Consider the following 121,953-nt stretch of genomic DNA (forward strand, 5'->3'; position numbering starts at 1 on the left):
CCTGCTGAATCAACACCAACAGCTCTACTACCAAACCCTATCTCCACCTCCACGTGGTGACCGCTGGGAGCTGTTTCGTAACGAAAAGCTGCAGACGGAGAAGGATGAAGGGGAGCCTCCCGCGCCTAAAAACGGGACAAACTGTACCAACTGGTCCTCCAGGTTGGGGGTTGGGTAGGGCTGACAACCCTACACGGAAAACAACTTGTTACGAAGCCACAACAGAAGCCTCGGGCTGGACAGATTATACAACGAGGAACCCGGCAACGACAATAGATTAACGATTGCGCATTTTCTCATGGAACGTGCGCTCCTTGTACAGAGATAAAGCTGATGAGCAACTAGCCGATACCCTGTCCCAATATAGGTTTGCTGGAGAAGAGCCGCATATATTATAGCGGTCATCCAGTAAACCATGTGCTCGGAGTAGGTTTCTTAGTCAGCCAAAAAATGAAACCTGCTATTATCGGCTTTGAAAACATAAGCGAACGGCTATGCACTCTGCGCTTGCGAGGCAAGTTTAGACATATAAGCCTCATTAACGTTCACGCCCCTACAGATGAGACTGCAGAGTCGGAGAAGGATACTTTCTACGAGGCAGTAGAACGAATCCTCGAAGCCTGTCCCAGATATGATATTAAAATCGTACTTGGGGGTTTTAACAGCCAAGTAGGGAAGGAGCCTGTATTCAGGCGATACGTTGGCTCCCATAGCTTACACGAAAAAACAAATGATAACGAGCTGCGGAAAATTCAATTAGCAGGGTCACACGAAATGGATGTTGGAAGTACCTGGTTTGCGCGGAAAGCGGTCCACAAACATACGTGGGCCTTTCCAGATGGGACCACTTTCAACCAAATTGACCACGTGTTGATCGAACGCCGCCACCTCTCAGCCTCGATGAATGTCAGAACATATAGGGGGGCCAATATAGACTCGGATCACTATCTTGTTGGCATGGTGCTCCGAGCTCGAATAACAATACCACCTAGAATCCCCTCTGATAATCAGGTGAGAGTGAACACTGAAGCCATCCACAACACAACCCTCCGCGACACCTATAAGAGGGAAAGTGATGCCGCAATAACTGCAGTCAACAGAGGACCTGGAGATGAAGCATCAACAAATGATCTTCACAATCACCTGAAGAACGTTATGGGGCAGCGAATCAATGACTGACGATTGGCAACGAGGCATTATCAGTCTCATACATAAAAAGGAAGATATCACACAGTACAGCAATTATAAAGGTATCACGTTGCTGAGTACCATCTAAGTAAGATATTCTCCGCTATCTTGCTAGGACGAATAGCCCCATACGCTCAGAACATCATTGGCCCATACCAAAGAGGCTTCACTCCAGGCAAATCAGCAACAGATTAGATTTTCTCTCTGCGGCAAGCGATGGAAAAACTGTTGGAATACGGACAACAGTTGCACCATCTATTCATCGAATTTAAAGCCGCCTATGATAGCATAGCCAGGGTAAAACTGTACACGGCCATGAGAGAATTCGGTATCCCCACGAAATTGATAAGACTGACTAGGCTGACCCTGAACAATGTGCGAGGCCAGATAAAAACAGCAGGATCACTCTCAAGACCATTCGACATCAACAACGGCCTACGACAAGGGGATGCCCTATCATGCGTCCTCTTTAACCTGGCCCTCGAGAAAGTGATCCGTGATGCTGAGGTAAATGCAAGAGGTACGATCCTCTTCAAGTCCACCCAACTACTGGCCTATGCTGACGACATCGGCATCATGGGAAGAACCACCCGAGACGTACAAACTGCCTTCATCCAGATCGAGCAGGCGGCGCGAGATCTTGGGTTGCACATCAATGAAGGCAAGACAAAATATATGGTGGCAACGTCAGCACCGAAGACGAATCAACCAACAACATCAAACCGCACTGGTCAAACACGAAGAAGAATAAGCATAGGAGAATACAACTTTGAGACCGTTGACAATTTCTCCTATCTAGGGTCGAAAATCACAACCGATAACAGCTACGATGATGAAATCCGCGCACGGTTGTTGTCAGCCAACAGAGCCTATTTCAGCTTACAAAGACTGACCATAGGGTCAAAGATTGACCATAGGGTCAAAGCTCATACTGTACAGGACTATGATCTTGCCACTCCTCATGTATTCCTCGGAAACTTGGGTTCTTAGCAAGAGAAATGGTGAACTCTTGGCCGCGTTCGAGAGAAGAATTCTCCGAAGAATTGACGAAGGAGAAGATAACCGGATGAATGAAAACGAAGATAAGGAATTCATTACTCTTTTGAGGGACATTTTTCCTCCATGCAACAGAAAAAGGTGATGGTTAATAAAAACTACTACTCTACACTATAAAAAGTCAAACACATACCAGGACAAAGCCAATCCTTTACTAATAGACCAACCACCTACCACATCACCGGACGAAAAAGCCTTACCTCTACTAGCAAGAATAACCTTAGATCAACTTTGATCTAGGTAATGCTCTCACCTTGATTCGAACACAAACCCAAGATATCTGCCAATCATACAACAGCACCTCGCATGAGGAAACATACCTCAATGTACTAGCGGTCCCAGAAAGGTGACTAATTTTCCTAGCCTCGATATGGTGAAAGCTTCACGGATCTTCTGAAATTAAAATTAATTCCCATATATGAATTTGAAGAATTGCTACACCCCCACATATACACCGTCACTGCTATTTTCGCAATCTACTCTCCATATAACTTCTCGCGAAAATGACAATCTCCCCGGCACTCCGAGGAGTCGCTATGGTGCGCCGTTTTGATGCCACAAACTTCTAACGCGCCATTCCCCGCCGGGTGAGTAGCAACCGTATAAACTTCTAAGGCCGTATTTGATGTGAGGCTCAGATCTTCAGAGTCAACCCGTAGCATTTACGAAAAATGCAGCATATCACCCTACAATCATAGATCTCTTGAAAGTCCTCCAAAAATTGTTGACTCAGCATCCTCCGTCTTTCCTCTAACCTGAGCTGGGCAATCACAAACGAAGTAACTTATGGTATCCCCTTTTCCACCGCAACCTTAACAATACCCATTGTAGGATATACCAACACTGGCCGCTTGGTTTCCTAGAGATCAGTGCCCCGTGCCATAATCCTGTACGCACTTGCTTGCGTCTGACCTCTGTCAAATAGTGCGAGTATATTGCATTCTTCACAGTCATCAACGGGACACACAACGATATCAAAAGCGGAGCACCGTGTGGCCAATCCGTCGGCTTGCTCATTCCTCTCTATGTTCCTATGATCAGGAACCCAAAGGAGGTTAACTTTGAGCGTGTCGCCCAAACTCTTCACTGCGCCTCTGCACTGTCCCACCAGCTCTTATGATATCACTATTAAGTACAAAGCCTTAATGGTCGCTGTCTGTCGGTAAAATAACTATGGCGTCCAGTGTCGCTAATAGCTCCACTTAGAATATATTGGCGTATCCTAAAAGGCCGTACGAACACTGTTCGTACCCAAGAACACTTCCGCTCCTACCCCACAGACCATCTTTGATCCGTCGGTAAAAAATAATACATCGTAGCCCCGCAACGGGCCGTCGAATTTTTCTTAATGCTCACCTTGCGTGTGGCGAAATCAATTGGAAATTCCTAGAATTCCTCATCTTATCTAGGATATTACCGTGACCGTAGAGCTTCGCTGTCCAACATCTAGAATCACGTCACTTCATCCATCGCTGTCATCCAGAGCATCGGAGAGGTGCCGCCACGTTCCTCTCCTCCTAGATCAGATTGGATTATCCTGGTTGTTACCAAGAATACTACCCTTTGAGTAAGAGGCCCCTAGAAATCTATTCTGGTTAGACCCTCCTTATTGGCTTTGGTCTTCATTTTGCTAAATGCCCCAGAAAAGCAGATAAGGTCTATTGCTTGTAGTATAACGACAGCTCAACCGTGGTAATTAACAGATTAAGAGCGATCTCTATTGGTTTTCCCTTGAGATAAGAGAGCTGAGCTTTGTAAACGCGAAACATCTCCATGATTGCCCGGACCCGCTCTAGGGTCTTCAACACGAAAGGCTCATTGGGCGGAAGTCCTTTGCAGACTAATTGCCACGCCCACCTACTTTCGGTATGAAAACCATCCGCGCACATTTCCGGGAGTGCGGTACGTGTCTAAACTAGATACAGCTCAGATAAATCTGCTCAAACCGCGACACGCCTTTTTTTGCTGTATCTGGAGCATGACTTGCATTGTGCCATCTAAGGACGGAAATTGATATGCTGAGAAGCTATTTATAGCTCAGCTGATTTGATTGGTCAAAGGGTAGTATAGGTCCCAGGGCGAAGTGGATTGGAACCCACGATGGACCAACAGGAGCCTCGAACTGGACGGATTATACAACGATGAACCCGGCACCGACAACGGAATAACGATTTGCGCATTTTCTCATGTAACGTGCGCTCCCTGTACAGAGATTAAGCTGATGAGCAGCTAGCCGATACCCTATCCCAATATAGGGCTGATGTACCAGCGTTACAGGAAATGTGTTGGACAGGGACCGGTTTCCTGGATAAGAGCCGCTACACTATATATTACAGTGGCCATCCAGTAAACCATGTGCTCGGAGTAGGTTTCTTAGTCAGCCAAAAAATGAAACCTGCTGTTATCGGCTTTGTAAACATAAGCGAACGGCTATGCACTCTGCGCTTGCGAGGCAAGTTTAGAAGTATAACTCTCATTAACGTTCACGCCCTGCAGAGGAGACTGCAGAGTCGGAGAAGGATACTTTCTACGAGGCAGTAGAACGAACCCTCGAAGCCTGTCCCAGATATGATATCAAAATCGTACTTGGGGATTTTAACAGCCAAGTAGGGAAGGAGCCCCTATTCAGGCGATACGTTGGCTCCCATAGCTTACACGAAAATACAAATGATAACGGACTGCGGATTACTCAATTAGCAGGGTCACACGAAATGGTTGTTGGAAGTACCTGGTTTGCGCGGAAAGCGATCCACAAACATACGTGGGCCTTTCAACCAAATTGACCACGTGTTGATCGAACGCCGCCACCTCTCAGCCTCGATGAATGTCCGAACATATAGGGGGGGGGGGCCCAATATAGACTCGGATCACACACACACTCTCGTTGGCATGATGTTCCGAGCTCGAATAACAATACCACCTAGAATCCCCTCTGACAATCAGGTGAGAGTTAACACTGAAGCCATCCACAACACAGCCCTCCGATAACCTATAAGAGGGCCACCTATAAGAGGGAAATGGAAGCTGACACCTAGAAGAGGGAAATGGATGCCGCAATGACCGCAGTCAACAGAGGACTTGGAGATGAAGCATCAACAAATGATCTTCACAACCACCGGAAGAACGTTATCATACGGCCACAAACGTACTTGGCCCCAGCCGCAAACGGGGTCGGAATGGCTGGTTTGACGATGAATGTAAGCTAACAATGGAACGGAAGAATGCCGCATACCGAATAATGTTGCATTCTCAAAGAACTCGGGCACGCGCAGAGACTTATCACGAACTCCGTCGAGCGGAGAAGCGACTTCATAGACGGAAAAAGGAAGCCTAGGAGAACCAACAAGTCTGTGAACTAGAAAAGTACAGGGAGCAACCGCACCAGGCGCGCAAATTTTACCAACAAGTCAGCAGGATGAAGCCTTATACACCTCGATGCTCATCCTGCCGAGACAAAGAGGGAAATCTGATTTCCGACAGAATGGGCATATTGGAGCGATGGGTTCAATACTTTGATGAGCTACTGAACAACCAGAACATCGACGAGTTGGAGGTCCCACCAACTGAAGATGACGGACAAATACTGCCCCCACCAAGTTTAGGAGAAACAGTCCGTGCAATTCATCGGCTAAAAAATCATAAGTCGCCAGGAGCCGATAGAATTACAGCCGAATTGGTTAAATATGGAGGCGATCAGTTACACCAAGTGGTTCATCAACTTGTGCTCAAGGTATGGGACAGCGAATCAATGCCTGACGATTGGCAACGAGGCACTTTCTGACTCATACATAAAAAGGGAGATATCACACAGTACAGCAATTATAGAGGTATCACGTTGCTAAGTACCATCTATAAGATATTCTCCGCTATCTTGCTAGGCCGGATAGCCTCATACGCCCAGAACATCATTGGCCCATACCAAAGAGGCTTTACTCCAGGCAAGTCAGCAACAGATTAGATTTTCTTTCTGCGGCAAGCGATGGAAAAACTGTTGGAATATGGACAACAGTTGCACCATCTATTCATCGACTTTAAAGCCGCCTATGATAGCATAGCCAGGGTAAAACTGTACACGGCCATGAGAGACTTCGGTATCCCCACGAAATTGATAAGACTGACTAGGCTGACCCTGACCAATGTGCCAGGCCAGATAAAAGCAGCAGGATCACTCTCAAGACCATTCGACATCAACAACGGTCTACGACAAGGGTATGCCCTACCATGCGTCCTCTTTAACCTGGCCCTCGAGAAAGTGATCCGTGATGCTGATGTAAACGCAATAGGTACGATCCTCTTTAAGTCCACCCAACTACTGGCCTATGCTGACCATATCCACATCATGGGAAGAATCACCCGAGACAAACTGCCTTCATCCAGATCGAGCAGGCGGCGTTAGATCTTAGGCTACACATCAATGAAGGCAAGACAAAATGTATAGTGGCAACGTCAGCACCGAAGACCAACCAACCAACAACATCAAACCGCACTGGTCAAACAGAAAGAATAAGAATAGGACAATACAACTTTGAGACCGTTGACAATTTCTCCTATCTAGAAAAATTGCGAACTCTTGGCCGCGTTCGAGAAAAGAATTCTCCGAAGAATTTTTGGCCCCTTACATGAGGATGGACGATTCCGTAGCCTACACAATGACGAAATCTATGACCGATACCATGACCTTCCGGTTGTGGATAAAATCCGGCTCAATAGGTTACGGTGAGTGGTTACACTTAATCCGTATGGAGGAGGATGATCCCACCCGGAAAGTCTATAAGGGCAATATCTATTGTAGAAAAAGAAGACGAGGCAGACCCTGCCTAAGATGGAGCGATGGCGTAGGCCAGGACGCCAGACAGCTTTTAGGGATGTTGAATTGGTGGACCTCGGCGCAAAACCAGGATGTCTGGAGTTCCTTATTAAGGCAGGCCTAGACCGGATACCGGTTGTTGCGTCGTTGATGATGATGATTTTATCCTCGATGATTACTGGTTCGATACTCTCAGGCGACTGGAATCCTTCTCGCTGCCGGGCAAGTTTGTTCGGACCAGCAACTCCAGAATTTTCTTATATTCCTTGGCAAGAATTTAACTGAGTCTTGCAAAATTGCAGATATTTCGATGCTCTGACAATACTCTAAGACCACTTCCTGCCAATCCTGATAGTCGACTTCTACCTTTTCAGGAACTCCTTGTATGACTGTCGGTATTTCCTCCTCTCGCAGATGTTGAAAAGCTCTCTGATCAGAGATTAGATATTTGTCTGTTATTTGTAGTTTAGCCTAAAATTGATAGACAAGTAGCTTGCTCCAAACTACAATTTTCAGTTTTCAATGTAGATATATATCCCATCAGCACAAAGCTACACAGTAACCTTGTACTGATGAAGGGGGTAAGTTGCTCCCGAAATATATATCTATATTGAAAACTGAAAATTGTAGTTTGGAGGAAGCTAGTTTCCTATCAATTCTCTGAACAGTTTCATGAGATTGGACAAGTCTTCGCTCCACCACGATGGCAATGGCCTTTTGCCATATCTAAAGGTCAAGCACGAGAATCTAAAAGCGATTTGCCTTTCCAGAATCCCTAAACTTTGACTCTGGTCCTCGCTCATTACAAAACCATTCAATACATATATGCACCAAAACCAATACATATATACACAAAAACGGACGAACGAACATAGTATGTATATATTTCTCGTTCCCCTGTTCACTCCTTTAGGGCATCCACACAGCCTCAGTTTCCATTGAGACTGTACTTCAGTTTCATTAGCATCACACTTAACACCCTATCAAGTAATAAATCTACAGCAGCGGGACAGAACGAATACACAAACATCCAAGACGGACACAAGATCGAGTGGCTGACGCGCAGCCACCTCGACCACCGCACGCGTCAAGCACAACAGAGTAACATTAATTTATTTTCCAAAGATAAAGGCTTTGAATAAAAACATGCCGCAATGAAGATTTACGTTAATATATTTCATGGCCTTGGGTAAGATGAGCTTCGTATCTGTGTATGTAATTCAGTTTAATGATATTAGTAGCTATTCCCAATAGCGACTTTGTTGACAAGCTAAAATTGAATAGGTCGACATAAACTATGATTGGAAAACTCAGCTGTTCAATAAGTTAACTCTGGAATCTTCTAATTTAAACGAATTTATTTCCCTTAAAGAAAAGTAACTTGTCAAAAGTCAAATATTTATCATTTCAATACTTTTTGTTTACATATTATACACTTGTCTCTATTGAAACCTAATTACCTTCCACTTTAGCAACACACTACTTAAAGAAATCATAATAAATTCTATAATAGGAACCAAGCATACAATTTCAATGTATTATCACGGTAATACACATTCACTCCTAATTAAATAAGATGTAAATAGTTTATCCAAAGCAAAATTGCCTAAGAAATAAGATACGGCCATGCTATTATCAATGGTTTTAGGATATTAAGTATGCATTAGAAGATAGTGTCGCAATCAAATGCCAAAAAACAATGCTTATGCAGTACAGTAGAAAAACCTTTAAAATAACAATGAATTCACTATTATATTTCTTAAAACCCTTGCGTTCAATTTGACTCACACACACTCACACAACACTCCTATTGCATCTTCGATACTTCGAACTTGGTATTTATGATTTCTTCATCGGAGTCAAGGACAGGCAATGCGGAATCAGCCATCGACGATGGAATATTTTCCTCTACCCATCGCAGGTCGTCTTCTTCTGTGGTTGTGGCTTTCGGTGACTGAGATTTAGGGATATTGTTCTGGTGGCCGCGCATTTTCACTCCGTAAGCATCCGCAACGAATTGATCTTCTTCTTCATCGTCTTCATCTTCTGGATTATCCAAAAGTGGTGTGAAAGCGTAACGTTGATTGTTGTTCGTTGGGCGCCACAATATCATGATGACAAGTAAGAGCACAGAGAAAAGGATGTGCCAAAAAGCATTCTCAATCCATACATCTCGCCAAGCCTAAGAAGTGAATAGAAATATCGATTAATCCTTCTGAATTCAAGCTCCTCAACCCAGCTGACACTTACCGGAGCACACCTGCTTAGTTGATTAACTTTTATCATATACAACATAAACAAAACGGACGCGATCACGGCAAATATTAGAGTGTTGGTGAAATGACGGTATAGGGATAGTTTAACCATGTTTCTGAAAAGAGAATCGAAAGGTAATTATTTATGTACTTGGAATGTATTGTTAAGAATACTCGACTAAACAAATTTAAAAAACAAATGATCATTAATAATTTACGTTTGATATGAGATGTTGCGATATAACATTTACATATGTATATTTAGGAAAGAAGTAACTATTACAAAGCCCGCTTTATCTTAGCGACCCATAAGAAGTTCCTCAGTGGTGTACGCCACATCTCTACCATGGGAAAATGAATACAGAGAGCCATCCGCTACCGCGAACACATCAACTAAAATCATCCTGGACCACATGAGAGAGAGACTCCTCGAAAACTTGATCAACGGAAAGCAGGCTGATGTCTTCGTGAAGTCTAACTGGCAATCGCACTCTTCTTATTTGCGTTAATAAGCAGAACACCAAAGACGTTGATCAATTTATATATCTAGGAAACGACAGCGGCGGCGAATTTTATGTCATTCAACGTATTTATAGCGTTAAATCCGAACAGAAGCAGCGTCAAGCACTGCAGCTGATGGCAGATATAATTTCATTTTTGGAATTTGTTATGAAGTATTCATTACACCTCATAAGCTGCTGACAGTCGTAGATAAAGGAGCCTATCTAAACTATAGAAAATACTTTGATTAGTTTCTGGTATGTGTTCAAGTTCCTCCACAATAACATCGAGAGTTCCAAGAATGCTCATTTAACTTAACTTTAGCGAGAATTCCGGCGATATGACTGGGAGTTGCTGTCTGACGGACGAGACCCCAGGTTAAGTAGTATCACAATTGTGCAGTGCTGTGCACTAACGCAGATTTCCGACATGATGGAGAAGCATGTTTGCACTCCGCTATGTTATTTACATAGCACGCTGGTCCCAAGCCCAGATAAAGGTGAAGAGTTTCAAACAAAGAAATGGCATTTCATTGATCGTGGAAAAATTATGAAAGCGACGTCTTCAATGATATGGCCATGTAATTCTGACCATCAAAACGGACAATAAACGATCAAAAGACCGGCCAAAATCCCGATGGTTTGATACGTTGGATTCCGATTTGAAAGCCTCGCAACTCCATCCAAATCAGGCCTTTCCCCGAGCAAAATGGCGCAACCAGTCAAAACGAGCCGACCGGGTTTCAGGACGGGACACATGCTGAAGAAAAACAAGAAAAACGGAGAAGTATGCTTTCTACGAGCAATTATATGCAATTCAGAATAGACTTTGCTTAGTGGGCTCCGACAACACCTTGCTCGGACTTGTAATGGGCAAGCATGATCTTTGTGATCATAACCGCAACGGTGAAAACTTTGTAGACTTGATGATGATATCAGTCTCGAAAGAAACAAACATCTATTGTTCGCTCATCTTCGCTTGCGTGTTGCTAGTGCGTCTGCTCGCGGAGGAGCAGAGTGCCCACAAAATTCAAATAAGGCGCTCGAGAATATTGATGAACATTGGGACGCCATCAAAAATGCCTTCGTCTCTCATGTGGATGAAGTTGTCAACTACCTCATAAAAGGTCGTTACAAGAGCTGGCTGATTGCGGAAACGAAAACGCAGGTTGATATCGCAATGAGCTGAGGGCACTGTTGACGGCAACGACCGTTGGTAAGCACGATGAACCGTATCACAAGAAAGCTTGCGGATGGTCGTAAACATTTCGAAGATATTGTAAAGCACGTTGACGGTAGGTTTCCCATCTACGATGATGAACAGCTGAACACCTTTCGGCTTATCTTATAGCAGTGTGCAAGGTTTAGATCTCCGCTTCACCTACTCTTCTTCCATTTCGAGAAAGCTTTCGACAGTGTCAACAGGGAGTGTATCTGAAATGCTATGCTCTACGCAAGAGGGCCATTGCGGAGAAACTAACTGCAATTGCGGAAAGTGTCAATTACTGCATCGAAGAATTTAAGCCCAAATCGGGGTCCATCAAATTTAGATCGTGCTTCCGATACTTTTTCCTCTCGTTATCAATAACATCTTTCGCGCGGCCTTGACTGGAAGAGGTGGAAGGCTGTAATATATGATAGAAACTGTCCCCAAGCTTCTCCACTACCCTAATGACATCTGTTTACGACTCATGGGCTTTGACCAAATATCCCCGGATTTGAAAAGGAAGCAAGCAGAGTTAGGCTGAAGATAAACACAAAGCCAAGAATCTCAGATTGACATCGTACTCTTCCTATTTTCATTAATGGTCAGAACATCAAAAATATCCAACAATTTCTATATCTAGGAAGCAGTTTTCCTTCCCACGGAGACACCGAACTTCATGACGCATTGAGAACGTTAAATCAGCTTTCAATGTTTTGCCCAAAATTTGGAAGCGCAACTACCTAAACACTAACATCAAGTTGAGTCTATTCCGCATCTACGTTCTCTTTATACTACTTTATGGGAATTCCACATACCAAGTGACCATTACTGTTACTCAAAAGTTCCAAGCTTTCATCAATTCATGTCATCGGGATATTCTGACCTGAGATGATAACAAATGAAGAAATTCGTCTGCGTGTAGGCGGAAGTGGCAAGGAATAGGTGATACATTAAGGAAAAGCATCAAAAACAAAACCACATTTGGTAGCAACAGCAAGAGAGTCTTCCTACAGCCATATGAGGAATCATGAAGGTTAAACGCTATTAAGACCTGAGAACCAATACTTGTACTAGAGTACTTTGAATGTGAGCATAGCATTAATGAGCATCACAATTGAACTCTACTGTGCAGAAAAATTTCCGAGAAGAAAGAAGCTTTTTATAAACAACTACGCGCAATTCAGGAGAAGCTTTGTAAGAATGAAGTTAAGATCATGATGAGTGATCTAGATGCCTAAGGGAGCTATCACAACACCCTGCTTGGGTATATGGTTTTGCTCACCGTAACAACAACGATGAAAGCTTTGTAGATCTCTTCAACTTTCACTGAGTATGAGCATGAGACTTGTCACAAAATCAGTTAAGTTTCGACTAACCAGCTAATAACATCTAATCAAATTGACCATGTCGCGGTCCCGATTTCTGAATGTGCGAAACTAAAGGCGCACTGACATCGGCCTCGAAATAAACCATCATCAATTGTTTAACATCTGAAGTGTTATTATGTGGTTATATTCAAGTGGCGCCTCAAAATTGGTAGACTAAGCCATCGTATGGCTCTCTCCTGCCGGACATTAAAAAAAAAAAAAAAAAAAAAAAAACTTTTGAAAACACACTGTGTGAAATATATTGCTTCAAAAAACCAACAGTCAAACATTTACATACTGTATCATCATCAACGGCGCAACAACCGGTATCCGGTCTAGGCCTGCCTTAATAAGGAACTCCAGACATCCCGGTTTTGAGCCGAGGTCCACCAAATCGATATCCCTAAAAGCTGTCTGGCATCCTGACCTACGCTATCGCCCTATCTCAGCCAGGATCTGCCTCGTCTTCTTTTTCTACCATAGACATTGCCCTTATACACTTTCCGGGCTGAATCATCCTCATCGATACCGCTTAAGTGACCCGCCCACCGTAATCTATTGAGCCGGATTTTATCCACAACTTGACGGTCATGATATCGTTCATAGATTTCGTCATTATGTAGGCTACGGAATCGTCCATCCTCATGTAGGGGGCCAAAAATTCTTCAGAAGATTCCCACACATTCTTCTCTCGAACGCGGCCAAGAGTTCGCAATTTTTTTTGCTAAGAACCCAAGTTTCCGAGGAATACAGGAGGACTGGCAAGATCATTGTCTTGTACAATAAGAGCTTTGACCCTATGGTGAGACGTTTCGAGCTGAACAGTTTTTGTAAGCTGAAATTGGCTCTGTTGACTGCCAACAACCGTGCGCGGATTTCATCATCGTAGCTATTATCAGTTGTGATTTTCGACCCTAGATAGGAGAAGTTATCAACGGTCTAAAAGTTGTGGTCTCCTATCTCCTATCTATCTAATATCGTATCCCATTAGGACTGATTAATTTATAACGTTCTCTGATTAAATAAAAACCCATTGAATAAGTGAGGCAAATTTGGGGAAATACAACGAACAAAATAGTTTTACCACATCAAACAGAGGAATTGTAATGCAAATGGAACCGCAGTCAATTTTTCTCTTCAGTGAGCAACAAATAGGTGTCCTAGAATGTTGCTTCAATATAAAAACTTACCTAAATCCAGCGGAAATAGATAGACTTACAGAAGTTTTCAATATTCCATCCGCGAAAGTTAAAATCTGGTTAAAAAATAGACGAGCAAAAACCACTAGGGAAATTAAACCTGATAACCGTTTTCGATCCTCCCTAACACCCTCAAAATGTGCGATTTTAGCAGCGGTCTACAAGCACGTCATAAACCCGGGTCACGCTCTTTGTGAACGGCTTGCAGTTTCCACGGAATTGAGATCAACTACAGTTCAAATATGGTTTCAAAACCGCCGGGCTAAGGTTAAGAGACATTCTCCTTCTTCCATGGATGCAACCATATTATCCCAATCGAATCAACCTCAACTTGAAAAGTCAAATGATTTCGCCACCTCTATGAATTCCAGTAACTTGTCCAAATTAGAAAAAGAAATTTTAAATCAACATCATGCATTTGAATGGAATAACAAAAGAAATCTGTCCGTGTCCTCCACCGCATTCCAACGTACTGCACAAATCAGAAGGTTATAATTCAAAAGAAATTCACACAAAAAATGTTACTACCTCGAATTTGGATGGGTCAGCGAAAAAAATTTACTCCCACTCGTCTGCAGATACAAGCATATCTTATTTTGAACAACACCAATTTAATATAGCTCAGATAAAAGTTTCAAATTTCACACGTTGGAATCAAAGAGGAAACAAAACAATTTATATAGAAGGAAATTTAAGATCAATATTAAAACTAATTGTTCAATTCACAATAACAACAATAATATGGCCAACTTCCGAAAATAAGTCGTTTCCGCAATATAACCTTGTAAGATTCTGTGTATTCTGACCTAAGTTCTAACCAATTCTCCTAGTCAGACTGTGCCCTCTAATATAAATAAAATGTTGATTCATTTTAACTTTCTTATTTAATGATTTAATAAATGACTGAATCAATACCTTTGCTCTAGCTTTCTTCAGATTATTACTCTCGGTTACGACAGAAGAAGCAAACAACTGGTTCGGAAATATGGTTTTTTTACTGAACTATTTTGTTGTGATGGGATAGAGGGTTTGCCTCTCGATCTCGTTGCTCAGGGTGGTTATGGACGCGGCTGCATCATAATGAAACCTATGATTATGAAACTGAAACGCAATCTAATTGAAAATGAAATGTGGAACAAATAACGATACCAACGAACAGATTGTGGTGATGCCCAGCACTCCACAAAAAAATAAACATGAGACAAAAAAAACTTCGTAACCAAAAAATAAAAACCATTCACTAATGGTTCATTAATTAATTTCGTCACTTACATAAACAATTAGTCGCTTGAACAAACGCAATCACAACGCAATCATTATACTTGAGATAGGACTGATTTTCCGTGCACGACTTTTTCCTTTCGTCAATGAAATGTTCGCTTGCTCCACTTTGAACAGGAATTCCAGATAAGATGGTGAGACTCCTCTGCTTCATTACTAAAGCACCGGAAATAAGCTTAATTGTCGCCGCCATTTTGTCAGGGTCATTAAATGCAAAATCTCCTCCCCATGAAAAATCACCTCACTTAAGGGATTGCCGACCATTACAAACTTCTACTAAATGTGAAAACATGCTAAAAACTTAATCCACAAAGCAGTCTATACAAACCTCAGTGTCGCCAAGTATGGTAAGCGGTTAATCAGGCGAAATACTTAGCTATTCGTTTCTATTGCTTTATTTTTTTTAACGTATTTTTATTTTGTATGATACTGACCCTCGGTTTCACTATCATAGCACTTAATGTTGTGCAAGTGATAACCTTACAGGAGACAAACACAAAGACGAGCACCATCCATGACGACCGGGATTCGAATCCAAGAGGCTAACACTCTACCCATTCAACCATCGCGCCACCAGCTTTTGAAATGAAGGTTCGTGAGAAGAAACAGCTCTATCATAAATTTTCCCTCGATAAAACGTTTGCCAATTCACAAGAATGCGAACCAGGAAGCAAAGAAAGCAATCGTTGTTATCCAAGCAGTCCATTACAAAGATCTTCTCAATAAGCTGGGTGTTCTAGATGACGAGAGAAATCTATATCGACTTGCCAACATCAATGTACACCAGATATCGAACACTTCAGTTCCGTTAATGACAAGAACAATAGTTCGCTTACCGAGCAACGAGACGCCACGCCCAAATAGTGGTAATACTTTAAACAGATTTAAAAAAAAAATGCTCACTCTCCACTTCCACAAGCTTTGCCGACATTTGAAGCCTTTCCACCTCTCAGCACCACAGAAATCGAGGAAGCAATTAAACGAATGGGGAAATCAACAGGCCTTGACGACATCGCAGTTCAACTCTGGAAAGCGGATAGCTGGGATCCAATACCATCTGAAGGTCAAGAAAACAGACAGTCCAGGAGAATGTTCAAATTACCGTCTGATCCCGTTGTTTTCACATATTAATTTTGAAAATCATGTAATTGCGATATCGTTCAAATTACCGTGAACTGCAGAACTACTAACGCAATACACACTACGCAGTTACTCATGGAAGAACTTCGGTCCTGGGTTAAATTAGAGTATAAAGTAAATTTCAAGGAGAAGTACATATATCAGAGCCCCTCCGTGTCTCTGTTGGTGTTCATTAAGGAACCGCCTTCTCGCCACTTCCTTTTCTTTTTGTTATAGACACTGTCACATAGTGCATCCAAACTGCAGCCCCCTATACACTGCTTTATGCAGATGATGTTTTTCTAGCGTCTAGTAACAAAAATGATCTCGAGCAACTTGTCGACAAATGGAATGATCGTCTCATGCAACACAGTCTCAGATTGAATCTGAATAGAACAGAATTTTTTTCGACCGATCCACTTGAAACAGGCACTATTACTGTCAGTGGCAGTGACCTGCCCAGAACTGAGTCAGCTAAATATCTCGGGTCAATATTGTCAGCCAATGGAGAACTGCGTTATGAAATTGCCTAACACATTAGCACAATCTGGATGTGCGCAACCTGGACAAAGAACACCATTTGTGGAACGCCAACAACTGATGTTCTTTGTCGTCGACGTTTCAACGAATGTCTCAAATCTAAAATTTAGAGCAATGTCGTCCGTTCTGTCGCCCTCTATAATTCTGAGTGTTGGCCAAATATAAAAGACAATAAACAGCGTCTTGTGTTAATGGAGAAGATGATGCGTTGGACTGACACGCCTTGATCATACCCAAAATGAGGATATCCGCGACCGATATGGACTTGCACCGATGGTAGAAAAGTTGCGAGCGAGGCGTCTTCAATAGTAATAGTAAAGTTGATGGTAAGCGAGCAAAAGGCCGATCAAAATATGGGTGGTTTGATACCCTGGACGAGAATTTGAAAGCCTCGCGACTGCATCAAGATCAGGCCTTTAATAGAATAAACAACTGTGAACGGGACAAAAGCTAAAGAAAAAAAGATATATGGAAAATCATTATCACTCAGAAACTCCAAACCTGCAATCACATCTATTTTCGCCTTGTCATCGGGATACTCTGGCCCAACATCGTCTTAAGTGAAAAATTACATTGGCGTACGGGCTAGGTAGTGAATAAATTGTGCTTTAAGAAAGGGCGACAATTCCGTTGCTGGCTATGTCATGCCTTTCAAACACATGGCGCAGAAAAGTAACCGAGGAGTGTAGATTTACGAGAAGATCCAAAAGCAACTGAAATGCGTTTCAGCAAGCCAACAACAGTGATGCATATATGTGGTTGATGCTCTGTGTTCAATTAGGGTAACTTCGAGTTGAAAACAACAATTCGGATTAATAGGCCAATTACAGAATATAAATATATGTATAAACACATTCGAAACTAACCAGAACTGCTGCTGGAACATCAAGCAATCGTAGAAGAAGAACGAGCCTTATGGGTACGATCTTGGACTATCGAACACGGATAAAGATTGGTGCCTGGAATGTCTGAATGAATGGACATTCTGAGGCTTGGCTTCCGCTAGGTTGCAGTATTGTGATTTTGTATTTTGGTGAGCCCAACAGCTTCAAACACAAATCACATACCGATAGCTATTGGCAGGCTCGCTGACCTGAGAACAGATATCTGACCGGATTTTAGCTATAATATTTCGATTTAGAGCATCCCAAATGAGATGAAGATTTCCGGTATAGAGCAGAATGCTTCTTTATATGAACAATTCGATCCAGTTCAGGAGAGGCTAAAAACGACACTGGGATGGTGACGGGTAACCTGAATGCTGACAAAAACATTCCCTTCCCGATATCTGCTCAAGTAAAGTTAATAATAGTAGATTACTATTTTTTTTAAATTGATCAAAACCCTCTTTAAGTTCACCCTTAAAGTGAAAAATTTTGTAATATAATATAGTGCGTAATACTGGAAAATTTCGGGGTAATTTTACTATTATTAAACTCCGGCTCCAAGCTCGGTTGTTAGGAGGAGAGAGGGACAGCTTGTATCTGAATGGATGTAGGCCACAGCAGAACTCGGTGGTTTTGCAGGTTATTCAATTCATCCTTATCACTCGCAGTCATGCAATCCTAGGCGTCATTAGAAAGCGTATACGGCTTGAATTCATCGGGTATGGTGCCGGCTAAGAATCAATAGGTGCAGAAGTGACGGCATAAACAGTACTGCGCAGTAGTGCGGGCAATAGGTTCAATACTCACCGGAATATTTTCCAAGGGGATTTACTGATTTTGAATGATGCTTAACATTCTTTTACGACTACTTAATAATGCGGTAAACTGACTCCATTTGACTTAAAGGATCGATCTTGCAATCCTCTGAGTGAAGTTAGTCGAACGCAATACACGATAAACACGTGAATTCTCTCTGGCAACCGTTTTTCAATCTTCATTTGCAGAAAAGATAATTCAGGAGGATGTACTCGCTACTCGTACTTATAGAGAGTTTATTACAAAAGAGCGGGTGGAGAACAGCATGCAGAATGTCATTTCTGGGTGCAATATGATGGCGTCGATACAACTCACTGACACGCATAATATTATATGCAAGAGATCCATCAGAACCTTTCACACAAGTGTGAACTGTTCGCTGAAACCAGCTAAGTTTACCATTATAAACAGCAAACATTGCTGCTTACAGAATTGCGATGGCAAGGATTAACTAATCGCCATATTCCACACAGGAAGCCTGGCGTTCTGTTAGTTGACAGCGTACACTATTAATGGCGGTATTCATCATAATTGCAACATTCAGTGGAAACACGCGAAAAAGAGGGTGAACTATAAGTTGAGTCTGAGAAATCAAAGAAATTTAGCGAGAGGGTGACTGTAATTCTCATAATATTTCTGCTCGGTTTGTTTTTCAAGCATAAACCTAATGGAGAAAATTGAGGCAATCATCTTTCGCTACATTTACAACAACAGCAAGTAGTATCATAACGATATTGACCTTAAGACAACAGTATTCTAAGTACGGAATAATACTCAACCCTAACTTACGCAAAACATCGCTGGTAGGGTGAGAAACCGCATTTCCCAAAGTGGCTAACAGCCACTTTGCAAAGTTCATAGATTATTAATGTTTATCAGTTGGTTGTTGGGTTAGTTGGTTTCGGAAATATGCACACGCTCGTCGACAAAGGTAGCGCGGGTCCTCAGAATGCTCGCTTTCTCCAACTTGAGCGGGAATTCCAACGATAAAAGCTGGACGTTCTAGGCCTAAGCGAAGTAAGATGATGTGATTCTGGGGAGTAGTCCTCTCCCTTTTGCAGTAATGTACATTTGTACTCTGAAAAGCCGAATGGTAGCAGGTTCGAATCCGGTGACTTGGGAGCCGGTTTCTGATGGGCTTATTGAGTGCAAGATTCCGGTTCAAGTTAGGCAGTTCAAAATTGCACAATGCTATGCATCAATGGAGAGTTCAAATATAGTGGAGAAGGACGCCTTCTATGTGTAATTATATACAGTTCAACAAAGCCTTCCTAAAGGTGACATTGCGATCGTGATGGGTGATCTGAATGAAGATGGGTTTTGACAACACCTTACTCATACGTGTAATAGTGACCATAACGATAACGGTGGGTTTGTTGATTCCTGCAGCTTTGACTGACTTGTCATTGGTAACATATTGTTCGAGCACAAAGTTTGCCATGAAGTCAACTAGGTTTCAACTGTTCGTCACCGTAGGAGCAACCAGATCGACCACTTTGTGAGCTGCAGTAGATTCAGGAGTTGTTTCCTAGATGTGTGTAGCAAAAGAGGTGCTGACATCGGCCTTGAAAGGAATCACCATCTCATGATTACGTTCGCTTGCGTGTTGCATTCACCACTTCTCGCAGGGTTGGAGAGCTTCAATCCCCTCAAGTTAAACATTTACCGCTTGTATGATGCAGCTGTTGCTCGATAATGGGAAAGTTATCTTCCTAGTCGGACGGCACATATACTGAAAACCCCCACCTAAGAATATCGATGAGCTGCAGGCAGCCATCCAAAGGCTCTTTTCTCGGGTGCTACGCAGGTTATCGGCCACTTCCCAAAGGGGCGACATAATATCTGAACGGAAGGGATCCAAACTTCTATTGACCGCTCCAATGATGGCGGGCGTAACGTGCTCGAATTTCAATAAACTGAGAAATCCCAAAAAGTTCAGCGTAGCGTGCGTCGTGACAAAAGGGAATTGCCAGTTGGCCAGGGAAGTAGAAGCTGCCACACAACGCAATGATTTCAGAACCGTAAAGCTTGTATGTGTTCGCGAATCTCTCGATGGTGCTGCGAGAGACTTTAATAGTCAACTCCACATTCCTGATGACAAGCAACTGAAGAGGTGAAAAGAACAATTCACCCCATTCATAACCGTAGCACATACGGTGAAATTTCACCCCTTGTGGATGAAATGGATAGTCAGCGTAACATGCGGATAGGGACTATTCCTCCAAGCAGAAGAGAAATTATCTCAGCCATCAATGCACTCCCCGGAGAATCATTCATCGCTGAACAGGCAGTTACTTCTGATTTGCTGCTTCCACTGGTATGGAAGTCCTGGGAATGTGAGACTTTTGGCAGAGAGTGGAAGATGGGGATTAACGTTCCAAAGAAGGGCACCCGTTTTTAATGTGAAAATTGTTGGGGTATCTGCCTGCTACTTGTCGTTGGAAAATAGTTAAAATAATCCTGGAACGCATCAAAGAACATCTTGATCGACAGAGAACAGACTGGTTTCCGCTCCGAGTCCTCCTGCATTCACCACATCAACATCTTGCGGATCATCTTGGAACAGTGTGCAGAGTTTAGACCTTCGCTTCACCTGTTCTTCGATCGATTTCGAGAAAGCTTAAACAAGCGAAAAGGGGGAGTGTAAAAGTAGATAATGATGCAAGTGGAGTAAAAATGCCTAGACGAAGCCAAACCACATTTAATCAAACCGGCATCGAGGGTTACTCCATTTAGGGGTTATTGAAAATTATATATATATATACATAAACGGCGTACCAGGTTTATCCTCACCTGAGTTGCAAACGCAGAGCTGCATGCGACCAGGCGCGTGTCATGGGTTGCAGATGACATGACCCACCGGGTCAGCTACGAATATCGCAAGTTAATCTTGTAAATAAGTAGCCGCGGACAAGCAGAACGTTTCCCTTTGTGTTCGTCCTCCCTTACCGATTCTTCTCGTTCAGGGGGAGTAAACCTCCTTAACAAATCCGTAATCCGGGGTGAAGGGATCGACGCGCCTATCGGATGAATTGCAGTGACGTTACACTGTATTTCAGCGGCTCCCCTCCAAATACCTTCCCTACCTTTAGAGGTAACCATGGGGCATTGCAACATTGGGGCTCTGTTGCAGGGTTGACTGCTTCCCCAATACTCGTGGGAATAAAATTGGGGAAAACAATTTAAATTCTTTTAATGGGACCCCAGGGACACGAAGACAGTACCCAACACGGTTAAGGGTCGTTCAACAACATCAGAGCGGCTCTTCGCCCTTGGATGTTTTGGCGGTTATGCCGTCAACCACCAGGGACGGGAGACCTAGGCGTCGTATGATTTGGACGAACCAACTCAACGAATTTATCGTCCGCGCCTATTACTGTTACTGAATCCATCAGGGTACAAACATCGACTACATGACGCGTTCATAACCCGATTTCCGCAGCGAAGTCATGTTCCGGAACAGAACGTCGTCAACCAGTACCGGGTGATCGTGAATAACAACCGAGTTGCCTTACCAACTAGGCAACAAATCTTCCAAGAGGTTTCACTTGAGCTCGGGCTGGAATCATCAAATTACCGGACTAGTCAAAGGAGTAACACAAGTACTCCACCTGTAAGGCACTCCATGAACCCAGTAGTCAGGAGAAGCTTAGTAACTGAGGATGTCGACCCAATTTATAATGAGGCTTTCACCGCATTCCAGGTCGCATTCACAGAGTATGTTGTGATTTTCCCAGACGCTAGGCCAAAGATCCCAAAACTGAAGTTTACTTCGGCAACTACTAACATCATTGCTGCCGTTGACAGAATATTGGCTGATCGTTTGGCTAGCGAGATTACTGCTACAGAGGTTCACAGGCTGATCTACGTTGCAGCTGCCACGGTTATTCGTCTCCATAACCAACATCTTAGAGCGAATAACAGAGGTATGCGCAGAAAGACTTTACCGTTCTGGGTGTTTCGACTCAACAAAAGTGTCGAAAAGTTGAGAAAGGAGATTGGACATTAAGCCATTTAATGTACATTGACGACATCAAATTGTATGCCAAAGACGAGAACCAACTTCGCTCCTTGCTGGACATCACCATCCAGTTCAGCAGGGATATCGGCATGCAGTTGGGTTTGGAGAAATGTCGCATAAAAACAATTGTTCGGGGAAAACACACCGACAACGAAGGATACAGCCAAAATAACATCCGAATTGAGGGCATGGATTCGCCTTCGCCATTCCCGTCCTTCTATACACTTTCGGTGTGATACAGTGGAGTAATACTGATTTAGAAGTTGTCAATAGACGGGTAAGGGTAGTTCTTGCAAACAACAACATGCATAATAGAGCTGCCGAAAAATCGAGGATCACTATCCCACGTCATCAGGGAGGAAGGGGGGGTACTTGATTTAAAAACGTTGCCCTACAATCAAGTGCATTCTCTTCGTGAGTTTTTCTATGAGAAACAATCCTCTAGCCAAATACATCAGGCTACCGTCATGGCAGATAATAAATTATCTCCTTTGAACTTGAGAAGCAGAGAATGGGATCCCATGTCGAATGTTACTTCAGTCCAACAGAAGATCGACATGTGGAAAGAGAAACCCATTCACGGAGGTCATATCAAAAATTTGTTGTTGTCAGGCATTGAGATCGAAGCCTCCAACAAATGGTTGACAAATGGTGTACTTTTCTATGAGACCAAAGCATTCCTAACTTCAATTCAGGATGCTTCGCTCCCAACAAAAAATTATAAACGGTACATTCTTCACGACTCCTCAATCACCAACTCCAGTTGTAGGTTATGCAACTGTGAAGAGGAGACCATCCAGCACATAACATCTGCGTGCAGGATGTTGAGCGGTACCGAGTACACCAATCGTCATAACTCCGTCTGCAAGATTCTCCATCAAAACCTTGCGTTGAAGTATAACTTAGTGGCAACCTACCATCCTTACTATAAGTATACTCCGCAGAGAATCTTGGATCTTGGGTCAAACTACTGTGGGATCACACTACCGACCACAGTATTAAACATAACAGACCCGATCTAGTTCTGCTTCTGAAGGAAGAACGAGCGTGCTTTATAATCGATGTAGCCGTACCGTTGGACCGGAACACTGTTGAAAAACAGCACGAAAAAATCCGGAACTACGGCCCCTTGGCAGACGATATGAAGCAGACTTGGAGACTACAAAAGATCGAAGTAGTCCCAGTAGTAATTTCAGCGATGGGATTAGTCCCGCAGAACTTACATAAAGCGCTGAAAACGCTCGATCTTAAGGCTGGGCTATACATGGAGATGCAAAAAGCGGTTATCCTTGCAACCTGTGCTATAGTCCGAAGAGTCCTGTCCGGTAACCATCTGACCTAATGGGTTTCAGTCTTGATTCGCACTGTCTTCGATATAAGATCCATGTCTCTGTAGTATAGAACCTCCGCGTCATTGGCTGAAGTGTTTGCGACAATCGGGATGTAGTAATACATTTTCGCATGGTCGCACACACTTTGCGTTAAAACGCATCATCGCTGTGATGCGGGCCTTTGGATGTTGCCTTCAGCCCATCCTTAGGTTGGTCGCCCCTCGGTCCGGAAGAGGGTCCGTGGGCTTTTTTAACTATATATATATACTGGTCCCCGTTCGCAGGGTTATAAAAAAGATTCGAATACTGCTTACTAGATTCGACAAATTAACTGATTCGTCGCAGGATGCAAGTTAAAGTCAATGTTCACTTCTAGTCAGTTTTTGTCGCTATGCAAGCAACATTACTCGAAATTTACGGAGAATGTAATGACGATTTTGCATGGTTACAGACATATCGCTGCCCAATGGATAATAATATCGAATAAATCAATAAGTAACTTTTAAATATCTAATGTTTGGTCAACTTAAAGCTCCGTTACATAATTACGCAATCGCAAATAGAATATATTTGACTACTATCTGCTCTCAAACCATCACAGTTGATAAGAAAACGAATCACAAAGCGATATTACACTAGCATAAAAATATAATCATTACTTTACCTCCTTAACCGTAATGTCCTTGTTGTTTGCACTAACGATGTGAAAATCCACCAACAAATAGCTGAATCTAGGACGGCCAATGGGATTCCTGCAACTAAAGTTTGACTGCCCTGATCGTGTTTCACATGCATTACTCGCAAATATCCTTCTACGCAGGCCAGCATGAAATATAACGCACCCGTACCAACTACTCGATGGAGCATCGGGCCCAGTCGAGGTCTGCAAAATGTTCATGCAATGTTACATCCAATTTGCCATTGATAGTCAATATATTATTACTTCACAATACCAAAACCCAAGGAGACGATAATCACTAGCATTCGAGCTAGAGTTCGTTTTGCACATGACACCCATTCTGCAAGCAATTCAGCTCCCTGGACTGATATTCCTGTCGAATTAACGCTTTGATATTCGGCATAAAAAACGGCCTTCTCCAGCATTCCAAGGAGAATAACACCACCAATCCAGAATTGAATACGTAAAAGGTCTCTCCATTGTAAAAACGATACCACCAGCCATATGATGCCATATAGTACGTACACCAAACACATAGTGCCGTAAAACTAAAACGAATATGAATAAATATCTTACATGCAAGAAAAACAGGTTTTTAACTCACTGGTAACAACGGCCAATCAGATGCTGAAAGATATCCATAGGTGGCTTTAACTTCAATCCCGGCGTGTGCGTTAAACTCCGTATTTTTTGTAGAAATTATTTCCAATGCAAAAGTGTAAAGTCCATCCTTCGTAACTGTATAAACTGGATTACTCGAAGGCTGCATAAAAAGTAAGAAAACCACAACAATCGTTAAATTACTAAAATTACCGATGATACAGACAGACAAGAAAGAAGGTAAGATAACAGCACAGTTTAATGAGGAAATTAGACCGTACAAGGCGTGTTGATTTTCGTCAAACAGTCAATAGGTTTCTTCTGGATAGTTTATTGGTTAAAACACTAAACTGTGATAACGAAAAGTCGCGGTTAAAATCTGACTGGTGGCAGAGGGATTTGTGTCGTGGTTAGACGTTGGAAACCAGTCGACTCAGCTGTGAATAAGTACCTAAGTCAAATCAGAGTAATAAACCCGGACGAGCACAATGCTGACTACATTGCCTCCTAGTATGTCATTATGATCTTGAATGAAGTGTATCAACATGCTTCAAGCGCTAGAGCCAAATGCTGCAACATCGATTATTATTCAATAGACTATTGAAAATGACACCAATTGGCATAGGATTTATTCGAAACGGAGAAGAGAAAGACTAGAACGAATTGGAATACCGGAAGCTAGTTCTTCGTGTATAAAGGTTTTGTGTCCATCTTTGTGAGAAACTTTCTACGCAAATTTTTCCATTAGCATTGGCTAAAAAGCCCAAAATATTCCTTCACACTTTTTTTCAAACTACAAGATATACGTACATATTACAGACATAGATATTACGCTCACCCTAAAGAAGCAAGCATTGCCTATTGTCGAATACTATAATTATAACATGCACGTATATAAATCGATCGTATACATACTTTCGATTTACTTCGCGCATAAAAACGTACATATACAGTACGTATATTGAACACCGCTGGTTTAATGTACAAATATACCTACCTGAATTAGGCACTATCCCAAAGCTTCATTAACATATACATATAAATTCTTACATTTGACTATTTCGAGTAATTGATATTGATATATAAATGATTAAAAAACTAAAACGAAATGTTTCCCTGCGACCCCCATTAATATGAGCTGACTTTATGACCTCATTAGCATTTTAGAATGAACGAAATTCACATAAAGTGTAACACCTTCTATAACTTTGTTAATAATAGTCCCTTTTTCCCAGAGTTATGCCTTATGTTATCCCTTATACCACTGCTCTCGGGGATTTTCGACTAAATTTATAAAACATGCTAATATTATTAACTTTGTTTGTGCAACTATTGAAACAGGACTTATTTTGAGGCCTAGATTTCGTTTAGATACATCACTATGAGTTTTTTTAAATTTTTTCGGTTGGATAGGTTCTGAGAACGAGATCTATTACACTTTTTGAGGGTCACATTTTGAGCCCTTACTCCCTCACCCAATATGAAATATGGGACCAGTTTCGAAAAGTACTAACCCTAACTAAGAACCCCCCCTACTAGAACCCTTTCATTTGATACCCCACATGAAAAGTGAAAAGAAATTTGCATCCCTCTTTCGTATGCATAGGGAGCCCCCCTTTAAACTCAAGACAAAATGGCGTCCCTTGCTTGCCCCACACAAAACCTTAAAAAGGGCTGAGAAGAAAAAATGTCAATTATTCTCGTTACTTATAACGTCAAATTTAATACTCGTAGGATGAACTTAAGGGAGGTTTAACAAGCAACTTCAAAAAATTGGTAATATACAATTAGTAAGTTTATTTAGACAGATATCGAAATGGGACATATTTTGCGGCCTAGATTTCATAAAAGCGCACCTTCCTGATTTTTTTTTCAGATTTTTGAGTCGGGTAGTTTCCGAAAATTCGTCCTACCTCACTTTACGTGAGTACATTTTGACGCATTTCACAACTCACTCTCTATCAGTTTTGGAAAGTATTAAAAATTATTAATTGGCTAGTGCCATTTAAACAATTTCGTGCCAATTTATCGTTTCTTTGACTGCGTGTTAGCTGAAAGTGACTGACAGTTGGCAGATTGATGTATACGATTGTCAGATCAAGAGTTTACCACAAAGCCTGGAGCTGTTTATTAAATCTCTACTTACGGGAGTAAAATGGGTTCTATCCTTCGAACTTTCGGATTCTGCAAAGTGCATAGCAAAATTTGGAGAACTTTTTTTGAAAATTCTCAATTTCCGTCAAGATACTTCGTATAATAATTTAAAAGTTTAACTTTTAGGAATATATTTGATAACAAACGCACATGTCCATCACGCAGAGAGCTGGGTGAGGGATTGTGAGCTTTTGGGACCATTTTATTATTATTTTGTTGTTTTTATTTTTTTCCAAGTTGTCACAATCTCGGTAGATGCCAGATTTGACCTAATACTAGCACTAAGTGCCAAGCATTTAGGCTCGGACGATCCTACCTACTTAACAAGTCGGAAGCTCGCGCTACGGGTATAAAGGTTTTGTGTTCATCTTATGTAAAAAATTTCAATGCACATTTTTCTATCCGTATATACCTACAAACCCAAAATATTCCTTCATATTTTTTCAAAGTACAGGAAAAATGTACATATTACGGACGTAGATATTACGCTCACCCTAAACAAACAAACTGCCAATTTCCGAATACTGTACACATATATGCACGTATCTAAATTGATCGTACTCATATTTCCGATTTACTTTTTATATCTATTTGAATTAGGCACTACCCGCAAAGTTCATTAGCACGCATATATTCTGTCTGGTTGACAAATGACTAAAAAATTAAAACAAAATAATTCTCTGGCACCCAATCCATAAGAACTCATTTCGTTGTGGTATTGACGAATTGATATGTGATGATGACGTCATGCAGGAGAGTGCACGAAATTCACAAAAAATTGTGAAGTTCCACACCCTATAACTTTGTTAATAATAGTTGGATTTTCTTCAAACTTCAACTGTGCCTTATGTTCTTCATTACATGCATGCCAAATTTTGTACTTCTGAGATAAACATAAGGGGGGTGTCGGGTAAATTTCTAAAATGTGGAAATATACTATTCTTAACTTTATTTGTGCAGATATCGAAACCGGATATATTTTGAGGCCTAGATTTCGTAGAGATGCACCACTGTGATTTTTTTCAGACTTTTCGGTTGGATAGGTTCTGAGAACGAAACCTGTTACACTTTTTGGGGGTCATATTTTGAGCCCTCACTCCCCTATGTTTCACCCAACATCAAATATTGAACCAGTTTCGAAAAGTACTAATTGAGACCTTTTATTTGATACCACACATGGCTAAATTCTGCGAAAAAAAAATTTGCACCCTCCATTCACATGTATGGGGAGCCCCCCTTAAACTTAACACAAGATGGCACCACTTACTGCATGTAAAGGGAACACCAGATTACATACTCTCACCAATTCGTGACAATCGGTCTAGCCGTTTCCGAATAAATCGGGTGTGACAGACAGACAGACAGACAGATGGACAGACAGACACCGTCTCGATTCTAATAAGGTTTTGTTTCACACAAAACCTTAAAAACTAAAGGGGGCTCGTGGTAGTGACCGGAGGTAGGTCAATGGGAGAATCCGTTGAGAACTCTTCGCAACATCGAGCACGTATGCAGAATGGTGTACTTCTGGATAGTTTTAACCAGACTGTATGAGAGTCCCAGGTCATCAAGGGAAGCCGTGGGGGATTTAGGTACAATACCTGTAGCTGAAAATATTATGGAAACTACAACCACCTGCTCGATTATCCGGACATGTTCCCCTGATCAGCCGATGTTTGTATGCAAGGTTTTGATGGATCTTATATACAGCATTATGCCTGGTCATGTATTGCACCGGTGCCATAATAATGCAGCCAGAAAGGAGATAGTCCAACGTCTCTAGCGTCAAACAACACATTCTGCACTGGTCGTTCTCTACCCGTTCTTTCCTGATGAGCTTTTTATAAGCTCGGGTGGCAACCACGCTGTCCTGAATGGCATACATGAATCCCTCCGCCTTAGCAAAGAGCTCCCCAAAACACAGTCTGTTCGACCAATGCAAATCGACAAATGCAAATCGACAAATGGCTGTCAAAAACAATTCACGTGTTTACCGTGCCTTCAACTTCCATTCATCGATCCGCTCTTGGTCCGACTTCACCCCAAACACAGGATTGAAAGATCGATCCTTCAAGTAAGTGGAGCCAGTCCATAGTCTGCCTTACAGACAGCCGCATGCAAGGGATTCGCCCGCTCTTTGCTGCAAAAATAAGCGCGCAGCGAGTCAACTTGGCGATGATGTTGTGCCGCCACGTCAACCACGCCCCTACCTCCGATGTCACGAGGTAGGTTCATCCACTCCACGACAGAGTTTGAATAATGCATTCGGAATTTGAACATAGTTGTCCGTATCCTCCGCCGGACGTTTTCCAGATCAGTCTTCGTCCACGGCAATATTCCGAATGCATAAGCCAGTGAAGGGATAGGGAATACATTCAATGTGGTTATTTTATTCTTCCCCGACAGATGTGATTTCAGTACCAGCTTTACACGTTGCAGGAATTCGGACAGAAGAGCATCCTTCAAATCACCAACTCGAGTTCTAAGATGGTCGTCAGTCCCAGCATACAGCTTGATGTCATCTAAGTACATCAAGTGTGCCAGTTCGCACTTAGCACGTAGGCCATACTTTATTGCAAAAACAAGCCCTCTAACTTCATTCAGTAGCCATGAAAGGGGGTTCAGTGCCATACAAAACCCTTGGAAGATGGGCTCTGAGGTATTAGCACCCTCAGATGTACGCACTGATGAGGTTGTATGCCACCCTTCCATGACTGTCGCCAAAAACTTTATTAGTTTCGGGTCAATGTGATACAAATGTAGGATATCGATTAGCCAGGTATGCGGAACGCTATCAAAAGCCTTGGCATAATCGATATAGCAACTAAAGAGATTTCTGTGGCCTGTAGTTGCTTGTCCTACAACTACCGAATCGATAATGAACCAACTTGGCAGCCCTTCTGCTTCTCGGACAGAATGTTGTTGGTCTCGGGGTGCGCATTGATCCTTCCACTAATAATGGAAGTTATGGATTTGTAGAGGGTTGATAAGCAAGTAATCGGTCTTGTGTCTGCGGGGTGCAGTAAGGAAGGGTGGAAATTCCTCCTGCCGAATCATGACCTCATTTATACTGCGTGCCAACCGATTGTGTACGCTGATAAATATCTTATACCAGAAATTCTGCAGCCGATCCAGACCTGGGCCCCTCCAGTTCTTCGAGCTGTTTATGGCTTGTTTCTTTGTTTTTGTTTTATTATTTCTTCATCTTTTTTTTTTTTATTTTTATTTATTTATTTCTGTTAAGAAATATTTTTATTTTTCTTTCTTTTCACCGGATTTATTTTTAATATGTGTAGTTTTTTTTATTTTTATTTCTTTTATCTTGTATCTCGAATCATGAATTTCCTTACGGAATATATATAGCCATGAATTCTAAATAATTTTCTTTGATTTGAGGACTCTCTTCTTCTCTCCTCCTCCTTAACCCCGCAAAGCTTCCATGTTAGGGACATCCTCCCAGATAATGGTCTGAGGATGTCAAGCATGAGTGGGAGCCACAGAGGCTGCACCTCACTGAACATCTGAGGCAGAAGGATCAATAATCGAGGATGAGATCCGTCGTGGATCTTTGGTTTCGATCGCGGCACTCGGGTCCGAAGATTTACAAGTCCACGCGCGCAGTTGAGCCGTTTTTACTTCCAAATTTAGCTCGCGTGTGGATCTATCGTTAGGTGCACGTGAATCCCCGAGTTTGTTTATGTCTTTTTCCGATGCACCGGCAATGACACGTGAATTTTTGTAGAGTGACACGTGAGGAAACAAAGTGTTCGAAACGCCCCCCCCCCCCCCCCCCCAAATTTCCGCGTGTGGCTAGCACAGTCAACGGAACACTTCGATGGAACTTCAGAATTCGCATGCAAACCTTCACGATCAATTTCGTCAACTTTCTTTTTTTTTTTTAGATTTTTGAGATAGCGCTTCCCTCTAAGTCGGCCACTCCTGAGATTCGTTTCACCATCCCAATGCATCCTAGTTCATTACAAATTGTAGACCGAAACACAGCCTGACTGTGCGGATATCTTATACTAAAATGGGGGTGAACAGGAAAAACTGGATGTTTGTTCAGTGCAAATCACATGAAATTTTTTCGTTCGATTACACTAAATACGGAATTTTAGTTTTGTCTGTATCTTTGTTGCCGCTAAAATGGGTCTCCTGGGCCCGTTTATCTTTGTCGTGGTCTTGCAGAGATCGAGCGGCAATGACCGACAACGGCGGTCTCCTCGCTACTGAACTTCGAGATAGAAAAGTGATGCTTGCCGGAAAGAATCACAAGGCGATGTTATATTTTCAAAAATATTCGCCTTTGATTGCAGATAGTGAAAAGTAGAATCGCAGAAAGGTTGTCTTTTGTTTCTGTCGTTCGAGATTGCGTTGACAGCTACCCTGATCAACAAGCAACGTGCTCTAAGTGCGTATTGTGTCTGTTGCTCATTTACCTATCTCAACGGCGCAACAACCGCTATCCGGTTCAGTCCCGCCTTAGTAAGGAACTCCAGACAACCCAGTTTCAACCCGAAATCCAACATTTTGATATCCGTACAAGCTCTTTGGCGTTCTGGCCTACCCCATCTTTTTCTTTTATACATATTGCTCTTATACACTTTACGGATTGCATTACCCATATCCATACGAATTAAGTAATCCACCCTCCGCAACCAATTGAACAGGATTTTATCCACAACCACACAGCGGTTATTGTGAATTTCGTCTATATCTAGGCTACAAAATTTTACCTCGTTTACCTTTTACTTTATAAAAATGGATTTACAAGAAAAGCTCTTAATTTTAGGACATCTTCCTTTCAATTGCTTCGAGCGCTCCGTAAAATTCATCTTTTTTAAATCAGCATTCCATACCGTATTCCTGGAAAATCTCATACGGTAGGATCTGAAAATATCACAAGATTGTACCTCTATAGGCCGAACCCCCATCAAGGCCGAAAGCAAAAGGAGCAACGGATGAGGATGCGATCCGTTTCTTGTGCCAAACAAGTGGAAGTAATTGGCCAAACAATTTACATTTCAGATATATGAGAATTTATTGGAGATTTGGCGACGCCACATGGAATCCCACTGTCAGACCACTATTACACTTGATAATCACTATGATTATGAATAAACAGAATGTAATACAAAGGAACTAAGCAAAATTTAATGAACTTCTTAATAATAAATTACAATTTAGTAAGTGCTGATACCGCTTTAGTTGAATGGATAAATTCTATTCAAACGCAGGAAATTCTGTGTGCTAGAATAGATGACGACAAAATAAATGAAAAGACTTACAAGGTGTTGCGGATGCGGACGGGTAGATGGCGCGGAACTCTCCACTCGCTCATTTTCGGAACGCACCAGGGGAGTGGAGAATTAGCGGTGGAAAAATGCCGTTGGTTGGGACAGTAAGGACCGCATGGAAATAAGCCGGTCTCTTCTGTTTCCAACCGCGGCGGCGTAAACATCACATCGGTGCAAAGATCCAATTTGGAATACAAATTCAGAAATCTTATTGAAAAAGTTTTTTAAAGATAAAGTTAAATTTTTGTGTTTATTGCTAAATTACTATGGTTCTTAACCATACATTCGGTGAGATTCCTCCTCTTGTGGAAGAAATGGCTAGTCACCGTAACATGCGGATACAGTCTCTTCCTCCAAGCAGAAAAGAATTCATTTCACCCGAGAGTGGAAAAAGGAAATTATCGTTGATTTTCCAAAAAAGGGCACACGTTTGAAGCGTGGCAATTGGAGGGGTATCTGCGTACCCCTTGCCATCGCAAGGATAATAAATAAAATAATGCTGGAACGCAACGAAGAACATCTTAAAAGCTTGATCGAAAGAGTGCAGGCTGGTTTCCACTCCGGATCCTCCTGCATTGACCACATCAAAACCCTACGGATCATTTTGGAACAGTGCGCAAAATTTAGATCTACACTGCACCTGCTCTTCATCAATTTCGAGAAAGCTTTCGATAGCGTGAACTGGGAGTATATCTGTAGTGTTCTACGTAGGAGGGGCATTCAGGAGAAACTAACAGCTATTATCAGAGGAACATATGATGGCGCAAAATGTCACGTGCAGCATCACGGAGGATTTTAAGGGCCAAAGCGGAGTCCGCCAGGGTTGGAACCTGTCAATGATATTATTTCTTGTTGTTATCGGTGACGTTCTATATGCTGCCCTGTTCGGAGGCCTTGGCGGAATTCAATAGACGATGACATCATTCCTCAAATACCTCGACTCTTCTGATGACACCGAGTCATGCATCTTGGCCAAATAACTCTGAATTTGGAAAAAAGGCAAGTAAAATTGAACTGAAGATAAACATCAACAAAACCAAGTTTCTCAGTCTGACGGGTCATTGCACTCTCCCTATCTACATTAATGGGCAGAGCATCGAACGCGTTGATCAATTTGAATATCTAGGAAGTATGGTTTCTACCGACGGCGGCACCGAAGTAGATGTTGCCCGACGCATTAACAGCACTAGATCTGCTTTCGCTGCCCTGTCTAACATCTGGAAATGCAGTTGCCATAACACTAAGATCGAGTTGAGACTGTGCAAGTGTTCTTTCTGTGTTGCTATATGGGAGTAGCTCCAAGCATTAGTCAATACCAGTCTGCGTCGTATCATCGGAGTACGATGGCCTGACACCATCTCAAACGAACAACTTGATCGGTGCACAGGCTTGGCACTCGTATGAGATGTGGTAAAAAGACGGATGGTCACACATTACGAGAGGCGACAATTGCATTGCGGACTATGCCATGCAATCGAATCTACTCTCTCAAGATAGCCGACAAGTGACTCCCCCCCAAGGACAATTGGCAGAAAACAATAGAGGACGAGGCGTTTCGGGAAATCGTGAGAAGAGCTGAAGCGCTATATCCCACCAAGGGGTAAGGGGCAACCATTTAACTTTGTTAACAATAGTTAGATTTCCTTCAAACTATGATAATTAATAATTTTTTGAGTGAATTTTTAAAATATGGCAATATACCTAGACTTCATATAGACCCACCATTGTAATTTTTTTTTTAAAGTTGTAGGATTGCCGTGATTCTTTCTGGTACAAGGATCATGCATTTGGGTCAATAAAATATTAGAGCAGTATAGGGGATTAGAATTTGCTACGATGAAAGATCGATAAGACCAGCCTGTATCCTAATAACAAATTTGTTAGAAGTAGAAATACTGTAGACAGGAACAACAAATTCAGCGACAAAGAGCCCGGAGGGACGAAATAGCTAACTGGCCCGTAACCCATGTGGTTAATGTATTGATGTGTCGGTATATCGATGGCGCTTAGATGGTTTTCAGCGGTGCAATGCCACATGTCCGCAGCCATGTGCTCGCAAACACGTGGGCGTACACCAATGCACTGAATCACATACATAGCACTAATACCAGACTTTATGCGCATAATTTTTTTGCCGCAATTACAGTCGCGCTTGAAGAGGCACAATAATTTTTCTCTGCTATAAGATTTCGAATAATGCGTTGGGAATTGAATCTCTTCAATCTCCTGTATACATTCTGTACAGAAGAAACCATAATAAGACAATATTGTTCCCACGATCTAGCCACGGTCATCTTCCAATATACATATGTAGGTTGCTGACCTGGAATAGAAAAACGGCATAATTGCCTCTATATGGGTATCCTTACTTTCTGTGTCCTCCGCCCATGCACAAACTAAAGAATCTGATAATGTATACAGAGTTAAGCACTTTTGAACTTCTGAGGTTTACAATGCGATAAATATGTTATTGAGAAAGCAGAAAATGCAATCCTAGAGGAAAGAAGCTATTTGATTTCATCAGCTGGCGTCATGACTACGGACCAAGGAGATCTGAAGTGTATGACCTAGCAGTTCATACTTTAAAGATGAGAGTTGATTAGAAACTGGAGGGTACTAGACCAAATCTCATCGCCAGACCACCGTTAAGCCATACGCAATCCGGCAGACCTGCCAGTCACGCCTAAATAGTCCATAGTCCGGCCGCTTCGAGAAAACATCACACACATTCTGTTAAGCCGGACTGCACCATCATCAACTCTAGTCGTGAACGGCGTTAAAAAATGTTTCCCATCGATGAAGATGCGGATGCAATTCTTGCTTACCATCTAGACGGCCTGCGCGGCGGCCGGGCGCATTAACGCACATACGTGCCGGCTAAAAACTTTCTCGACGATAGAATCGGTTGGAAATTCTCAGAAAATTGACCCGGGGTAATATAAGGGACTCGTATGAATTCGAAATAAGACTTTTACAATATATTGTGAGCAACTGAAAAGCGAAAGAAAGAGGTTGTGTAAACGTTGTGTTAAAGGGATAAGTGGGCCAAGCTGAACTCTCTTAAAAAAAACGAATGATACTTGTACAAACTCCAGAGTTGGATCAGTGCAGTAAAGATTCTCTTGAAAGTACAACATCCGGCAAAGCACCTGATTAAATTGGACAGGACTATTCTCTGAGAATTTTAAGCCCCTGGCATGAATAGCATTTATTCTTGGATGCTAAAAGGTGCTCGAGGCAGACAGAACCTAAATAGTGTAGGACAAAATTTTCCTCTCAAAACTAATCAAATATACTCAACAGTTTATCCTGCTGAAAAGCAAGAAAAAATGCAAAGGCATTGTGGGCATTCTGCCAAAATTCACCAGCTGGACATATATTCAGAACAGTACTATTACTATTGAATGTTCCTTCTGAGTGCCCCGCCTATGGATGCATCAGTCATCAAATGTCACTGTGACGCGTAAACAAATCTGGGATAATCCGTCAGACAAAGCCATCCAACTACCATTGACCAATATAATCTGAATGACCCGCCTCGGTCTAATGCTCAGAGGCTGAACCTCTCCCCACCCTAAAACAATACATCCACATACCCTCATCGTCACCAAACGGGGTTCGACAAGCACTATGAAAAATCCCTGAGGCGATACACAATTTGCAGTTGTGTGTAAAATTATCGTTTTATCATCTTTGATCGCATGCTACATGAATTCATATGACATGCATTGCGGCAACATATAATGCCGGGGGAACTCATCTGCTGAAGTCTTTGGTACACAGGAAGGGATTTGTCCCGGCGATCTCGCGACATCTTCTGAACGATCTAGTATTTTGATCGCTTTTAATGAGCAACTTTACTAGTATCAATCATTTCTCATAAATTTTTAGTAAGAATGAGTAGTTCAAACGAAGAAATAACCATTTTTGTTTTAGCACTTCAATGAAACAGAAGAAAAAGACAATGTTGGATTCATGATATAAACAGAAAAAGATGAATACTTGGGAACTACTTGGAAAGGAACTACAGGGGGCAGAACATAGCTATTCTCACCGATAGCCAAGCAGCGATCAAGGCACTTAGGTCCAACCAGGTGAACTCTAAACTGGTATGGGAATGAATTGAGAGACTGAATACAGGCTCGTCCAACAAGGTCTGGATACTTTGGGTTCCAGGCCATACTGGGTTGGAAGGCAACGAGGCAGCGGACCAACTAGCGAAGAAGGGAGCAGGGACGCCTTTACACGGGCCAGAACCCTTCTGTGGAATCGGAAACGGTTTCATGGCTATGAATCTAAGAAATGAAGAGAAACGGTTGAGGGAACTATATTGGACGGGCCTACCAGGGATGGAGCAGTCCAGGGTGCTTATTGGGGGATACGAACCCATGCGCACAAAGAATTGCTTAAACCTCACCAAAAAGAACCTCCGAATCACAGTGGGAATTCTCACTGGTCATTGTCGGCTGAACTATCACCTAAGAGAAGCTAGGGATATCTACGGACACTACCTGCAAGTTTTGTGAGGAGGAGGACGAAACCTCTATACAGGTCCTGGGACAGTGTCCGGCACTTGTGCAAAGTAGGTCGAGACATCTGGGAGAACACTTAATACCAGATGCAAAGCTGAAACATCTGCAAGTGGGGAACATACTAAAGTTCCTAACGGTTACAGACCTGCTTGAGATACTATGATCAATAGGTACAATATAACCAGTAAAAGGGGCACAATAGTTCTTCAAAGACGCGGTACAACTTTCCCTTAACAGAATAATAATACTTGGGAGAATGCCATCGCCTCGATTGTGAACTGCAATCACCCGAGACCCCCCGAGTAGTCAGAATTCTCAACACACAATGAATTGGAGAAAATCAACAGAAACGAGAGAAAGATCAATAGTTTGTTTGAGGAAAGTTATGGAAAAATATTAGGCTGATGTACATAAAACGGCCGGGAGTTGGCCGTGTTCGGTTTATTCACAGAATTATAATCCGAAATCACAAATGCTATATATCAAATTAAAGCGGGAATGGTTCTCTATATAATTCATGAATCGTTTACGTGTTCCTTTCAGGGTGTATCGTAAGCAATTGTAGAAGAAATGAATCTTAGTCCAATAAGGGTATTTTTTTGTGTTTTAATTTGGATACAATGCAAGAAAGGTAACAAGGAATATTAATAGAGTATTTGGAGAAAGAAGAACTGATGAACGAACCACATGGCGTTGATTTGAAAAGTTTCGATCAAGAGATATGAGTCTTGAAAATGAACCACGTGGACGACGTGAAGCAGCCATTTAAAATGATCAATTAAAGGCTTTGGCTGAATCTGATCCCCGACAATTAGTTCGAAATATCGCAAAAAAATTAAGTGTTCATTATTCGATTGTTTTTCGTTTCATTTTAGATTGGAAAGGTGAAAAAGGTGGACAAATGGGTTCCACGTCAATTGATAGAGTGGCATAAGGATGAAGGTCGCACAAAACAAAATTAATTCATTTTTGCACATAATTGTGACGTGTGATGAATAGTGGCACCTGTATGATAATCGCCTGCGATCTGCTCAATAACTTAACGCCGGTCATACACCAGGCCATATGCCAAAGCCAAGCCTTCACCCAACGAAAATAAGGAGAATCGTGGCCTACAGCTGGTGTTATTCATTATTCCTTCCTAAAGCCCGGCGAAGCAATAGACGGAACAAAGTACTGTACAAAACTTCAAAAAATGCGCAACAAATTATTAAAAAACGCGTCAACAAACATGGTGTAATTTCATGTGCAACAACCTAAAGACTTTGGCACACAGGAAGCGGGCGGTATGACATTGTCACACACCACGCGATATCTTGTGAACAACCCAGTATTACGGTTACTTTCTAATGAGCAGCTTTAGTAGTATCGAATATTTTTTATAAATTCTGAATAGAAATGAGTAAATAGTTTCTCAAAGGAGAAAACACTGAAGAGGAGTCCAGTTGACCTCCGAACTACTGTATTTCTTTTTCTTTTTCATCAAATTCTTAACAAATAAAGGAAATAATCTTTTCAACCAGTTTTATTTTATTTAACTCCGCGATGCTATTAACATAGCATGCTCGTCCCACGCCCAGGTAAAAGAAGAGGGTTTGAGGCAACGTACTTTGTACTATCCTCAGTAAAACAAAAATAAAATGCTGAGATCAGGGAAAGAGATAAACAAAGTACAGTTGAAGTTATTCCACTATGCTAAAGCCTATCTGATCTCTCTTAGCAATAAGTCCCGCGACAGGTCGACCAAGAAAATGCATACAATGTCGTCACAAACAGCATGATCGGATCGAGTAACAAGCCTCGGAAATATGTTAGGGCATCCACCTCAGTCGACGCGGAAGGACGGGCCCCGGTTCTGTCGAGAAATGGGCAAGAGTTCTTGATACATGGACGGCATCAGAACGTAAGTAAGTTAGTCCGAGCACAACAAATACGTGTTTGCACGCTAAATATTGGCACCCTAGCAGCAAGGACGGAGGAACTCGCAAGAACTCTTCGGAAAAGGGGCATTCATATCTGCGCTCCGCAAGAAAGCCGATGGTCTGGTGCAAAACCTTGCGACTTAGAACGTAAACGCGGTAAAAATGGCTATAAACTTCTCTATTTTGTTAGCCCATACACGCAATACGGTATTGGCATTGCGATCTCAGAAGGTTTTCGTGATGCCATTAAAAACGTCGAAAGCTTTGATGACCGCTCACCATTATATCAGACAGGTCGACATGATACCATGGCAACTTCTCGATGCAAAGGGCTGCAACGCGCCTGACTATATCATCATTGGCGGCGACCTGTGTAATGTGGGTGAAAAGGTAACAAGTGAAATGGGATAAAGAGGTTTGGAGCGCGCAACCAATTTGGCGTATAACCGATTTGGCGAATATACATGACCTTATACTTATGAATACATGGTTCATCAAACAATTGTCTCATCTTGCTATATTTTATAGTGGGAATTGTAAAACGCAAATCGACTGTATTCTCATAAGACCCCGACATTTTACCACCGTCACTGATTGCGTTCCCTCATCCTTCTCGATCGCACCTCAACATCGGCTGTTGATTGTCGCCCTGCGAATGAAGCCACCGATAAAAACATGTGGAACGCACTAGCCCGCCCCAAATTAAATGGTGGCGATTTCGTGAGAAGAAAGAACAAATGATCTTACGCGATTACCAACCATTATGAATGTGGAAGAATTGTGGAACCGAATTAAAGATACGAGCCAGAAAGTGGCGAGAGAGATTCGTATCAACTTGCCAATAGCCCGCACAGAGGATATCAAACACTTCTGTTGCATTAATGACAAGATCGGTCCCTATATACCAACCGTCAAGCCGCAGCTGATAGATGGCGAGAATATTTCGAGTATACTTCAATTGAAGAATTTGTCCATCCTCCACTTTCACAATCATTGCCGACATTTGGAGCAGTTCTGAGCTCTGGAAAGCGAACAGCTGGGACCCAACACTGTGGCTCAGTAAATTCTATAATCGGGTTAATGAAGAAGGTAGAAAACCATCTGACTGCAAGAAAGTACCACAGTTTCTATAGAGAAAAAGAAAAGTAGTCCAGCAGAATGTTCAAATTACCATCCGATCGGATCCATACCATGGACTTTTGGATGCATTCTTGACCACCGAATTCACGAAATCATTGAAATAACCGTGAATCAAGCCAGATTTGAAGAACTGCACAACTACTGACGCAATACACGCTGCGCGGTTACTCATGCCGAATCACCGTGAGAAGCGTCGGCCTATTTACATTGCATTTCTGGATCTGGAGAAAGCATTTGACCGTATGGCACACGAACACATCTGGTATGCTCATCGACAACACTTAGTGCCAGAAGAACTCGTACGCTGGGTTCAATAAAACTGAATTCAGTGTCAGTGGCAGACCTGCCCAGAACTAAGCGATTTAAATATCTCGGGTCAGTGCTATCAGCCAATGGAGAACTGCGTTGTGAAATTGCTTCACACATTAACGCAACCTGGATGAAGTGACGTTCCTCAACTGATGTTTTTTGTGATTGACGTATCAACGAACGTCTCAAAGCTAAAATTTACCACAATATCGCCCGTCCTGTCGCTCTCTATGATTCCGAGTGTTGGCCGACTATAAAAGACAATGAACAGCGTCTTGCGGTAATGGAGACGAAGATATTGCGTTGCAGTAGTGACGATGATCACATCCGGAATGAAGATATCCGTGATCGGTATGGAATTACACCGATCGTGGAAAAATTACGAGAGAGGCGTCTTCGATGATATGGTCACGTAATTCACGCTAAAGAGAATTCACCCGCCAAGATTGATCTTAACATTGAAGTCGACGGTAAGGGACCAAAAGGCCGGCCAAAACAACGATGGCTTGATACGCTGAATGGGAATTTGAAAGCCTCACAATTGCATCCAGATTAGGCATTTGATAGAACCAAATGGCGAAACCGATCACGGCGAGCCGGCCCCGCTTGTAAACGGGCTAAAGAAAAAGAAAACAACCCGTTTAATTTTATTTAAACTTTTGCTAACCAACCATCTCTTAACTCAAACCAATGAGCCCTTCGGGCGAGGAGGTATCCCTTCCTATTTTAGCACTTCAATGTAACAGAAGAGAAAAACGGTGTTGGGTACATAAGATAAACAGTGTATAACTCGGGACATCACATGACAGTTCCGCGTGAACACAATAAAAATTCGAATGCCTTATATTTTTTAAAGAGGCAATTACGCAAATAATTTGATGATCAAAGTACTAAATAGATAACAGTCAACTTCCTGCGCCCAACCCCAAGATTCGCATACGTATCAAAGACATAAATATTGTGTTCATCCTAACTAAACAAACATTACCATATCATACCGCATGCCGATGCAAACATATATATATATTAGTATGCATATAAATCGATCTAACGAATTTCAACATATTTCGACTTTACCCCGTCCTCAAAAGCATACACATGTACGTAAATTAAACATCGCTGCTGCTAACATACACACATGTCTATCTTATTGTACTCTGCCCGCAAACTTCATTAGCACATACAGATACAATCGCATATCTGGCTTCAGTAATTGATACTAATATACAAAAAAAAATAAAAGAAAGGAAAACTAAAATTTCTCCATGGAACCCGCCGTTCATATCTATAAGTTCACTGTGTGGTTATGACGTCACGCACGGGTTAGAGAACAATTAACTTACATGAAATGCGAAATCTTGACCTTTTATAGCTACTTCCAAATTTTGTGCTCAAGGGGATTTCGGGTAAATTTCTAAAATATGGTAACTTTATGTCTGTACATATTGAGACGAAACTAGGACTAAATTTCATTTAAGAGGACTTGTTAGCACTAATGAAATGAACAAGTGGTTCCCGAAATATCGGTATCTGCAAGAATAAATATCTACACCAACGAAAAAGAAACAAGTTTTTTATTATTTCAGATAATTAATCGTTGGAAACACCGCATAATTATACTCAGATTGTGATTTTTCTCAGAAGTTTCGGTTGTGTAGGTTCTGAGAACGAGATCTGTTTAGCCCAATATCATTAGTGTAGTCTCCTATTCGATGTTGTTCGTTCTTTCGGTTTTGGTTTTGGCGCTGGCGTTACCACAATTAATGTGAACCCCAAAATCTCGTGCCGTCTGCTCGATCTGGATGAAGATAGACTGTACATCTCAGGTTTTTCTTCCCTTGATGTCAATATCGTCAGCGTAGGCCAGTAGTTGGATGGACTTGAAGAGGATGATACCATCCCATCTCACATTTACATCAGCATTGCGAAGCGCCTTCTCCAGGGCCAGGTTAAAGAGGACGCATGATAGGGCATCCCTTGTATTAGATCGGTGTTGATGTTGAATAGTCTCGAGAGTGATCCTGTTGCTTTTATCTGGCCCCGCACATTGATCAGGGTCAGCCTAGTCACTCTTATCAATTTCGTTGGGATACCGAATTCTGTCATGGCCATGTACAGTTTTATCCTAGCTATGCTGTCATATGCCTCTTTAAAGACGATGAAAAGATGGTTTTTAAGTCGATGGATTGCACGAACTGTTTCTTCAATGCTTGGTGGTGGCAGTATTTGTCCGTCGTCTTCAGTTGGCGGGACCCCCAAATCGCCGGATATTTTGGTGGAGCAGTTCATCAAAATACGCTCGCTCCAATATGCTCATTCTGTCGGAAATCAGATTCGCTCTTTATCTCGGCAGGATGAGCGTCGAGTTGTATAGAGCTTCATCCTGCTTGTTGGTAAAACTTGCCCGCCTGGTGCACTTACTTCCTGTACTTTTCTAGTTCCCAGACTTGTTGGTTCTCCCAGGCTTCCTTTTTCCGTCTGCGAAGCCACTTCTCCGCTCGATGGAGGTCGTGATAAGTCTCTGCGCGTGCCTGCCTTACTCCATATCCGGCATTCCTCCGTTCCGTTGCTAGCTTACATTCATCGTCAAACCAGCCATTCCGACTTTTTTTGCGTCTGGAGGCAAGTATGTTTGTGGCTGTATCAATGATAACGTTCTTCAGGTGGTTGTGAAAATCATCATCACCCCCCTTAATCCCAACACAAAATGATGCCACTCGCTTCATGTAAAGAGACACACAGACCACATGTTCTCAACAAGCTTCATTATAATAGGTTCTGTTTCCGTGCAAATCGGATGTGACAGACCTTTTGTCTGTCAGATGGACAGACAGACTTCATATACCCACCCTTAAAACTCGACGTAAATTCATGTGACTCACTGTGTGCGTAGGATTTCATAGTTCCCATATGTCCGCCAAACACACAGGTGCGTGTGACAGCCAGGCAGAGTGAATCGATTCTAATAAGGTTTAAAGAACACTTGGAGAATACCGTCGTCTCGGTTGTGAATTGCAATTACACGAAAATAGTTTTTTCCAGTATTTTCCTAGCAATGAAAACTACAAAATGAATTGGAGAAAAACTATAGAAACGACGGAAAGATTAATTAAACATATTATTAGGCAAATTGTGGAAAAACACTTTAGAAACAATTGAAATTTCTAAAATTCTGCTAATTTATTATGGAAATTCAAAACAATACAGATATCGCCATCTTTTCTATTAGCACCTCCGTAACTTCACTCATTGGTGGTGTTTCCCTATGTGAGGAGCATAACGTAGTTCTCCATTGGCTTATAGCATTGACCCGAGATATTGAAATCGCTCAGTTCTGAGTAGGTTACTGCCAGTGCCAGAACTGAGCGATTTAAATATCTCGAGGGGCAGGTGGCAGCCATTGCCAGAACTCAGCAATTTAAATATCTCGAGTCAATGCTGTCTGCCAATGGAGAACACATTAACGCAACCTGGATGAAGTGGCATTCCCCAACTGGTGTTCTTTGTGATCAACGTATCAGTGCACATCCCAAATCTAAAATTTACTGCAATGTCGTCCATCTGCCGCTCTCTATAGTTCTGAGTGTTGGCCGACTATAAAGGACAATGAACGGCGTCCTGCGGTAATGGGGACGAAGATGTTGCATTGCACCGGTGGCGTGACACGTTTTGATCACGTCTGAAATGAGAATATCCGGGATCGATATGGGTTTGCACCGATCGTGGAAAAACTGCGAGAGAGGCGTTTTCGATGGTGTGGTCACGTAATTCACGCTGACGAGAATTCAACAACCAGGTCAATGGTAAACAACCAAAAAGCCGGCCAAAACAATGGTCGCATGATACACTGGATGGGGATCTGAAGGTCTCGCGATTACATCCTGATCAGGCATTTGATAAAATAAAATGACGAAACTGATCACTACGCGCCGACCCCGCTTCTGAACTGAAGGCTGATGAGAAAGAAAAAGATGTGAGGAGCGACGAGTGCACGACAGCTCCGTGTAATATAGCTAAAAATTTCATTGCCCTCTATTTTCTAGAAAGCGATTTAAATAAATCATTTGATGGAAAGCCCTGTGTTGATAATGGTCAACCTCATACGCTTCACACTCCGAGTTTAATATTATTAGCAAATGCCAACAATTTAACCAACATCAAATATAAACAAGTCGGGAAACCGGAAGCTAGGCGCTTCAGGTATGAAAGGTTTTGTGTATTTCTTTTATAAAGAGATTTGGGTGTGCATTTGTCCCATTAGAATGTAGCACGTAAAATATGCATATATTATGTGAAAATAGCCACTTTCAAGTGATATTGACATTCATAGTCTTGAATTTGCAGAGAAGCGCAGATTTGACCTAGTATAACTTTGTTAGTAATAGTGCGATTTTCACCAAATTTGGCAGGATCATGATCTATACTGTAGCCTACATTGCTGCAAAATTTTGTGATTCTAGGGTGAACTTAAGGGGGGTTTTCCTGTCAATTACTAAAAATTATAGTAATATACTATTATTAACTTTATTTGAATAGGTATCGATATGGAGGGTATTTCGGAGCCTAGGCACCATATAGTGGCAGCCCCCTGATTTTTTCCAGATTTTTCGGTTGGGTAGTTCCTGAGAATGGGTTCGTTAAAAAAATGACCGCTTTCAACCACCCGCACTCCCCACCTTTTCAGCAAAAGTCAAAACTAATACCGGCTTCGAAAAGTACTAACCTTTAATTTGATACCCCACATGACTATATTTGATGAAAAAAAAATTTACACCCCCCTTTTGCATGTATGGGGACCCCCCCTTAAATTCTTCGTAAGAGGATGTAACTCACTATATGCGTGAGCGTTCACAGTTCCCACCTTTCCACCAAATTTGATGTCAATCGCTATAACCGTCTCTGAGAAAAATGCGTGTGACGGACAGACAGACAGACAAACAGACAGACAGACAGACAGACAGACAGACAGACGGACAGACAGACAGACAGTAAACCGATTTTAACAAGGTTTTGTTTTACAAACAAAACCTTAAAAAGGGCTAGGGAGAATTAGATTCTTCTTGAAAGGAATTTTAATATTTCACTCGAATGTCAATTATTCTCGTTAATTATGACTTCTTATTTGTGTGGCTTAGAATGCTGTTAATTAGCACGAAATTGATAAGTTTGAACTGCTATAACTTTCCCACTAATAGTTGGATTTTCATGAAACTTGGCATGTGTATCTACGAGGCTGTCCTCTATGTCGGTGCAGAATTTAGTACACCTAGGATGAACTTAAGGGGAGTTTTTTAGTCAATTTCTAAAAGTTGGTAATGTACTATTAGTGAATTTTTTGAGCAGATGCCGGAATGGGACATCTCTCGAAGATTAGATTTTACATAAGTGTTTTACACAAAATCTTAAAAAGGGCTGCAGATAAGTAGATTCTTCATAAATGCGACTTTAATATTTCACGCGAATGTCAATTATTCCCGTTAATTATGATGTCAGCATCTTATTTGCGTGGTTTTGGAAGCAGTTAATTCGCACGAAATTGTTAAGTTTGAACTGTTATAACTTTGGCGTTGATGGCCAGATTTCCATGAAATTTAGCACATATATACGAAATATTGTCCTCCATGCGGGTCGGAAGTCCTAGGATGAATTTAAAGGTGATTTTTCAGTAAATTTCTAAAAGTTAGTAATATACTATTAGTAAGTTTATTTGAGCATATATCGGAATGGGACATATTTTGAAGCCTAGATTTCATCTAGGCGCACCACCCTGATTTTTTTCGGATTTTTAAGTTGGGCAGATTCCGAAAATGAATCCTGTCTCACGTTAAGTGCGTACATTTTGACTCCTTACTCACGTACTTTGCAATTCAAGCCAATACTAATGCCATCTAGAGTCACTAGCAATAGCACTGAGAAATGAGAGACTTCTAACAGAACAGTACGTTCACTGGCAGCTCCGAATTCATTTGAATACACTCAAGCCAGCAAGCTTTCAACATACGTTAGCTTTAAATGTATTAACTAAACTATCTCTATTTTTTTCCTTTTCCCGAAATCCCTCATTTTGAGCGACCCACCTTTTTCCAAAAAAAAATGGACCATAGGACGGAGGTGAGCAGCGTCTTCCCTGGACGAAGCCATGGATGGATAACCGCTCAACTAAAACCTCATAAAACGACAGTACTACATTAAAATCAATGCATGAGTACTCTGAGTTAGCTTAAAGTCTAACATTTTTTAACAACAGTCATCAAACTTTACACTTGAAGCGGCAAAATTCCACTTTTCTTAACAATAACAACGTAGTATGGCAGACAGCGTTCTTCGAATATTGCCGAAATCACTAGTTGAAGAAATAAGCATAATTACTAACAGTTTCCATCTTGGAATATCGTGTTCTATTCAGAGAATGCTTATAGAACTGCCGTTATTTCCGCCCATTTAGCACATTTTATCCTTACTTTTTCACAAAATCTAGAAGTCTTCTCTGCGTCAAATAGCAAGCAAATGGAGAATCAAATGAAGAGTTGCAATAAACGGCAATAACCAGCTTGTTATAAACATAATGTACCATAAAACTATGTGTCTTGCAATCGTTCGAATACCAAACTTGATGAAGGGGATACTGATTGAACGAAATAAGGGCTTATAATTGCACACTTATTAATAGAGATTTTACTTCCTACAGTTGCAAGTAAATATCCGTTATCGTACGTAAAAGCACTCTCCGATAAAACTCTTTGCTGATCAGTTCCCCATAGCAAGCTCATGTAAAGAACGCATTTCTTACAGGGAGACTAAGCATAAATAGGTGTCAGATTGTCGTACTTGCTCGCAGCTGATAACGAGGTTCTACAAAAATCGCCGAATTATGATCTGCGATAAATTCCGCACAAACTAAACGCAGAGTACTCTGCCCACTCGTTATGACATCGATTTCTGATAAGGAGACAGCAGTGCGGCGTTTGCTATGCTGAGTTTCCTATAGATTGCTGCACGTATCTAGGGCATAGCTTGTACATAATAAAAGCGTTTATCACTTCTCTTATCGTGAGAAGAGTTTAAAATATGACTCCAGCCCGGAAGTGGCGAAGCAATATTCTACGTCGTGCATGGCTCCTGCATACTCACCTTTCCTACTTTTGTGGAAAGCGGCTTTTTCCCCGGGATCCCTTCTGTTTTCGGTGACGTCTCTTCCACCTTGTCCTTTTCGCCGAATTTGAACTCAGGCAGGACAATATTGTTACCCGCACACCTTTCCAAGGTTTCCTCTGACTTGATTTCGTACGTTTCATTGCTAAGTTTTTGTTGATGATCGTCTTCCTGGAATGGGTCAAATTCATATACACATTTCACTTCCACTTGTCCAGATTGAATCGCGCCTTACTACAAATAAATCTCGGAAACAACGAGTCTGTTTGAGCCGCCATGAAATACGCACTTCAGTGTTCGAATCTTTGGGGGAGTCGCATGTTACTGCAAAAGAGACCGGAAAAAGAATTAGTTTTCTGCAAAAGGTCTGATCCCCAGGCAGGCATACTTTGCACGAATATTTTGGTGCCGGCAAACATCGTTTTCGCGATGAGGAAGGAGCCATCAGTCTGCAAGCACAAAACAAGAGATTAGTCCCACGAATAGTTGATGGTTGAACATATGGAAATGTTCGAATTGGGATTCCAGTAATCCCCGAACTAACAATTACAGGATAATTACTCGCTTCTCGTTTCTTGGACACATAATGAAAGAATGAGTAATGTCCACGTTAACTGTACTCGGCAAAAGACGTAGGAAACATCCACTCACCTTTGTGAATTCATAATCGAATTTTCCCTGTTCCAGGCTAGCAAAAGCCACCGGAGCGAATGCAAAAATTGTGAAAAATAGAAAATTTGCACCGAACATTACGTTCCTCCCAATATCCAAGAAAGGGTCGTGAAAAAGTTGACAAGCCGAATGTTTACGCTCGCAATGGTGTTCCGTCAACGATTTTCGATATCGAGACGGCCTAATCATAAGTTCGAAGCTTAGAACGGGGCGCGATTGCGGCAATGCTTTCGGAACGATTGCATGTTGCGAATTCCCAGCAGCGCTCAGCTGTTCTTATTACCTAACCTGACTTTATCGTTGGAGCTCGTTTGGTTGACGTTAGAATGTTTCGAGGGGTGAGATTGTTGCATTCATGATGGAAAAATGAAAAGCGGTAACTACATAAATCTCTTATAGTTGCTTCGTATCCCACGTCGTTCAATTGCCGGCACCGGGCGCGCAAGGTTTCACACAAACAATGGACCGAAGAGAGGCATTTATGAACCAGACTACTTGGAAGTAAGTTTGTATTGCCTTCAGATTGGCATCCTAACAATCCATTGGTTTTCTAGCTTTTGGAACCCAAATACCCACAATATGAAGCACTCAATTTCCAAATCAAGGGGTATGACTACCCAGTTCTCGAGAGTTACCAGAAGTTCCTTCACGGCGTCGCGGAATATATGGATTTGGATGTCTCGGATTGGTAAGTTTGGAATGCATTGAATCCTACAGCGATTAGCAAATAACCGCATCGAGGATAGGATAACTGAAAACATTGGGTGTCTCACACTTTGTGCAGGAGGGATGCACGGAACATAGTATTGTGCTGGGCAAATTCTTCTCTTCAATGGTGTGCGGCCATATCGCAGTGTCTGATTGTTGTTATTATTTGAATAAGGTTTGTCTCTCAGCGCGCCTGCGAACTAGCAGTTTGAGTTGATACGGTCCTCGCTGTCCATTATTAATTGTTTTATTCAGTTAGTTATTGGTTTATTTGCCACATTTAGGTTTATCATTAATTCCGCACACCGCAGCGTTTGTAGCTATTATTATTATTCTGTTAAGCGAAGGTCCCACCGCCTCCTTGAAGAACCATTGTGCCCCTTTTGCTGGTTATAGGGTGTAATAACAGTATCTCACGAAAGCCCATAACCGTCAGGAATTTTACTATATTCCCTACTTCCATTTCAACTTTGCATCTGGTATTAAGTGTTCCTCCAGATGGCTGGACCTACTTTGCCCAAGTGCCGGACACTGTTCCAGAACGTGTATAGAGGTTTCATCACACTCCGCACAGAACCTGCAGGCAGTATTCGTAGATATCCCTAGCTTCCCTAGGTGATAGTTTAGCCGACAGTGATCAGTGAGAATTCCTACTATGATTCGGAGGTTCTTTTTGGTGAGGTTTAAGTAATCCTTTGTGCGCATGGGTTCGTATCCTCCAATAAGCACCTTGAACTGCTCTATTCCTGGTAGGCCCGCCCAGTATAGTTTCCTCAACCGTTCCTCTTCATTTTTTAATGTCATAGCCTTGAAACCGTTTCCGATTCCACAGAAGGGTTCTGGCCCATGTCCCTGCTTGGCTAGTTCCTCCGCTGCCTCGTTGCCTTCCAACCCAGCATCACCTAGAACCCAGAGTATCCAGACCTTGTTTTACGAGCCGAGCGTATTCAATCTCTCAAGGCATTCCCATACCAGTTTAGATTTCACCTGGTTGGACCTAAGTTCCTTGATCGCTGCTTGGCTGTCAGTGAAAAAAACAATGTTCTGCCCCCTGCAGTTCCTTTGGAGATTGAAGTAGGCACATCCGTCTATGGCATACATTTCCGCCTGGAATATGCTAGCGTATCTATCCATTGGCTCCAAGTACATTTTTCTTGGATCAATGACACCGGCACTGGCTCCCTCTGCTGTTGCTGGTTTAAGCCGTATGTCGCAGCCTCGCTCTTCCAGTTTGCTTTATTACTCCAACGTGTTTCAAACTTCTTATCAAAGTGAAACCTCGTCGTAATGTTATTCCTTGGTATCAGTATTTCGGGATACCACCTAAAAGAATGTCAATCTTCCTTCGGTTTAGGCAGCTCCCCGCCTCACTGTGCTCCCGGCCATACTGAATATTGCCCTCCTTGCCTTCATCTCTATGTGCAGATGGAGAGGGGTTAATCCCAGAAGGACCTCCAGGGATGCCGTTAGGCATGTCCTCATTGCTTCACTGATACACACGCAAGCCAGTCTTTAGAGTTTGTATAATGCACTGACTTGTGTGCTGCCCAGATTACTGCTCCATAGGTAATCATTGGCCTTAATATTGCAATATATATCTAAAGTAGTATTTTCGGGCTGCAACCCCACTGTTTTCCTGCTATGGACGTACAAGTCATCAGAGCCTTCGTGGCTTTCTGACATGTGTCTTCCAGAGTAATTTTTGGTCTAGCGTACTGCTCAAATATTTGACCTCTGTTTCTCGTTTCACCTCCATGTATGTAACTTTATGGCTCTCAGGTGATCAAGCTTACGTTTCCTAATGAATTGTACTACGGTGGTTTTGGCTGGATTTATCTACAGTCCCACCCTCCTGCCCCAGGCACTAGTAACCCTTAGTCCAGTTTGAATTCTATCACATAGGGTATGTTCATATTTGCCCCTACAGATTAAAACAATGTCCTCCGCGTAACACTGGGCCTGTATTCCAGTAGTTGTTACCACGCCCAGGAGTTCGTCCATTACCATACTCCACATAAGCAGCGATAATTCCCCGCCCTGTGGACAACCTTGAGTAGTGTTCATAACAATAGAATTTGTATCTGTCGGTACCTCTATAGGCCTGCTTTCTAGCATTTTCCCCATCCAAAATGTCAGCGTGTTTCCCGCTCCCTCGCGGCTCAGGGCATCTCTGTGTGCAATGTGTTGTCGAATGCTCCTTCGATATCCAAAAACGCACCCAGTGCTATTTCTTTTGTTTCTATGACATCCGGTAGTATATCCGCCAGCTAATATAAAGCAGTTTCTGTTGGTACGATCCTCTTTAAGTCCACCCAACTACTGGCCTATGCTAACGACATAGACATCATGGCAAGAACGACCCGAGACCTACAAACTACCTTCATCCAGATCGACTGGGCGGTGCGAGATGTTGGGCTGCAAATCAATGAAGGCAAGACAAAGTATATGGTGGCAACGTCAGCACCAAAAACCAGCCAACCAACAACATCAAACCGCACTGGTCAAACGGGAAGTATAAAGATAGGAGACTACAACTTTGAGACCGTTGATCTAGGCTCGAAGACGGGGACTTGGATTCTTAACAATTGCTCTTGGCCGCGTTCGAGAGAAGAATCCTCCGAAGAATTTTTGGCCCCTTACATGAGGATGGACGATTCCGTAGCCTACATAACGACGAAATCTATGAGCGATACTATGACCGTCCAGTTGTGATAAAATCCGGCTCCATAGGTTACGGTGGGTGGGTCACTTAATCCGTATGGATGAGGATGAACCAGCCCAGAAAGTGTATAAGGGCAATATCTATGGTAGAAAAAGAAGGCCTGACATGGAGCGATGGCTTAAGTCAGGTCGCCAGACAGCTTTTAGGGATATCGAATTGGTGGACTTCGGCACAAAACTGGGATGTCTGGAGTTTCTTATTGTTGCGGCGTTGATGATGATGACTAGACAGGAGGTACTAGACATAACTCTAGGAAATACTTTAATGAACTGGATGGTCAGGAATTGGACGGTGCCGGATGAGCCCTCTATGATCACAGGATAATCAGATTCGACATTGGGGGTAACTCCGAAATAAAAAGAATAATAAGGAATCCCAGGAGAACAGATTGGGAATTCTATGCAATGCACTTGAGCAATAATATTGCCCACCTTCAAGGGGGCGGTGACATCAGGAGCGAACTGGAACTATAAACAGTCGTCTTATGAGGCCAGCTGTCCGGCTAAGACAGCTAAGTCATCAAAGAATGTACCATGGTGGAACAGGAACCTGGAAGAGAGACACCTCATCCTCAGAGAGATAGGTTGGCCTCAGGGAGTGCACTGCTTGACCCCCAAGTCGCACTGGTCAAACGGGAAGAATAAAAATAGAAGAATACAACTTTGAGACCGTTGATAGTTTCTCCCATCTAGGGTCGAAAATCAACTGATAACAGCTACGATGATGAAATCTGCGTACGGTTGTTGTCAGCCAACAGAGCCTATTTCAGCTTATAAAAACTGTTCCGCTCGAAACATCTCACCATAGGGTCAAAGCTCTTACTGTACAAGACAATGAATTTGCCAGTCCTCATTTATTCCTCGGAAACTTGGGTTCTTAGCAAGAAAACTTTCAACTCTTGGCCGCGTTCGAGAGAATGAGGATGGACGATTCCGTAGCCTACATAACGACGAAATCTATGAGCGACACGATGACCGTCAAGTTGTGAATAAAATCCGGCTCAATAGGTTACGGTAGGCGGGTCACTTAATCCGTATAATAATAATCATTGGCCCAACAATCCATATTGGATCAGGGCCTTGAAGTGTGTTAGAGCACTTCATTCAAGACCGTAACGATACACTACAGTACACTGTAAGAGGCAATGTGGTCAGCATTGCGCTCGCCCGAGATTATTACCCTGATTTGACTCAGGTATTCATTCACAGCTGAGTGGACTGGTATCCGACGTCAAATCACGATACAAATCCCACTGCAACCAGTCAGATTTGAACCGCGACCTTCCGTATGACAGCCTTCTGCTCTAACCACTCAGCTATCCGGACATAATCCGTATGGATGAGGATGATCTAGCCCGGAAAGTCTATAAAGGCAATATCTATAGTAGAAAAAGAAGACGAGACAGACCCTGGCTGAGATGGAGCAATGGCGTAGGTCAGGAAGCCAGAAAGCTTTTAGGGATATCGAATTGGGATGTCTGGAGTTCCTTATTAAGGCAGGCCTAGACCGGATACCGGTTGTTGCGCCGTTGACGATGATGATAAAGTGTAAATAAAATTAGCTATAGGTACTAAGCATAATATAACGAAGATTTTAGAAAAATGTTAAATGGAAAATAGAATGAACTTTTAATAAAATATTTTAAAACGGTTTAAATAGGATTTGTAACATTCTCTTAATAGTTATTTTGAATCAATGTCAATGGTCCTGCCTTTGTCTCTATAGTTGTAATACGGATCGGCCACCGTTTACTGGAAAACTGCGATCCGTCTTCCGCTTTAATTTTCCTTTTCTTCCCTCTTTTATTTAAATTTGATGAGTAATAGTTAATGGATACATTGCCCCCAACCAGTACGCATAACTTCCTATGCTTTGTCACTTCTTCACGAGCGATATTAAAAACCGGATTGTGCGTCTTGAATAGTATTTTCAAGCAAGTGAATAAATAATAGCTTATTACCCTCCTGGTTAGCGCTTTTCTATGTGCATCGCAACCGATGAAGCTCAACTTTTCTGATAACATGTTCTTGGCTATGTGGCCGAATGTATGGGTGCTTAGTTGCTCCTGTTGTATAGTTTGTAAAACTACTTTTTCAAGCGCGGTAAGCAATGGCAAAATGCGATCGGATGGATATTTAAAGCAGCCGTAAGTTTGGAGGCTAATCATCTGGTTATTCACGAAATCGCCTGAGCTGAGGTATTGCATTCCAAGCAGTTCGTCCAGTTTTCAATTTTTCTTGTAATGAAGCCGGAAAAATACGATTGTAAATAATCATTGAGGCTTTCCATGTTGTAATCATGTCTAAATACTTTTGCTTCGCTAACATTTTACCCAATTATAAAGTCCAAAAGTTTTTTTACATTGGTCTTTATTTCTATGTTCGTGAAGGTTTTGCGATGTTAATAATGTCTTGAAATTTTCTGACCTTTCAACATTTGAATCTTTGGTAGATTTCAGCAATAAGTAAAAACTCATTAACTTGCATACCATGACCCGCAGCAGAACTAACATTAACAAGTCGGGAAACCGGAAGCTTGACGCTTCAGGTATAAAAGGTTTTGTGTTTCCCTATGTGAGGAGCATAACATAGTTCTCCATTGGCTTATAGCATTGACCCGAGATATTGAAATCGTTCAGTTCTGGGCAGGTTACAGCCATTGCGATTGCCATCAGCGATTTAAAAATCTCGAGTCGACGCTATCAGCCAATGGAGAACTGCGTAATGAAATTGTTTCACGCATTAATGCCACCTGGATGAAGTGGCATTCCCCAACTGGTGTTCTTTGTGATCGACGTATCAGCGCACGTCCCAAATCTAAAATTTACTGCAATGTCGTCCGTCTGCCACTCTCTATAGTTTGAGTGTTGACTATAAAGGACAATGAACGGCGTCTTGCGGTAATGGGGAAGTACATTGCACTGGTAGCGTGACACGTTTTTATCACGTCTGAAATGAGAATATCCGTGATCGATATGGGTTTGCACCGATCGTGGAAAAACTGCGAGAGAGGCGTTTTCAATGGTGTGGTCACGTAATTCACGCTAACGAGAATTCAACAACCAGTATTGGTTAGAACATCGAAGTCAATGGTAAGCAACCAAAAAGCCGGCCAAAACAATGGTCGCATGATACACAGGATGGGGATTTGAAGGTCTCGCGATTACATCCTGATCAGGCTATCATTTGATAAAATAAAATGACGAAACCCATCACGACGAGCCGACCCCGATTGTGAACTGAAGGCTGAAGAAAAAGAAGAAGATGTGAGGAGCGATGAGCCTGACAGTTCCGTGTCACATAGTTAAAAATTCTATTGGCCTCTATTTTTTAGAAAGTAATTTAATTTGTAAATCATTTGATGGAAAGCACTGCATTGAAATATTCAACCTCATACGCTCCACACTCTGAGTTTAATATTATTAGCAAATGCGAACAATTTAACCAACATCAAATATAAAAAAGGGCTAGGGAGAATTAGATTCTTCTTGAATGGAATTTTAATATTTCACTCGAATGTCAATTATTCTCGTTAATTATGACGTCAGCATCTTATTTGTATGGCTTAGAATGCTGTTAATTAGCACGAAATTGATAAGTTTGAACTGCTATAACTTTGGCGTTAATTGCCGGATTTCTATGAAATTTAGCACATATATACGAATTATTATCCCCTATGCTGGTACAAAATTCGGAAGTCCTAGGATGAATTTAAGGGGGGTTTTTCAGTAAATTTCTAAAAAGTAGTAATATACTATTAGTAAGTTTATTTGAGCAGATATCGGAATGGGACATATTTTGAGGCCTAGATTTCATCTACCACCCTGATTTTTTCGGATTTTTAGGTTGGGTAGTTTCCGGAAATGAGTCCTGTCTTACTTCAAGTGCGTACATTTTGACTCCTTACTCACGCACTTTGCAATTTATGCCAAAACTAATGTCAGTTTCGGAAAGTACAAATCGAGACCTTTCATTTGATACCCTACACAACTATATCCGGTGAAATTTTTGAATCCTCCCTGTGCATGTATGGGGAGCCTCCCTTTAAACTCCACCTAAATTTATGCCACTCGCTGTATGCGTGGGATTTCATAGTTCCCATCTGTCCACCAAATTTCGTTCGGATCGGTTCAGCCGTTTTGGAGAAAAATGCGTGTGACAGACAGACATTGAATCGATTTTAATAAGGTTTTGTTTTACACAAAACCTTAAAAATTGAGGGCGTAGCATCCTTTTTCAATAGCAATTTCTTCCGTGGTACTATCACTAACACATTATCTTCTCATTCCATCTTCAAAAAAACAACTCTTATCAAAATGCAGTTCGCAAATATAGAAAATTTTCGTTCGTCCATTCCCCTTTTTAAGGTTTTGTGTGAAACAAAACCTTATTAGAATCGAGTCGGTGCTGTCTGTGTAATAAGGTTAAGGGGGGCTCCCCATGCATGTAAATGCAGGGTGCAATTTTTTTCACAGAATGTAGCCATGTGGGGTATCAAATGAAAGCTCTCAATTATTACTTTTCGAAACTAGTTCAATATTTGATATTGGGTGAAACATAGGGGAGTGAGGGCTCAAAATATGACCTCCAAAAAGTGTAACAGGTCTCGTTTTCAGAACCTATCCAACCGAAAAATCTGAAAAAAAATCACAGTGGTGCCTCTCTACGAAATCTAGGCCTCAAAATATATCCGGTTCCGATATCTCCACAAATACCAATCAAAGTTAATAACAGTATATTTCCACATTTTAGAAATTTACCCAGCAACCCCCCTTGTGCCATTTTTTGTGAATTTCGTGCACTCTCTCTCTCATGTGTGTATGTAGGTATATAATATATGCGTGCTAATGAACTTTGCGGGTAGTGCCTAATTCAGATAGAGATATTTGTACATTAAACCAGCGGTATTTAATATACGTACTATATATGCACATATGAATGCTTTTGCACGAAGTAAATCGGAAATATGGGTACGATCAATTTATATATGTGCATGTATGTCTACAGTGTTCGGAAATAGACAGTTTGTTTGTTTAGGGTGAGCGTAATATGTCTTGTAGTTTGAAAAAAGATGAAGGAATATGTTGGATTTGTAGCTATATGCGGATAGAAAAAAGTGGAACACAAAACCTTTATACCCAAAGCGCGAGCTTCCGGTATTCTGACTTATTTATATACTGCCTTTACTGCACAATCTTTACAACAGGAACTAACAATCTTTTTTCCCACCGAAACATTTATTTTAATGGCACTCTGTTTGAAAGTAAATTATGTCAGATACAAACCGACAGATATAGGCATTTAACCGATTGCACTCACACCATCACACACGCGCAAATTAAAACCAATACGTGAAGATGTGCAGTACGCTTCCGCGATCTCTACTGACGAACGTCGCCCACCATCTTTTTTGTCCCCTTAAAATTTAAAGTTTGCCTAAGCAGCTTCTCCTCCTGTGTAGTCTTCTTGGTTAGGGGCCATGCATTTGATAGGTACATTTTTGCCAAAAAAATAGAACAATTGACATTTTATCAAAATTTGTCTTTGCAGTTATGCTTTACCGCCTCAACATCTCCAAGTGCAAAAATTTAAACCCGCCTCATCCACTGTTGATGCAGAATACAAACTTACAATGTATGAGAGAAACATTCAGGTAAAGCTAAAGCTCTTCACATAAGATTCTTCCTCTAACTAAATTATATTGAACAGATAACCGATCTCGACGCCCCAACATACCCAACATTTTTACGAATCGCCCAAGCTGCCCTGCCGGAAGGCGTAACATTGAACGTGATGGAAGCTAGTGAAGAACAAGAGGAGTTGCGCTACGTTCCAGACCGGGAGTTACTGGAATTAAAAAGTCAGTTGGAGGTCATGCAAGGCGCGAAGGAGGCAAAGAAAAAATAGAATAGTAATTTAGAAATAAAAAGTTGATGTACACCCTCGAAGTTGCTTATCATTTCTTAGAAAATTCGCGTGAAAACAATAAAACGATACCATTGGCGAAACCTTTCACATCTTTTTATTCCTTCTACAATAACCTATATTTGGGTAAAACAAAAATTACTGAGTCTAAGATATTTCTTTTCATTGATCAAAGGTTTTAACAGTTTTCGCCGCGCAATTACTACTTTTTCCTGGAATTTACTTATTGGGCTTTGTTTAAAGCATTTCTCCATTTTCATATGTGGCTTTGCTTTTAACAAGACAGGCCTGCATCCAGCAAAGCGGAATCCAATTCTTTTCGGTTTTATAATTGATGGTGCTGCTTCTGGAAAATACATCGCGACGTTTTCAGTCCTCGGCAATCGCCTTTCGAGGCATCTTAATCCAACCTTCGATGGGATTTTATACGTTGCTTTTCTCAGTGAGATAAACTTTTTGGTTGTAGAGCACTCTAAATATCCTGTGAGAAAATTCCAGTTAGAATAATGTCCATTACGAAAAATTTTAAAAATTATTTTACTATAAAAATATAGCATAAATGGCTGCATTTTATCTCCACAAAGATCTTCCAAGAACTCATATAAAAATATATCGTCTCGTCCTTTCAAAAAAATGGCGCCCGTCTAGAAAGATAAAATAATTGGTAGCTACAATAAATGTGAGTAAAGGGCAGCAGCAGTTTGATATATATATATACATATTTGGACATCATTTAATAACCTCCGGTGAATCTTCCTTTCACCTAAATCGGCATAAATTTTCATGAACAAGTACATATGAATTTCCAGAAATATTGCAGTAAAAATTACGTTTAACTTAACACCGATGGAATTTAATAAAAAAATACATGTTTTCAAAGATGACTGCAGCTCTTGCTTCTAAAAGATTTTAATTTCTTAAGATGTTACCCTTAAATTTTGAGCTACTTACATTGAATGTAGTAATGATCCATTCCGGTGCAATCGATGAGTCGACTTTATGCAAATAAGGCGTTATTTCACGAAATGCATATTCTCCTAATGTGAGAAGTGCTCTGGTGATCCTAGTCAGGCGTTTGTAATCTAGAATGACATGAAATAAACTACATTACTCACGGACGCTTCCTGTTTCTTATTGCTCTTAATTTTCCCATATTTCACGTTGTCACTATTAATAAAACAATACTTATTTCCGATAACGAATAAATGATATTCAAATGAATAATTGTTATGCGAATCTTAGATTTGAACGAAAACCACGATCAGTAATGTATGTATCGGTTTGTGCTGGTCAACCATGTCAATAGATCATGGTTAACAATTTCTAACAATGTATGGTACTTTAACCCTCCCGTACACTACGGAAATATACCGCTCTAACACCTTCATCCAGATCGAGCAAACGAGAAGAAAAAAGATAGGTGAATAGAACTTTGAGACCGTTGATAATTTGTCGTATCTAGTATGGAAAATCGCATCTGATAACAGCTACGACGAAGATATCCGCGCACGGTTGTTGGCAGTCTACAGCGCCTATTTTAGCTTACAAAAACTACTCCGCTCGAAACGTCTCTCACTGATCTTGCCAGTCCTCATGTATTCCTCGGAGACTTGGGTTCTTACCAAGAAAAATTACGAACCCTTGGCCACATTCGCCCCCTACATGAGAATGGACGATCCCGCAGTCTACATAACGACATTGTGGATAAAATTCGGCTCAATAGATTGCGATGCGCGATAACTTAATACCTATAGATGAGGATGATCCAGCCCGAAAATATATAAGGACAATATCTATGGTAGAATAAGAAAACGAGACAGACCCTGGCGTAGGCCAGGACGCCAGACATTTTTTAGGGATATCAAATTGGTGGACCTCGGCGCAAAAAGAGGTCTGGAGTTCCTTATTAAGGCAGACCTAGACCGGACACCGATTGTTGCGCCCTGGATGATGATTGTGTCGGATCAGAATACACTTAAAGAAGGCTCGGAGTTTTCGCATAAAAGTAGTAACCAGTTTCCATGTACTGTTCCCATATAACATCACAACGAGAACATTGTCGCGGAACAGTCTCAACTTAAGTTGTTGTTGAGATAACTGCTCTTTCAACTTTTATACAAATCACCGAAGGTAAGTCTGACACTGGTAATAGGTCGGATAACATCAACCTCGGCGCCACCGACAGCAGAAACAACACCTCCAATGTTCTGATCGTTAATGCCGGAAGGAAGAGTGCGATGATTTGTTATACCGAGGACTTTGGTTTTGTTGGTAGTTATCTTTCTCCGACCTTGCTTGATCCATTGAATCGCTGAGCTTCCAGCCCACCTAGTTACTGTCGTCATTGATGACAAAAAGGAATAGCGTATAGCATTCCAGATTTGGTCCCTGCCCGCGCAGTCGAATACTTTCTCGAAATCGATGAAAACCAGCTGAATTGGAAGAATGAGCTCCACACAAGGTGTTTAAGTGTTTATATGGTTAGTGCAGAACGATCCAGATCAGAAACCAACCTAACCTCTGCGTTGCAGAATAATTTTAGCTATTATTTTTCCAACGGCAGGCAGCACGCGATACGTCTTAAATTAAAAAAACCAATAGTTGTGATGATCTCGTTCAGAGTCGATATCAGTGCCTCTCTTGTTTTGTATATCCAGCATTAACCCAACATTAGGAAAGGGAAGGAGTGTTGTAGTTGTAGTTGAAGCAAACGAGCGTTCGTTTGATCGTTGATCAAAGCAAGTGGCCGAAAAATCAATGCGATTCCGATGCGTAGTGGCCGTTTCCGAAGAATTATTTTTTGCGAGAGTTGCACGTGGCTAGCCCACACATCTCTAGCCTTAGTCGCTTTTTACGGCAAACAACAAATGCTTTGAATGAATTCTAACCCCCTAGCTCACAGAAAAGTCACTACCTCAGGAGGGACGATTTTGCGCCTCAACATAAATATTATCAAATCAACTTCAGTTTTCCCTAATTAGAAATTTAGAGCAATTTCGCCTACTAGCGTCACGCAAATGGATATTAATAAAATTATGGAAACCAGCAACACCTCAGACAGGCTTTTCTGAAAAGCGAAAAGCTGACACAAAACACTTTAACTCAGTGAATTCTTGAGTCAAGTTCCAATATGAAAAAGAATGGCAAAATATTAAAATAAAATCAACCCCGGCGCTGCACGTATGATAGGTTTTGTTGATTTTTATGTAAGAATATTTGGGAGCACGATGATTCCATTTACATATAGTTCATAGTGTATATACGTTTAATACATCCGATATTCAATTCGATGTGGTACGGACATTTTAGCTTTTAGAGCGATAATTTGAGGCAAAAGAGACAATTGTGACTAACTATAATTTCGTTACTAATAGCAGGATTTCTACTAAACTTTCCAATATGCTGCTTCTTATTAAAACCTATATTATTTATGAATCTACGGCGGACTTAAAGTGGGTCCACAATAAATTAAAAAAGAAGGATGCTATTATTTATGTTATTTAAACAGATATCGCAACGTATTTTAAGGCCTAGATACAATGTGGATGGACCACCATAATTTTTTTCAAATTTTTGGGATGAGTAATTTCCGAGAGCGGGTCCTTGAAGTGATTGCATTCCCATGGCTATATTCGGTGAAAAAAAGTTGCAGCCCTCTTTTCCTAATATGTAATTTTTTCCAACAAAATTTTAGAAGTCGTTTTTGAAAACCTCCTAATTTAATTGCCTCCCTTAAGAGGAAAAACAGCTTCCCAAAAAGAAAAAACTCTAAGCAAACCAACAAGTCTTTGAACTCGAGAAATACAGCAGCACGAACCGGCATCACCGCGTTGCTCAGTCTACTCAGACTAACAGAACCTATTTCAGCTTACAAAAACTGTTCCGCTTGAAACAACCCACTATATGGTCAAAGCTCCTACTGTACGGGAAGATGATCTTAGCAGTTCTCATACATTCTTCGGAAAATTGGGTTTATAGCAAGAAAAATTACGAACTCTTATCCGCGTTCCAGAGGAGACTTCTCGATATTCTAATCCCTTCGAGGATGATGGATAAAATCCGGTTCAGTGCGCTGCGGTGGCTGAGTCATCCAATTCATATAAGTTACATTATCTACAACAGAAATCTAAAAGGGAAATATCTATGATATAAAAAGAGAATATGAGAGACCTACCGGCCAACTACTTAAATAGATGGTCCTCAATACAATATAATTTATTGCTCCTTAATAAGACAGCCCGACCGGACGCCGTTGCGCCACTGATAACACTGCTATGTAAATAACTAAGAAAGGAAAACTAAAATATCCCCATGGAACCCACCGTTCATATAAGTTCACTTTATATAGCGATGACATTATACAAGCCTTAGTGAGCCATAACTTTACGTGAAACGCAAAACAATTGATCTTCTATAGCTTTGTTAATAATAGTTAGATTGCATTCAAATATCCAGAATTATGTCCTATATTATCGCATACACTAACACAATACACGCTGCCCGGTTAGTAATAATCGTTGTCGCGAAAATCTTATTGGATCGGGGCCTTCATTCAAGACCGTAACGATACACTACAAGATCATCCTGCAATCATAAAATTTTATTAATTAATTTTTAACATAAGCTGTAATATAAAGCATGATCCTAACAAGTTTGGTGGAAATCGCACTATTACAAACGTTATAATAGGTCAAATTTGCCGCTTCAGTGAAAATTTTATGACTTTGAATGTCAGTATCACGCTAAAGTGAACATTCTGACATAATATATGCATATACATTACGTGCTAACGTGCAACAAATATCCATTCAAATATTTTAGTATAAGAAATACACAAAAACAGGTATAAAACTTGAAGCGTCCAGCTCCCAGTTTCCCGACTTGTTAATATTTTATGACTATACATGTACGTGACGACGTAAAGATAAGGTAGAAATTAATATATAACCAAAAACACACATACTTGACACATCATGTCAAAATCATAAAACCAGTTTTGGAACCAAATCCCCCCCCCCCCCCCCCTTCCATTTCACGACCTCGTTATACATGGAAACATTCGTCTAAAAGTCATTGCAGCGTACAGTCAAGAAGGACGTGTACAAGATTGAATGGGACATCCAAAGATCTGATTTGGTAATCTGGAAAATCAGAAAAGACCCTCCGTTAGTTACTAAAAACCATCCAAAAATGCAGAACACCAATATGGCCCCGATATCCATGGACAGAAAACAACTCAAGTAAAAATTAGACTTATGCGATAAAATTTACATCTTACGAACCAAAATTTGTGAATTCTTTTATCAATTATCCATTTGCTACTAGAATTAAGGAACACCTAAAAGAGGCACAAGTGACAATCAAACTAGAATGGGTCAGGGAAAATTCGATCAAGCACGTGGTAAACAACTATCACGATTAACAACCGCAAAATGCTGCAGTTCAAAGTATACAAAAGTTAAACATACATCAGAGTTTAGATATTTCCAGCCTCCCTGAAAACCAAGAAAATCGAAAACCGGAAGTCCGGCCCTTCAGGTTTTCCACTGGGTATTGATAGATAACAACTATAATCATATGAAACGCTACTGTACAAGTTCAGTAAAAAATGTACCATAAACAGAAGGAAGACCAAGTGGAAATATTTTGATGAGGATTGGAGGGGGTGCAGAGAACATGGTTTTTGAATGCAGCCAATGCTTACTATCGGAAAATTTTGTTCAGTTAATTCCATATGTTCTAGTGGAGAAGAGAAAGCCAAGCTAATCTAGGCAATAATCCATTTGTCATTATATAAAAAGTATAATAAGTCTATTCCTCTTCGTAAGTATTGCTGCCACTTTTGAGTCCCTCGCTTTCACTGAAGTTAGTGATTTCGGGAAACGAACAAAAAAAAGAGTTTATTTAAAAGTTCAGTCCTAAAAACTGCCTTAACTGCTCACGAGGAGTATTTTTTAAAAATTGCCATTAAAAAAAAGAGTTTTGAACGCTTATTTAATAAGATTCAAACTTGAGATTTTAACGATCAAACATAATTAAAATGTTACTTGGAAATCAAAATATCAAAACATTTCTATTAGTTTTGAGTATGCAAATTCTTACGACACGAACCAGAAAAGTATTTCGAGCAAAACGCTTTTAAAGTTTACAATGTGACAAAAAGTGAGGAAGACCGAGCATGTTTTAAAGCGCTGTAACAAACGAAATTAAACGAACGAATCTATCAAAACAAGTAAGATAATAAAAATGCAAAAAAAAGACGTTTAACAGTAGGCCCAATTGCTATTTATCAATAAAAGGAAAAAATTAAAATCTAATTAATTCTATATAAAAGCAAAAAATCGATATTCTTACATACCATTCTGCTCCAGGGTCATCCGATCATTAAAAAATCTTTCCATTCGCTTTACAATTACAAATGTGCACTCGCTCTGGAAGTATCCAAAATTGTTTGCCAGCTCACCAAGTGTCGAGTATACACTCTCTATACAATCTTCCGTAGCGTCAACTTTGTACGGTGAAAAGATAATCGCTATAGGTGCTTCTGATGTGGGTGGCTCACAATCTTCCTCCATAGCATTCAATTGGTTTCCATGAATAGCATTCGTTTCCATTTGAACTGTTTCTTCAAATGGCTCGACTTTCAAAGCACTTTCTAATCCATCTTGCGGTTCAATTTTCATTCCATCGGTACTTTCGCCTCCTTGGAACCCATTTCGGGCCATTATTTGTAGGAGCGCTTCGTATGTGTTGCATATATCGTCCACGTCGATTTGATTTAAAGCTTCAGGATCCTTTTTTAGCTCGGTAGCTGAACTTTCTAAGAAATTTTTTACCAACTCAAAAGACTCAGTTTTAACCTCTGGTTCTTGTGGACCGCAGATTAAGCAAGCAAAAAGCTCAGATAAATGGAAGAGTTGTTCACGACATTCTACATCCCGTGAGTGGATATTGAAAACCAAAGCTCGTAGGAATTGCATGCATCGTTCAATAATTTTCGATGTTTGTTCGAAAGCGAGCATTTCTATGCATTTTTTTAGAATTATTTTAAAAATACAGCCAATATGTGGGGCAAAGGCAGCAATCTCCAATCCGTATTTGAAAGTCTCGTCATCCCCAAGAAATATTGCTGAAATGCAAATAATGCAAAGTTAAATCACAAACAAATCACAGCAACAAATCAGTAGTAAAATTTCACAGCGATAGAATAATCTTCTAATTAAAAGTGTGATACAATGATACAGCAGGCAACTCGTACGGTGTTTGAGAGGAGTGCTCATCCCGACACATGAAAACCAGCTTATTTGTTGTCGTCGCATGTAGCTAGGTATGAAATGAATAGGTTGCATCACATACCGGTAATAGGTGAACGCTTCCTTGGAAAAATTCAAACATTTTTCTTTTCTAACTTTTCAGCAAATCCAACTGAATGACATTGAAATTGCAGAATTTTCTTTCTAAAAACCAATCCACGTTTCAAGAATGAATAAAATTTTCTTCCTAGCACGGAATGTTTAAATTTCTTTAAAGTTTGAACGGATATATCTTCGACCTTCGCAATTGGAAATTATCCATTTATATAGAATTTTATGTAGTTTCCGATAATGATGTCAAATCCTGGTTAAACAATTAGGAGAGGGAGAAATTGTGATTCTCTTAAGCAGGTCAAAGCTTTTTGACACTATTCATGAAAAACGCTAGAGCTCTATAACGACAAAAGATAGTGGACGATGGAACATTTTCCTCCAACGAATGATGCTATCCACCATTAAAATTTCTACCGTCGTCAATGGTGCACTCTGTATATGCGTGTTCTGTGGATGATATCGTAATGTCCATTTCGTCTGCTGTCTGAGGTAGACATTTGTCTATTATTATTATTCTGTTAAGGGAAAGTCGCACCGCGTCCTTGAAGAACTATTGTGCCCCTTTTACGGGGTATAGTGTACCTATTGATCATAGTATCTCAAGCAGGCCTGTAACCGTTAGGAACTTTAGTATGTTCCCCACTTGCAGATGTTTGCATCTGGTTTTAACTGTTCTCCCATTTGTCTAACACAGATATATGTTTGCCACAGACATTTTTCTGTTGTCTGAGACAGGCACAGACGTTTGTCTGGCTGCGGTGTGAGACAGATACAGACATTTGTTTCGCTATTATCATAAGATATTTACTTGAGCCAGACATAACCCAACATTCATATCTTGCAAATATTCCAAGTAATATGTTATCATTACCAGTGTGATTTGTTGAAGAACAAATCTATCGGGTGGTGCAGTTGCCAATGAGCACACTTCCTTAGTAATGGCAATGAAAGGTACTGAAGTGACATATTGCAAACTTTGCCAGATGAAGGACGGAATAATTATATAAGGGTCATGAATATGAAAGTACCGTTGCGGTGGTCGAGATAGTTGCGCATCAGCTTCTTGATCTCGTTACTACCGGGTTCAAATCCCGATCGTCTTGGATATTTGTATTCGTATCCGTGCAATCCCACAACTGTCGACTGCACAGCATTGAGTGTGATAATAATGAAACTGAAGCGGCGCAGTCTCATTGAAACCTGAGACTGTGTGATGCTAATGCTAATGGAGCTCAAAGCAGGACTCAAAGGGTTTGCAAAACATTAGAGAATAATATAATAGTTTAAAGCGAAATGATATGGCACATATGGCATACGCAGATTCCTCAGCAAATTGAATAGAAAGCATGCGATTATAACACAAGTTCATCCGGTGAATTTATGTGGTCAGGAAGGCATCGTAGAGAGAGTGATGCTTTTCAAGGTGTTTCTCCAGGAGTTCCCCGTATTGACAAACACGATTTGGTTCACAGTAATTTGGACGATGTCGCGAATACGGGTGTCAATAAATGGTGTCGAAAATGTTCATGGCGTGGGACAATGGCTGAATCGGGCGGTAATTTGAATATTCTGCTGGATTGGGTAAGAGTGATCGCTTTCTTTCCTTTCCTTTCCTTTCCAAATATCTGGGTTAATGAACCGCCTACCAGGTTTGGTGACTGCAAGGGTTGCATGGATCGCTGGGGGATCGCATTTTTAAGCTTGATTCCAAATTTGTTCGATAATGTGTGGTAATAGCATTGGCGATGAAAATCAAATGGAAAAAAATAATAACATGCTAAGAGTACTGTAAAATTGGGAAGTTCTATCGCCGATGAACAGGGAAATGTTCATCAAGGAAGCGTCCTCTCACCACTCCTCTTTGTTCTTGTTATGGACACCGTCATACGGGATATCCAACGTCGAGCGCCCTACACACTGCTTTATGCAGATGATGTTTTCCTAACATCTGATAGCAAAAATGATCTCGAGCAACTTGACCAAAAATGGAATGATCGCCTCATGCAACACGGTCTCAGATTGAATCTAAACAAAACTGAATTTTTGACGACCGATTCCCATGAAACAGGCACAATCACTGTCAGCGGTAGTGATCTGCCCAGAACTGAACGACTTAAATACCTCAGGTCAACGCTATCAGCCAGTGGAGAACTGCGTTATGAAATTGCTTCATGTATTAACACAACCTGGATGAAGTGGCGTTCCACAACTGGTGTTCATTGTGATCGACGTATCGACGAACGTCTCAAATCTAAAATTTACCGCAATGTTGTCCGTCCTATCGCTCCCTATGGTTCTGAGTGTTGGCCAACTATAAAAGACAATGAACGGCGTCTTGCCGTAATGGAGACGAAGATGTTACGTTGGACTAGTAGCGTGACATGTTTTGATCACATCCGAAATGAGGATATCCGCGATCGTTATGTGGTTGCACCGATCGTGGAAAAGTTGCGAGAGAGGCGTCTTCGATGGTATGGTCACGCAATTCGTGCTAATGAGAATTCACTTGCCAAGATTGGTCTGAACATCGAAGTCGATGGTAAACGACCAAAAGGCAGGCCTAAACAACGGTGGCTTGATACGCTAAATGGGGATTTAAAAGCCTCGAGATTGCACCCAGATCAGGCACTCAATAAAGCCAAATGGCGAAACCGATCACGACGAGCCGATCCGCTTCTGAACGGGACAAAGGCTGAAAAAAAGAAGAAGAAGAATGGAGGGACCTCTGAATTCGGACCAATTATACACTAAATGTTAAAAAATTATTAAAAAGGCGATTACGCTTTCATTCTTGGTAGAGGCAACTTACTAGACGTTTCCTTTGCCCTTGTCAAAGTGGCTAGCGGATGTATTTCGCTCCCTTTTGGAAATTCACAAACACGTCATGGTTACGAATTATATCCAAAGGAAAAAGCGACTAGCATTTCTGGAAATGGCAGGATCTAATAAGTTGCATCCGCCCTGGACGAAACCGTAGTCAACTTTTTAAAAGGTGGAATATTTTTCATTTCTACTGGATATTGGATAATGGATGGGGAGCTAGCCATGATAACCGAATTTAAAAAAATAATAAGAGACCAACCCGAGCCTCCATTTCTGGGTTGGAAGCCAGTAGTCTATGGAAAACTGAATAGGACTGTGCCAGCAGTACATAACTGCAAACAGACTGGAAAAATGGTATCAAGGAAAACTATAGAAATATAATGTTGAAGCACCATTCGAATGCATAACCATGGATGCAAAAGGACGGATCATGAGGAGTCATGAGGTGAATAAATACATTGCTTTTGATAGAATCTCGATTGGTCGTTCGATATAATTTCAACTTCCACGACCAAAATAACCTTCGAGTCTGATTTGCGAATCCCAGCCAAGTGAAAAAGTTGGCGTTTCTCAAACAACGAACGACAATTTGAAGTCAAATACGAAAATCAAATACGGTTTGCAATCGTAATAGGAAGTACCATGTCATATAGTAAAGCGAGTAAATGACGTTGTGAATCAAATACAGCACAACAGGGCAAAACTAAAAGCAATACACCACTCCCCAGAGCACGATGCTTGTTTGGGAGGAATACGTTTGGATGCTGGGCTTTGTGGTGAAAATAACTTTTGAAACCTATATATAACATCAGTAGAAATTTAATTAATAACAAGTCGGGAAACCGGAAGCTTGACGCTTCAGGTATGAAAGGTTTTGTGTTTCCCTATGTGCTGAGATCGGGGAAAGAGATAAATAGAGTATAGTTGGAGTTATTCTACTATGCTAAATCCTACCTGATCTCTCTTGGTGACAGGCCCCGCGACAGGTCGACCAAGAAAATGCATAGAATGTCGTTGCAAACATGTTGATCGGATTAAGTCACAGGCCTCGGAGAAATGCTAGGGCGTCCACCTCAGTCGACGCGGCAGGACGGGCCCCGGTCCTGTCGAGAAATGGGCAAGGGTTCTTGACGCATGGACGGCGTCAGGACGTAAGCAAGTTAGTCCGCACACAACGAACAAAACAAATACGTGTCTGCACGCTAAATGTTGGTACCTTAACTGGAAAGACCGAGGAACTCGCAAGAGCCCTTGCGACATTGAACGCGAACGCGGTAAAAATGGCTACAAACTTCTCTATTTTGGTAACCCACACACTCAATCTGGTGTTGGCATTGCCATCTCAGAGGGTTTCCGTGATGCCATTAAAGAAGTCGAACGATTTGATGATCGGCTGATGAAGGTCACCATTATATCAGCTGATCGCACTATTCACTTCTTCACCGCGTATGCACCACAGACAGGCCGACCTGATGCCGAGAAAGATGCCTTCTGGCAACTTCTCGATGAAAAGACTTGTCACGTGCCTGCTGACGATTACATAATCATTGCCGGCGACCTTAATGGTCATGTGGGTGAAAAGGCAGACGGTAACAGGTGCCATGGGGGAAAGGGGTTCGGAGCGCGCAATGAAGGTGGCGAACGTATAATCGATTTTGCGGACACCCATGACCTTGTACTTATGAATACATGGTTCATCAAACGATTGTCTCATCTTCCCACATTTTATAGTGGGAACAATAAAACGCAAATCGACTATATTCTCATAAGACGCCAACATTTTACCACTGTCACTGATTGCAAAGTCGTTCCCTATGAGACCATCGCACCTCAACATCGGCCGTTGATTGCCGTCCTGCGAATTAAGCCACCGATAAAACAGCGTGAGGAACGCACTGGCCCGCCGCGCATTAAATGGTGGCGATTTGGTGAGAAGAAAGAAGAAACGGTCTCACTCATACGATTGCCAACCATTACGAATGTGGAAGAATCATGGAACCAAATGAAAGACACGATCCACAAAGCGGCCTCTGCAACCCTCGGGGTCACCAAGCCGGGTAAGCGGTACATCAACCGAGATACTTGGCTTTGGAATGATGATGTTGAAATGAAGGTCCGTGAAAAGAAACGCCTCTACCACAAATTTCTCGACGATAAAACGCCTGCTAATTGGCAAGTTTATAAGAATGCCAACCGGGAAGCAAAGAAAGCGGTCGCTGTCACCCGAGCGAACCATTTCAAAAATCTTTACGATAAACTGGACTCTCGGGATGGCGAGAGAGATCTGTATCGACTTGCTAAAAGCCGTGATGAACGCACACAGGATATCGAACACTTCTGTTGTGTTAATGACAAGAACGGTACTTTGCTTACCAACCGTCGAACCGCAACGGATAGATGGCGAAAATACTTCGAGCAGATTTCAACTGAAGAATTTGCTCATCCTCCACTTCCACAATCATTGCCGATATTTGGAGCAGTTCCACCAGTCAGCGCAACTGAAGTCGAGGAGGCAATAAAACAAATGAAATCGGGGAAAGCAACAGGACCTGACGACATCGCATCTGAGCTCTGGAAAGCGAAGAGCTGGGACCCAACACTGTGGCTCAGTGAATTCTTTAACCGGGTTTTTCAGGAAGGAAGAACACCATCTGACTGACAAGAAACTACCACTGTTCCAATATGGAAAAAGAAAGGTAGCCCAGCAGAATGTTCAAATTACCGTCCGATCCGGTTACTTTCCCATACCATGAAGATTTTTGAACGCATTCTTGACAACCGTATTCGCGAAATCGTTGAAATAACCGTGAATCAAGCCGGATTTGTCAAGAACTGCGGAACTACTGACGCAATACACGCTGCGCGGTTACTCATGGAGAAACACCGTGAGAAGCATCGCCCTCTTTACATTGCTTTTCTGGATCTAGAGAAAGCGTTTGACCGTGTACCACACGAACTCATCTGGTATGCCTTACGACAACACTTCGTGCCAGAAGAACTCGTGCGCTGGGTTCAATTGCTCTACCACGATCCGAAAAGTAAAGTTCGAAGTATGGCGGGTGTATCAAAACCGCTTCGTGTCTCTGTTGGAGTTCATCAAGGAAGTGCCCTCTCACCACTCCTCTTTGTCCTTGTTATGGACACCGTCACACGAGATATCCAGCGTCCAGCGCCCTACACACTGCTTTATGCAGATGATGTTTTCCTAGCATCTGATAGCAAAAATGATCTCGAGCAACTTGTTCAAAAATGGAATGATCGCCTCATGCAACACGGTCTCAGATTGAATTTAAACAAAACTGAATTTTTGACGACCGATCCCCATGAAACAGGCACAATCACTGTCAGCGGCAGTGATCTGCCCAGAACTGAGCGATTTAAATACCTCGGGTCAACGCTATCAGCCAATGGAGAGCTGCGTTATGAAATTGCTTCACGCATTAACGCAACCTGGATGAAGTGGCGTTCCACAACTGGTGTCCTTTGTGATTGACGTATCAACGAACGTCTCAAATCTAAAATTTACCGCAATGTTGTCCGTCCAGTCGCTCTCTATGGTTCTGAATGTTAGCCGACCATAAAAGACAATGAACGGCGTCTTGCGGTAATGGAGATGAAGATGCTACGTTGGACTAGTGGCGTCACACGTTTAGATCACATCCGAAATGAGGATATCCGCGATCGTTATGGGGTTGCACCGATCGTGGAAAAGTTGCGAGAGAGGCGTCTTCGATGGTATGGTCACGCAATTCGTGCAAACGAGAATTCACTTGCAAAGATTGGTCTGAACATCGAAGTCGATGGTAAACGACCAAAAGGCAGACCTAAGCAACGGTGGCTTGATACGCTGGATGGGGATTTGAAAGCCTCGAGATTGCACCCAGATCAGGCATTCGATAGAGCCAAATGGCGAAGCCGATCACGACGAGCCGACCCCGCTTGTGAACGGGACAAAGGCTGAAGAAAAAGAAGAAGAATGTCGTCCGTCTGCCGCTCTCTATAATTCTGAGTGTTGGCCGATTATAAAGGACAATGAACGGCGTCTTGCGGTAATGGGGACGAAGATGTTGCATTGCACTGGTGGCGTGACACGTTTTGATTACGTCTGAAATGAGAATATCCGCGATCGATATGGGTTCGCACCGATCGTGGGAAAGCTGCAAGAGAGGCGTTTTCGATGGTGTGGTCACATAATTCACGTTAACGAGAATTCAACAACCAATATTGGTCAGAACATCGAAAGCAATGGTAAGCAACCAAAAAGCCGACCAAAACAATGGTGGCTTGATACGCTGGATTGGGATTTAAAGGTCTTGAGATTACATCCTGATCAGGCATTTGATAAAATAAAATGACGAAACCGATCACTACGCGCCGACCCCGCTTCTGAACTGAAGGCTGATGAGAAAGAAAAAGATGTGAGGAGCGACGAGTGCACGACAGCTCCGTGTAATATAGCTAAAAATTTCATTGCCCTCTATTTTCTAGAAAGCGATTTAAATAAATCATTTGATGGAAAGCCCTGTGTTGATAATGGTCAACCTCATACGCTTCACACTCTGAGTTTAATATTATTAGCAAATGCCAACAATTTAACCAACATCAAATATAAACAAGTCGGGAAACCGGAAGCTGGACGCTTCAGGTATGAAAGGTTTTGTGTATTTCTTTTATAAAGAGATTTGGGTGTGCATTTGTCCCATTAGCATGTAGCACGTAAAATATGCACATTTTGTGAAAATAGCCACTTTCAAGTGATATTGACATTCATAGTCTCGAATTTGCAGAGAAGCGACAGCTTTGACCTAGTATTACTTTGTTAGTAATAGTGCGATTTTCACCAAATTGGCAAATGGCAGGATCATGCTCTATGCTGTAGCCTATATTCTTGCAAAATTTTGTGATTCCAGGGTGAACTTAAGGGGGGTTTTCCTGTCAATTACTAAAAATTATAGTAATGTACTATTATTAACTTTATTTGAACAGGTATCGGTGTGAAGGGTATTTCGGAGCCTAGGCACCATATAGTGACAGCCCCCTGATTTTTTCAGATTTTTTGGTTTGGTAGTTTCTGAGAATGGGTTCGTTAAAAAAATGACCACTTTCAACCCTCCGCATCCCCCACCTTTTCAACAAATGTCAAAACTAAGACTGGCTTCTAAAAGTACTAATCGAGACCTTTAATTTGATACCCCACATGACTATATTTGATGAAAAAAAAATTTACACCCTCCCTTTGCATGTATGGGGACCCCCCCTTAAATTCGTTGTAAAAGGATGTAACTCACTATATGCGTGAGCGTTCACAGTTCCCACCTTTCTACCGAATTTGGTGCCAATCGCTACAACCGCCGCCGAGAAAAATGCGTGTGACGGACAGACAGACAGACAGACAGACGGACAGACAGACAGACAGTAAACCGATTTTAATAAGGTTTTGTTTTACAAACAAAACCTTAAAAAGGGCTAGGGAGAATTAGATCTTTCTTGAATGGAATTTTAATATTTCACTGGAATTTCAATTATTCTCGTTAATTATGACGTCAGCGTCTTATTTGTATGGCTTAGGATGCTGTTAATTAGCACGAAATTGATAAATTTGAACTGCTATAACTTTCCCACTAATAGTTAGATTTTCATGAAACCTGGCATGTGTATGCATGTCCTCTATGTCGGTGCAAAATTTAGTACACCTAGGATGAACTTAAGGGGAGATTTTTAGCCTATTTCTAAAAGTTGATAATATACTATTAGTAAATTTTTTGAGCAGATACCGGAATGGGTCATCTCTCGAAGATTAGATTTCACATAAATATTTTACACAAAACCTTAAAAAGGGCTGCAGATAAATAGATTCTTCATAAATGTGACTTTAATATTCCACGCGAATGTCAATTATTCCGGGTAATTATGACGTCAGCATCTGATTTGCATGGCTTTGGAAGCAGTAAACTCGCGCGAAATTGCTAAGTTTGAACTGCTATAACTTTGGCGTTAATTGCCTGATTTCTATGAAATTTAGCACATATATACGAAATATTGTCCTCTATGCTGGTACAAAATTCGGAAGTCCTAGGATGAATTTAAGGGGGGTTTTCAGTAAATTTCTAAAAAGTAGTAATATAATATTAGTAAGTTTATTTGAGCAGATATCGAAATGGGACATATTTTGAGGCCTAGATTTCACCACCCTGATTTTTTTCGGATTTTTAGGTTGGGTGGTTTCCGAAAATGAGTCCTGTCTCACTTCAAATGCGTGCATTTTGACTCCTTACTTACGCACTTTGCAATTTATGCCAAAACTAATGTCAGTTTCGGAAAGTACAAATCGAGACCTTTCATTTGATACCCTACACAACTATATCCGGTGAACAAAATTTTTGAATCCCCCCTTTGCATGTATGGGGAGCCCCCTTTTAAACTACACCTAAATTTATGCCACTCGCTGTATGCGTGGGATTCCATAGTTCCCATCTGTCCACCAAATTTCGTTCGGATCGGTTTAGCCGTTTTGGAGAAAAGTGCGTGCGACAGACAGACAGACAGACATTGAATCGATTTTAATAAGGTTTTGTTTTACACAAAACAAAACCTTAAAAACGGAAAAAAAGCAAAATGATAAAAAAAAACTGTTTTTTTCTGGTTTGTGAAACCCCTTAGGATAATTGTAATAGAAAGTTACTATATATTATCATATCATAAGATAGAAAGAATTAAATGTCCCATTCAACTTTTAGAATTAAATGATGTTAAACATTTCGATTTTGTTGAAATTTAACAACCGGCACTGACCTGCACACAATGTAGAAGAGAATTCAAATAAAATCTGTGAATTCTGGTGATCAATTGACCAAACTGTAGTTAAATCACCGCTCGGAAGCACTTCCATCGGACTCTCCTCCCTCAAGTATTCCTTGCACAGATCAATATCCACATCCTGTTGCATAAAAAAATTATATGAATACAAAAAAAACCTGATCACCTTTAAATCACCTTATTAAAGTAAAAATTTCCATCATATTCAATTTTATCCCATGGCTTATCCTCCGAGCCCAATATGGGCGGCACGTCACTATCTTTTAGCACCTCATTCACAATATTACATGTGACTCGACCACCAGAATGTCTAGCATAAGTTTTTATTGTCTGAAAAGAGAGGAAACATTATATAAACGACTATTGAATTTTAATATCTACAGCATAAATTCTAACAATTCAATAAAGTTAAGAAAAGAACTAGGTGTTTTTCCTTATACTGTAAATATTTTTATTTTCCCCCCGCATACAATTGTTTCAGAGAACACGTGCCTCCTTCTTCAGTGCTCGTACTTAATAAGGAGGAAGAGGAAAATAAAAATATTTACAGTATAAGGAAAAACACCTAGTTCTTTTCTTAACTTATATGTTAACTGTAAAAAGAAAAACATGGACATTAATTTGAATTCAATAAAATTCTGTGCTGAGAGAGACACATAACATCTAGTCATACAAATTTTAGCGAACATTATTTAATAACGATTGAAATCAAATTAGAACTTCTCCCTATTATGCAACAATGTGTCATTGTAACCGCATTGGAAGATAAAACGACAATGTGAGCCGTGGTTCCCTACTTGGTCATGTAATGACTGGACGTTCTTTGGTATTTATTTGGCAACCATCAATAGTGTATGCTCTCAATGAAATTGTAAGCATGGTGAAAATTGGCTATCATTATGTCATTCAATATTTTCATTTGAAAGTCTCAGCCAGTTCTTTGGCTAAGCTAGACTCTTTTCTAGGATAATCTGCTACCTTGTTTACAACAATAGAATATTAACAAAGATAAAACAATGTAGAAAGAAATATCACAGTGGTCGACCAAATTCAGTTACCATATCAGTTGTAGTTGAATTAAAAAGCGCGAGCCAGGACACAAGGCACTCTACAAAGTGTAGTAAATCGCATATATTAACTGCGCGCAAGATGAGTCTCACAATGAAGAAGGCAGTAATATGTCAGCCGATTATTAAGTTTTGGCGATTCCTGGATCCTCCTCCTTCATGGATAAAGTCTGGACCCTTTACACTACACCCCAGACGATAAAACAATGGGAATAACGAACAAAAATAGGAGAATCCATTGAGTGAGCACCTGCTGACAATGATGATGGATAATTTTCGTTGTCTACGAAAGGTGAGAAATAATCAACACAAAATATTTTAAGAATTTATTACAGCGTTTGAGGAATCAAATTAAAGAGTAAGTAAGTATCCCCCAATCCCAAATCCATGAATTAATGTTTGAATGCTCTCTCACGTACGATATTCGCCAAATAGAATTTAATTTAAAAAATTAGTTGGAAGCCAAAGGTTTGCCAATAACAAAAGAGAAATGGGAGCTCGACGGATCTCAAAATAATCCAAGTTTCGAAGTTATTGACCATCGTTACGAAATAACTAAAAATGCTTATAGCTTCTTTGTAAGATCAAGTACTTCTGGAACGACCCTCATATGTGTATATTAAAGACTTCTTAATCGCCATCGCAAATACATTTATCTCTAATATAAATCGGACTTATTGCAAAACAAATCGGAAAACCGGAAGCTCGGCGTTTCAGGTATGAAAGGATTTATTTATTTCTTCTGTGAGTATATTTGAATGCAGAATTATCCCCTTTGCACGTAAGACGCTATGAATATACATTTAGCATGTTAGACTATTCACTTTAGTGTGTTATTGATATTTAGTATTTTGGGTTGCAGTAAATTTACAGGGTAAAGTCGAATTCGAGCGACTGTAACCTGAGAAATCTAAGGGGGTTCTACTCAATTTCCCCAAAAATATAGTAATAAACTTTTATTAACTTAATTTGAGCAGATGTCGATATGAAGAGTATTTTGAGGCCTGGACGTCGTATAGAGACAGCTTCACGATTTTTTTTTTCAGATTTTTCGATTGGGTAGTTTCTGAGAATGAATCCGTTAAAGAAATTATCACTTTTGACCACTCGCATTCAGCGCCTTTCTAGGAATGTCAAAACTAAGACTGGCATCGAAAAGTGCTAATCAAGATCTTTCATTTAATACCCAACGTGACAATATTCGGTTTTGAAAACAAAACATTAAAAACCAGTTTGATTACCAAAGCCTTCATAGCAATCAACTGCAAGTAATGTGACGAAGTACGAGAGAGCATGTCATCATTGCATTGGCCAGGAAAGCAAAATTTACCGCAAATAAAAATGATTTCGAATCATGAAGAAGCATGCAGTCGGTCGTAAACTTCTACTTATTCGAAGCAAATGTGGACGATTAGAATGATTGTTAAAACAGTTGGATGGGTGTTTATGTATAACTGTGCGACGCGATAAAGAACAACTCGATAATCTGGTTGAAAGGGAATAAGATGGTTTTCGATCTACGTGCACATATACTTATCATATTATCATCATCAACGTGCGGAACTTACATCCCAATTCTACCTTTTCATTGATTTCAAGAATTCTTTCTCAGGGAGCAAGAAGTATGGTGAGACGTTTCGAGCGAAACAGTTTTTGTAAGCTGAAATAAGCTCTGTTGGCTGACAACAACCGTGCGCGGATTTCATCGTTATAGCTGTTATCGGTTGTGATTTTCGACCCTAGATAGGAGAAATCAACTGTCTCAAAGTTGTAGTCTCCTATCTTCATTATTTTCGTTTGGCCAGTGCGATTCAATGTTGTTCGTTCTTTCGTTTTTGGCGCTTGCCGCAAAGAGAAAATCTGATCTGTTGCTGATTTGCCTGAAGTAAAGCGTCTTTGGTATGGGTCAATGATGTCCTGGGCGTATGAGGCTATCCGCCCTAGCAAGATAGCGAAGAATTCCTTTTAGATGGGACTCACCAAGGTGACAACCTCTATAATTGCTGCACTGCGTTATATCCCCATTTTTATGTATGGGATAATGCCCCGTTGATTCGCTGTCCCACACCTTCAGCATAAGTTGATAAACCGCTTGGTGTAATTGGTTGCCTCCATACTTAACCAATTTAGCTGTAATTGCATTAGCTCCTGGCGACTTATGTTTTTAAGCCAATGAATTGCACGGACTCTTTCTTCTATACTTGGTGGTGGCAGTATTTTTCCGTCATCTTCCGTCTTCAGCGAAACTTTGACCTTCTATAACTTTGTTAATAATAGTTTGATTTCATTCAAACTACGCAAGGTGTCTTATATTGTCCTATATGCCGACGCAAAATTTTGTATTTTTAGGATGAACTTAAGGGGGTTTTCGAGTAAACCTAGGCCTACATTTTGTATAGATGCACCATTGTGAATTTTTTTCAGATTTTTCGGTTGGATTTGATTCTGAGAACGAAACCTACACGGTACATTTCAACCGATATCAAATATGGGACCAGTTTCGAAAAGTACTAATTAAGTCCTTTCATTTGGCCACACGGCCAAATTCTATGAAAAATATTTCGCACCCCCTTTCGTATGTATGGGGAGCCCCCTCAAACTCAACACAAAAGGACACAACTTGCTAGATGTGCGCACCAAATTTCGTGCCAATTGTTCCATTCGTTTCCGAGTACATCGGGTGTGACAGACAGACAGACATTGCATCGATTTTAATCAGGTTTTGTTTCACACAAAACCTCAAAAATCAGGGCGAAGCACTTATGTGAAATCTGGGTCTTAAAATATGTCCCATTCCGATATCTGCTCAAAGAAATTTACAAATAGTATATTACCAACTTGTTGAAGTTGTTTGGAAAACCTCCCTCAAGTTCATCCTACGAGTACTAAATTTGCACCAGCTAGAGCCAAGAGCCATAACAATGCCAAGTTAACGGAAGTCCGCTATTAGTATCAAAGTTATGTCAGTTCAAACTGGAGAATGAGAATAATTGACATTCGAGTGAAGTATTAAAGTACTTTACATTTATGAAGTATTAAAGTACTTTACATTTACACTTCTCCCTAGCCCTTTTAAGATTTTGTGTAAAACAAAACCTTATTAAAATAGGTTCACTGTCTGTCTGTCTGTCACACGCATTTTTCTCGGAAACGATTGTAGCGATTGACACCAAATTTGGTGGAAAGGTGGAAACCGTGAACGCCCACGCATACGGTGAATTGCACCATTGTAGGAGGGGTCTTCACATATGCAAAAGGGGGGGGTGCAAATTTTTTTTTACACCAAATATAGTCATATTGGATATCAAATGAAAGGTCATGATTACTCCTTTCCGAAGCCGAAAGTGATAATTTCGTTAACGGGCCCATTCTCAGAAATTACCCAATACACAAATCTGAAAAAGTCAAGAGGCTGCCTCTATATGGTGCCTAAGTTCCAAAACACTTTCTATACAGATACCTATTCAATTAAATTAAAAATAGTATATTACTGTAATTTTAAGTTATTGACTGCAAAGCCCCCCTTAAGTTCAACCTAGAATCACGCAGCAATGTAGGCTATGACATACAGAATGATCTTACCAAGCTTGGTGGAAATCTGAATATTACTAACAAAGTTATAATAAGTCAAAATTGTCGCTTCTGTGCAAATCCAAGACTTTGAATGTCAGTATCACGCGAAAGGAGGTATTCTCACATAATATATGCATATATTATACGCTACAAATGTCCACTCAAATAATTTTATATAAGAAATACACAAAACATTTCATACCTGAAGCGTCCAGCTTCGGGTTTTCCGACTTGTTTATATCTGTTGTAGATGAACTTCTCCACATTTTCTAATAGTGTTAAAACCCTTCCCAGATCAAATTATTTACGTGAATGGCTCTTTAAAATATAGAGCGCAGTTGAATGTTTAACTAGGCGCACAAGGGAGGGCCATCCACTCATCGTTGCTCACATAGGGGAAATAACATCTTTTATACCTGAAGTGCTCCAGGTTTCCCGACTTACTTTTTTCAGCTTTTTATACATTTTCTTTTTCTTTTTTTTGTATTCCTTTCTTTTGTTATTTTTCTGTTTAGTTATTTCAATTTCTATATTTTTTGTATATCTCGTTGATGTCTGAAGTTAAGGTAAATCTTTAATTTGAGAATTCACTCTTACCCTCCTTTTCTCTAACCTACTAAGCTCACATTACATAAAAAGGGGCATCCTTAACTTTTATGGCCTGATGATGCCAAGGCAGCAGAAGCATTGATTGAGGATATGATCCGACATGCACTTGTCCTCTCAATCACAGCACCCGAATTTTACGAGTCCACGCGCGAAGTCGGGTCGTAATTTTTTTTTTAGTTCTAGTTTGTTTTAGTCATTACCCTGCTCACCATTGCATGGCTGAGGCAGCGTTTGATGAGATACATTTACGAAACCGCACGTCCGTCTGTTTTTTAAAAGACGTATTTTTACTTTCACTAGTAAATTATTTGATTGGCCGAAATCGATATCCCGAGGAAGAAGCATACAAGTGATCCTCGAAATATAACTATTTGCAAGTCAAATAAAATAGTAGTGAAAGTAAAAATACGTCTCTTGTTTCATTTATTTACTTAATCTAGAAGCAGCACCGATATACACCCTTTTCCTTAACTGATGCGCTAAGAACCACCTGAATTATCATATTGATATGTATGTGTATAAAAGAAATATTTCCTGCAGTGTACGTAGTGTGAAAAGTGATTAAATATGTTTAACTTTCCGATACCATACATACATTAATGACGTCCCAAATCTTGTAAGTAGCATCTTCAGCCAAATGAGCGTAAGCTTCTGGCATCACATCTGTATCGCTTGTATCATGTTGTTCCCAGAAAACTTTTATAGTTTTCGGTCCGAAACCTGAGTAACTTCGCTGATGGCCCTTTGAAAATAAAAACATTGTTGTTGTTTTAATAGATTTAATTAAAAAAACATACCTTCTCTCGAAAGCATTCCGCTGAAGCCGGATTGTAAACCAAATCCGATGATTGTTGTTGCTGCGTCGATGATTGCCTATTAGATTTAGTCACCTTTGAACGGGACCTTTTGATGGATTTATTAAACGGGGCTTTTGGCGTTGAAGTTTCAGTTGGGCCTGTTGCTTTCATTTCACTTGTTTTCTGAAAATAAAACATGCACATTTTTACAATATCAAAAAGGCATTTCAATTGAATTTCGATCAGAACGCAAAACCCCATTAAGTTAAGCCTTTTTCCAAAGAGAACTTTCGAAAAGACAATCGTTTGTTGGAAATATAAGGACATTAGACGTGAGATTTCTGATATTTAAAAAGAACAGTCAAAAAAGATGCAGCTTTGAGATATTATATTCTGTCCTTATCATGCAAAGGGTTCTTTGGGAACACAATAGGTCATAGAAGGAGGATCCATTCGTGTTTTCGGAAAATCCAATTATAAAACTCATTCGGCTCCTCCGAAAAAATGACTACCATATTCTAGTCGGATATATTCTCCGCCGGCTCGCACCATTCCAATCAAAATATAATTGGCAACACTATATCCAGTAAGTTGATGGTCCCGCTGCCAACAGTTGCTGCTTAAACTCGGTCAGTAATATGCAATTCGACTGTCGTCCAGATGCGAGAACATTCATGTTCTCCCACGGAAAAATCTGTGCAAAACGTGCTTTTCACTCCAATGGGAAGTCTGCACTACATGTCTACAGTGCGATCATTCAAAAAGGGAATATAGCAATTCCCATAATGAGAAAAATCGGATACGCGACTACAACTATCTGTCGGTGGAACTGTTGCCTAATTCTTCAAAAAAAAATAGAATAAAAAGTCTCGGGGGACGGAAACTTCTGCCACAGAAGAGAGGGGACTGCATGCTAAATCTTGCTTGTTAGAACCTAGGAAGGCTCCAAGCCGACAGCAACGGGAGACACGGCGAAAGATGACGAAAGTTTCTGGGGATATCATGGGCATTACTGCAATACCAAGTGTGGTAATAATAGAGAAATCGAGCACAGAAGAGCGGAACTTTTGGCAGAAGATCTGGACAATCTAGTAACACCGGTGAGATCCACACTGCATGCAGCAGGGCCTTCAGCTAGCGGCGATTTTTCAGCGTATATTAGAATAAACTTATGTCTATGAACATTAGGGTCAATCAATTAACCAAAATCCCTTCTTCCTTTCTACTTTCTACGTTGGGAGATCCTCACGACCGAGAACCAGAATCTTTAGCAGCAGTTAGGGCAATCTTCATATAAATGCTAAGGAAAAATTCGCATTTAAACTCAAAGAACTTCAAACAGCAGCTTAATATCATTCTAACTGAAATGTCTGGATAGACTGGTTCAACATCAGATTCGCAAGAAAACGCTAAGCTCGCATACACTAAAAGAAAACCAAAATGCTTAGCAATGTGGTATTATGTCAGTTTTCTTGAGATAAATGAAAAACAAGTACGCGATGGGGTATTTGTGGACATTGAAGAGGCCTTTGGTCTTTCCAAAAACTTTGTGATAACACCAGAGACTCTGGTGTCGATGATGCTTTGATTAATCCGGAGCAGCTTTCAATGAAAGCAGCTCATAGACTAATTTGTCTAGATCTATGGGGAAACAGCGGACGTGAGGAGCAGGGTTTGTAATGTCTTCTGATTCTCGAATCCCCACACAGTTGTTTGGCAGAAGATATGAAGTTAGTATCATATGTAGGGAAAACTGGGACGAATCAGAGTAATGCATGTCGGGATATATTGAAAGCTTATACACCAATGTGTATCCGGATAGCTGAGTGGTTAGAGCACAAGGCTGTTATACGGAAGGTCGGGTTCAAATCTCACTGGTGGTGATTTGACGTCGGATACCAGTCGACTCAATTGTGAATGAGTACTTGAGTCAAATCAGGGTGCTAATCTCGGGCGAATGCAATGCTGACCACATTGCCTCCTACCGTTACCTACCCGTACCGTTACGGTCTTGAATTAAGTGCTCTAACACACCTCAAGGCCCTGATCCAATATGGATTGTTGCATCAATAATTATTATTATTATTATACACCAATGGTTCAAAAACAGGGCTCTCGAGCAGAAATAGAAACGGTATATGCGATCCTAAGGGCAGCAACCTAGGTGATTGAAGGACAGGCGCATCGCAAGCTGCACCAATAAAGAAGATTGCACTGAGGGCATTAAGCAGTCCTTTGATCACGTCAAAAATCGATTGAACTTTACCTTAGATTCGATACAGTGGAACTACTCTTGGTATCTGGTCACTGTTGTGTAGAGGGAGATGCAATGTAGGATACCTTAGCAAAAGAGCGACCCGGAACAGAACCAACAATTGAAGTATCAATAGTATTGGCTAATGCTGCTATCAAAAACGGAAGCCATCCAAGGCCATCCTCTTTGTAAGATTGTGTGTAGAACTCGATTTAATGTTTGTTTGTCCGTCTGTCTACTACACTCAATTTCCTCTGAAACAGCTGAATCTATTGACACAAAATTCGATAAGAATGTTTGGCCCCTTTATATGTGTGTGTGTGTGGTGGGCAAGAAGCTACAGCTTCTGAGCACTAAGGCCGTGTTGGCCCATTGTACTCGCCCCTTTGTATACAACGAGTAAGATGGTTTTATGTTGAATTGAAGGGGGATTACTAATCGTGCATGTAAAAGATTGTAATTTTTTTACTAGAGCATGAGGTTCCAAATGAAAGGGTTCGATTCAGAACTAGCCTAATTGATGAGATGAGAGACACCTTCCGGCTTATAGAGAAAATTAGGTTAAAATTTAGGTAACATAAAGTATAACCGTAGCCTACACAATGACGAAATCTATGAGCGATACCATGACCGTCCGGTTGTGGATAAAATCCGGTTCAATAGGTTACGGTGGGCGGGTCACCTAATCCGTATGGATGAAGATGATCCCACCCGGAAAGTCTATAAGGGCAATATCTATGGTAGGAAAAGAAGACGAGGCAGACCTTGCCTAAGATGGAGCGATGGCGTGGGCCAGGACGCCAGACTGCTTTTAGGGATATCGAATTGGTGAACCTCGGCGCAAAACCGGGATGTCTGGAGTTCCTTATTAAGGCAGGCCTAGACCGGATACCGGTTGTTGCGCCGTTGATGATGATGATGAAAGTATAACCGGTTTCGTTCTCAGAACCCATCTAACCGAAAAATTGCTGCCCGGAAGTCATCATACGTAAGAAATGTTCTACTCGATATACGTCAATGTCACAATAAAGTGAACGGGCTGAATTACAGAGTGTACAGAGTCTAGACATAAATGCTATCAATAACATTGCCTTACGACATTGAGAACTGTAACTGTGCTGTGTTGAGAACGGTAATAGCCTTGAAAACAATAGTGATCGACACGATGAAGTGGAATGCGTATTATGTCTGCGTAACTATTGTGAAACAAACAAAACAAAACGAAATATCGGAAACTCGAGCTTCGGGTATAAAAATTTTGTGTTCATCTTATATGAGAAACTTCTACGCATATTTTTCCAGCCTGGTAACTGCGAATACAACATATTCCTTCATAGTCTCCCAAATTACAAGATGTACGTACATATTACAGTCATAGATATTATCCTCATCCTAAACAAACAAACCGCGTATTAACGAATATTATACATATACATGCACGTATATAAATTGATCGTACTGATATTTCCCGTTTACTTCGTGCACAAAAGCATACATATGTACATATATTGAATACTGCTAGTTCAATGTCTCGAGTAATTGACATTGGTATACAAACGACTCAAAAACTAAAGCAAAATGTTTCTTTGCGCCTCCTTTCATATGAGCTCACTTTGTTGTGGTATTGACTAATTAATATGTGACGGTGACGTCATACACGTTGTAGAATGCAAGAAATTCACAAAAATACACAAATTTCACCCTCTATAACTTTGCTAATAATAGCTGGTTCTATTTGTGCAGATATCGGAACCGGATGTATTTTGAAGCCTAGATTTCGTACTGTGTTTTTAAGATTTTACAGTTGGATAGGTTCTGAGAACGGGACCTGCTTCACTTTTTGGGGCACAAATTTTGAGCCCTCACTCCTCTATGTTTCATCCACTATCAGATTTTCAAAAGTACTAATCGAGCCCTTTCATTTGATATACAATTGATATCATTTACACCCCACGTGTGTGGGGAGCCAAAAAAGAAATCATCTAATCATGATGCTAGTTCTATTTTGCTCTGGGGTTGGTTCTCTTTGATTTGATACGAATTGAAGGAATTATGAAAAAAGGCCCAGTATGATGTAATTTTAGACATAAGGCATGTTCCTTCCGGACTAAACTGATTGAATTCATTTTTCAAGAAGATAATGATCCAAAGCGCAGCACAAGATTATGTTGTTTGTTACAAGAAAAACAGATAGGAACGGTGCTGAAAACATGATATGGCCACCGCATGCCTCGACCTTCAAAGCCATGTAGCTTTTATTGGAAAAGCGTGAGGGGAATGTTCGATGGCTCCAATGATATGAGAACATGTGGAAAAAGATCTCACAAACAAGAATAAATATTCAAACCAACGAAAAGGAAACAACAAGTTTTTATTATTTCAGATATCTCATAAACAAGTCGGGAAACCGGAAGCTTAACGCTTCAATTATAAAAGGTTTTGTATTTCCCTATGTGAGGAGCATAACGCAGTTCTCCATTGGCTGACAGCATTGACTCCAGATATTTAAATTGCTCAGTGCTGTCAGCTTCAGTAGCCTGCCCAGAACTGAGCGCATTAAATATCTCGGGACAATGCTATCAACCAATGGAGAACTACATAATGAATTTGCTTCACGCATTAATGCGACCTGGATGAAGTGGCATTCCACAGCTGGTGTTCTTTATGATCGACGTATCAGCAAAAGTCTCACATCTAAAGTTTACCGCAATGTCGTCCGTCTGCCGCTCTCTATATTTCAGAGTGTTGGCCAACTATAAAAGACAATGAACGACGTCTTGCGGTAATCGAGAAGAAGATGTTCCATTGGACTGGTGGCGCGACACGTTTTGATTACATCTGAAATGAGGATATCCGCGATCGATATGGGTTTGCATCGATCGTGGAAAAACTGCAAGAGAGACGTTTTCGATGGTGTGGTCACGTAATTCGCGCCAACGAGAATGCACTTAACAATATTGGCCTGAACATCTTAGTCAATGGTAAGCAACTAAAAAACAGGCCGAAACAACGGTGGCTTGATACGCTGGATGGGGATTTACAGGCCCCGCGATTACATCCTAATCAGGCATTTGATAAAATAAAATGACGAAACCAATCACGACGAGCCGACCCCGCTTGTGAACGGGACAAACGCTGAAAATTCCATTCTCCTCTATTTTTTAGAAAGCGATTTAAATAAATCATTTGATGAAAACCCCTTTATTGATAATAGTCAACCTCATACGCTGCACACTCTGAGTTTAATATTATTGGCAAATGGCAAGAATGTAACCTACATCAAATATAGACAAGTTGGGAAACCGGAAGCTGGGCGCTTCAAGTACGAAAGATTTTGTTTGCTTCTTCTGTGAATATATTTAAGTGTATAACTATTCCATTTGTACGTAGCCCGTTATGTATTTGCATTTAGCATGTCGGACTACCCACTTCAAGTGATATTGATATTTAGTTGCAGTAAATTTACAGGGGAAGGTCAACTTTGAGCTACTGTAACTTTAAAATTAATAGACCATTAGCTTAATCCCAACTACAATTTTATTTTATTATGTATATATATATTTCGGGAGCAACTTACTCCCTTCATCAGTACAAAGCTAATGGTCTATTAATTTTAGACTTAACTACAAACAGAAGGCGATATCTAATATTTTACTGTAACTTTGTTAGTAATAGTATGATTTTGATCAAACTTGGGGATATTCATATTATATTTTATACTACTACCAACTTTTATAACTCTGGGATAAACTTAAGGGGGGTTTTACTCAATTTCCCCAAAAATATGGTAATATACTATTATTAACTTAATTTGAATAGATATCGATATGGAGAGTATTTTGAGACCTGGGCACCATATAGAGGCAGCGTCATGATTTCTTCAGATTTTTCGGTTGGGTAGTTTCTGAGAATGGTTCCGTTAAAGAAATCATCACTTTCCACCCCTCCCACTCCCCGCCTTTTTAACAAATCTCAAAACTAAGACCGGCTTCGAAAAGTACTAATCGAGATTTTTCATTTGATACCCCACATGACTACATTCGGTGAAAAAAAATTTTACACCCACCCTTTACATATATGGCGACCCTCCCCCCTAAATTCAACCTAGAAGGATATCACTCACTGCATGTCTGCGGGTCCACGGTTCCCACCTTCTCACCAAATTTCGTGTCAATCGACGTTTCTGAGAAAAGTGCTTGTGACAGACAGACAGACCGACGGACAGACAGACAGATATTGAGCCGATTTTAACAAGGTTTTGTTTTGCAAACAAAACCTTAAAAAAGGGTGGAGAGAATTAGATTTTTCTTGAATGGAATTTTAATATTTCACTCTAATGTCGATTATTCTCGTTAATTATGACTTCAACATCTGATTTGTATGGCTTAGAATGCTGGTAATTCGCAGGAAATTGATAAGTTTGAACTGCTATAACTTTGACACTAATAGCTGGATTTTCATGAAGCTTGGCATGTGTATGCACGTATGGCTGTCTTCTATGTCGGTGCAAAATTTAGTATACCTAAGATGAACTTAAGGGGAGTTTTTAGTCAATTTCTAAAAATTGATAATATACTATTAGTAAATTTGTTTGAGCAAATACCGGAATGGGACATGAGACAGTGTTTAAGTGTGCGACTTTAATATTTCACGCGAATGCCAATTATTCCCGTTAATTATGATGTGAACATCTTATTTGCATGGCTTTGGAAGCAGTTAATTCGTGCGAAATCGCTAAGTTTGAACTGCTATTACTTTGGCGTTAATGGCCAGATTTCCATAAAATTTTGCACGTATATACGAAATATTGTTCTTTATGCTGGTGCGAAATTCGGAAGTCCTAGGATGAATTTAAGGGGGGTTTTCCAGTAAATTTCTATAAGTTGGTAATATACTATCAATGATATTTTGAGGCCTAGATTTTATCTAAGCGCATCACCCTGATTTTTTTCGGATTTTTAGGTTGGGTAGTTTCCGAAAATGAGTCCTGAAGTGAAAGAAAGTGCAAATCGTGACCTTTCATATGATACCTTACACGACTATATCCGGTAAAAAAAAATTTTGAATCCTCCCTTTGCGTGTATGGGGAGCCCCCCTTTAAACTCCACCTAAATTTATGCCACTCGCTGTATGCGTGGGATTTGATAGTTCCCATCTGTCCACCAAATTTGTCTGCCTGGTGTCTGAGGCAGACACAGACATTTGTCTTATTCAAGCACAGATGTTTACCAGACATTGAGATTTATCTAAAACAGACAGAGACAGAGAATATTTTGCAGCATCGCGTTTCATTGCGAGTTTCGATTTGAAATTTTGGAGGATGGTTTTTGGCACTATATACTACCATCCTATCAAATGAATAAATAAACAAGAAATACAGAAAAAATGCTCGCTGCGAAAAGTCCCTTTAACAAACTTCTGCGATTTTTCGGCTATCATTTATATTTAACGCATATTTTTTTAAAAAATGGACGAGGAGTTTCATGTGAGTAATTAGTAATGAGTTTTTATAAAAATCAATGGGACTATCCAGTACGTAGAGAAATAAGTGAATTGTAAAATATTTAAATATGTACATTCACGGCCGTAGAGGGAAAATCCCACTAATCCCATTATTGTCGTGGTTTTCATTGTCAACTCACTTGTAAAAACACAAAAGAATTCATAAGACATTTCCGCTGTCGGTCATAAATTATTTTATTATAGCAAATTGAGTTTGTCGGGTTTTCGTGTTTTTTATGCATACGTTAAAGGGAGGTATACACCTAGACGGTCGAATTAATCTATTTTTTTTTCTGCATCTGATGTCTTCAGAATATCTAGTGAAAACGGCAGGGTAAATTTCGATTAATAAGCCAGTTACAACCGAGAAGATGAAACGTGTTTTACGGTGGTTTTATCCATTCCTAAATTTTCAAACGCGTTTTTCTCATCCGGACCCAGAATTTCCCGGAAAGCAATGAACCGATTGCCCTAAGGTTTTTTGTGCGTATGCTATACACCATTAAATAGTATTTGCTGTAGGTCTTTTCCCTCACTTAGTTCTTGTTTTATGGACAAAGTAGTAACTGATTTTTGGCCCAAAAATCACTATCCATGTTCAAACGTCCACCATTTTGTTATAAATCGATATTTTCAAAGTCGGCTATGACAAGCTCTGGTCAATAAGGCGGATTTGCGCTCAATATAATTCGTAGGCATGTCGTGTTTTACGAATTATATAAATGAGCATTAAACATCTGCGAGCCGCTACGGTCACGCTGCTCCCAGGGCAGAGGTGAGGCAGCGTCTGACGATTTGCCTCTGCCCTGGTAAGAAACCGTAAAGCCGTCGTCGCTTGACTTTCTTTAGTACTTAATAGTTCTACTTACAGCATGTATTGGGTTCAGCAAGTTCTGACTGATCGCTATATTCCACACAACAAACCTAACGTAGTGCTAGTTGGCATGCTATCCCCATAACAGCAAACATCGAATGAAAATACATGGAGAAGAAGGTGAACTGGCTTGGGAAATCAAAGAAATTTAGCGTCTTGATCGGGTGGCCATAGTTCCCATAATATTGTCAGCTACAGATATTGTACCTAAATCCCCCACGTCTTCCTTTGATGTCCTGGGATTTTCGCACAGTCTGGTCCAAACCATGCAGAAATATACCACTCTGCATAGGGGTTCGATATTATGGGAAGCTCTCGACGGATCCTCCCATTGACCTACCACCGGCCACTACCACCACCGCCCCTTTATAATTTAAGTAGGTGGGATCGTCCGAGCCTAAATGCTTGCACTTAGTGCTGGTGCTAATGTGACCCCCAAAAAGTGAAGTGTGTCTCGTTCTCAGAGCCTATCCAACCGAAAATTCTGAAAAAAATCACAGTAATGCGTCTATAGAAAATCAAGGCTTCATAACACATTCCGTTTCAATATATGCACAAACAGAGTTAATAATAGTATATTGCCACATTTTAGAAGAAGATATTACGATGCGCATCGCATGACGTGAAACCTTGCCCTGGGTTGCGATGGACTGCATTCATTTAGCCGCCGAGCTCTCCTTAAGCGCTAATTGAACACGTACTTTTCAAACGTTGGACTAGTGGTGTGACACGTTTTGATCACATTACACAATATGGAGTTGCGCCGATCGTAAAAAATTACGAGAGCTGCGTCTTCGATGGTATGGTTATGTAACTCGCGCCAACGAGAATTCACTAGCCAAGATTGGTCAGAACATCGAAGTCGATGGTAAGGGACCAAAAGGCCCGCCGAAACAACAGTACCTTGAAACGCTGAATGGGGATAGGGATCCTCACGAATGCATCCAGATTAGGCTTTTGATAGAACCAAATGGCGACACCAATCACGTCGAGTCGACCCCGCTTGGGGTATACGTAAAACATTACGTGACAACATTTACGCTTAAGTTAAGTCACACTTCATTATGCGCATCGTAAATCCAGCATAAGCTACTTACTTGCTCCACCCTCTAGGGACAATACGTAATTAAGAATTCTATTTTCTGTGTATTATTCTCTAAATTAATTAAATAAATAAACAAATTAACACCCTTCGCAACATTGTGGAGGTGTTGCGATGCTCCACCTGCTCTTCATCCATTTCGAAAGGGCTGTCGATAAGATAATAGATATCTAGAATAGTTAGAAAAGCCAAAATAGAGAATGTTTTAAAATAATGCCGAGAAAGACTTTTTATTCGCCTTATATCGATTTTTCGAGAAAGTTGTTCCCTTTCTCAATGAGTCTCAGTCGCATGTGACTAAAAGATAATCTTTTCGGTTTTCTAACTGTAACCAAGCCGGACGAAACGAGATACACACGCATCTAGAATGATTTACGCAGAAAGGGGAAAGAGAAACTAAAAACTGTTGTCAGAGCGAATATAAAAGTGCAAAACCTCACATGCTCATCGAGCTAAACATCTAAGTAAGTCCAAAAAGAAGTTTGACAAGTTTCGCGTACGGGCCAGATACCCGCGGTTATATTGATCAGAATGTGGGGAAGTACCAGTGGTCGGTGGGAGCTTCAGCACGTTACCAGAAACCAAAACGATGGCGCGTACATGTGGTCAACCCAAGTAGAGATTTATGGGAAAAATAAAAGGTGGATAGGAATTGAAGGAGGCACATTCCAAACCCCAATGTTACCACTGGAAGCTAGGATACCCGATGAAATTTACTAAGCACTCCCCATATTAAGAGATGGACCATAGCTCCATAATTTTAATGTTTCCTGCAAGAACCGTTGGTGAACCAATCAAGGATCTTTTTGCTGAGTTGATAGCAATTAGTAAAATATCCTAATCCTAAACAAGGACACCGGCCTCGGAAACAAAAGAACAGCAATTGAACTTTCAAACTGCTTGCACTTTTCTCTCTACCTCGGTTACGTACGAATACATTATCTACCTTACCTTCATCATATATCTTACCTTTTAGTTGTCGTTAAAGAAATTTTGCACTTGCATTTTTTATTCTAGAATCGTACACATTCCTGAATTTAGCGGCTTTCGATTAACTACTTGCCAAGGATATACTACGCAACGGGAGAATAGGCGGTTCCTGTTTTTTATATTCGTTTCTTTTGATTTGGTAGTTCTCCTTCAAATTCACAACTAAAAGTACCCACTCGCGGTACTCAGGTACCAAATATTTCGCCGAAAAATCCACAAAGCAATAAACAAACCAAGTTGCAATTGTTTGACAGTTTGTTTTCAGTGACATTGACCAGGATTGCCAATACCCCAATCTGTGTATGTCAGACCATCGAAATTTTCATTTAAAACGCTTGTCTTGTTTTTTAGCAGAATAAATTTATTTCAAATTTCCGGATACAAGAGAAATTAGTATACCACAGTTAATTGACACCGGTTTGCATAGCGATTTCGCTAAAAATAAATATACAAGTTTACCATCACATGTAAGCCAGACCGATATTTTTGCAGTTGACAGCCTCTTTAAACGTCTGACATTTGTCAACTTTCCACTTGCAGTCAGCTGTTGCAATTGTTTATCGGAGGAATAATGACTTAAGATAAGCCTAGGCCGCCAAATGTGAAATTCAAGTGAGGATTATAATCGTTATCGTCTTTTTCACGTGGTGACAATGCTGCCACAATATGAACTCCTAAATGATGGCCAGGATCGTCGTCATGTCTTCCGTATACCGTTCGGAAAATTCGCCGTCTGTGTCGTCTGTTTGCCTCTCTGCAGTTTCCTGTTCTGTGTTGCCTGGTCGCTGTTATTTTTCTTCCGGCGCTCAACTGCCACTCACTGCGATGTTCAGAACTTCCTTCCGTCCATATCGGCAGCAATTGGCAACTATCAGCCTCAAAGGATCGTCTGGCAGTTGGCCATTTGCATCCACTTCATTCCACGACTCATCGTGGCAAAAATGTACTTAGAATACAATAACGAAATCGTCAGACGTAGCAGACGCATTCTAGTTCGAATAGCATGCGTGCTAAACGTTGTGGAGAACTTTGCACTGCTGGGCCTGTCGCTCTGGACCTCAGTGGACGAGTATGAAATGCATAAATTCTGCTTTATAACGTTCATCGTCGCCAGCGAACTATACATGCTTTTGTCATATTTCCTAAACGCTAATGCAAGGAAAGTCACGATTTTGACTAAAACCGAAGAGAGATCCATAAGAAACAAAAGGAACTTGTTTCTGGTGAATGCAATTTGCTTTGCAGGCGCGGCATTCTGCTTTCTGCGCCACAACACGTATTGCGAACCCGGAGGTAAGTTGCTTCCGAGCTTGTAGTATTCATCTTTGTTAATCAGCTTCATTTGTTTAAAGTTTACACCGTGTTCGCGTTATTGGAGTATATTGTGGTGCTGACAAACATGGGATTCCACATGACGGCATACTGGGACTTGTACGACAAGAGTTTGACCCTCGACTTCAGTTCAGCGTGTCCGAAAGTATTTTAAATTTACACTAGGAGCATTAGCAACAAACTTGCTAGATATTAGAAAAAACTATTCGTAATTTATTATATTTTTTTCAAATTTTAGGAAAAAATAAAATCAGATAAACAATTCGAAGGCAGTTATTTATGCTCAATGAGGTCAATTAGGTTCCACGTTCCTAAATGAGGAGAGATTTTTGGGTGACCCCACCCTTTGCAAGCCAGGCAAACTAAAAATACTAACAAATGCCGGGAGTGGCATAGGCACTAAATCAGATTATGCATGATTTCTGCTTCTTTCAGAGTGTTCTGTCTGTGTATATTTGTAAAATCTGCGGATTTTCTCCGAACTCGGTCAATGAAGACATTTCGATGCTTTATGTGGAATTTTCAGTAACTGAGAATTTTCGCCAGGCACAGTTATTATTTGTCATGACAACATGGGTAGCACCCAAATACTTTCCATTAAAAACACATAGATACCAATTTTCAGAGCAATCAGAGTTTATCAACCACAAACAGATATATAGTGCGGTGCAAGCACCCATCTTTTTTATATATGGTTATCATTTATCCTTGGTGGAGTTCGGCACGTCAACGATATTCGCCGCCATCGTTCGCGGCTACATGAAATACGCTTCAGCTCCCTTCACGACTTCTCAAGACGTTCGCACTCCTCCTCTACTATACTACGCCTAGTGCCCTTGGGGCGACCCACTCGTCGCCGATCTTGGGAGCGTGGATTCCAATCCATTGCGTAGCCAGCAATGCAATTGTTGCCCTTCCTTAATGTGTGACCTACCCACTGCCACTTCTGCCTTCCGATCACAGTGCGTATGAATGCCAGACCTGTGCGCACGAAAAAATTCTTGGTTTGAGATGGTGGGAGGCCAGCGTACGCCGATGATACGTGGCAGGCAGGGGTTGACGAAGACTTGGAGCTTTTGACTAACTGTGGAGTTAACTTCCCACGTGTTAGTCCCATATAGTAACACAAAGAACACTAGTACAGAAAAGTCTCAATTTGATCCTGGTGTTGTCATAACTGTATTTCCATTGATCGACGTCATTAATGCAGATATAGAGGATGTGGTGATCAACTAAACTGACAACCTTGGTTTTGTTGGTGTTTATCTTCAGTCCGACCCTACTTGCCACTCTTTTTAAATGCAGTGCCATTTGACCAAAGTCCAAGACCCGGTGAAAGAACAAACAGATGTCATCAGCGTAGTCAAGGTGTTTGAGTCATGATGCATTGAATTCCTCCACGTCCTCCTGATTAGGCAGCGTGAAGAACGCCACCGATAACAAGAAGAAATAGTATCAGTGATATGATGCAACCCTGGCGGAATCCACTTTGGACCATCAAATTCTCTGAGATTTTACCTCAGTGCAGCACGTGACATTTTGCGCCATCATATGTTACTCTGATAATGGCTATTAGTTTCTCCGGAATGCCCCTTCTGCATAGAACACTCCAGATACACTTCCTATTCATGCTATCGAAATCGATGAAGAGCAGGGGCAGCGAATGATTAAACTCCGCGTACTGTTCCAAAATGATCCGTAGTATGTTGATGTAGGCAATACAAGAGGATCCGGAGCGAAAAAAAGCCTGCTCTCTGTCTCTGTCGATGAAGATTTCGAGATGATCTTTGCCGTGTCTTAGGATACCCCTACAATTATCACACTCAAAACTGGTGCCCTTCTTTAGAATCTTAACGATCATCCCCTTCTTCCATTCTCTGGGAAAAGATTTCGGATTTCTGTACGAGTGGAAGCAGCATATCTGCAATAACTGCAGCTGCAGTAATAAATAACTCTGGGGAAGACCAACAAGCCCAACGGCTTTACTCCATTTGAGTACATTGATGGCCCAAATGATTTCCCTTCTGTTTGGAGGAACAGAACAGACTAGCCATTTCATCCACAAGGGGAGAAACTTCACCGGATCTGATGTTTATTGACCAGATGCATTTAGACTTAATATATGAAAAGGGTCAATATAATAAAAAATCGATTGCTGAGAATTTTCGATAAAGAATATTTTTTTTTCTATTTGCTTATTGCATATGCCCATTCTAATTACTTGGATACATCTATCAGACAGATAATTCCAAATTTCTAAGATTTTCATGATAAGCAAAACTATTAATTTTTTGATATTTTTTAAGTGGGTTCCAATCTTTTTCTGTTTTTTTTTTTAAATGTTCTCATCAAAAGTAATATTAAAGATTGATTTCTAGGCATTTTCGCTTGAATCCAAGTCTGGACTTCCAGCTGCCAAGATCAAGGTACCAACAACATTTTCATTCAATCAAGTAACAGAACATAAATTCTAGCACAATCTGGAATACTTCTTTCTTTATTTTTACTCTTTCGACACTACGACGGATTATCTTCTCTTTTTATTTTTCTAATCGCAAAAATTAACTATCCATTTGATAGTTTTTTCTGCTTAAATTGCCTTTTTTTGGTGCTTGTTGCTCGTTCGCCCGCTTTATCGTTCTGAATTCTGATAGTTTTTCAACTTTCCTCTTTTCTTTACTTGGATCAGAATTTACGATAGAGCAAATCATTGTTCTCGGTAACTTAAAGATTTTAGATTTAACTGAGCTATGATACTTCAGTAAATTTATTTATATTTGGTGGGTTCTCTAAAATACATTTTAAGCACAGAAAACAATAAAAAATAGTCTATTTACCATTAACTAGCATATGGTCAAATCTTACCGTTATTTTTGGATTTTCCATCTTAAATGGTGTGTGTGGGAGAGAAAGGTGCGGGAAAGGCAAAGCCAGGTCAGACCCATTGTACTCGATCCCCCCATCTTACGGAATATACCGCATTCGTTATTGTCTATTCTGAACATATGCCCAACTAGTGAGAATGCCCACAAAAATTCTTTAAATCTTTCCGTTTTTCGAAAGGGTTAACTTTGTAGTAAGTTTGTTTGGTTTTAGCAGGAAAGATTTGGTGTATTTAGCAACATTAAGGCTTTATCACCTCTCATTATGGGAATCTTGTTCCCAGTTTTTAATAACAGCAATAGTCAATGTAACTGCGGCGATAGCACACCTCCTTAGGGGCAGCGTTCCGTTGCCTCTGTTGTCAGGGCACGATCAATATCCATTTCGGTACACAATCTCTACGTTAGCATAGCATAAATCCACTTGATTAAAGTTTCATCAACACCATGCTCTCTTGAGACATCACAGAGCTTCTAGAAAGGCGCACAGCCAAAGGCGCACAGCCAAAGGCTCCTTCAATGTCCACGAACATCCCCACCGCGTACTTGCCTTTCAGATCAGCGTCTTCTATCTTTGAAAACAAAAAGTGAGAAGGGGAGACTCATAGAGCTCTCTACGTTGGTAAGCATGTTGGTTTTCATTTAATGGGTGCGACTTTAGCTATTTCTGGCGACATTTCATCGAACATGATGTTAAGCTGATTTGGATTTGAATAGTCGTTTACCCAGGTTTAGGCATGAAGACTACCTTAATCTTCTGCCATGAGGTAGCCACGTAGTCCAGAGCAAGATATCGTCGAAAGATATTTCTTCGAAGTTGCTGTAAGTGCTCTATACCCTCCATAACATGGGTAAAGGTTATCCATGCGCTCTTGCCCTTGCATTGACAACAAATGCTCCCGCAGTGTCCCAATTTCCCTTGCAACACCTTCTCTCCACCTTGCTTCTGCTACCTATTCTGCCGGGTGGTGTACTTTCAAGAGAGCCTGTACAGACTCAACTCTACAACGTGGTCTACCCATCCTTTTTAAGCGCAGCCTAGGGGTCCTCCTTTCTCCTTCCGGTTCCTCATAAGATGCTCTCTAGTCTCGCTTCGAACGTTTTACGAGCCTCTTATAATCATGCTGTTCCGGAAGTTTAACCAGCCTTTATTCTTATTGCTTTTTCGAGTAAATTCAAAAATCGTCTGGTTGATTTCCTGAGTCTTTGCGGTTCGCGGTTCCAACAAAGAACTATTTTACTGCTTTAGCCTCAGAAAATATGACATGACTCTTTAGAGTACTCTAAAAGTACGCAATTCAGAATTTCTAATCGATCTACTATCGCCAAAGGAGTCCTTAGTCCCCCGAGGGAGAGTACTCTGTAAATTAGTAACAAAAAACGATATTGGTAACTAAACAACCGATTTAAAAACTACATCATTATATATCTCCAAGGATATACAGTTGAAGAATTACATTCCTCCAAATTGTGATTCTATCACGAATGTACGATAAATATATACTTATTCATAAACAGTAATATTTCCATATGCCCAAATTATGCATTCCATAGAACTTTTGGCTTCAGTATATTATTATGCGAAAGTATATCCTTCCAGTTTCAAGTCTCCAGCTCAATCCAAATTAACATATATCAAAAATACTATTCAAGTTGCACAAGGTCTAGCTGGAGGGTTAAACGCTTTACTACTTACTTACTTTACTGCAGTTATTGGGTGTTTGCATAAGTTTGCCCCCTTTAGAAGTGGGGCAGACTCGTCTTGATCGGTTGCACCATTTTGTTCTGTCGAATGTTTGATCTGTATGCAGTCGCAAGGCTTTCTAATCACCATCCAGCGCATTCAACCATTGCTGTTTCGCCCAGCTTTTTGGTGGTTTCCCATTGATTTCGATGTTGGTGAGGCACCGTTTATTGTCTTTTATAGTCGGCCAATAGCCAGAACCATGGAGGGTGACAGGGCGAAGTACACTTCATTGTAATGGCAGTAATTGTGCCTGTTTCATGGGGATCGGTCGTCAAAAATTCAATTTTATTCAGATTTAATCCGATACCGTGTTGCATGAGGCAATCATTCTATTTTTGAAAAAAAATGTTCGAAATCAACTTTGCTATGAGACGCTAGAAAAATATCACCTGCATGAAGCAATGTATATTGCGCTTGACCTGGGATTTCCTGTGTGACTCATAACAACGAGGAATAGTGCGGATGCGTTTCCTTGATAAACATCGACAGAGACTCGAAGCGGTTTTAATATCCCCGCCACGCTTCGAACCTCACTATTTGGATCGTGGTAGAGCAAATTGCCGCAGAGCATACCAGATAAGTTCGTGTGGCACAGGGTCAAACGTCTCTTCTAGAGGAGGATGCTTTCCACCTGGCTTAGCTAGCTTGGTTCATAGTTATTAGAAGGATGTCATGAATACGGTTGTCAAGAATGCGTTCAAATCAAGTCACAAGAGAAGAGATCTCCCAGAATATTTAACCGGCCCAAGGTTCAAATCGATTTTTGATTAACTGGCTAACCGTGATTGCATGTCCATGTGAAAATCCTTCTTTTCCATTTTATAAAAAGGTTGTGAGGCCGTATTGTTTTGAAATTATTGTTGAGGTTCATTGGCATTTAGGGGTCTGGGATTAGTTGTCTATGTCAACTAACCCCACACTTCCATTAATAAAATTGTTGCTTAGAAAATGAATTAAAAATAAGCTATAAAGTGCAATTAGACACAGGTTTGAAATATAATTACAAAATGAATGCGTAGATACCTACCTAAAGTAAATCCTACGTATATACCTATTTTTTCTCCACTTGATGCTGGTTTTGGAAATCATCATGTTGTAAACGTATAAAAGAAAGTCCGATCGAGCAATGCACTCACTTGAGACAGTGAAGATAACCGTACAAGCTCACATTATTGCGGGCAAGAGTCTATCTCCCACATCAACCGAATTTGGCATCCCCCTTCATAGCTTGGCCAGACATTGCCAAAAAGAAAGGGAAAATGAGGCTGGAAGGTCCAATACTGTCTCTACTCCTGTAGCCTCATCTTTATCCCGTGGGTACGCCTTGCCAAGGGTAATAAGTACCTGCCTACACATATGCATCCTACATTCTTCTGCTTCTAACCTAGCCTACATAACGACGGAATCTATGAGCGATACCACGACCATGGTTGTAGATAAAATCCGGCTCAACAGGTTGCGGTGGGCCGGTCACTTAATCCGTATGGATGAGGATGATCCAGCCCGGAAAGTCTATAAGGGCAATATCTATGGTAGAAAAAGAAGACGAGGCAGACTCTGCCTAAGATGGAGCGATGGCGTAGGCCAGGACGCCAGACAGCTTTTAGGGATATCGAATTGGTGGACCTCGGCACAAAACCGGAATGTCTGGAGTTCCTTATTAAGGCAGACCTAGACCGGATACCGGTTGTTGCGTCGTTCATGATGGCGCTATATTCCGAAGTCGGTCCTTGGCCTCTCCTATATAAGTTGTTGTGTTTATTGTGATTTTGTAGTTAAGTGATAAGGTAGTATTAGGTTATGCTTCCATTTCCTCACAGGTATTTACACCAGAACAAGAGTTGCTTTTGTCTGAATACTTAAGATCGGTTGTAGATGTTTACTTTGGGCTTTCACCGAAAGAGGTGAGAAAATTCGCCTATCAGTATGCGAAAGCAAATTTGACGAAAATACCCCAACCATGGGGAGTAAAAAAGATGGCAGGATCGGATTGATTTTATAACTTCATGAAGGGACACCGATGATTATCCCTGTGCACTCCGGAAGCAACCAGTTGGGCGAGAGCCACAAGTTTCAACAGAACAAGTGTTTCAAAATTTTTTACTTTACTGAAATCTGTATTAGATAAATATAAATTTGAGCCTCAAGATATATACAAAGTTGACGAGACAGAAATCACAACAGTGCAAAAACCAGACAGAGTGGTTGCACGAAAAAGATTCAAGTAAATAGGACGTATAACCTCAGCTGAAAGAAGATATCTAGTGACTCCTGCAGCATGAGTTTCAGCGAGAGGTATTACGATTCCCCCTTTTTTGTTTTTCCACGAATTAAGTTCAAGGAACACTTTCTCCAATGTGCACCAACCTGGCTCAATGGAGATGCTAACAAATCAGATTGAATGATGGAGACTAATTTTATAAAGTTTATAAAACATTTCTTTCATTTTACGGGATGTTTGAAAGAGAAAAAAGTTCTACTTCTCCTTGATATCCACAACCCCCACTTGTCCATTGAGGCTCTTGATTTACTTAAAGAGAACGGGGTTGTAGTTTTGTTATTTCCTCCGCACTGCAGCCATAAGTTAAAGCGTTTGAACAGGAGTGTTTTCGGGCCTCCTCTGCCTGTGATTCTTCGATAACGAACAATCACTATTTATCATATTCCGTTAAAAGTAAACATTGCATTCCCACTTGCTTTGACTCCATCCAATATAACCATAGGATTTCGTGTTAGTGGAAGTTGTCCTTTCAAATCAGACATATTCGATGATTCTGAATTCCTGCCTTCATCTGTCACTGATCGCCCCCTCTGATATCAGTAAATGATCCTCTCCCTGCAGTACCTTCAACGTCTACATATTCTGTAACAGCCGAAGAAGTATGTCCATTGTCAGAAGCAGAGCCAAGAAAGGGGTCTAATCGTGGAAGAAGAAGGAGAAAAGCATAACTTCCAAGATACGCCAGTCAGAAACTTGCTTTCAATACTCGCTTGGATTCTTGTTTTTATTTACTATATTTCGAAAAGAAGTTTTTTTTTCTTGAATTATGGCTACTTTTCTCTGCCTTTAAATCACACAATTTTTAAGTTATGCCAATTTGCCCCAACAGACATGCCAGCTTGCGCCATACCTAGGAGTAGTTGGCACTGTTGGAAACTTTCGGGAAAATATTTTCTTGGTGTACAAGAATTGATAGCCGGCATTTTAGTTTGTAATTATCAGGAATCAAATTTATAGTGAGTAGTAAAAAAAAAGAAAAATCTATGCCAACTATCCCCGGTCTCCTCTACTGCAGTAAATTGAAGGATTATGCGGGTCATCTCATGTGTCGGATCCGAGGAATCGATTTTTTTTTACTTCAATTGTATCTAGATATCGTGTAGAATATATGGCCAAAGTAATTTTTTTATATTCGGAGCCGTTTGGAAATTTCAGTGTTAAACAGGTAAAATGTCACATGCCTGGTTTATGTCGATCGCCGTAATAAAGCGCATATTTATGGGTTCGAATGACGTTCGAAGGACTTCGATAAAATCATAAGAATTGAAGCCAAGGCTATACTTATGTTTCTTCAAGAAACCTAAGATTTATGGACTAGATATAGCCGATTAATGGCCAGTTAAGGTTTTATGGTTAAAAGTCACATTCTACTTTTTAAATGCGTTTTTCTCGAAACTGCATGTTGAAAATCTGCTGCCACCATAGCCCAAAATCTATCCAACGAAATTCTTCGAAATTTTCAGGACTTTTTCACAACATATTTCTACGGTCCGCAAACTAGGATTATTGCGATTCATTCAGTAGTTTTTTTATTCATGAAAGAAGCTTTGAAAAAATGCCAAAATTCACAAAAAAAAAGTTTTACAAGGCGCCAACAATTTAGTTTGCAATATTTTTTCATAATCCCAGTTTGCGGACTGTGGTTAAGACCGCACGTTAAAATGCCGTTTACATTTTTTCTGTAAGATGATCACAGGGCCCTTGTTTTGGAGATGGGGGTATAAGTTGTTCTGTATTTCAATAATGAACAATGTTATCGAGCTGGAAAAATTAGATGTAGATGTTAAAAAATATATGGTGAAAAATTCGCATTTGTTCCTGTATCCAGTTCTTCACAAAAAACTTCCAAAAAAAGCGAAAAAAAAGGCCTTCGCACGGGATGACCCGTGTAATTGATGTAATCACTTGAAAAGTAACAAGAAAGAAACACTAAATTGAATGCTTTCAGGTAGATAAGATTTAAATTGCTCGCTAGATGATGTCACATGAAGTGTCAGTCAATCATTGCGTTTTCTTTCCGCTTTATCAGAATCCAATTTTTAAAACTATCATACTATTTTGGCGTAAAAAAATAGACAGTTATTTTCTAACACGGAGAGTCTATTGCCACAAATGTCGACAGTGATTGTAGAAGTGGAGGATGAAAAAATTCTTGTGTGGAAATCTGCTCAAAATATTTCCGTCATCTATGCGTCGGGAACGGTCGGTTGGTAAGCGAAGTACCGTTCGCGGCAACTGTGGTCAACATCCAAAGTCCCGTATCACAGCGATGATGCGTTTCATCGCAACGCAAACACAAACCATTCAAAAAAGTATTGGTACACCCTCGTTGTCGCAAACACTTCAAACAATGGTTCTAAGCTACAGAGACATGAAGATTTTAAATCGAAGAAGTGCAAATCTAGCCACTAGGCCAGACTATTACCGGACAGAACTCTTCCGACTATAGAACAGTTTGCAAGGATGACAGCTTTCGCATCTCCATCCACAGTCTGGCTCTTAAATCGAATGTTTGTTTTGATGGAAAATCTTGCAGACGGAATTATGACAATTGATGTACTCGCTTGTGCTCAGCACCCTGCACGCAGATGTTATGTGCCGAATGGCCTCCTCTTCTCAGTTTCATAACCTATAACTGAAGTTGGTATTTGAGGAGTCATGAAGGATGTACGGTTTATACATTTTTGAGAGCGAAGCATCTTGAATTGAAGTGAGGAATGCTTTTGTCCGGCAAATTAATGTACCGTTAGTCAACCATATGTTGAAAACTTTGATATCAATTCTTGGCATTAACACATGTTTTATATGACCTCCGTGATTTCTTCTCATAGAAAAATACACTCATTGAGGTCATATACTCGTACATACATATTATTTTCGCAAAAAGTGATGTATCCGAATAGCTGAGTGGTTAGAGTACGAGGCTTACGTACGGGAAGTCGTGGCTCAAATCTCACTGGTGGCAGTGGTATTTGTATCATGATCTGACGTCGGATACCAGTCGACTCAGCTGTGAATGAGTACCTGAGTCAAATTAGAGTAATAGCCTCGGGTGAACGCGATGCTGACCACATTGCCTCCTGCAGGCTATCCTGTAATGTACCGTTACTGTCTTGAATGAAGTGCTCTAATACACTTCAAGGGCCCTGATTCAATTGCATTGTTGCACCAACGAATATTATTAAAAAGTGATATGATAACACATTATGTACCTAGTATGGTTATGTTTCACGCATCGCTAGAACACACTCCTCCTCTCCAGTGACTATATAGGAAAGAAAACCTTGCGGTTTTCGTTTTATTCAGGTGGTCTTTCTTGTTGCTGAGGAAAACTCATGGAGAATCCGGGAATCGAATTTCACAACGAAATTCCGGGATCGGATTCTTCTTTCTATGATGGCACCGTGTACAGTGAAGCTTTCTAATAGTTCAGCAAAAGTTAATTTATTCTCGTCCTCCAATGAGACTAGCAAATGCTTATTTCTGCCTCTTCTGCTTGAAGTTTGATGGAAACATTAAATTGATTGGTGGAAGGAAGTTCTTGTTTTTAGGATCAATAATCCACGGTTGATATAATGATGATGATGAGGTAATGATCCTGACTTTCTGTCTGCAAGAAAACTAAAGTGCTCGCACTTTAGTTCATGGCCCGCTCCTCCCCGTTGCTATCGTTCAATGCCCCGATTTTACTGACGATTCTCCTGAATCTCCATGTGAGCTTCGTGCCATTCCTTTTCCGACTTAGATGATCGATCCACAGCCAGCTTATCTTCCATTCCTCATTTCAACCCTTCTATTGCCGGATGTCTTGTGTGTGTGTGTGTGTGTGTTTGAGGTGGGGGAGAGGCAAAGTCTCTGAGCATTCAGACCTTAGTGGTCCATTGTCCTCGATTCCCCCGTCTAACGGAATTTCCCGGATTTGTTTATGTATCGCAGGATTTTCGTTAGTGGATGGAAAGCTATCTGCTGCAGTTGGAGCACATCAGCACCAAAAATCTGATGTCTGATGGGGGTCTGAGAGGGAGAGGCAAAGTCTTTGAGCACTCAGACCTTAGTGGTCCATTGTACTCGATTCCCCCGTCTAACGCAATTTCCCGGATTCGTCTATGTATCGCAGGATTTCCGATAGTGGATGTGAAGCTATCCGCTGCAGTTGGAGCACATCAGCACCAAAAATCTGATGTCTGATGCGTCCGTAAGCGGGGCACTCACATAGAAAATGTTCTGTGGATTCCACTTCCTCATTACAGGATGGACGCGTATCATCTTGAATAATCCCTATTCCGAACATATGCCCAGCAAGTGAATTATGGCCAGTCACAATGCCCACAATACTTCTGCAAGTCTTCCTGCTTTTCGACAGGATAAACTTTGCGGTATGTTTGTTTGGTTCTGACAGGAAGTGTTTGGTCTGTCTAGCAGCATTAAGGCTTCGCCACCTGTCACTATGGGAATCATGTTCCCAGTTTTTGATAACAGGTGTTGGTAACACCCCAATTGCTGGTTTCGGTCCGAGCATGGGGAAAGTTGAAGCCTCTTTAGCTAAGGCATCCGAGATTTCATTTCCCTCTACACCACAATGACTAGTGACCAGATTAAATTCACCGTATTGAATCTAGAAACAGAATTCAATCGGTTTCTACATTCCTGAATGATTTTTTAAGTGATCAAAGTACTCCTCAACGCCTTCAATGCAGTTTGACTATTGCTACAGATTTCGATGCACCTGCCCTTCTACCGCTCGTCAATCATCCAGGTTGCCGCCCTTAGGATCGCATACACTCCATGTTAAAAGACCGTTGTGTATTGTCCCAAAGGAAAAGCCCACTTCTCGTTTTTATTCGAGAGGTAGACTCCGGCTCCAGAACCATTTTCTGTCTTTGGGCCATTGGTGTAGAAGACGTCATTATATCTTAACACGCATTCTTCTGGTTCGTCCCAGTTTTCTCTCCGTTTCAAGATAACATGATATCTTCTACCAAACAGATGTATGGGGATCTGAAAATCAGACGGTATTGCGAAAACTACTCACAATTCTGCGAACCTAACGCATGCCAAATCTTTTCTTTAAAAATATAAACCTCACATTTCCCTTCCCCTATCTACCATTTTTAACAGGAGTTATTCCGAGGGTATCTTTCCGAGCAAGTGGAAGTAGGCCGTATCATTTCCTTACGCAAAAAAGGTAATGCTATACTGATCGAAAACTACCTCCCTATATCTACCCACAATGCTTGGGAATTGGCAAGATGATTATCTTGTACAGTAGGAGTTTAGCAACAGACGCTTCGTGTGCAAGCTGAAATAGGCTCTCTTTGCTGTCCACATTGCCATAGCGTTTTTCAGTTGACCAGTTCTAATTGATGTCGTGTAGCCCAAAATCTCACACCGCCGCCTATTTGATCCGGATGAAGCCAATTTGGTTATCTCGAGTTGTTCCTGCCATTATGTGAATATTGCCCGTATAGGCTAGTAGTTGGGTGGATTTTTACAGGATAGTACCTCTTGCGTTTGCATTGGCGTCGCCGACCACTTTTTCTGAGGTCAGATTAAAAAGGATGCATGATAAAGTATCTCCTCAAACCGTTGTTGGTGGTGAAAGGTTTCGAGAGCTGCTTTTATTTGACATCGCACTTTCGTCAGGGTGAGTCTACTGGATCTTATTAATTTGTTACCGAATTCTTTTATGACCATGTACAGTTTTACCATCTTTCTGCATTCCGACGATCGGCATATCCCTCCATACGTATTGCATAGTACAACACATTCATTTCTTTCGCCAGAATGTCGACTGGGACCATGACTGCAAACTCTCAAGGCCATCAGCGGGTATATCGAATTCACTTGTTTCCCCCTCTGAGATTTTTCAACCCGCCCACAGGTGATGCACACCGTTCCGGCTAAAAACAATTTCCGACAGTGTTCTATACTGCAAGCGCTCCCTAAAACTAAGTTTGGCATCAATCTTAGTTCCGCGACTTCCACTTTCACAATGTTGTGCTCCTTGCATGCGTTCGTATTCGAAAAAGTGGAATTGCGAATTGAAATGCACACAAATATATGTGTCCATTGTGAGCTGGAATATTCTCCATATAGAAACTTAAATATTTATATACGCGTATTTCGTAAGTGCAATTATTTATATGCACGTACTCTGTGAGTCAAATGCCCAACCACTTGTTTGCTCCAGACATAATAAAGCCCGTTGTTTGATACAGACTGTCTGATGTCTGAGGCAGACAGGAGTAGATATTGCCTGAAGAAGACAGTTATCAGGAACAGACATTTGTCTGACACAGACATTTGTCTAGCTGATGTCTGATACAGGCACATTAACCTACACGTACCCAACAACATGATCAGATCACTAAAACCCTAATATTCGTTATTCAAGCGAATATTAGCATTTCAATACAAAAAATTTGTATTTGCACTTAGAAATATTAATCCAACAGAGTTGGTATTCGTACTCATAAACAGGAATACGTTTGTATTCACTTTCGGCTGTGAGAATACAGTGGTATTCGTATTCACATGTCTAAATACCGCGATATTCACATTTTCTATTACGAATGCATTCGTATTCATAGAAACCCAATAGGAAGGGTAGTATTTACCAGATCGATTCTGTAAGAACTGTCAGGGAGGGTGCAGCCCTTACTTTATTCATTACAGAATAGATTACTTTTCTATAGGCATGCTCTATGCTGGTAAGTGCCTATTTTCGGCTTGACTGGTTTCATTTGAAGAAATAATAAATTCCTGCAGCAGCGCTGACATATTTTTTACTGGGAAATCATCGTACGAATTTATTCGTTTTCGTATTTACGAATACAAATATGACCACGACAGACATGGCTAAGATACGTAGTTCGCTATCATCATCATCAACGGCGCAACAACCGGTATCCGGTCTAGGCCTGCCTTAATAAGGAACTCCAGATATCCCGGTTTTGCGCCGAGGTCCACCAATTCGTTATCCCTAAAAGCTGTCTGGCGTCCTGGCCCACGCCATCGCTCCATCTTAGGCAGGGTCTGCCTCGTCTTCTTTTCCTACCATAGATATTGCCCTTATAGACTTTCCGGGTGGAATCATCTTCATCCATACTGATTAAGTGACTCGCCCACCGTAACCTATTGAGCCGGATTTTATCCACAACCGGACGGTCATGGGATCCCTCATAGATTTCGTCATTGTGTAGGCTACGGAATCTTCCATCCTCATGTAGGGGGTCAAAAATTCTTCGGAGGATTCTTCTCTCGAACGCGGCCAAGAGTTCGCAATTTTTCTTGCTAAGAACCCAAGTTTCCGAGGAATACATGAGGACTGGCAAGATCATAGTCTTGTACAGTAAGAGCTTTGACCCTATGGTGAGACGTTTCGAGCGGAACAGTCTTTGTAAGCTGAAATAGGCTCTGTTGGCTGACAACAACCGTGCGCGGATTTCATCATCGTAGTTGTTATCGGTTGTGACTTTCGACCCTAGATAGGAGAAATTGTCTACGGTCTCAAAGTTGTATTCTCCTATCCTTATTCTTGTTCGTGTTTGACCAGTGCGGTTTGATGTTGTTGGTTGATTCGTCTTCGGTGCTGACGTTGCCACCATATTCTTTAACTTGCCTTCATTGATGTGCAGCCCAAGATCTCGCGCCGCCTGCTCGATCTGGATGAAGGCAGTTTGTACGTCTCGGGTGGTTCTTCCCATGATGTCGATATCGTCAGCATAGGCCAGTAGTTGGGTGGACTTGAAGAGGATCGTACCTCTTGCATTCACCTCAGCATCACGGATCACTTTCTCGAGGGCCAGGTTAAAGAGGACGCATGATAGGGCATCCCCTCGTCGTAGACCGTTGTTGATGTCGAATGGTCTTGAGAGTGATCCTGCTGCTTTTATCTGGCCTCGCACATTGGTCAGGGTCAGCCTAGTCAGTCTTATTAATTTCGTCGGGATACCGAATTCTCTCATGGCCGTGTACAGTTTTACCCTGGCTATGCTATCATAGGTGGCTTTAAAGTCGATGAACAGGTGGTGCAACTGTTGTCCATATTCCAACAGTTTTTCCATCGCCTGCCGCAGAGAGAAAATCTGATCTGTTGATGATTTGCCTGGAGTGAAGCCTCTTTGGTATGAGCCAATGATGTTCTGGGCATATGGGGCTATCCGGCCTAGCAAGATAGTGGAGAATATCTTATAGATGGTACTCAGCAACGTGATACCTCTATAATTGCTGCACTGTGTGATATCTCCCTTTTTATGTATGAGACAGATAATGCCTCGTTGCCAATCGTTAGGCATTGATTCGCTGTCCTATACCTTGAGCACAAGTTGATGAACCACTTGGTGTAACTGCTCGCCTCCATATTTAACCAATTCGGCTGTAATTCCATCGGCTGCTGGCGACTTATGATTTTTTAGCCGATGAATTGCACGGACTGTTTCTCCTAAACTGGGTGGTGGCAGTATTTGTCCGTCGTCTTCAGTTGGCGGGACCTCCAACTCGCCGATGTTCTGGTTGTTCAGTAGCTCATCAAAGTACTCAACCCATCGCTCTAATATGCCCATTCTGTCGGAAATCAGATTTCCCTCTTTGTCTTGGCAGGATGAGCATCGAGGTGTATAAGGCTTCATCCTGCTGACTTGTTGGTAAAACTTGCGCGCCTGGTGCGGTTGCTCCCTGTACTTTTCTAGTTCACAGACTTGTTGGTTCTCCCAGGCTTCCTTTTTCCGTCTGTGAAGTCGCTTCTCCGCTCGACGGAGTTCGTGATAAGTCTCTGCGCGTGCCCGCGTTCTTTGAGAATGCAACATTACTCGGTATGCGGCATTCTTCCGTTCCGTTGCTAGCTTACATTCATCGTCAAACCAGCCGTTCCGACTCCTTTTGCGGCTGGGGCCAAGTATATTTGTGGCCGTATCCATGATAACGTTCTTCAGGTGGTTGTGAAGATCATTAGTTGATGCTTCATCTCCAGGTCCTCTGTTGATTGCGGTTATTGCGGCATCCATTTCCCTCTTATAGGTGTCGCGGAGGGTTGTGTTGTGGATGGCTCCCGTGTTCACTCTCACCTGATTGTCAGAGGGGATTCTTGGTGGTATTGTTATTCGAGCTCGGAGCACCATGCCAACGAGATAGTGATCCGAGTCTATATTGGCCCCCCTAGTAGTTCGCTATGTCACCGAAGAATAATCTAAAAAATGGAAAAACCTGAGTTCGAAACTTAAAATACTCAGCGATTACCTGAAAAATTAATCAAGATCAATTTAAATTTAACCTTTCTATCGTAGGGTACCGAGGGCAATTCCTGGACAGTATTTCAATCTTTATTCGTCTCAGTTAGCGAATGTACTTCCAGGTTTTCAAAGGAACACATAGAATCGATGCCTACTGTAACATCGTATATTCAGTTGTTTCCTGCACAAATTTTTCGAGCGCGGATTGATGGGGGAAATTCTTTGTTGACACAATTCAAATTTTCTACTATTTCCGTATATGTAAAGCCATTCCGTATTTTTTTAAATAACTTTGCTTACCACGAAAGGTTGAACAAGAAAATCGCGATCCTGTTTCAAATTCGTGGGATTATGGCTCAGAGCGTCTACACGAAAAATGACACAGGCAATGGTCGAATCTATCAACCCGGTTATGAAACTTGCCTGGGGCAAGAATATTCCGATGACCAAAACTGCGAGGAAAGCCCCAACGATCCAGATGGCGAGTACACTATTTGCGACGGGCGGGATGTAGCCGCTGATCGGTATTTTGCTGACAATTCCGATGACGACATACCGGCCCGGTACAGGCACGTCCGGTCCGAAATTTCGAGAACAGAAAAAAATAAGGTAAGAATTCTCTATACTTAGTTCATTGATACATACATTCTACTACCAGGTTCTATCGGACGCGTCTAAATTCCACCCCCTCAATGTTGCGAGTACAACACAACATGCAAACCGTCATACTTCCGCCTCACTTTACCAAAATGGGTACAGGAACCCGCCACGGTATAGTCTCAATGAAATTGGTGACTATGTCGATTGTAACTACCCAACACTCCAAAAAAGTCCTTTCTATTACTCCACGGCACAGGATATCGGAAGTGGACCCCCGCTCACTTTTGCTATGAAACCGCCTTTCAGAACCGAATGTTTTCTGAGGCGAGGTTACAATCCGGATGTTGTCCGCATGGGAAATCTGCCGCCGACCTATAAACGCTCTACTATAGGCCACAATGGCTTGTCAAATATAACATTTAATAATTTAAGAGATACTTTCAAGGAACAATACGATATTGACCAAAGAAAACAGGTGCCTTCCAGGACATCTGTTCCGAACCGGTTCCAAGACCAAAGATCTGTCGCAACTCCCCGAATGGCTGCCAGTGAAAAGAGGGTTCCACAACGCCGTACAATTATCTCAGGACCTCCTCCTGCGGTTTTAAGAAATGAGAATCATTCCGGCATTTCTGAGAAAACAATGTCTTCGCCGAGAATGGCTACAAAACACTACCAAGATGGTCAAAATAAGAATGATCAAGCCAAAGAATTGAAGAGCCGCAACAATATGTTGGACAACAATGCAAATGGGCAGATAAAATTGTATGGATCGTACGCGAACAGCTACACCTACGATGAATTACTCCAATGCAAGGTGCAAGCAAGTCCTGAAAAAACTCCTCCAGATGAATCCGATATTGAAGTTAAATACAAAAACAAAGAATTTCGGGAAAATGGGCTTATCAAAGAGGCTGTATATAGCGTGAAGGATGCATCTTACCCAGAAAGTGGAATCGAGCCGAGTTCTGTTTGTGAGTCCAGTGGTTCTAACGGAAAGGACGACGGAACAAGTGACGAGAAGATATGCCTCCCTGAAAACCCAAATATTTGTAAAATTAAGAATTCGGCCAGGAGCGGGAGGAGCAAGGGTTCCTCAATCAATAAAAAACACTTCAATGACTTGGCGAATTTGGAGCGGTCTAAATGTAACGTACTCTCCGTAATTGACGATGGTCTGCACCGCATTGAGCAATCTCGCAATGAAACTATCTGTACTCCCAAGTCTGGGAAATCTACCCTTGTCAAATCCGCGCATACTTACACTTGCGAGGACCATGGAAATGAACCAAACGATAAGGCATTGGCGTGCGGTGTAGACATTGTTCGCTCTGATTTCATAAATAACATGTTCAAAGAATACCGTGGTTACCACTTGGAGAACATGAAGCAGGAGATAAAGCGTATCCAGTATTTGGATAGTCTTCCAGAGAAGTGGGTCAAGCAGAAATTCTCGTCCGCGTTATAATCGTGATTGTAATATTTGTTGGGATCAAATGTTTATGAAGCCACAACTTTTTTTGTAATTTGTAAGTTATATTTTTTAATGGATTTATATGTAAATAGGGGTGACTTTATTCTATGTTCAGCACAAAATATAAGATTTCTCAGCAGATCGAATATTTATTATCTACATGAGCCTCCTAAAATAAATATTCGGCATCACCGTCAAAGAAATGAGCTTTGTTAAAATGACGTAAGTTTCATTTTGACATGAAAAATTCCTATTTTATCGTATAGTATACAAAAACGAGGCAATATTAATTTTTTACACCGAAAGAGGGGGGGGACGCATGTGCATGTTGGGCATTCTCTACCCGGGTATCATTGGTTTCTTAAGTGGGGCATAGTACGTCAAGTTTACCGTGAAGCACCGTGAAGTTTGCACTTTTCTTCTACTTCTGCACCAAGTGCTTCTGGGACGACCTACTTATCGACCATCCTAGGATAGTGGGTTTCCCTTTCTTGAATTCTGACTTACATATCCATTGCCGCATCCGCTTTTTTATCAATAAGTCTACGAGTGCCTGGCCTGTAAGCAAATGAAATTGCTCTTTCGAGATTGTCTCAAGCCAAAGTACCCCAATGACACGACTCTGACAAATGTTGGAGCTCCGGAGTAGCAGTGGCACCAAATAGTCTCACCATCATGGTATAATGAGTTAGTTGCATTTTTCAGATTTCGGTTGCGACGGTATGGTGAAAGTCATTCCAGACGTGTCCAGAATGCAACGTACCCGAGAAAAAAGTGGTGTTTTTCAGATCACCCAACGAATCCCAACAGTGTCCATACAAGACAGTTGTCGGTAACGGAAGCAAAAAAGTATTGAGATAGAATTTGGGAGTTACCCGTTCATCATGCTAAGGGAATTACCACTGAAGGCACCCGACATGCCTACTATTGTACCCCTTTTACTGGTTATAGTGTACCTATTAAATATAGCATCTCAAGCAAACCAATAACTATTAGGAATTTTAGTATATTGTAAAATTATGTATGACGTCAATGTGAATCGTAGTTATGACAATTAACCAAGATGCCAGAATTAACCGCAAGGGTGAAACCATGAGCAGCCTTCCATCCGTTTATCCATCGCTTCAATATGCCAAGTCTGCATATCGGATCCCTGCGCTACCCAAAGATTTAGGGTGAAAAGGATCCTTTTTATCTGCTTTCGGAATAAAGTCCACTTTTGACCGCCTCCATGCCCTTGGAATGTATCCCAGTGCTATGCTCCCCCTTACCACCCTCAGAAGAGACTCTAAGATGATTCCTAGGCCTCTCTGCATTAGTGCTGGGAAAATGCCATCTACTCCAAATGATTTCAGTGGTTTAAGAGTTCCCACTGCCCACCTTAGTCTAGCTTCTGAGCATACCTCTTTTGTTAGTTTCCACTTCTCCTTCCTTCCCCTTTTATTCGTTGGGTAGTTCTGAGTTCTGGGAAGCAGGTGTACCCTGTATCTGTTCGATCCCTTCACAGAATTGCCCTGAGGCTGTTCCGTTTTGCTTCCCCGACCGCGTTGCTATACGCAGTCAGTCCATTTTTGTACCTCTGCCAGTCCCCGGTTTGTTTTGCTCGGTTGAAGAGTTTTCGTGCCTCTGTTCTCATTCTGGCCAGGTTCCTGTTCCACCATGGTACATTCTTTGATGACTTAGCTGTCTTAGCCGGACAGCTGGCCTCATAAGCGTCAATGACGACTGTTTATAGTTCCAGTTCGCTCCTGATTTCACCGCCCCCTTGAAGGTGGGCAATATTGTTACTCAAGTGCATTGCATAGGATTCCCAATCTGTTCTCCTGGGATTCCTTATTATTCTTTTTATTTCGGAGTTACCCCCAATGTCGAATCTGATTATCCTGTGATCATAGAGGGCTCATCCGGCACCGTCCAATTCCTGACCATCCAGTTCATTAAAGTATTTCCTAGAGTTATGTCTAGTACCTCCTGTCTAGTCATCATCCTCAACGCCGCAACAATAAGAAACTTTAGACATCCCAGTTTTGTACCGAAGTCCACCAATTCGATATCTCTAAAAGCTGTCTGGCGTCCTGACTTAAGCCATCGCTCCATCTCAGGCCTTCTTTTTCTACCATAGATATTGCCCTTATACACTTTCTGGGCTGGTTCATCCTCATCCATACGGATTAAGTGACCCACCCACCGTAACCTATGGAGCCGGATTTTATCACAACTGGACGGTCATAGTATCGCTCATAGATTTCGTCATTGTGTAGGCTACGGAATCGTCCATCCTCATGTAAGGGGCCAAAAATTCTTCGGAGGATTCTTCTCTCGAACGCGGCCAAGAGCAATTGTTAAGAATCCAAGTCTCCGAGGAATACATGAGGACTGGCAATCATTGTCTTGTACAGTAAGAGCTTTGACCCTATGGTGAGACGTTTCGAGTGGAACAGTTTTTGTAAGCTGAAATAGGCTCTGTTGGGTACCAACAACCGTGCGTGGATTTCATCATCGTAGCTGTTATCGGTTGTGATTTTCGACCCTAGATAGGAGAAATTATCAACGGTCTCAAAGTTGTAGTCTCCTATCTTTATTGTTCCCGTTGGACCAGTGTTGTTGGTTGGTTGATTTTTGGTGCTGACGTTGCCACCATAAACATAGTTTGTCTTGCCTTCATTGATGTGCAACCCAAGATCTCGTGCCGTCTGCTCGATTTGTATGAAGGCAGTTTGTACGTCTCGGGTTGTTCTTCCCATGATGTCGATATCGTCAGCATAGGCCAGTAGTTGGGTGGCCATAAAGAGGATCGTACCCCTTGCATTTACCTCAGCATCACGGATCACTTTCTCCAGGGCCAGGTTAAAGACGACGCATGATAAGGCATCTCCTTGTCGTAGACCGTTGTTGATATCGAATGGTCTTGAGAGTGATCCTGTTCCTTTTATCTGGTCTCGCACATTGGTCAGGGTCAGCCTAGTCAGTCTTATCAATTTTGTCAGGATACCGAATTCTCTTAAGGCCGTGTACAGTTTAACCCTGGCTATGCTATCATAGGCAGCTCCAAAGTCGATGAAAAGATGGTGCAACTGATGTCCATATTCCAACAGTTTTTCCATCGCTTGCCGCAGAGAGAAAATCTGATCTGTTACCGATTTGCCTGGAGTGAAGCCTCTTTGTTATGGGCCAATGATGTTCTGGGCCTATGGGGCTATCTGGCTTAGCAAGATCATTATCATCATCATCAACGGCGCAAAAACTGGTACCCGGTCTAGGCCTGCCTTAATAAGAAACCCCAGACATCCCAGTTTTGCGCCGAGGTCCACCAATTCGATATCCCTAAAAGCTGTCTGGCGTCCTGGCCTACGCCATCGCCCCATCTTAGGCAGGGTCTGCCTCGTCTTCTTTTTCGACCATAGATATTGCCCTACGGATTAAGTGGCCCGCCCACCGTAACCTATTAAGCCGGATTTTATCCACAACCGGGTCATGGTATCACTCATAGATTTCGTCATTGTGTAGGCTACGGAATCGTCCATCCTCATGTAGGGGGCCAAAAATTCTGCAGAGGATTCTTCTGTCGAAAGCGGCCAAGAGTTTGCAATTTTTCTTCCTAAGAACGCAAGTTTCCGAAGAATGCATGAGGACTGGTAAGATCATAGTCTTGTACAGATAGCGGAGATTATCTTATAGATGGTACTCAGCAACGTAATACCTCTTTAATTACTGCACTGTGTGACATCTCCCTTTTTATGTATGGGACAGATGATGTTAGTCGTCAGGCATTGATTCGCTGTTCCATACCTTCAGTACAAGTTGATGAACCACTTGGTGTAATTGGTCACCTCCATATTTAATGTAATTCCATCGGCTCTTGGTGACTTATGATTTTTAAGCCGATGAATTACACGGACTGTTTCTTATATACTTGGTAGTGGCAGTATTTGTCCCTCACCTACAGTTGGCGGTACCTTCAATTCGTCGATGTTCTGGTTGTTCAGTAGTTCATCAAAGTACTCAACCCATCGCTCCAATATGCCCATTCTGTCGGAAATCAGATTTCCCTCTTTGTCTCGGCAGGATGAGCTTCGAGGTGTGTAAGGCTTCATCCTGCTGACTTGTTGGTAAAACTTGCACGCCTGGTACGATTGCTTCCTGTACTTTTCCAGTTCACAGACTAGTTGGTTCTCCCAGGCTTCCTTTTTTCATCTGTGAAGTCGCTTCTCCGCTCGCCGGAGTTCGTGATAAGTCTCCGCGCTTGCCCGCGTTCTTTGAGAATGCAGCATTACTCGGTATGCAGCATTTTTCCATTCCATGAAAGTGTAGAGGCTGGAGAGGCCCACGTATATTTGTGGACCGCTTTCCGCGCAAACCAGGTATTTCCAACAACTATTTCGTGTGACACTGCTAATTGGATGATCCGCAGTGCGTTATCATTTGCATTTTGGTGTAAGCTATGGGAGCCAACGTATTGCCTGAATACGGGCTCCTTCCCTACTTGGCTGTTAAAATCCCCAAGTATGGTTTTAATATCATATCTAGGATAGGCTTCAAGGGTTCGTTCTACTGCCTCGTAGAAGGTATCCTTCTCCGACTCTGCAGTCTCCTCTGTAGGGGCGTGAACGTTTATGAGGCTTATATTTATAAACTTACCTCGCAAGCGCAACAGGTTTCATTTTTTGGCTGACTAAGAAACCTACTCTGTGGTGTAGCGACTCTTCTCCAGGAAACCGGTCCCTGTCCCACGCATCTCCTGTAACGCTGTTACATCAGCCCTGTATTGGGACAGCGTATCGGCTAGCTGCTCATCAGCTTCATCTCTGTACAGGGAGTGCACGTTCCATGAGAAAATGCGCAAATCGTTATTTCGTTGTCGTTGCCGGGTTCGTCGTTGTGTAATCCGTCCAGTCCGAGGCTCCTGTTGTGTCTTGGTAACAAGTTGTTTTCCGTGTAGGGTTATCAGCGCTACCCAACCAACCTCGAGGACCAGTTGGTACAATTTGTCCCGGCGGGAGACTCGCCTTCATCCTTCTCCGTCTGCAGCTTTTCGTTAAGAAAGAGCTCCCAGCGATCACTACATGGAGGTGGAGATAAGGTCTGGTAGTAGAGCTGTTAGTGTTGGTTCAGCAGGCGTTTCCCAGGTTATATGCTCCATCGTGGGTACCAATCTACGATTCGCCCTGGGACCTATACTACCCTTTGACCCCCTTCTAGTGCTGGTCACAAATATTGGAGTGTTCCCTAAGTTATATATTTCTAGCTTACTGGTAAGAATAAATTCAAGGAGGTACTCACCTCTTCAATTGGTGTCGCTGCTTTCCCAAACTTCGGGAAGTATTCCGATGCCACGACTGCCTCTCGAGCTCTCGGCTTCCAATGAGACTTGGATAGCCACAAGGTCCCCGGTCAGGAACTAGGAAAGACATATGTATTTTAAATTACGCTTAAGAAGTATGCTAACTCTTGGTTTTTCAGAGGAGTCCCAAATTACCTGTATGCTTCCTCCTTGCAGATCGCGAATCTGCTCCCGGTACACCCAGGGCTTCTGAGCCAACACTATTCCAATGTTTTCCTTGGAACTTGCCCTTGCAATTACCGCAGATGCAGCTCTCGCATGGTTTATCTGGGCTATCTTAGTGCTGGCCATTGGCTCTGTTATTATTTGGAGCTCTTCTCCACCGTCGGCGTTCCTCCTCCGATATGGCGCTTTCCTGCGCGTCGCTGTCCACCCTGAGTCATAGAAGTCCTAGGTCGAGGTCGTCCAACTTCTGCTCTTCACTAGGCAGCAGGCCTACTTCCCTGGTTCATCCAGTCCTTTCCGCCTCTATGTCTTTCGAGACTTTTTCGGGGACCTCAGTATGCTTTTCACCCGGTGTTTCCTCCGAGGTGTCTTTCCTCGGCTTTTTCCTGTGCACATGCACAGGTATGTTGCCAAATCGGTAGTTGATATGGCAACCCCGACGTTTGATTGCCTTCAGGGATCGATCATCTATCCAGATCGTGAGGAGGTTACCCTTTCCCTCCACCTTGCTTCTGAAGACTCTCCATAGTTGCGTATGGAGATCCTCATTCTGAGCGATTAGGAGGCCCATAAGATCTTCCTTTTCTATTGTCGCGGCTTTTGAAAGAAAAATTGTTACCATGTGTTTTCCTGGTATATCATCCCCAGCACATGTTGACAGTTCTACCCCTTCCCAGCCTGGCAATTTAGGAACTGTGGTCCTAACCCACTCTGCAGTGTCCTCCGTCATGCAGTCCACCAGTATAAGGCCTGGTGGAAAGCGTATTCCCGTGAAGACAAGTTTCGAAGGCCATCCCTTGCACATCTGTCTGACGACAAGGTCTTCAATGGTTTCCTGCTCCTCACGAGTGAGTATTTGCTCGGGAAATATTTTTGCCAGCATGGCCAGTCGAGTGCCCTTGACCGCACTAGCATAGCTAATGGCGGGCTTCTTGAGTCCTGCCTTCACCCCTGGCCTGGGTTCAGGTTTGGATTTTTTGGAGCATTCCTTTCATGCGGGCTGACCTCTACTGCTTCCCGCTTTCTCGGTCCCGGTAAAGATGGCTTAGGTCTATCCTGAGCCTTCTTAAGGGCCTCTTCTGGTTCCCGGCCTTCCTTTAGATAGTACAGGTACCATTTAGCACCTGCGCTACTGAGACCTGCCTTTTTCCTGACGTCTGATGTATTTATCTCAGACGTGCTTTTGCTGGACCCTGCTTTTTGAGCAATGGTGTTTGTTGGTTGTTGTCCTCGCAGTATACCAATGTTAACCGTGGACCCACTGTTTGACGTCTCAACTTCTCCCTTCTTGGGTATAATCACCTGGCTCTCAGTATTTCGGAGATGTGCCTCCGCCTGAATAACCAGTTTGTGTGCAGTACGGGGCTCTGCTTTATTAGATTTCGTTTTTTTTTTATTGCTGGTACTCATTTGATTCCCACGAGTATGGTGGTTAGGAGGTCCGCGGTGCCATAGCCCCCCGTAGTACGGTAAGGTTTAACGTACTCATTAAGGCGGCCAGGTATCAGTGAGACTCCGTTCGAATACAGCCAGTTACCCCCGGCTGCAAACTATCCAATAGGCACGGTTCGCATGACACTTCAATGAGCACATTAAATTTTTAAAGTAAATCCTTTTTCCGGGTAAATTTAATGGAAATTCCTTTTCTGGGTAAATTCTTTCTCTTAAAATCGTTTGTTCATATCAAGATTAAGCATGAATACAATTATTACAATAGTGCAGTTATTTTCAATTACGAAAATCCTTATAAAACTAAACTTATCACGCCGGCGGTTGGAGCAGAAGAGAGATGCGAACTCCTTCACCGCCGGCTCTCCACTTTCGTGGCGAGTTCTAGAAAAGCCGCGGAGAGCCCCCTGGATTGGGGGAGGTGTTTTCCGACTTCCCAGTCTAGATCCGTCACCTCGTACAGGGTGTGACTATCACCACTCACTAACGGCCTTGGTAGACGAAAGGTTTGGCCCCTGAAAAGCCACCCACCGCCCTAGAGGAGAGACAGCTTATCCTCAGAGAGAGATAGGTTGGCCTCAGGGAGCTATATTCCCCGTCAGTCTTTCCTGCAGTGCACTACTTGACCCCGAATGCAGCATTACTCGGTATGCGGCATTCTTGCGTTCCGTTGCTAGCTTACATTCATCGTCGAACCAGCCGTTCCAACTTTTCTTGCGGCTGGGGCCAAGTATGTTTGTGGCCGCATTTATGATAACGTTCTTCAGGTGATTGAGAAGATCATTTGTTGATGCTTCATCTCCGGGATCTCTGTTGATTGCGGTTATTGCGGCATCCACTTCCCCCTTATAGGTGTTGCGGAGGGATATGCTGTGGATGGCTTCAGTATTAACTCCCACCTTATTGTCAGAGGGGACTCTGGGCGGTGTTGTTATTCGAGCTCGGAGCACCATGCCACTGAGTTAGTGTTCTGAGTCTATATTGCCATCCAAACTCATGCTAGTGCAGACGCCTTCCCGAGGCGCAGAGGGTCTCTTTTCAGCCGCTTGGATTTCCGATGCGACAAAATTCTTTTAGCCATTGTGCTGGGTGACTCTTCAGTCTAACTAACTGTTTAGTAGCGGAACACTCAATTTCTTCCACTATTGTCCTGGTCTCTAAGCCTTTATGGAGATCGACGTTACCGAAATACCAAGGGGCACTGGATGAAGCAGTTTAATGTTGGATAGTTTGGCAGAACTCCATAATCTAATCCCATAAGTCCATCATCATCATCATCAACGGCGCAACAACCGGTATGCGGTCTAGGCCTGCCTTAATAAGGAATTCCAGACATCCCGGTTTTGCGCCGAGGTCCACCAATTCGATATCCCTAAAAGCTGTCTGGCGTCCTGATCTACGCCATCGCTTCATCTTAGGCAGGGTCTGCCTCGTCTTCTTTTTCTACCATAGATATTATCCTTATAGACTTTCCGGGTGGGATCATCCTCATCCATACGGATTAAGTGACTCGCCCACCGTAACCTATAGAGCCGGATTTTATCCACAACCGGACGATCATGGTATCGCTCATAGATTTCGTCATTGTGTAGGTTACGGAATCGTCCATCCCCATGTAGGGGGCCAAAAATTCTTCGGAGGATTCTTCTCTCGAACGCGGCCAAAAGTTCGCAATTTTTCTTGCTAAGAACCCAAGTTTTCGAGGAATACTGGAGGACTGGCAAGATCATAGTCTTGTAGAGTAAGAGCTTTGACCCTATGGTGAGACGTTTCGAGCGGAACAGTCTTTGTAAGCTGAAATAGGCTCTGTTGGCTGACAACAACCGTGCGCGGATTTCATCATTGTAGCTGTTATCGGTTGTGATTTTCGACCCTAGATAGGAGAAATTGTCAATACAGACTTCCATTGTCCATACAGACTTCAAGCACCGATTTGTAGATCATCAACTTACAGTTCAGAGGAAGTGGTGATTTTTTGTCAAGCATCCACAAACAATTTTTGAACATAAGTTTAAGTTGATGATTAATCGCCTCTATGTGTCGTTTCCAGGTGTCTTCTATCGAGTGTATCCCCAGGTATTTCACATGATCCAATTCGCGTATGGCAATATTATTGATCTTCACTTGAGGACAATTTCCTTTTCGCAAAGTGAAAGTTACTTGCACACAATTTGACTCGGTTAACTTTCATCCTCCACATTTGAAGCCAGTTTTCAACTTGCCTTAGATGTCATTCCTGGTGCAAAGAAGCTATTTTTGGTTCTGCATGTGAACTCAAGATTGCGGTGTCGTCAGCAAAGGTAGCTGTGGTGGTTAACCCGTTAACAGGAAAATCGGCCATGTAGAGAACTGAGCACACTGCCCTGAGGAACTCCTGCTCCGATCTTATGTTGTTCACTGAAAGTTTTTTGTATTTCACCTGAAATCAGCGTTTCGTTAAATATGATAGTTTATGGAAACAACCAGGGAGTAGTCGTTTGACTTTTTTATATACGCTGCCCGCCAAACTTTGTCGAGTGTTTGCGCTATATTCAGAAATACTGCTGTGCAATATCTTCTGCCTTCGGGCGAACTGTTTATTTCTGATACAATCCGCTGAATTTGTTCTATTCTATTGTGCTGTTTTCCAAATCGGAATTGGTAATCAGGTATAACGTTGCTGTTAGCTAAAATTGGCAATAGCTTCTGGAGCAACAATTTTTTGAATACTTTCGATATTGTGGGGAGAAGGCTTATCGGTCTGTCCGATTTGACTTGAGTGGCATCTTTTGCAGCTTTTGGAATCATTGTTACAACTGCATTCTTCCAACAATTGGGGAAATGTCCGATTCTCAAGATTGCATCGAATATGTAGCACAGTAATTTGAGGGCTTTTACTGGCAGATGTTTCAACATGAAAGAAGTAAGTAACACAATCATACCCTGGAGCCTTTTTCTTTAATAATGCTTTCAACATCTTTCAAGGAAGTTGGCAGGTGGCTTAGCGTGGTGTTAACTTGGCAACTGCGAAGCCCAAGTGGCATTTGTAAATGAATTGGATGCTTTGCCCTCATTACTTTTAGTCCGATTTCCTGCGGTAATTCTTCGTGGCCCACTAATCTTTTTAACAGCTTTCCACAATGAATAGCCACGTGATTCAGAAGCAAACAACCCGCGCAGAAATTGATGAATATCAGACTGATCCTTCATAAGCGCCGACTTAAGCTGTTTTGTGGCTTCATTGAGTTTGCTTCTTGCTTGGGGAGACCTATGTAGTTCCCATTCCCTTCGTGCTCTTCTTCTATCCCGGAAAAACTTTAAAATTGCCAATGAATAGACTTCTTTGACTTCGGCTCTCTTCGAAGTATTTGATATTGCTATAGAGGCGGCTTCCAGTAAAATTTTGTTGAAACGCTCAAGCACTTCATCGATGTCAGATTTACTCCTTAATTGATTGTCCAGCGAAATACTATTGTTGATTTCTTTTGTCAATGTTCACCAATTTGTTCATCAGTCCAGGTTGAGAGTTATTGTACTTTAACTTATTTTACACCGGGAGAGTGGTCTGACGTTAGTTCGTAAATCGTTTGCGTGATTATCCATTGGCTTGAGATTCCCTTTGATACCCCAAAGTCGATTAGGTCTGGAGCGTTGTTGATATCAGTCGGTCAGTAAGTAGACTGACCTGCTAATATGGGATCAAGTTTGCTGCCTATTGATCGAATGATGGTGGGCCTTACGACCTCGAACTTCGAAACTGAGCGGAATTCCGGGAACTTGAACGTAGTGTGCGCCGTGAAACCAGGGAATTTATTATTACGCTAGTCAAGGATGATTCCAGGATTGTATACCGCATCAGGAAAGAACTTGCATGTGGTTACAAACTTTCGATGGTCCTGTAAGGAATGTTAACGGTGGACTCCTCATCGCCGACGACGAGCAGGTGAAGAGGAGGAAAGACCACTTCACCATGGTTCTTCACCATATCACATCCGGTGAAGTGCCGCCTCTTGTAGATGAAATCGCTAGCCACCGTAGCATGCGGATACTGACTTTTCCTTCAAGCAGAAGAAGAGAAAAAGAGAAATCATTTCATCCATCAATACACTCAAATGGAATAAAACCCCTGAGTTCGAGCTATTTATCGATGCACATGCACCTCTAGTTTCCGCAGATCTGCTACTTCCACTCGTATGGTAATTCTGGAAATCTGAGATATTTCCCAGAGCCTGGAGGAAGGGGATGGTTATTAAGATTCCAAAAAAGGGCACCTGTTTGGAGTGTGACAATTGTGGAGGTATCTTCCTACTCCCT

At 41.4% G+C, this 121,953-nt stretch overlaps 5 protein-coding genes across 6 annotated transcripts; 3 read left to right on the plus strand and 2 right to left on the minus strand.

Moving 5' to 3' along the window:
• Positions 1-8,391: 8,391 nt before the first annotated feature.
• LOC119649148 (transmembrane protein 87A) lies at positions 8,392-48,199 on the minus strand. The gene is made up of 10 exons (XM_038051162.1): positions 48,011-48,199; positions 47,748-47,808; positions 47,595-47,683; positions 47,339-47,530; positions 24,858-25,016; positions 24,518-24,801; positions 24,239-24,457; positions 9,302-9,422; positions 8,840-9,233; positions 8,392-8,776 (listed from the first exon to the last, which is right to left on the minus strand). The coding sequence occupies exons 1-9, from the start codon at positions 48,107-48,109 to the stop codon at positions 8,859-8,861; spliced, it is 1,599 nt and encodes a 532-aa protein (XP_037907090.1). The 5' UTR covers positions 48,110-48,199; the 3' UTR covers positions 8,392-8,776; positions 8,840-8,858.
• A 53-nt stretch (positions 48,200-48,252) lies between these two features.
• LOC119649163 (probable 28S ribosomal protein S10, mitochondrial) lies at positions 48,253-57,475 on the plus strand. Its single transcript, XM_038051187.1, has 5 exons — positions 48,253-48,369; positions 48,431-48,532; positions 48,586-48,719; positions 57,011-57,113; positions 57,170-57,475. Exons 1-5 carry the CDS (start codon positions 48,358-48,360, stop codon positions 57,365-57,367), a joined length of 549 nt encoding a protein of 182 aa, XP_037907115.1. The 5' UTR covers positions 48,253-48,357; the 3' UTR covers positions 57,368-57,475.
• LOC119649135 lies at positions 57,459-91,442 on the minus strand. 2 transcript variants are annotated; one of them, XM_038051151.1, is made up of 9 exons: positions 91,139-91,442; positions 80,438-80,620; positions 80,236-80,382; positions 74,569-74,721; positions 74,368-74,512; positions 63,744-64,514; positions 58,337-58,467; positions 57,927-58,029; positions 57,459-57,866 (listed from the first exon to the last, which is right to left on the minus strand). In XM_038051151.1, exons 2-9 carry the CDS (start codon positions 80,606-80,608, stop codon positions 57,502-57,504), a joined length of 1,986 nt encoding a protein of 661 aa, XP_037907079.1. In that variant the 5' UTR covers positions 80,609-80,620; positions 91,139-91,442; the 3' UTR covers positions 57,459-57,501. The 2 variants fall into 2 exon arrangements, with proteins under 2 accessions (XP_037907079.1, XP_037907071.1); XM_038051143.1 differs by lacking the exon at positions 91,139-91,442 and adding an exon at positions 80,950-81,082.
• Positions 91,443-91,667: 225 nt separating this feature from the next.
• Positions 91,668-92,755, plus strand: LOC119649159 (post-GPI attachment to proteins factor 2). Its single transcript, XM_038051171.1, has 2 exons — positions 91,668-92,452; positions 92,512-92,755. The coding sequence occupies exons 1-2, from the start codon at positions 91,813-91,815 to the stop codon at positions 92,643-92,645; spliced, it is 774 nt and encodes a 257-aa protein (XP_037907099.1). The 5' UTR covers positions 91,668-91,812; the 3' UTR covers positions 92,646-92,755.
• A 15,969-nt stretch (positions 92,756-108,724) lies between these two features.
• LOC119658173 lies at positions 108,725-110,842 on the plus strand. The gene is made up of 2 exons (XM_038065440.1): positions 108,725-109,240; positions 109,290-110,842. The coding sequence occupies exons 1-2, from the start codon at positions 108,779-108,781 to the stop codon at positions 110,697-110,699; spliced, it is 1,872 nt and encodes a 623-aa protein (XP_037921368.1). The 5' UTR covers positions 108,725-108,778; the 3' UTR covers positions 110,700-110,842.
• The last annotated feature ends 11,111 nt before the right edge of the window (positions 110,843-121,953 follow it).

Source organism: Hermetia illucens, chromosome 1 (assembly GCF_905115235.1).
Source record: "Hermetia illucens chromosome 1, iHerIll2.2.curated.20191125, whole genome shotgun sequence".
Taxonomy (NCBI): Eukaryota; Metazoa; Arthropoda; class Insecta; order Diptera; family Stratiomyidae; genus Hermetia; species Hermetia illucens.

Coding starts and splice junctions, on each gene's coding strand:
- LOC119649159 (XM_038051171.1), top strand. CDS start 91,813: ATGCTGCCACAATATGAACTCCTAAATGATGGCCAGGATCGTCGTCAT. Junction 92,453..92,511: donor CACGTATTGCGAACCCGGAG/GTAAGTTGCTTC, acceptor ATTTGTTTAAAG/TTTACACCGTGTTCGCGTTA.
- LOC119649135 (XM_038051143.1), bottom strand. Junction 80,383..80,437: donor CGGAATGCTTTCGAGAGAAG/GTATGTTTTTTT, acceptor TTATTTTCAAAG/GGCCATCAGCGAAGTTACTC. Junction 58,468..63,743: donor GATGACCCTGGAGCAGAATG/GTATGTAAGAAT, acceptor ATGTCATTCTAG/ATTACAAACGCCTGACTAGG.
- LOC119658173 (XM_038065440.1), top strand. CDS start 108,779: ATGCCTACTGTAACATCGTATATTCAGTTGTTTCCTGCACAAATTTTT. Junction 109,241..109,289: donor CGAGAACAGAAAAAAATAAG/GTAAGAATTCTC, acceptor TTCTACTACCAG/GTTCTATCGGACGCGTCTAA.
- LOC119649163 (XM_038051187.1), top strand. Junction 48,533..48,585: donor ATGAACCAGACTACTTGGAA/GTAAGTTTGTAT, acceptor TTGGTTTTCTAG/CTTTTGGAACCCAAATACCC. Junction 57,114..57,169: donor TGTATGAGAGAAACATTCAG/GTAAAGCTAAAG, acceptor TATATTGAACAG/ATAACCGATCTCGACGCCCC.
- LOC119649148 (XM_038051162.1), bottom strand. CDS start 48,109: ATGTTCGGTGCAAATTTTCTATTTTTCACAATTTTTGCATTCGCTCCG. Junction 47,809..48,010: donor TCGATTATGAATTCACAAAG/GTGAGTGGATGT, acceptor TTGTGCTTGCAG/ACTGATGGCTCCTTCCTCAT. Junction 24,458..24,517: donor TTGGGTTTTGGTATTGTGAA/GTAATAATATAT, acceptor AACATTTTGCAG/ACCTCGACTGGGCCCGATGC.